The sequence below is a fragment of the Argiope bruennichi genome, chromosome X2 (genome assembly GCF_947563725.1).
Source record: "Argiope bruennichi chromosome X2, qqArgBrue1.1, whole genome shotgun sequence".
NCBI lineage: Eukaryota > Metazoa > Arthropoda > Arachnida > Araneae > Araneidae > Argiope > Argiope bruennichi.
This window is the reverse complement of record NC_079163.1, coordinates 91,812,027-91,924,988: the sequence shown is the minus strand read 5'-3', so window position 1 is coordinate 91,924,988 and position 112,962 is coordinate 91,812,027. Positions and strand designations below refer to the sequence as shown.

At 29.0% G+C, this 112,962-nt stretch overlaps 2 protein-coding genes across 2 annotated transcripts; one reads left to right on the top strand and one right to left on the bottom strand.

Moving 5' to 3' along the window:
- The first annotated feature begins 11,873 nt into the window (after positions 1-11,873).
- Positions 11,874-32,910, top strand: LOC129960451 (beta-galactoside alpha-2,6-sialyltransferase 2-like). Its single transcript, XM_056073895.1, has 7 exons — positions 11,874-11,976; positions 12,935-13,552; positions 16,291-16,490; positions 17,417-17,591; positions 21,311-21,607; positions 23,637-23,743; positions 31,271-32,910. The coding sequence occupies exons 2-5, from the start codon at positions 12,958-12,960 to the stop codon at positions 21,550-21,552; spliced, it is 1,212 nt and encodes a 403-aa protein (XP_055929870.1). The 5' UTR covers positions 11,874-11,976; positions 12,935-12,957; the 3' UTR covers positions 21,553-21,607; positions 23,637-23,743; positions 31,271-32,910.
- A 5,925-nt stretch (positions 32,911-38,835) lies between these two features.
- LOC129960348 (matrix metalloproteinase-16-like) lies at positions 38,836-100,629 on the bottom strand. Its single transcript, XM_056073726.1, has 11 exons — positions 100,420-100,629; positions 76,771-76,894; positions 59,524-59,631; positions 56,238-56,341; positions 52,438-52,642; positions 47,218-47,376; positions 45,361-45,504; positions 43,572-43,708; positions 42,415-42,556; positions 40,162-40,343; positions 38,836-39,269 (listed from the first exon to the last, which is right to left on the bottom strand). Exons 1-11 carry the CDS (start codon positions 100,510-100,512, stop codon positions 39,099-39,101), a joined length of 1,569 nt encoding a protein of 522 aa, XP_055929701.1. The 5' UTR covers positions 100,513-100,629; the 3' UTR covers positions 38,836-39,098.
- Positions 100,630-112,962: the final 12,333 nt, after the last annotated feature.

Here is a 112,962-nt window from a genome sequence, read left to right as displayed (position 1 = left end):
TTTTTCCTTACAATTCAAATATTTTTTATACCTTATTATAGCGTTCAGATAATACAGACAGTAAGATATGCAGTAAAGGACGAAATAGGAAGCGAAGAAATAAGAAAAGGTTTAATGCACTGTTTGCCACACTTTCGTAACTGTAAATTCAATTTCAGCTACTATTGTTATTTGAACAATGAGAATTTTGTGCAAAGATTAAATTTTTCTGAATGAGAATCTGTTCGCCTCTTGTGATAACCTTCAAAATACAGGGTGTATATTCGCAATGAAAGCAATTATTTGTTGAACTCATATTCTAAGATTTCAGTACTGCTGAGAAAATGAACAAGGAAGTAAAACCAGCATTGTTTAATTTTCAGAGCATGTGAATCTGAAAACCGTGCTTAATTATCAAGTTACATTACCTTCCCAAAACCAAAATTTCCCATTGTTTCTTTCGACATTTCAACTTTTCAGTTTCTATTCGAATATTACTATATTAGCAAAGTTTGAGGAATTGATTGAATATTGATTTAAATATTCAATTCAGAATAATGATTTAAAGTCAAACATTTTTTTTTCCAATTTCAGGTAATAAATGTATATACCAGCAATTAGAATGATACGTGGATGTTTCATCAGGGCTTTGTAATACACTTAAAAAAAAAAGATATTATCTTTGTAAAGGAAACTTGTTAGAATCTGAGAAAAGTAAATAGTTAAATTTCAATGGCACAAGAACGAAGTATCACTAAGCTGCTTCCGGAATTCAAGAAAAAAACATGCTAAAAATTTAATATGAATAGTTTGAGATTAAGGCAGTAAACATCAATTATGCATTAATTTTTTCCATAATTCCTTGATGACTACAGTCTATATCCCATTTTCACACAGCGGGTGGCTTCATTCTTTTAAGTTTCTCATCTTCCAAAAATTATAAAAAAAATTCTACACGCTGTCCGTTAAAGAAGTGCTGGATATTCCTCTATAATATTCATATAGAGGCCCAAGAAGTTCTTGATGACTGTTCAAAATAAACTTTCATCAGCTATATTCAAACTATACACAGGGATGTACCTTTCGTGTTACCTTCTAGGAAAATATGGAAAAAAAATTTTAATTGATACATAACAAATATAATTTTATCAATAATATAAAAAAGTCAAAAAATTGAACAATATTAATAATATACAGTCTATTCAGTAATCCATATCAGTAATCTGAAGTTATAATGTTGGAAATCAGCATCGATGAAAGGCAGCATGGAAACTCGTTTTTCTACAACTGAATTACAATAACGTCCCGTTTTGAAACACCTACTTTGAGACAGGCTTCTTAATTTCGAACAAAATTTCAGATGCCGAGGGTGACATCCGAGATGGCAGTTCTCTCCCCCAAAATTCCGCACCACATTTAACTAGCTACAGTTTCTTTAAAATCACGGTTTTTTGGTAAAATCGGGTTTCAAATTTGGAATTTTCCACAAGAGATATCGAGACATTACTACTAACCCTCCGTTGTCTTGTCTACCAACAATGGAAGTTGTTTTAGTTCACTGATTCTTGGAACTGAGATCATTCTCAAATTTAATATAATATAAAATAATATTTCTAATTATTATGCTAAGTCTAATATCAAGCATGACATTAAATCTTTTCGGGACTTTTATATGGAGTATTTGTTTCCTTTTAAGAAAATAATTTAATTTTCTCAGGATTAAATTAAATTACTTAAATGATCTTGTAACGTCTCCAAAATTGACATCAAAATTCAACCACTTACCTGATTCTTGAACGATGAGAACATCGATGGTAAACATTTCCTATTTATCCAAGATAAATTATATCAGATAATTGATAAGAGAAAGCAGAAAATGACGTGTGTAGAAGAGAATGACGTCATGCCACATCAGCAGAAAATAACATCAAAGAGGGGGTCATCATTTTGCTTGATCAGCAAATGCAGACTAGTTCGCATCCTTGATATAATTGATTTTTTAACTTAAATCAAAAAAACTATGGAAAAGGGCGATTCTAGTTACTTTTCTAAAAACCATTACTTCCATAATATAAAGAATTTTTCTGCAATATACACCTATATACACCTAAAACTAGAATTCTGTAGGAATTTATTACAGAAATCTCGAAATTGATATTTAAATATTCTAGAAGAGTGTTGTCAGCATTTCAAACTTGAGAACGAAATAAAATTAAATAGGAAAATAGGATCTTCGGGATTCCACTAACTGATTAATGTGAAGTACACATTTACAACATTGCCAGTAGATAAACGTCCAAGAGAACCAAGTTTCTAAAGAAACTAATCGAACTTTGAAAATTTTCAAAATTTAATAATGACTAGATTCTTGTAAGAATCACTGCTGACTTTATTTAGATGTCAATGCTTCGAAGTTGTTCTTAATCGTTCTTTCGCTCAACGAACCTGCTCTTCAGATATTGGATTTTCCTTTTGATTTCTTTTACTACCAATCACTTTAGTTTTATTTTCACAACTTTAACTGCTTGACACTTACTTAAGATTTCATTTCAAGATTTTAATCTTAAAACCCTTAAATGTTACAATTCTGTAAGCGTCTCAAACGCTGAACAGGATTCCGTTAAGTGTTTCAACTGTTTCCAGTCCCAGAAAAGATTTCTAGCATTATCTACCAGGAGTTATATTATATAATTTTTGTGTGCGTGTCAACCCTTGCTTAAGAGTTCATGGCTCAAGGCCAAGCAAGTTAGCGAGTTGCGAAACTAGTTCTCTGAAGAAGTTGTCCTAATTCACATTTTGATAAGAGTTTTGTTATTTCACCTCAGGATCCTCTTTAGATTCAATTTATGGCACGAAATCACAAAATAAGTTTTCTCAACACAGATTCTCGTCAAATAAATGTTCATTGATTTTTCTTGGGTTTTTATTTATAAGCAAATTTCAGAACATACTACATGATTCACCTTTATCCGCATGGTACTATAACAAGTATGACCACAAGATTTTGGAAATCTTCAGCGATCAGATTTTAATTTAACAACATTTCTCCCAAAATGCTATCAATTAAGATTTCTGCAGAATGAAAATTTAAATATTCTTAAAACATTACAATTTACAACAATACATTACATAATACAATTAAGGGTGGAAAAAAATCGCAAAATTATCAGATGATGTCTTACAGGAAATGATTTCCTTTCAGGCGAAGCAATCAGTACTTTCCATATTGTCCCACTAAGTACAAACTTGATAACTTAATCAAAAGTTTTTAATCTAAATATAATTTAACAGTTGAAAAACTTTTTATCCACATCTTAGTAATCCTAAACATCGATACGTTGATAAATCTCCACATTTAAAACCTATCAGTTTCAGAATTATGTTTGTATGAACATAATTCAAAAATGCAACGAAGATGGAGGAAATTTGATAGGTGAATTTAAATCAAAAGTTCAATTTTCTACGAGGGACTATACGACGTTTATATATCGTCCTATGTATATGAAAAAGCTGAAAACTCATTAAATCAGAAAAACCATATAAAATTGCATTAGATCCGTAATTTTTATCACACTGTCAATAATTCCTTGTTAGGTGGCATTTGCTTTCAAATAATATTTTATTGAATTAGATAAGTTCATGGAACAATTGGGATGTGTGTGGATTCCACGTCAATTTTATATCGAACTATAACATCTGTAAATGACTCAATTTCATCTCATCAGTTGAAAAATAGGGTTATTCAATGTACAAATCAAGCTCGGGCAGCACAATTAAAGTGTTATCTGAAGTTGAAGTTCGATCAATCTGCCTACTAGTATGTTTATAACCACGACTACTCTAAAAAGCAAGAAGTTAGAAAGATGGGATTTTAGTATGGGATATTTACTCCGAAACTAATTCGGTGACTAATTTGGATTAAATTAGGCAAAGGAGGATTTTTAACTCTTGCGAATGCGAACGCCCCAAAAGGCCGAACTAATGAGATTTGGTATATATTCTCAAAATTTGTGAGAAATGCGTCAACAGAAGATTGTTTAAAATACATGTTCGATTCTCTTTAGCTTACATGACGCTAAATCCAAGCATATTGCATTGTATAAAGTTTAAAAGTAAGTAGCGTGAGGGTGATAGATTCAACAGGCTATTTAAAATATGGTCATGCGGCATTTTGTTAATATAAGATTTGGTAGAAAAGGATATGTTTTATAAAATACATGCATACAAATCCTGATTAACACGTTTTGTACGACGCTCATATTCATTTATCTTACGCAGAGTCATCTCGAAGTTCTATGGCCATTTATCTCACGCATTTCTAAATTTCTGAAATTTAATCAGTAACTATAAAGAGAAAACAGACCATGGCCGCTTTCAAAATTCGTTCGCCATTTTCATTTGATTACCGACCAGTGATCCTTAGTAAAATTCATTGAAGAATAGGGCAGTTTTATGAATTGAATACGATTTTCGAATCGTGAAAAGTAGCAGTCTGACAATCTAACGAGATGTTTTGATATAATATAGAGCACCATTAGATCCTGTGATAAATTACCAATTTTGAATAACACGAAAATCGTTTTCTCCTGTTGCAAGTACGGTGAGAAATGATCTCGGATAGATACATCGATTTTGTATTCTTGATACATGAAGCCCTGTTTTTAGTATCGCGTGCCGAATGCGCCATTATAGCCTGGCGTTAGCGATCTGGTGAAATGTAAGAATTGCGTGCTGTTTGACAGATCAATACTACCCAGATCGGCCTGCGTTCTGCTTCTTCATAACATGCGATAGAAGATGCTTCAACGATGAAAAATAAGTGCACCTCTCCCTTCCGAGTTCAAAACAATCGAATTTAATACAACCCTGTTATTTGTCATCGACCCTCTCTGATGACCCTCTCTCTATATTTTTCTCCCTCTCAACAAATGCACTCGTTTCGCCAACAGCCGTTAAAAGGGAACTGATGAAGAATGTAGAATTTTAATTTTGGCTATAAATATATTGGAATTTTATCTTGTTGGCTGCCGAGATTCAAATTTAATTAAATGGGCTCCCATCTTTACTAGAATTTGAAAAAAAATATTAGATATGAAGTTTTATTATGTAGAAAGTATGAATCATAACAGCGATAACCAAAAACTAGAAAGTTGTTTGACAGAAAAGTACGAAATAAGGAATGTACAGAAGTTTTCATACTTATCGATGTAAAGTAATACATTCTGAAATGAGAATTACACAAAATCTGAAAAGCTCGTTTGCTTATTCCACGTCCCCCCCCCCTCCCCGATCTTAAAATTTCTTATTATCAAGCCTATTTTTTTTTTTTTTTTTTTTTATATATTTCGAATTCTAGTTGGAATATATCCCTGTGTACAGCCTGCAAAATTTTAGACTTTTTCAAGTGAACCGAGATCTATCAAGTTTGCAAACGGCGTTTGCTTTTCTGATTGAGCTGGGGCAGAGGTGCTGACTCAACAGTACTGCGTTTGTTAATGCATTCTCCATAAGATTATTAGCTATTCTATCAGCTTCTTGCTCTGCAAGAACCAATAACTCGTTGGCGCAAGGCCGGTTGAAGTTCATTTGGGGGGGGGTGAAGCAATAAAAATTGTTTTTCCTTTTCCATTCCAAAACCGTATATTTATTACGGTATTATTATTTAAGGAACCGTATTTAAATAATAGCCGTATTATTATTTAAGTACGACGTTATAAGAGCAAATGCTAAGATGGAAAAAAAGTTTCATTTCAAGTCACACTTAATGGTTGATTTCAGTATCTCAGTATAAAAAATATCAAGTTTAAATATTAAAGTAAAAATATAAGAGAAACTGCAAAATATTTAATGAATTCTAAATATTCAACTACAAAGTTTTTCTTGACTGTTCATTTGCGAATCAAATCAATTAACTAAAAATAATTAGAAATCTGAAAAAAAAAAAAAAAAAAAAATCTAGAATCTTATGAAATTTAAATAATGCTCGATTTAATTTGATTATGCTCTCTAAATCTAGCTTCAGTAATTTAAATCATATGAAAGCGAAATGGTAGATTACCCTGAAAATACCGAGACCTTGGAGAGCTAGGCAACTGCCTATTTGATAATCCCGCTCTGTATTGAAACCATTGCCATCAATTTCCAAATCTAATTACCTAGCATTATTGAGAAATTCATCCACTGCAGGGGCAATTTTGTAAGTGTTTAAATACTTGCTTCTATATGAATTTTGTATACACTAAGATGAAAATTATTCGAAATGGGATAGTAGAATAAGAATTGCAGGATCGAACAGAGGTACTATACATTAATAGAAGGTTCGTAAACATAGATATTTATATACATAAATAAAATCATTTGATATCCTAAAAAAATCAGTTCAAAATGTTACAAGTTAATACCGATAAATTTTTTCTTTAATTTAATAAGAATTTAATTATTAGCAGATATCTTGATAAATAAGAGTCAACATCCATTCAGTATAAGTGATGATAGCCTTAAATAAATTGGATAATGAAACTTATCCAATTTATATAAAATGCAAATAAAACATCTTATCTTCTGATTATAAACAATTTGAATAATGAAGGTCAATTTCTATCGCAATAAAACAAAGATATCTTTTATAATAATAAAAACCAAAAATAAGAAGTCAACATTAAGGACCCAGCAGAGGTAAATCATATCACTGACTCGCCGGCCCGCCAGAAGGCACACGGATAAATAATACTGAATGACCAAACCACCGCAACAGCAACACTGGCGGGAACTGCGGTTGAGTCCTAAGGGCCCTCACCGGCCACGGTACAACCCTCCCTAAGGAAGTACGTCCCGTCATCGATGGGAGGAGCCAGAACCCCACCTTTTCGTATACCTTCCAGGATGGCGAGATCCAACCACCATGCCGGAAGCATCTCATCCTCATTTCGAGGTTCCCCCCTGGGGGATACCTAACAGAGGGAAGAAACCATAGCATAATCGGAGAGCGCAGTCAGCAGAAGAAATTGCAAAATTCAAGCAGATAACTTGAAAATTAAACCTTGTTTATGCAAAAAGACAGATTTAAGTTATTGATTTTCTCTTCTTCCAATTATTTGTACAAGGTAATCTCTCAAATGGCATGAGGAATAAAAAATAGTAGGCTTGAAATTCGGATTCGACTCGAAAAGAAACATATGCTAAAATATTGATAGATCTTAGGCGATTTCAAAGGGGTTTGGAAAATAACAAAAAAAATCAGCCCTAAAAAGATATTAGAAAATGAAGAAGCAGATTATTGGTAATTTTTCAAAGTCCATGATGGCATGGTAATGAAGTGTTGGTTTCAGTTTCGAAAGATTCTGTGTTGGGAAGTTGATTGTTCGCCTCGATGGACAGGGTTTGATCTCAAAGCTGTTAAGTTGCACTAAGCGGAATATATGGCGAATCTGAGAACGGATGTAGCCTGCACGAAGCCCCTTTAAGCAGGCCTGGTGCAGGCTAATCCGCTCTTATGTAAATATATTTGAATTGAATTTAAATATGAAATATATAATGATATTAGAAAAATTATGGATATATTCATTTCTCAACCACAAAAATTATGAAAGGGTATATTTAAATACTATATGCGCTAAAAACTACATTACGCGGGCCTGGTGCAGACTAAATCTGTCGGGGGCAAAGTCTTCCCGCTGGTGTGGTGTGAAATCTTGGAGAAGGAAATGCCAGTCCAGGCGTCGTCCTCATCATCTGACTGTAGCTTAAAAGGAGAGGTCCATCCCAAAGTAACATTGGCTTTGCTTTAAAAAAAGGACGTTAATATAACTAAAACTGAAAATTAAAGTGATCCCAATCTTCGAAGTGATTTTCAAATTCCTAAATAAAGATTCTGACAATAAGCCGGTGCAATCTTATCAGTTGGATCAAAAGATTATGTAAGAATATGTGATTAAAAATGTATGAAATATTTCCAATTTTTATGAAAATTATAATTTTTCCTTTTCATGAGCCCAGTAAAGTTATTATTATTTTCAAATACTGTTAATAATTCGATGATATATTAAATAAAAATTTATATTTTTTCTGATCAAAATCCTTTTATATTGAATCGGTTTCTAAAACAGACCTTTATTATCATGGAAGATGACGTCTACAAACGCGGCTTGTTGTTTTTTATGAAAGCAGTCCAAAAAACTGATTTTTGAATAAAGCCATTTTGAGTAATATGATGTCACGTTGTACGTCCACACGTGATTCCCTCGCATTTTAAATAAAAAGATCTATATCATCTATTTTTATCAAATACTGTTCATATGATTCGTTTATTTTTAGATGATATAGTTGTTTTTGCCCATTAGTGAAGAATATTGTCTAATGTTCACTACTCACTTTTCGAATGTCAGCGATACAGTGTGACGAATGGGATCAAAATAAAATCCGAGATCTAATTTTATTATGAAAATAAAATGATAGGAACAAAATTCTATATGTGAGGGCCCTATCACGCGCCTAGTCTTTGTTTCTTCCCTAAAGTAGGTCTATAAACTGCAAAATATCTAAAAAGTTAAACTTTAGACCAAAACATTTTTTTGGCAATCAAAATCGCTTATTATTCTAATGATTATTGTAATAATCGAGTTCATTAGCGTTTGAAATAAAAACCTTTGAATGTATGTATTTCTGAGTATGTTTGAAAATAAAACCCTGATCCTTTGTGACTTTCAGGGCCTTGCTCAAGTCCACGATTTTATGGGGAGAGAGGGTGACATCTTTAGTAAATAGTATACTAGAAAGTTTCAGGGAGATCATTCTCGCTGATTAAATTGATTAAATTTCCATTTCTTAAAAACTTAAATGAGAAAAAATGATAGATTTGTTAAGAATATATTTTTTAAATTTTTATTCCTGTTCAATATAAAATTAGAAAGCTTGAACATTGATACTTCCATCTGATGTTAGCAAAGATCGAAAGAAATCACTATCACTTCGTTCTTTTACATTATTTATCTAAAATTTAGAGTAAAAAATAAAAATGAAGGGCAGTAAAGAATTGTATCTCCTTTTTATATATTCAATTACATACAAATGTATCGAAAATTAAGAAACCGATTAAATACATTGTTTTTAATTAATCGATGCTCTGTAAAGGATTTCTTAATCGGTAGTGCTATGACTTCATTTTATTTTTAACTTTAAAGTTGAGCGAGATCTTATTTTTCTCTCAGAATCAAAATGTTGCTTCAGCAAATTTTTTTCTAACACTGTATCAGTTCAGAATACTTTTCACTGCCTCTCTTTCCTATTTACCGCATTCCTATTTGTACGCTACAACGTACTCATCAGGATTTGGACAAATAATCCTGTAAAATTTGGACAATTACCTTGAATTTATAAAGAATAAAAATAGCTAAGAAATTTCACGACTGTTGTTTTGAATTGTACACACACACAAAATTCATTGGTATAGAAACATTAAAAAAAAATGGCGTAGCATATAAATTGCGTCGATAAAAGGTATATTCTTTGTACAAATCAGAAATAAAAGTTATGGATGTATTAGGAATTGCCTTATATAATGATATCAGAAAATAACCATGAAGATAATTTTAAAAACTCAATTAAGCTTATCAATGCGACTTACTTTCTTGTCATCAGTAGTTTTCTGAGAAAGGGCCTCAAAATGTTTCAGCATCTGAGATCGCATATAGTCAAAATCCGCCACTGCCCATGGAGACAATACATTAGTGCGTTTATGATACTTTTTTTTGGTGAATATCATGAAGGAGCAAAAAATAAATAATTAATTAACACCATGTCCTTGGCGTTGATTACCTTTGCTACGCCACTGATAAACATACTGTTTAGAAAAAAAAGTTTCTTAGTTTAGAATTCCAGCAGGATGTTGACAATTATTTAAAGTATATAATTAATATTTCGCACGTAAAAGATTTTTAAATGTTAAAATATCTGTGAAAAAAAAAAAAAAAAAAAAGAACTGATAGCAATTCACTTATTAAAAAAAAAGTTCAAGAAAAAGTTAGCTACTGATTCAATCAATAAATGGGACATCAAAAGCTCTTTCTAAAAATCATCCCCTACATCAAAAATACTTTTTGGTTGGAAAAAAGTTTTGCAATTTACCTATAGCGTTGACGGCGCTCTAAATATATATATTCTCTGCCGATCACATTTGCTGACATAAAGAATCCACCAGAAATTTAATACTGAAAAAAAAAAAAAAATGTTATGTATTTTTTTATTTACACGTTGTACATATATATTTACTAAAATTTTTTATGTTTTTCAAAAATAAATATAATTAAATATTACAATGCATTTACCATATAGTGCAGAAATTATCTTCAAAGAGAAAATGGTTAAATATAGAAGATATATAAGAGAGATAATTAAAATAACAATTTTAGGTAATTAAAAACTTATCAAATAATTTCTAATTGCTTAGTTGCTAAAAATTCTCCCATTTGATGACATTAAGTTAAACAAATTTTAATAAGTAGTTTTAAATTAGTTACCATTAATTTTAAAAAGGCAAAATAATTCAACCGATTAAATTATTTAAAGAAGTCAAATATTGCAATTAACAGCTGAAAAATTTAATAATTTATCCTTCAATAGTAATACTCATTAAATTCCGTGAGAGATGGAATTATTTTACGCCTGAAGTAAGTGTTAATTTTTTTTCTTTCTCATTTCATGCTTTTAATTAAATTTGAAAAAAAAAAATGCTATTGTGCGAAAAAAAATTCTATTGCTTGTTATAATTTTATTTGTCATTTATAATAATTAAACATTTACACTTGCATTTTACTAAAATACTGTATAATAGGAAAAGGAAATAAAATTTTGGAAGAATATTGTTAGACATAATATTTTCTATACAGGAAGATAATTTTTAGCCCTTGTAACTGTAAAATTACAAATACATTTTGAACATTAACATGTAATTTTCTTTAGTTATTAGAACATATCTTTATTGAAATAGATATTTATGAATAGGTCCTTATTCATGAAAATGTAGCCATTTACAACCTATTGATATTCTTTCAAATAAAAAAGAAGAAAAATATATTCCGCATTTTAATAACCTTGCTTTATTTCTTTAATCTGTTTTAATTAAATTATCTGTTAATATATTCTAATGTGGTGTAAATTGATCTCAATTTATGTCGCATCATTCAATTAGCCTTTTACAATGAAATTTCTTTAACTTTTAAAATGAAATAAGAAAGCAGCTTTCTGTCCAGAAAAAATTTCTGTAATCCAGGCTTAGTGAAAAAGCCCAATACTGTAATTTCTCAGAAAGAGCTGAAATAAAAAAAAATAAAAATAAAAAAACCAACGAGAAATCGGACATCTATATTATAGATTAGAGTGAGAGATGGAGAGACGGAAATAAATTTTTCTAGTTATTACATGAAGATACATATAGATGGCGATACTATACAATGCTTGTTTATATGTGTGTATATATATATATATATATATATATATAATGAAAATGCCGACCGAATGTGGTAATGACAATTAAGAAAACAACTTTCTGTCCAGAAATATATCTTAATCCAGGCTTTGTGATAAAGCCCAATACTGTAATTTATCAGAAAAAACTGAAATATAAAATCCTTGAGAGAAAGCAATACAACACCGGATATTTATAACAATTTCTGACATATTTCATGAACTGCTGAAAAAACTGGATTTCTTGTGAATTTTCAACAAAGATTAATTTATTATAGGATTTTTAAAAGAAACAAAAAATCGTACATCAAAATTTTTAATTAGAAGGTGATGTGGAAACTAATTTTTCTAGTTGTTTCATGAAGATACATGTAGATGGCGACACACTACAATTCATGTTTATATGAAAAATTGAAAATGCCGGACGAATGCGGTAACTCTGCCGTGTATTACTGTTTATATGGCTTCTAATTCTTTGATATTGCAATTCATGCGACTTATAAAGAATTTTTTCATGAACGACTTTGAAGAAAATCGGTATAATATTTTTTTACTTAGAAAATTCCATTTTTATATTATACGATTATTAATTACAGTAGAAAAAAAATCCAATTTTATAAATCATCTGCAATTTATATTAAACATGTATTTAATTTTTAGTTTATGATTTCTTGCAACATTAAATGTTCAACATTTGTATTCTAATTTCATATAGGTAAAGCATCTTATTTAATCTAATTTTATTATAATTGCATATGATTTATGACATTGTTTTAGTTATGTAGCAGTATTGTGCAAAAGCATTAAAATTGTGGAAAAGCTCAATATCAGAGACAGAAAAATATTTGTATTATGTTGAAAAAGTTTTTATATTTCATAGAAATAGTTGGCTTTCATCAATTTCCAGGAAAATTTTATTTGAAAGCCTGTTTATAATTTTATTTGAAATTTTTCTCTAGTGATATATTATTTTATTTATTCCTGTATTTTTTTTTTTATTGAATCATGAAAAATTAGTGTCTATACTTTAATTTAATTCCCAATTGATTTATAAGATATTTTTTGTCTGTTATTTTTTTATCTGCTAATCCATTTGTTGAAGTGTGGTAGAAGGCATTTTTATGAAGTAGATTATATATAACATTTTGATTTCAAATATATTTGTGGCATTCTCATACTGTGACAGTTTTGCTTATGTTATTTTACTCCTACAGAAATGAAATTGAAGAATATGACTGCGTTTAGTAAGATTTTATAGAAAGGCCATGAAGTATCAGTTTATATGACAGTAATTTGTGTTCTGCTCCCAGAAATATGCAACTTTAAAAATCTATATCATGTTGAATTTTAATTATTGAATCAGATTATACTCCACAATTTAAAAAAAAATTATTTTGATCAATTTTTTATTAAAACAACTGTTGGTTCATATAAATTGAATTTTTAAAATTTGAATGAAAAGTATAGATTTTTAAGTAGCGTGTTTTCTTTTCAGGTAAACATTTTTTAAAAAGAAGAATGAAAATTCCATTTCTTGCAATTAGTATATGGATGTTCATTTGTATGACAATATTTGGAGTAGTTAGTTACACTTATGTCTTATGGAGTCAGTATTGGCGATCAGCTTTAGAGAAAAAACAGTTAATACTGAATAAATCTAATTACATTCAGGAAACTCCCATGCAAGCAGTTCAGACAAATGCTTATTCCAACTCTCAAAAAAGTAACATTACAGATGAAGTACCATCTGACAAATTAAACAACAAAATTCACACTTACAAAAATCAGTTGCTAATTCAGCTGCGCAAAGCCCAATTAGCAGCTGGGAGTGTGCTTTTTCATAAAGATAAAGGAGAAACAAATATATATAAAGTAAAATTTAAAAGGCAGAATATTAGAATTCCTCAGAAATCTCAACATGAGTTAATTTGTGAGTTAAAAGAAAAGGTTAAGATGGAAATGCTGCATAAAAATGTGGAACCTTTCAGTAAGCTTGGTTATGATAAATACTTCCCTTCTGAATCAATTTCTGATATATTTCCTAAGCATGCCAGTTGTGCTATGGTATCTAGTTCTGGTTCTATGTACAAGTCCAAGTTAGGAAAAGAGATTGGTAAGTTTCTTATAATTCCTTTTAATTACTAGAAACTTGGTTTTTCAGGAATATAAATTTTTACATTTTATAAAATATTAGAAAATATTTAACATTTTTGAAATTTTTTTTATAATATATATATAATCAGTAAAACTTTATGGTCACCAACATTCAAAGAGAAAGTATATTTGTAGTATTTCAAATTTACTGTTGCATACTAATTAATTAAGAAATTTATAGCACATTTTCTGACAGATGCAAAATAATAATAATAAAATGTTTCCAAAGAGAGAAAAGAAAAAGGAAAGCAAGTAAAAAACAATTATTATTAACAACCTGCAAACTTCTACTTACTAACTATTCAGGTAGAACCTTCACAAAAACTTGGATCAGCTAAGGTAAAATGAATACAAAATTAGCTATTTTCTACTTTGCTGAGTTACACTCCTAAAATTGTATAAATTGGTTATAATATTTTAATTGATATCTTATCTAGAAGTTACTTCTTTTCTTTTTTTTACATCTTTTTTAAACAGTGAAACTGTTTAATCATTATTTAGGCTTGTTATTATCATCACTTTACTCCATAATGTGGGGTAATTTGAACAACAAAGGGCAGGGAAATAAAATTACTCATAAAATTCATAATATACAGTTAGATTAACTAGAAAATAGATGACACACTATATTTAGTTCTTTCACATAGAATTTTAAATATTTAAACTGAATATTGAAAATTCTAAGCTGGATGTTTTCTCCCATTAAAAACTGATTTATCCAATTGTTGGGCGATATGTTTAATTTCAAATTCATCTTCATCAACATATTCTGAAAATGTATATTTCTATCCAAAGTGAGATTTATTAAGTTATTTAATTGTAAAGAGTCTGTTTTCTGCCAGCAAAATTTGACCATCAATACCTTGAATAAACTTTTAAATGTAATATTTCATCAATATACGACAACCTTTTGTTATTTTGTTCAAAGAAGGAGCTGATTAAGTTAAAAATGTATAGAAAGTGAAACTAAACTAGCCAATTTATTCAAAAAGAGGCCTCATAATACATATTTCCTAAGACTGCAAAATGTCTAAATCTGCCATTAGTCAAGTTACATTAATATGAACAACAGTTAATATTTAAAGCTACTCCTAAATGTGATGTGGATATTAATTAGATAGGCTGGAAGTGATTCAACAATATGCTTCAAGATGTTCACATGGATATGGAATCAGATTGTTTCTAGTACAGCTGGAGAATATATGGCAGACAGTCTGAAGAGCAAACAACATAATTGAGATGGTTCTGCTTTATCTCAGTTGGGCTTAAACTTAGAAAATTTAGGGAATAGGAAACACCTTGAATTAGTCCTGATGCACTTTAAACAACTCACAGAAATTTTTATTGTATCACATCATATTTTTATATTAGAGCATTCCAATGAAAATCATCTGCCTGCAAGGGTAAATGCAGAGGCACATGTACTTAAAAGATACCTAAAGCAAATGCCATTATGATGCCCCATCCTAATTTTTTAAACTATTACAATCCTTATATCCACCACATTTCCAAAAAAAATGTTATGCTGGGTTGAGAAAATGATAAATTTAAATAATTACTTATAAATCACTTTTCAACTAATATAACTCACCAGCTGATCAATACATCTTAATTATTCAAACAAATTAATTAAACTATTTGTAAAAGTTTAATTATCTATCTATATCTATATATATATATAAATGCATTTAAAATCCTATTTTGAAATGTAATGACAGACAAATTGAAATGTATATTATACGTAATCATTTTAGAGGGATATTTAAGATATCCCCTACCAGTACTTATTCTGACTCTGAAAAGATTAATGGTAATGATTAATGCATAATGATTTTATATTTTTATAATATATATAAAAAATTCATATAAATAGCTTTGACTTCCTTATTTAAAGTTTTTCCAGTACTTTAAACTAATATTATACCAAAAATCTTCTGAGTAAAATTTCATTAAAAACTTTCAAAATGATTTTTAAATTATTTTTATACATTCTATGGTATATCATTATGATGCCATTTATATGAAAGAGCTGAGTATATGTAATGTTCATAATGCAGTTATATCTATTAATACTATTAGTGAAAATATGACTTTAATCTGTCTGTCCATTGATGCATAAGGCCAAACTGTTGGAATTAATTTTATCAAACTTGACACATATATACTTTGAGAGTAGAAATATGCACCCTAAAGCTATATTTTGATATGTGAATTCGTTTTAATTAATCAAAAATGAAGTGAAATAGTCTTAGTGATATGATTTGAAATATTATTTCAAACAAAGATAATTGCCAATTATATCACCTTAAAATTCAAAAAGAATGATGGCAATATAAAATTCAAGCACTCATCTGTTTTCAATGGCATATTTAGTTTTGTAATTTTCCTCCAATTTTAAACTAATTTAAAAAAAAAAAAAAAAAACATCCTTCGGAGTCTTTACTGTTAATCTTAACTAATCTATTAGACCAATTTTTATTTCAAAATCTCAATAGCTATCTCAACTACAAATTTCAAAATGGAAAAGTAATTGTAAAATATCCAGATACAATTTTTATTAGATTTTTTATTAACCTATTAAAATATGGAATTTCGGCTGTTTCTTGTTCTTTCTTTTTAAAAATTAAAAATCAAATTTCTCATTTGTTAAGTCAATTACATATTGTCTGAGTAGAACCTTAATGTTGTGCTTCCCAGATTCTCATGACATAGTGCTGCGATTCAACAGTGCTCCAACAGAGGGATACCAAGAAGATGTTGGATTTAAAACAACCATCCGTTTCCTTAATTCACAAGTTGTGTCAAAACCAGAATTTGATTTCTTGAATTCACCCATGTATCGTAACATTACTTTGATTGTATGGGATCCATCAAAATATCATGGCTCTCTGGAAGAGGTAATATATTTTTATGAATATATCTAGCTTCAGAAAGAATAACCCCCTTTTTGGCATTATGCAGAGGTAGATAGTGAAAAAATTTGAAAATATATGAAAACCGACACTTCATTTTATGTTATCTTATGATTTAAATCCATTTTAATGTTTGAATATTAATATTGAACTAATTTTATGCTTGTGAAATTATAACCTATTCTTCCATAGTATTCTGTTGTAACTTTGTATAAATATTTCCTTTACTTTATGTTACATTATTTCATTTTACTTCTTTTTTGAAGTTATTATTTCCCCTTGATTATTCCATTTTTTCTTTAAATCACTGATTATGTGCTATGATGATTTCCTATTGTAATTCTAAAAACATTCATATGGCAATGTTTAATGAATCTTATTTCACAAGTCAGTTTATGGTACGATCAGCATCAAGAAGAGGAAGTCATAGCCAATAATACAAACAAGATCACAGACAAAAATGGCTGGTAGGAGCAGGTATTATAGTAATAATTGTTTTGACATCCTGACAAAAATATCTTCTGAAACATAACTGTAGAATGTTTTTTTTTTTAGACTCTTGAAGAGAGGAAATAGTAAAGTAAAATAATAGCAATAAATAAATACAAAAAGCGGAATATTTAATGAACAAAAAGAAAGCAACATAGCAAGAAATAAATGAGGAATTGAAATAATCAAATTAAATGGATTCAATGTACCAAGGATTGTAGAACTTTATTGAGTTATTTCTCAACAAATTAGAGAAAAAATGAAAGCTCAAATTCTATCTCTAGTGAATAAAGTAATTAATTTTGATGGAAACACTGTCCTTATCAAATAAAAGATTTGTACAAATATTTTCCAAAATTTTTATTATGTTGTTCCATGCATAATTTTTAACATTAGCTTATGTGTAAATTTCTTTTTTATAGTGGTATAAGAAACCTGATTTTGACCTATTTTCTACATATTGGTTACATAGAGAAATATATCCCGATCAGTATTTTTACATTTTGCATCCAGAGGTCTTGTGGACAGCTTGGGATTTTATCCAATCAAATACATTAGTACCTGTTGAACCTAATCCTCCATCTTCTGGATTTTTAGGTATATACCTTTCTAATTTGTTTCATTATATGTGGATTAGTTGTGGGCTTTCTTTTTAAATAGCAATTTAATTTTAGGATAGTTTGTATCATAAAATTTACCAATATTCAAAATTTTATGGCAGTGGCAAATCCCTTTAGCTTAAAAAGCCTTTTGTATTCAGTACAAATCTATCATTCTTTGCCTGTTACATCCCCAATGCCAATTAAGAAAGATTAAATACTTGATAATGTATAGAGGCACCCAGATGAATAGATGTATTCTTTCTTGAACCATCTTTATAACAGCAACTGAATTTACCAAACCTAGTTGATTTCTAGCAACCTTGTTTCATTCAGAAAAGTAATATGATGAGCATGCAATGAGTTGAGACAGTTAAAGCTTTTGCTTTTGCAGAAGCAAGTGAAGATGACAATGATGAAGTGAAATTTTATATTTTTTGCTGAACAAATTAGGATTCAGCTTTATTATTTAAATTAATATATATTCTAATGACCTATCATAAAATTTCTATGCAAAATACTGGTAATACTCCAGTGTGAAAAATTATAGTAATTTCTGTTTATCAAAAGAGCAGAATGCAAAAATAGAAATTCAAAATACTATCAACTTCCTTTTTAAGAGATGGTGCTTTCAACACAAACTCATTCTTAAGAAGATACTTATTTATAAATTCACATTTTAAAGATATTTTGTATTGATTTCCATGAAATTTCTGAATAAAATAATTTTAAATCCTTAAGAAATGTATTTTATATTAATAAAAATATGGGCAAGCTTTTGTTTTGAAACTGAATAGTGTTTTCTACCTTGTGTGTTTATGTGCATGTGTGTCCATATATGTAAAATAGACTTTATTATTATGATCCAGTTGCTAACTGCTAGGGATAGGCATTGAAATATGATCTAGCATTCCAGTTGAAAATATGCTCCAAATGAACTGAAGAATTATTTTTCTATAGTTTAAATCAGTAAAAGTTTGGTAAAAAAACTTAGAATCTTTAAATTGTTATTCAATCTATTGGTCCTATTCTTCATATTTAGTGAAATATTCTCGAGAGCTCCCATTCTGTGGGAGTTGCTGAATATTTCCATTTGAAACCTGAAAAACGCTTTTGTATTTTGGATAACACAAAAAGAAGGTAATAAATTTGTTTTTAAACTCACTGGGTGGGCCATCAAATAATCAATTTTGGGTTGTTTGCTTGTAATTTAATAATTCCAAGAAGTTTTAAAATGAAAGAAGACACAGATAGCTGAGATTTATATTTGATATCTTTTACAATAAGATAATAGTGTTTTTATTTTTTTATTTTCAAACATTGCAGATATAAACTAAGTTACATTTTGCTTGTTCCAAAGAGTAGATTGTATTTCATTTTGCCACTCACAAGAATAACTCATAGCAAAATCTACTTGCAATATAACAGTACCATTTTTTTTTTTTATATCAGATTGAAAGGCTTCAGCCTGGATCCGTTTTATTTTTACATGTTGCTGAAACTTTGAAAGTTTCCTTTATATAATTTGTTACTTTTTATAATTTGTCTTCCTGTGCTTTGATTCTGAATTGCAGAGTACTTCTTTCCAATAATATTTAATTCCTTTAGCAACATAATAAAGTTATCATGACTTTTACATTTACACTGGCCACTAGGTGTGCTTTTAAGAGAAAGAATATTTTTTGGTCATAAACTGCAAAATGTTGAATATCCAGTATTGATGCTTGGATTTTCTTCTTTATACAAAACATGTGCTTCTTTCATGTACATTGCAAGATAAAGTTTACGATCACGTTTTTTTAAATATATTTTTCCCAAATCGTCATTTCTTTATGCACCCCTGCAGCTGTATACACTATTTTTGTTGGACATAAGAATTGTGCTGTAAGTTTTGTTTTTATTATCATCATTAACATTGAGCTCCCTTTGCTTTTGTAGTTTAAAATCCACTCTTTTCACTAAATTGCACGCAACAATCATTCATTTTCAAGGTGAGGCATTCCAAGTTTTATTTATTGCTTTGTCGGAATTCTGTAATGAAATTCTTTCGAGATAGTCGCTGTAGAGGTATTCAGACTTGAAAATTCATTAAAGGTATTTAACTTTGGGGCTGCTCTGCATTTCCCCTGCCTTTCTTCAGCAGTTTCAATTTGTTTTTCGCTTTTTTGTCATAGTTATTACCTTTGTATCTCTCTCTCTCTCTCTCTCTCTTTTTGTATTAACCTTTCTTTCTCTTTAAAATTTTGATCATCTCTCTCTTTTCAAGTAATTTCTCTTTTGTTTTGCATTATTCTATCTTCTTTTTTCATATTTTATGCTTCAAATAATTACACAAAGATGTTTATAGATTGTAAAAACACATTTGCAGCATACTTTAAACCCCATGAACTGTGAAATATAGGATAAAAACTAACAGCAAGTTTTAAATGATAAATAAACAAGATTCTACCCATCTGGTGAGATGAAATGAAAACTTTGCTATGCATTTCACAATTTCATGTCACATACATGACTGTTTGAAGTCATACCTAGCCACAACATCACATACTTGACCGTTAAAAATTATAATTTAAATTACAATATTTTAAAATTTTTTGGATATTAGTTTATCAAATAGTATATGATCATAGTTTGTAAATAATAATTTAGAATTTTATGTCAATTTAATGACTCAGGAAACAAAAAACATCCAAAAAGGCTATGTTTGTGACTCACCACAAACTTGATAAGTTTTGATTATTTAAGAAATATCAAAATAGGCATTATTTTGTTATTTTTTATATATTCTTACAAAAAAATATATTATTAATTGAAAATAAAAATATGTTAAGTACCGGTATTAATCGTGAAGGAACTGTAGAAGCCATAAAACAGAAAATTTGGAATTTTTGGCATATGTCATGAAATATACTATTTATATTTAGATTAATGTTTAAAAAAAACTACAAGGAAGATCAGATATTTTTCATTAAAAATATTTGCCACAATCTTGATAATAGAGGAAAACAAAATTTTTTACCCTTGATTTCAAAATCTGTGGAGTAAGCCAATAGTTAATAATTGTTTTCTCTCATGATTTTACCCTAACTTGAACTGTAGAAATAATTGTTAGCAGTTTCCTCGAATATAATACTCTTATATCATTTATTATATCCTGATGAATAGAATATTTTTATATAATTTTTAGTCATGAGTTTTGCCTCTACTGAGCGTTATCCATTCTTTTATCATTGCTTTGCTCAAAGTTATCTTGTTGCTTAAATCTAAATGTTAGAAAGCTTTTGAAATTATCTAATATTCTTTAGATCATACACAAGATCATACAGAAAGAGCGGGAACACCCCCGACCGGCTAACAACGAGGTCTTTGCACAGTATAACCAGAGGGCCCACACAAGATCATACAATTGGGAATTTGTAAAATATATTATTGAATATCCTTTAGATTGGGAATATGATTCTTCTAGATATTAACCCTTTAATAATTTAGTAATATCTAATGTTTCATTGACCCTATCATTCTTTAGCCTTTTTTTTATCTCGTAAATGCTTGTTCCTTACTTTAATCTTGTGATCAAATATATATTATTATTGATTTCTGTTGTGGAGAGTCTGGTTTTATCGATATATTTTAATAGTCATGAACATTAATTAGTATTTTGCAATATTGTTTTTAATGAGCATCTATATATCTGACTCAATGAAAAATGTTTTGCAGGTATTCTGCTATTACTACACATATGTGACAGTGTTGATGTGTATGAATATGTCCCATCTATGCGGCTTACAAAACGTTGTCATTATTTTGATGTTCATGAAGACATTGGATGTACCTTGGGTGACTGGCATCCTCTGGCTTCTGAAAAACTCATTTCCTTGACATTAAATGAAGGATCTGATAGAGATATATTTGTGACCGGAAAGATTAAAATGACTGGTTTTGATAAACAAGATTGTTAAATAAAAATGGAAGAACATCTGTATAGCCATGATGCAGCTGGAATTTGCAGTTCAGGTAGGTATTTAGTTTTGCTTGTTGAAAATACTTTTTGTTCTATACTCATTAAGTTGCATGTATCTGTATGATTAAAAAGAAAGATAACAATTTTATAGTAAAAGTGATCAGAAACGTTTGTTAAAACTCAGTCTGGGTAAAATATTTAAATGACATGCTTGGGAAAGTACATGCATAATAGTGTTGCTAATGATGCACTGTATTTTTATATATGCAGGTAAATATATAACTTTTTATTATTTTTCGTTTAAAATAATTATTAAAATTTCGACGAATGATAATAATACTTTTTATTCCTTGAAACTAATTTTCGTAGATTGGATTTTACTTTCTGCACACTTAACTTTGCAAATAAATATTTTCCCCCACATTTTCTTTTAAAATGGAATAGTATACTTTTCTCCTAATATGTCGAGAATCAATTAGTATGAATATAATCCATTTTATCTCAATCTAACTCTAATCCATTTTATCTCAATCTAACTCTAAACCATTTTATCTCAATGTATACTGTGAAATAATCCTGTTGAATTAATCTATGTATTATCTTCCCTGTTCTAAAATTATTTGAGAATAGTCAAGTAAACCAGCCTCTTCCATTGAGGCCCAAATCTTTGAAAAGAATCTTATCATTTCAGATACAGAGTTTTGATCATCAGACCCTTGTTAGAGATCTCTATTTATTACTTTGTCTTGAAGAACCTAGTATAAGTTGGCCCCCAAGTTGTAAAAAAGCTTGGACTCTCTCAATTGATTGGAATTAATTTAATTATTAAGAATCAATTGAAAAAGTGAAAGCAAAGATAAATTACTTTTATCCATATTGTAAGAAATTGTTTTTTCGGTTTTTCTCCTTATGGTAATAGCGCCCAAGGTTCATGCTCTGCCTGCCGCATTGTAGTTATATCACTGCATCTGCTTTTTGAAGTAGATTTAAAATCGCAGGATAAATATGTAAAGAACTTAATTTTTTTTTTTTTTTGATAGATTCATATGAGCTAACAATGGTGTATAAAAAATCATTAAAGTATGGTAAACAAAATGCATTTTATATTCAAAAGAATTCTATCCTTTTAAAATCGGTAGAGTTTGGTTAAAAATTTAAACAATCCCATCTTAATAATTATTATTAATAAATAGATAGCATTAAAAGGAAAGCATAAATATAGACTTTTTTATGTTAAAATATCCTTATGTAAAAAAATTTATTACATAATTTACATTATTTACACTTTCAAAAATAAGAACGTTTTAAAAATGTAACCATATCATCTTGTGATTTTATTGATAAATGCATAGTATCTCCGTTCAGAGATGTATTATGATATAAGTCTATAATGTACAATTTAACTTTCTTTTTCTTTAATAGCTGCTGTTTGTTTGTTTTTGCTTTGAATTAACTTTTTTAAAAAAAATTATGTTAAATTAATTATTTCTAGCAGACAGCTGTTTAAGCAATTTTAAGAGAATAGATTCTAGGTGTATTAATTATCTACATTTATGATAGATCTACTCTACAGATATGTTGTATAAAGATTTTCATATTTTAAAGTGAATTATATATTTTTGAATTTATAGGCGATGCAAAAATCATCCGGATTTTGTTTTCACATGCGTAAAGCCACCCCCTTTTTTTTAGTTCCTAGTGGATTAAAAGTATGTCTTGTTGCTTATTTAAGTTTTTAAGATTTTCCTGTTCTAATTTCAGATAATCAGTTACATGTTAATCAAGTAGATTAACGTTATTATTTATTAACCAGTTATTAATATTTACAAAATTAATTTTGTATTAATATTTTCTTTAGGTCATTTGAATGTGTTTGGTTTTTTAAATGTTCTTTATTACCGGAATATATAATTTTATGTGAATATATAAATTATGTAATATAACATGATTTTTTAACACATAACTCATTCCTCTTGACTGGAAAACTGAATTAGAGTATTTTGATTTCAAAAGAATAATTGACGTTTTCTATTATTTCTTTTTACATGAAAGCACTGAAACTGGCACTGTTTTTTTTAATAGGTAAAATATTTCCTGTTCAAAATCATTTAAGATTGTGGAAGCCTACAAAATATTTTTCCTGAATTTTTTCGTCTCATGTTCAAACTGTCTTGATGAATGTCTTGAAAGTAAGTTTATAACTGTTAAGTTGTTACATTTATAAATTACATAGCTAAGTGATTGCTTTGATTTATAAAAACTTTATTAATTTTAAACATATCTCTAAACAGACACGTACCAACATAAATTGACGCCCAGTGCATATATCAAAAGAGAGCTAATCTCCTCCGTCTTTTTATAAACACCAATTTTCATATTTCCCGGTGAAATTTTAAGAGAGGGAGAGTTAATATTGTAATTGAATCTAATTAATAATATATGAATTATTGCTGAACTAATAAAACATATTGTTGCAAACTAGACGACTTCAGCGACCAGGTTGTTCTCCTGTTAAATTACTTATATTTATTTCCTAATGTCAACAAACCTTAATTTAGTTGTTGAGATCATTTAATTTTTGATACATTGAAAGAAGTGATCGCTAAGAACAGCAAAATAAGAAATCGGAAACTATGGGAGGGGGGGAAGTCACTGAAAATGTATTACTACAAGGGGTGTTCAAATGAAAAGGTATGAAGAGACACTATGGGTATAAATGAATACTTTATTCAAATTATACACAATGTGCCTGAAAATAGCGATCCCATTGATTAACGAGCCGAAAGATACCTCGTTCCCAGAATTCCTGTGACGAAACCCAGTCCTTCACAGCGTCCTTGAATTCGTCGACCGAGTTGAAGCGCTTTCCTTTCAGATGTTTTTTCAGGGGACCAAACGCATGAAAATCGCAGGGCGACATGTCCGGCCTGTAGGGCAGGTGGACGAGCTGCTCCCACTTGAACTTGGCCAGTTCCGCGTGTGTGACCCTGGAGACGTGTGAACATGCGCTATCATAGAGCAGAACCACACCCTCCGTGAGTAGCCCGGTCTTTTGTTGTTGATGGACGTGTGTAGTCTTCGGATTGTCTCACAGTACACATCGGAATTAATGGATCTTCGATGCTCGAGGAATTCAACAAGTACGGCGCTCTTTATAAGAGCCTCTGCTCTCTCCTGCGCATGCGGGTGCCGCCGGGGACTCCAATCGCATCCCTTTAATTAATTTCCTTTTAAATACGATTTAATTACAATTATTTATCATTGACCAAGCATGAATTTAATTGAAATTACAATTTTACATTATACAGCTGATTATAAAGTATATATTTAAGCAAACTGTAACAGGAAATTTAAAAACAAATTAAATGATGCAGATACTTTTAACCTGAAACTAAGCAAAATTAGTTATCTTATAAATTGTACAGCTAAATATATCTAGAAAATAAAGAAAATTAATAGAAAATATCTAAATTATTAATCTTCATACTAAATATATTGTATGTCAAATATAATTCGAAAATATAAATTATCATATGCTTATATTAACAGCACTGAAAAGAGAGACTAATATTTGTAAGCTATAAAATATGAAAATCATATTTATTCTAGCTATATCGCATAAAAGAATAACAGAATTTCATGGCTACAAATTCATTAACTTTCATGCAAGATAAATTTCCATTTTTCTTTAGATATGCTCAATAAATACAACTGTTGCTGTAGAAAATGTTAAAATTTCCTAAGTAATTCTTGCATATTTAATAAATGTCAGGTAACAAATCTAATGCTGAAATAAAAGTTATCTTGTATTTAAAATTACTGAAAGAGAAAAAGAAACTTTAATATTAGTAAATTATAAACTCCATTTCTACCCTTTCGTTGCCTTAGAATAAAGTTACATTTTTGATTAAAAAGCTATCTTATATTTAATAATATTTTTCAACAAAACAAACGACTATTTAATGATATTTTTCAACAAAACAACAGACGAAAAACAAACGACTTTTTAATTTCAAAAATGAAAGCTACTGTGGAAGTTCATATGTAGAAATATTTTTACATATTTCTTAAAATTAAGTGAAAATTTCACCACTAACTCTATATAACTAAAAAATGTTGGAATTTTACAATGGCGTGAAAAGTTTTTCTATAATAATATTTGTAGGAGTTATGTTAATTTAATTTCACTTGAGTTTTAATTAATTGGAACTAACTAACGAATCTAAAAATTCACTTCAAATGGAAATTAACTTGCTAAAAACTAAATTGTGCCACATTTGGAAACTAAATTAAATGGCCTACCTTATAGTTCACCAACAGATAAACAATGGATACGCGCATTCGCTTTTAGTATAAGTAGAGATAATTATACAGTGGCACTAAATTTTATCCTTCTCTTTATTTAAAAGAAATCACAAAAACAAAAATGTTTCTAAAAAAATCTTATAAAATTGTTTCAAATGTTTTAAATAAAATTTTACTGAAAAAAATTTTACTGGTCAGAAAACCCAATACATTATAACCTCTTAAAAATATCTTAAATATAAAATTTAACAAGTTGCTGGTGGGAAAATAGATGTAAAACAAATATTAATTTCGTTGATCTCGTATTTAAAAAGAAACTCAAAATAAAATGCATGGAAATCACTTAAACCATTGAAAAATATATAAATAAAATAATACAAAAAAAATCATATTCACTACTATTTATCCATATAAACATTAAGGACTGATAATTCAAAATGGATTCCTTTTCCGCTTTACCAACCACGCTGGACCGGATTATTTAATAGGTTAATTAGACAACTCTGTAAGTGCCTGATGGCTTCCAGACTTATTTCGTGGCATTTTCAGAGTAATCCAATTTTGTGTTTTCATTTCATTTTCAAAGAACATGCATTCACATATTTTTAAATTAAAAAATCGAGTATCTTTTAAATTTCTAAATATTATCTCTCAGGATTTTTTTTTCCATTCTTTCAAATTGGTTTCTAGATTAATGCAATTGGCAACAATCTTTGCAGTTAGCTGACTAGCTAGCATGTCAGTTAAGTAGCCCTGGCAAATTTTTGAATATTATAGAATGTGTTAAAAAGGTTTTGTTATTTTTTACAATTTGAATAAATCTCTTGAATATAATAAGCAATTAAATATTTTCTAATTTCAATTTGTTGCAATGTGTATTTCTTAAAAACTACTTATATAGATAAATTAAAATCATTATTAAATCATTAATCATTATCATAATTAAAATCATAAATCATTTTTTAGGGAGAGAGAAAGGGGACTTCCAAATTTTTATTGCATAAGGACCTCTAGAGCTTAATCCTTTTTTTTAATTCGCAAAAATATTTCTTCCTATTCCATGCTCTTTAAAAATAGGTTTAATACTTTATTCTTAATTATTTTTCATGAATTTCATAAGAAACTAGTATCCATACAATATGAAATCTGGAAGCAAAGGCATTTCATCACCAAGTATATATCATGAAATACATTATAGAGGTTATCGATATTTTATATCTTCTTTTCTAAAAGCCTATGAGTATGGTCACGTAAATCCCATTCAATAAATATTTGAAAAGGTCTTTAATAACTTTTCCTTTTCACAGATGGAGTCTTTAAATTTCTGAAATAAAGCTATTTACTATTTTGAAACCTAGCTCGACTTGATTCCAGAGTTATAAAAAGAAGTATGTTCTGTATGATCTCTTACACTTCAATTGAGTTATTAGAGAATTTAAGAATCTGGAGAATAAAAGTTTAAAAGGAAATTTAGTTTTTTCTAAATGCACTTGAGTGATTTCTGAATGTTACAGCCTCTAATAATGATGCCCATAGCATCTGCCCTGCTTACCCCACTGTACCCTTCTTACGGCACTAGGCATGTGTGAATAATAAATCTACAACAGATGGTAAGCCTATTCAAAAGTTTACGAAAGCTCGAAATAGATTTTTTTAAAAAAATTGTATTAGAAGTTTTTTTTTTTTTTTTTTTTTTTTTAATTTATGAAGAGCCAAAGATTGACAAACACACAATTTCCTATTCTCAAAATGGTAGTTTCATTTAATGAGTAGATATATCACCATTTGTTCCTCTTAAGTCCTAAAGGAACACCTAATGTTGAAAGCTGATGGCACCGTTACTGTAGGTACTAACGATAATCCAATAAATTTTCCACAAATGGCAAAAAACTATACATGCATTTTTTAAATGAGAATATATAATATTTTGTTGTTTACACAGCACATGCACAAAATCCAATTAAGGTAATGCATTTCCATTATCTTTATGTAGATATTTTACATTCTGTTATAAAATCATTAGTACAAATTTTATAAATTTTCGCGAATATATTAATTCCGGATTTCAAACAAACAAACAAAAAAACTTCTTGAAATACAGCTATAACCGAAGCCCAGCCATCGCTGGAATAGCAATGAAAATAATTCAATGTAATGTATCGGGAAAGCATGAATTCTCTAATTAAGCAAAAGACAGCAGATTTGTGATTCCATTAAATGGCGGGTTTTGTATGAGATTTATTAATTAATTAAAAAAAACAGCAGCAACTTGCTTTTTAAAACTGCTGATTAGATTTTCATTATTATTTGAAATAAACATCCTTTTCGACAGAGGAGGCATTAGACCATCAAATTTCTGTAACATAACACTAATTGATAATAATTATTGTTAATCTCATTTAATAATTGATTCCTTAATTTTGCGCCTAATGCAAGTGATCTATCTATCCCTCTCTAGTTACATCACTGTCTTTAAAAAATTAAATTTTGGCCTTTTAAAAAAATTCTTAAACCTGGATTTAAACAAAAAATAAATAAAGGAAGGTCTTGCTGACTCTGGGGTAAATTCCAAATTAAAATCTCACACTTAAAGAATCTCCCTCATATTTCTACTTTGTAAATATCACAGTATGTTATGTTGATTCTTACTCCACTACGATTTAAAATATTCATGTTACCAGTTCACCAAAACAGATTTTTTAGTAAACCCTATGGATGCCCTTGTAGAATTATTCACGATACTGTCTTATCACACTGTATTTTTGGATGTTCCTTGATAATCCTTGAGATTATATATATATATATATATATATATATATATATATATATATATATATATATATATATATATATATTATATATATATATATATATATATATATATATTCAAAGTATTTTTAAGGCCTCCTTGAGTTCTCATACGAGTTTTCTCTTTCTTTTATAACCATAATATTTATGTCCAGTTTTTTTTCTATGTAATATGTTTTCTATGTAACTTGGAATTTTATATTATTTTATTATCAAAAAAATCGGACATTATTGCTGGATGTGAAGCTGTATAATTGGGTGATTTTTGGTGTGGTGACTGCTCTTGTTTCATGAAGTAGTTCTTTTAGAAACATTCAACTTATTCTTTGAGCGCATTCTCTATATATTTTAAGTCTAAATATGTTCTGAATTTACTCATTTTCATAATTTTAAAGTATGGTAAGATGACAAATTTCGAAAATTAGAATCTTTTGAAAAATGTTTCCAATGATAAATGAGACATATGAACTTTCGGTAATGTCTCGGAAATTATTATATATTTCTCAAAATTTTTTCATTCACCTAAAGAAAATTATCATACTTCATAAAGTCACGAAATAAATGCATAAATAACACAAATATATTATTTTTTATGAATTTTTAAAGATGGATGTGGGAAAAAAAGTGAATTGTAATAGAGTAAAACTTTTACATGGAAGAAATGTTGACTTGCTAAAATGCCAGAATCCAAAAAATCGCGCGCATATTCCATATTGTTTTCCAAATATTCACAAAAATTGTAAAATTCCCACATTCGATTCGCAACACCCACTTTTTGAGGGACCCTGTATCAAATTTATTTGTATTTATGTATCTACTCTTTCTGAAAAACGATCTTTAAATACTATTATAATAACCCAGTTAGTTAAATATTAAATTTATTTTCAGATCAGACAATTTCAATTTAATATAAATTTTGTTTTCTTGAATTTTTTTTCCCCACACAGACGATATAAAATTAGATTGTAGGACAGGTTGAATGTTGGAATGTTTAACTAATTTTTAATCTACACCAGCAGTTATTGTTTGAAAGTAAATGGAATAATGATCCAAGGAAATCCGCGCCATTTCTTTCTATCTAGGAAATTAATTAACACTGAAGTAAGGAAATTAACTATCACTTATTATTTATATGCTCAATGACTTAATGTTGTGCACTCACATAAATTTCTTTAATTAGGTGGAGAATACTTTTAAAATATCCATAAAATGGTTTCCTCAGATTATGAAATAATTTCATCTTTGCAGTTGCGTTTATCAAAAAACATATTCTTCGAGCCTCTATTTCGAGATACTGTAGCATAATAATGTGCTAGTCTCTATTCGTTTGTATTTGTCTTGATTACATTAGCCGTTGCAAAACAGAAAGAATGCCCATCACTCTTACAGTAGTAAACTTAATAAATATTTTATCCAATTAACAACTGTTTCCAAATGTAAATGAAAATTTATCATTTTAATAGATAAATCGATTGGCTTAAAATGTCTTTATGGTATTCGCATTTTACTAATCAGCATTTTTTTTAAGAAAAAAAAAATGAATTAAACAACGTATTTCATTCGCCATAAAAATTAAGATGTATGTTAGTTTCTTAGAGAGGGATCAACTAAAAAAGACTAAATGATGAATTGATTTTAAAAGCAAAGGAAATACTTCAATATTCAAATAAAAAGAAAAAATATATATATTAAGGATGAATCTGATTCGTGTTTTTTATTCCTCCAAAATTCCTGGAATAAAAACGCAGAAAAAGTATTTTTGCTATTAACAAACTGAGATTTACTTAATATACGATCCCTGGTGGGTTGGCTTCTTTTGAGCGACTTTTCAGCAAACAAAATTAAGTATATCTGAAAAACTACTGCAAATTTCTGAACGAAATCCGATACACTTATATAAAAAGACGTGTTGAATCCAATTATTAAAAAAATCACGATTTCCGTAATGAAAAAAGTTGGGGATTGTCATTAATTAACTCGATTAATTTGTTTGTATATCTAAATAAACCTCTCTTTAAGCCATTTCCATCGTCGCCAATTTTATGAAGATGCAATAATAAATAAAAAAATTGCAGAAGTGTTCAATTTTTTTTATTGTTGTCCTGTTTTGTTGATGACTATACCAAGTTTGCACACGACAGATTTTTTGGGGGAATTTGTCAATTATGGAGCAGAGTTTCCAATCAGAGAATTTCTATATTTGATTCCTAATTGATTCTCCGAAATTATTCTTTCAAACTGTTTTTGTGGGTTTTTTTTTTTAATGTCTATTCTGCAGCTTTAAAAATGGAAAGACGTGAATGCTCCTTTATCTAAGGAAACGTGAAGAAACAATTGAATTATTAGAAAGGTTTATTTATTAAATTTTAATTTTATATGATTGAAGCCTCCCCTGTATTTCATTGTATTAAAAATTTTTTTGTCAATTAAAATTTTTTTTAAAGAAATTATTATTACATATTGATTTTTTGTGCAGGAAACAATATTTTTAATATTTAAATTTAAGAAGATTTTCTGATTGTTTAAAAGCGTATTATGTAGTTTATTTGAAGATTTTAATATGTATTGCTTGTAATTTTTAGCAAAAACAATTTTTATTGTAGATTCATCAGTGGCAAATAATGTTGGTGTGCTTGGTTTTCTTTTCCCAGTAAGTAGACAGCAGAAATCGAATTTAGTTGAGCTTCAGTGTTGTAGCAGATATGATTTTAATTGTTTTTATTCTTTATTATGTAAATCTTAATATATGTCATGTTGTGTGGTGAATATATGTCATATTAATCATGAATGTATGTGAGGTTGATTTTTTTGTTGTTATTTATTAAATACAGTGAAGCCTATTGCATGCTACACTTTTTAAAATAATTGTATATTATTGTATATAATATTTTGATTCGTTGTCACATGATAAATCATTAAAGTAAATATATTCATCCAGGCATTAAGAAAAATGTGCTTTCCTCTTTTCCATACGAAATGATACATGTTTTACCATTCTGGCTATATTTTTATATGATTGTTAGGAGACTTTTCAGTTATTTAATGTGTCATATTTATTGGAACAGTTGATCAATTATCCTAAGTCATGTGAGAAGGCATATTACAAGGAATACTTTTGTTACTTGAAAAATTTACATTTTAATTCTTAAAATGTTGATAAAGATGTATTTTGTAGGAAATGTGATGCATAGATAATTATACTGTTTATAGATATCTAATGCTTGAAAAGTGTTTTCCTAACGAGACTATTGTGTAATATTTCTTTCTGTCATTTTCAAATAATGCTTGTGAAACCAATGAAATTATCTGTATATCATTTTCTCCAGTATCTACAATTCAGATTGGTGTATATAAATTTTAAGCAATAGCTGGACTTGTAAAGACCAATTTTCAAATTTGTTGTATTAATGTGCTGTTTAATTATGATGCTTATCGAATTAGTAGGATTTATTTAGTCTTTCATCAATTATCGACAGCTAGGTACAGAAAAACTTTTTATAAATGAATTTTTAATCAATAAAAAAAGTGCATTTGGTACTTCACTATATTGATACAATTAATGGGGGATATTTTTCTTTATTAATGTCTTAATTTTAAAAGCTGTGGTTGTTTTATTGTAAATTATTTGGAATAAAAAGGACGTGTTCACTTTTGCTGAATGATATTAAATCACCCCCCCCCCCTTTTAATGTAGTACTCTAACAAAAAGTGTCTTGTTTTGAGAATGTCAGAAATAACTTCTCTGATTGTTGTAGTTTTAGCAGTGGGAACTGTGTATAGTTATTACATTATTGTACTTATTTTTGCTTTTGGTGACAAACACCAATGAATGTTTCTTTGTGATCTGCATGTGCTGAATAGAAATTTGAAATTTATTTATCTCAATGGTCAATTGTAAGAATGATATTGAAAGATCCCGTTTATGAAACCCTTTTTGCTGATTATCTTTCTTACGTAGGAAGCCTCATGCATATTTCCTCTGACGTCATATGTTAGTTGTTCTTATATTGTCAGTGTTTGGACAGTAGGATACCAGCTATGTATCATTCTTAGCGTCTAACCACTCTTCAAAATCGAGCTTTGTCTGGAATATCTCTGGCATAGCTTCAAAGCAGGATGTTAATAAAATTTTAAATGAAACCTTCATCTACTTAGCATTTTGTTATATAAAGTTTAAAATTATTAATTGCAACTTTTAATATTTCTTTTAATTTATTGCTTATCTTAACTTTTAAATGCATAAAAAATGCCATGAAAGAAAAGGGCATTTATTTTCCGATCTTTAAATACATTAAAAATTGTTAAAAAGGTGATTATTTTTTACTTCCTAATAGTGTGATAACTAATTGTTATTGAATTATCTTTTTCATTATTTATTATCAAGTGAGGATGCTAAATAACATTATACATATTAGTTTAGTTTAATACCTACCTAAAGTATTCTGATTTATTTATGTTATATGTGTTATTGCTGTAAAAATTTACATTCAGCTACTATCTGCTTAGTTATGCCAAATGATTGTATGTGTATTTTATATATATAATGCCTCTAAAAAATTAATTACGCATATTTTAAGTTTTTCCCTCAGCATAAATTCAGCGACGAATATTTTTGAGTATCAATTAAATCAGAATTTGAATCGAAGAGTTTTTTTTTTTTTTTTTCATTTTAAAGAAAGTGAAATATGAAAACTGATGAAGAATTCTTAATATCTAAAGATGAAATACACATTGAATATTTATGATTATATCCTGTTATATTTGATCACTGTAAATAGATTTGCAATGAATTCATAATTATAATGCTTCTATACTTCCATTCTGTTTTTAATTGTATAATTTTCCTATTTTGGTATAGAAAGCTGCTGTTTGTATTCAGAATCACCAGTTATATATATATATATATATATATATATATATATATATATATATATATATATATATATATATATATATATATATATATAAAAGTTATGTATAGCATTCTCTGATTTATTACATAGTTACCAAATGTGGCTACTGCGACGTACTAATTCTCTTATTTGTTACATAATTACTAAAAGTGGCAACTTCAATTCACCGAAAGGCATACAGAAAAACTGAATTATCGGAACGCTGCGAAAGCATAGATAGAAACTATATTTGAATCCTAAGAAATTGGTTTCTCCTAAATGTTATTTGCAGTAATGTTCAGTTGTTGTATTTGGTTTCTTAACCTTCCGCCGGGCGCGCCGTTGTAAAAAGTACAACAGTTGGTTTGTTTTTTCTTTAAAACATCATTAACAAAGGCGGCAGCAGAGGTTTACCGATGGGGGTGGGGTGGGGGAGTGAAATCCGATAGGGGAACAAGGACAATTTTTCTAATTAAGCTTCATAATAACTCATAATAATTAATTTTGCATTTGATTAAAACCGATTAATTATTAATTAGCTCAGTAAAAATTTCTCCCCTCTTCATTTTTTTTTTTTTTTTTTTTTGAGATACGGATCCTAGTGCTTCTCTCATTGTTAAAAATTTGCTAGGAAAATTTTTAAAAAAAACAACAACAAAAAAAAAAAAAACTGTTCTCAGTTTCTTTTACTGACCATCAGAAGATTATCAATATTTGAGATCCTAGTGCTTCTCTCATTGTTAAAAATTTGCTAGGAAAATTTTTAAAAAAAACAACAACAAAAAAAAAACTGTTCTCAGTTTCTTTTACTGACCATCAGAAGATTATCAATATTTGAGTATATTTTTTATGACGATTTTAATATTTAATTTTACTGAGATCCGATTCTTGAAAAAATATGGTTATATTTCATTCTAATTTTTATAAATCGAAACGCAGGTTATAGCAATAAATCGCCTAAATTTGTTGTAGCATGATCATGGAAATATTTAATTGGACTTTAACAATGAATACGTTTTAATTACATTGAATTTGGTTCAAATTTAACAAAATTCTTAATTTTCTGGTTCTTATTTATATCTATAAAATATATCAATTACAACAAAAACAAATTCAGTGAGGAGGTCCGCATTAATTTATAAGTGTCTCATGTTAAATAATGATAGCATAAAAATAATAATAAATTGAAATAATTGAATAAAAAAACTCATAAAAAGTTTTCGTAGTTTGTTAATTTTCTTGAAAGTGAACAATGCTTCAACAATATATAATTATTCGAAAAGAATCAATGCATAAGGTATTACCGATAGAAGATAAAATGCAATAAAAAAATCGTAGGTTTATTCATATACACTCACTTTCAATCAGAGAAAAAAATGGGGGGAGGGGAAGTCATTTATCTTTTAAATGATTTCCAAAAAAATATTAGAGCTTCCATCATCACAGAGCTTGAAACTTTTGATGAAATAATCTCTTGTGGATTCTTCCTTTCCTTCACTACCACTTTTAAGACTGAAGCTAATTGGTCTTGTTCGGAATGATAATTGTTGATTTCACACTCGTGTTTCTATTAGCGTAATCAGTGTCAATGCATTCTTGACAAAGAACGCATTCAGCTTTGTATCGATTGCACTTGAAGGACATGTCAGGCCAAATGAACGAATGCATGCTCTTTTAATGGCGAGGAAAGTGAATGTAGAAACTGAATCCAAAGAATCTTTTCATAAATCCAGAATAAGTAATAAAAAAATAGATATTTTCGACAAACATTGATTTTTTAATACGACCACCCACCTAAAGGAATTTTTAAATAAGAATTGCAACAGCGAGCAGAAATTCAGATGTGTTTCTAATCAGACGAAAATGCTCACATGCAAGAACAAAAATTTACTTTATTTGGACTTGAACATTATAGAATGGAAGAAAAATATAATGATGTTGTTTAATAAGAAGTCTGGAGAAAATATTTTGTAAATATATATGCAAACTTATTCTTCTGTGCATTATTTAGTAAGGTTTGGAAAATGCACATGGAAAAAATGAACTGTTTAAGCATTAGATTCCCCATATACTTATTTATATGTGCATATTTTTTCTATTTCCCACCTTCATTTTTAGGCAAGTGTCTTATCGTTAAGTATTTTTTTTTTTTTTTTCTTCTTTTTCTCTTCAGAGCTACTGCAAGCTAATTTTCCCCCCAAAAATGAGTCCCCTCCCCAATTGCATACATTCCCCGATTGTGTAGTTACAATACTGAATATAATATATGAAAAATTTCGTTGCAAATTTATTTAACACATTTAGCACATTCTTGAATAAACTGTATATATATTCGTTGTCATTTGCAGCCGGTAACATTTCATTAGTGAAATAATTATATCCTATTAAATCAGATTGTAAAAAACAGATATTTTGCTGTTAAATAAACCTAATTTACTATTACAGACTTACTTACTCCAGTGTTTTACTTTGAATTCATTCATTTTAACTATATCAAAGCAATTCTTCTTAGCTTGCTTATTGTAAAAAAGTGTCATCAATAATTGCCGATGTTTTATTAAATTCACTTTAACCATTAATCAGATTTCGGTCAGAGAATTATAATAAAATAAGCATAATAGATTAGAAATACTTGTAAATTCATCGCCGAGGAAGTAACGCATGAATAAAATGTCTATTCTTTTCCGAACTATTCAGTGAATTCTGAACCAGAAAAACAGCCCTATCGCTATAATACAAATTCTTCAGTTATTCTAATAATTCCATCGACAGGTGATTGAAATAGTGGAGGAAAATAGAAACTTAAACTTTCATAAATCATGATGAAAACTTAGTCGAAAGATAAAGAATAGTCGGCAAAAATTCAGATACCTTGTTCACTTGCCACCTATTCAGCTATTCTGCCAAATAAAGTGCAAATTATAAGGTGGATGAACAAAATTTAAATCAGCCGTTTTCGGCATCCATCCGCCAAAATTTCATCTTCGTCCATCACCTTGAGTTCTTATTTGGCTGACCAAAAATTATCAGTAAAATGCGAAATCTTATTAATTTGTCACCCTGTCGACTATTTCGTTAAATGCTGTCATTCCACTGACTTAAACCGTTCCTTGAATACTCCGATTGTTTACTATATATTAATTTTATGATAGTTTTTAAATTATCTCATTCGGTAATGCCTAGCTCTCCACAACCGTTCCAAAATGGTGAAGACCTTTGCCGACGAAACTCACTTTCTGGCCGGCAAGGGAAAGTTGCCCCGTACTAACACCGTCTCTGTTCATTAATGCAGAAACCATAATTTAATATGCTTTTGTTGGGGTTGGGTTGTGAATAATTTTTATTTCTTTACATTACACGACTCCTGTATTATTTGAAGAACAACTATGTTAGTACTTTTATTCGATCATTTTTCCTTTTCTCATTTTATATCATTTGTAGCTATAGTTTGCTTATTATTTTGTCGACCTTTGCCTGCATTTGGTAGCTATTATATTATAAATGGCAAAATTCTTGTAATACGCGACGATGTTATAAATCTGATTTTCAGATACATTGCTGGAAATTTTATGTAGTTGTGTCCTCCAGTTATAGAAGTAGAGAACATTGACGTATGCGGCTTAATGAAAGGCTAATTTTGTATCAATATTTTGTTTGCCTGATTGGCAAATTTTCTTTAATAGAATAAAAATATGGCTTTGATTTTTGTCATCGTAATATTTATTTCTGATCCTTATCAACTATCAATAACTTAATTATTGAAAACATTATTTATTGTCCTTTCCTCGCATTTTATTTCCCCAAATGTTGATATCTGAACATGCTAATAACTTTTCTGTATTATGCTGTGAGAAATTGTTCTAAATTATTTTATTTATTTATATTTCAAAACATTGATAAACAGTAAAGGTGACTTTTTAGTAAAATTCTAATTTGAATTTTTCTTATTGTATACTATATAGTTTTTATTCAAATATATATATATATATATATATATATATATATATATATATATATATATATATATATATATATATATAGTCAAATGTGTTAAATAACAGCTTGATGATCTGACCTACAAAAGTATTTAACACAGCCAAAAATGTGTGTGTTTACTAAGAATGTTTTTTTTTTTTTTTTTTTACTCAATAAAGATTTTTAAAAACTGTCTATTTGTTGTCCTTTTATTCTGTAATTATTGTAGATTTTAGTCTTTATTTTACTTTTTCCCCCCTATCAGTTCCTGTCATAAACGTGTATATAAAGGGATTTTACAAAAATCTGTGTCTAATGCAATATTTTTATTATTAAAAAATCGTAAAGTCAAATTTTACTTTCCCCTGTTTCTTTCATCTTTCTAATTTCGTTTTTTCAGTTCTGTTTTTTTTTTTTTTTTTTTCGTTTTTCCACAGTTATTACAGTTTTTTATTTTACTTTTTAAAAAAGCAGAAAAGGAATTATTTGAGTATGATCATGTAAAATGAATTTTTAAAAAATATAATTTATTATTGATTTTGGTAATGAAATAGACGAATGTTAACTTTAAATTGACTCGCTTTTTAAATCATTGAAAGGTATTACAGTGATTCAAAAAATAGATTTATAACGATTACATTTTATAACTTTGACATTTTTCACAATATTTATTTCTTATATTTCATTATTACATATTTCAATATTATCAGAATTTCAATGCTGGTATATGGTCTAGAATTTTCTTAAAATAAGTATTCTTGTTTTTTGACTGTAAAATGTTAGAATAAAATTGCTTTTATTTATATTTAATGTAAAATAGAAATCTAGGTTTGATAAATAGGCTGTAGATCAAATTTTTAACCTTACTTCCCTGGAATTATTCCATTAAACATTGTCCTTTTTTTACGAGAAAAAATATTAAATGCCAATCAGAAGTCTGCATTGGCAAAAATTTGTACTACTTTTTTTTTTGTTATTTATGCATAGGAGAATTTTTACTCATAGCTCAAGACAGATACTATGGTGACAAAATATTATTGTGTCTGTGTCACCATTTAAATTCAAACATGATGAGAGGATGAAAAATAAGGCCATTTCCACTCCCCATTTGCAGTTATTAAGCCGCTTATAACATTTGAAGGCGAAATGATCAACATGCTTGCCTCATGATGGCATTGTACTTGTTATTGCACATAATGCATGCACGATTCAATAGCTCTTTTTTCAATTGTTTCGCTCTTATTTATTAAACTCTGTAAGAAAATTATGGAAAATAATATAAACTAATAAAAATACAATCATAAAAAATAATCATTTTTATTGATTAAAACATTTTCGATTACATATTTAAATTTTTATTTGGCGTTCAGATATGGTTGCGTGTTTTTCATTTGCTCTTATGCTGGAATATTTTAATGTTATGAGCATAATTTATTCAAAATAAGATCGTCTTTTTCTGATGCACCAATCCGAATCATTTGTGACACTGTCCATTCTTTGTTATATATCTGACTAGTCCAACAGATTCAAAATGAAGTATGTGAAAACATGTACAAAATTTGCATTAAATATCTCCAGAATCACTGTCAATTCTTATAACAGTATTATTGTCTCTCAATGCCAGCCAAGGAGAATTTGGCGTTGTTTCAGTTGGAGTTCTTCTGTGAGAAACAGACTGACAATCAAACCACCAAATCGAAGTTGATCTTGGGAACGGCGGATCACCACTGTCGACCTAAAAGAAAAACATGAAAAAAATTAAATATAGATTTTATTAAAATCAGATTATATTAATTTATGTTTTATGTTACAAACGATGCCATGGTTGCAAACTATATCCAAATTTATAACTCTAGAAGAATTTATTGAAAATCGAGAAATGAATTCATACAGATACAAAGCACAGTAATGTATTATACTAAGTTATAAAAAACCAGCCTTTTTTTAGAATCATTTTTATTTCAGTATATATTATTAATTGAATTATTTTGAAATTTTTCACTACTTAGATTTTAACATGAAAAATCAAAATATGAAAATTATTTTACACCGAAATTAATTTTAGGATGGTTAAATAGTTTATAAATTTATTTACGAAAAGATATTTGCCACAATGTCTTTTTCTCAAATGATTATTTTCAGAACATATTTGCATAGAAAATGCCAAAATTTATAAGACATATTGATATTTTTTTCAGCCTAAATTAAATGAAATTTGCTAACATGGGATCAGTGAACTGTTCAGTGACTTTTTAAAATTCTATGCACAATGCTTAGAGAGTTAGAATAAAAATTTTCTAATTTTATATAGAAACTCAACTATTATCTGCTTCCTCTTAAAATTCTTACTCACATTTTAAAAATTTTGTTTACCATATATTCAAAGAAAGTTGATGAAAATGAGAAATTTTGCATAAGACAAAATATGTTGCAAACACATGCAGTAAAGGTTACGGTTGTTATTAAATAATATATTAAGATGTCTTCTTTACATTATTGGATCGATTTCCGGTATAACAAGATGTGAGTGCCGTCCGCATGATTGCAAACAGATAATTTTGCTAATATTGATATTTGAAAACAAATAATAAAGATAAATAATAAATGATGTTTGAAAATTTCCATACCTGAAAGTTTACATCATTGAATCTGTAGTACTGGCCTCCTTTAAAAAAATAAGTGCGGCTATTTTCCCATTGGAATGCTGCATCTATATCATTTGGCAGACCATTCCAATTACTTATAGGCTTTGGATATTTGTCGCTCACAGGTGGATCACTATTACTGTCATATCTCCAGTATTTATCACCTAAATTGATGACACAAAATTCTGAGTTTTTTTAAGGCATTCAAATATTTTATTTCAATAACATTGAATATTTTATCAAACACGTTTTAAGAAACTATAGAAATTTATAAAGACAACTAGGTACTCTCAAATAATTTCATAAAAGATTTTTTTTCTTTTTTAATTTTTATTAAGTATCTAGGAAAGATACTGAATGTGGACTTATTACTAGTTTCGAAGATAATTCTAAAATGCAACTTATAGTAAAAAGTATCTGCCACAGAATAATTTTATTAAATAGATACTATCAATGAAACAATCAATTATAATTTTTCTAATTCAAATAATTTGTGCTGAAAACTTTTGAAATAAATATTTTTTTCCTCTCAAATTTTCATATTGAATATTTTTCTTTCGTTCTACTTAAGGTTATTAGGGCATGAACATTGGCATAAAAATATAACTGAATAAAGATTGTTCAATGTTTTGATACTGGGATATGAATAGAGTAAATCTGAGTAATAAAATATCAAATATATATGGAAAACTTTATATGTACATGCTTTGAAATTAGATATAGAAAAGTATTAGACATTTACAGGGTGGTTATAATTAAAGTGCAAGTGTTTGAAGGACTATAAAAGAAAAACTACTTGGAGTATGGTGAAGAAATTTGGTACATGTTATATTTACATGGGGAAATGAATTATACAATAAAAAAAAATAGTTCAACTTTTTGTCATAGGTGACGCTTTTTAATGACAAAATTTCATACATTGTAATTATAACATTTTTCTTTGTTAAAATCTGAAATGCGTAATGTATTTCAAGATTTGTTCGATATGGGATCCTTCAAGTCCTATCAAATGCTGTAGACACAAGACAGCGAGATCCACAGTAGCACTTAATGTTTCCTGCTGAATGTCTAGGACATGTCTAGTAATGCTGCTTTTTAAAGCAACAACAGAGTTAGGTTTGTCTTTGTAGACGCGATCTTTTAAATATCCCCACAGCCAGGAATCGCAAGGATTCAAATCAAGTGAACGAGGTGGCCACGCATTTTGGAAACGCCTACTAACTATACGATCCACACTAAAAATTCGGTGAAGCAGTTGTGCAACAGAATGGGCAATGTGAGGTGGTGCTCCATCTTGAATGAATATTGTTGAATCGAGACAGTTTCTGTCTTGCAAAGCAAGAATCACAATACTTTATAAAATTTGAGTGTAACTAATTCCTTTTACGGTACAGCGAACTAGTCCTGTTATTAATCATTTTCTTTAAGCCATTCACAGACATCGGTTCTTTTCTTAAATCTTTAAGACGCGAATATTCTTTCAAAGCAGCACTATAATTGCTATTCTTTTGGCAATAATATTTTACTAACAGATCACGTTCTACCTTTTACAAAGTCATGTATGTAGCTTAAAGACACATGATTTTTATCATCATAATGATTTTAAAATTGAAGGAGTATTCATTTTGACATAGTACAGAGCAAAAGCAACGTTTTAATAATCTACAGCGCTATCAATTGCAAAAAAAAAAAATTAAAAAAAAATGAACTAACATTTTTTTTATTGAGCAATTTCTTTCCCCATGTTGTAAATATAACATATACCAAATTTATTCAACATACTCCAAGTAGTCTTTCTTTTACAGTCCTTCAAACACTTGCACTTTAATTATAACCAACCTGTATTTCAAATTTTTTTTTTTTATCAATATACAAATAAAACAACGAAAATAAAGAAAACTTAGAGAAAAATGAAATATTGTTCTGTAAAAAAACATAACAGCGTGAAAAATTGAATAAATTTCTTTTACTATTATAGAAACCTAGAAACTGTCAGCATGTTGATACCTCAAATTCCTTTGTTTATTTCGTTCTTCTTTTCTTCTTTCTGGGGTCTCTGAACTCCTCCAATGTAATATTTTATTAGAAATAATTTTTCAGTCTTTTTTTTAAAATATTTACCATGATTTTCTAATCTGATGCCGATATTAATAATTTATATTGGAAAAGTTATGAATTAAATTTAATTTTAATATCTCCTTTGCTGTAAAAATTGAACATATAATAAGATATTACCTTTGAAAAAATATGTTTTTCCGTTGCCACTCCACACAAAAGCAGCATCAAGCATGTCAGGAATGCCTTCGAAACCACGTGATAATAGTTTTGGGTATCCACTGTCCATTTCTTTATTTGTGAAGCGCCAATATCTTCCACCCTGAAAAAGTTATTAAGTAATGTCAGATCTCAAAGCCTTAACATTAAATATATGCCTTTATTTAACGTTAATTCCTTGACCTTTACGAAAGGTAATCATCTTTTTGAATAACATTGGCATATACCTCTCCTGGTCAGCAATATTTCCTAATATTCATTCTATTATTTTTTCGTTTTTGTATTACGATTAGTGTTTTATTATTATCATTTATTTAGAATCTTATTTGCTTGAAGTACCAACAATTTTTTAAAATATCAAATTAGGTAACTCAAAATGATGAAGAATTATAACTAATGCACGAATTATGTGAATTTTGTTTTTGAATGAAATTTTATAACATTCTTGAAAATTCGCAAAATATAATTTGCCTAAGTTTTTATCATTTCAATTAGATTGTTTTATATTAAATTTTAAGGGTGAAAGTTATAGTTATGATGTATAATTTTAAGCATGTTCGTCTCGTTTAAGAAGGTAAACCGCTAAACTTGAACAGAGAAATTTTTAGCGAAATGTGCTTCGTTTTATGTTCTTCATAAAAAAAGAAAGAAAAAAAAGAATTATTATTATTATTATTATTTTATGTCCGAGACATAATTAACGGCAGGCAATGTTTCATTCCCGGAAAATTTTCAGACAAATCATTAAAAATAGAAAATAGGGGATTTATAAATAGGGGATTATTGAGTTTTTGCGAGATCTGTCTTTCAAATTTCTGTTATATCATTAAGGCAGTTAGTTCTGTTTAGAGACAAGCCTAACTGAGTGAATATTTAAGTTCGCTGAATTCGAAATGGACTAGATCAATAAGCTTAGTGGACAGAAGTATATTTATTTACTAAATGCGTAATTATAACACGAGGGAGCACAATTATTCAATGTTATTTTCAATAGATTGTTCGTTTAATAATTTAAATCTGTTTAAAACTTCTGCAGTCACAGGTACGTAAAAAAATAAGTAAAAATAAAGTTTTTTCCCCCTTTCTTTTAGCATTTTAAAACTTTTAACTCATCTGACCTTGAAAAAATATGTCTTCCCATTTGACCATGTCAGGGATGCATGTAAGTTTCCTTCCAAACCACCCCAATCGTCGGTGATCTTCCTCGGATAACCATCGGCTATTCCATCTTGAAGGATTTTCCAGTAGAAATCACCTGTCATGATTAAGTAACACATAAAACACTTATTAATAAAGCATTCATATATAATATTACTATAAATAGCTTACAAGTATAATTTTTGAAGTTGTTTGAGAACTAACAAGTTCGAGTTCGTTTTTTCAAATGATCAGCATCGAATTCAGCTGACAAAATTAATATAATTACAGTATACTTTAAACCCAATGAATATGTTATTTATAAATAAAAGATTATAATCCTTTCAGATATCGTATATTAGCATTAATAAAATAAATATTTTGATAAGCTTGACAGCAGTGGTGTAGTTCGGATGAATGATGCCCAGAGCGAAATATGATTTTTCAACCCATTCTGCGCCAATGACTTAGCAAATTAGAATTGTGGCCTTTCAATGGCATCACGTTTTCGCCTCGTGTTATTTCACTTTAAAAAGTGATAAAAACAAATGTTTTTTGTCCCCGTAGCGCCCTTTAAGACGGGCACCCAGGGCAATAATACCTCTCTTATTTCCAGTCATTATGCCATTTCATAACAAGTCTGTGCGAATTTCGATAGAATGATATTGGCACGTTTTACGTTAAAAGTTTTCACTAATCGATATTTCAACATAAAATGAATATCATATTCTTTCAGTCAAAATTATGGGTGGTACGAGTACATACAGGTTTTCAAAATAAAACTTTTAATGCGTTTAACAAGTAAAATGAAGGAAGCGAAAAAGGGGAAGTGAAATAGTTAAAATAAATTTAGTTTCATTGCTGTACAGAAAATTTCATTAAAACAATGTTGCATAACATTGACACATGAGTAGTTCTGAAACAGTTATGTAAAAAATTTATTCAAGAAGCAATATTAATACAAGGCAAAAGTATTGATTAAAAATTATACAAAATAGTGTGGTAAATTTTTAATTTAAGTGCCAGAGTATATCAAAGGAAGAAGCAGTTATTCTAATTAAAAATATTTCTCAATTCGTTACTTGTAATTCCTACAAGTGATTTTCTCAAACACTAGAGAAGACAAGCTACATTTTGGCAATGCTGAAGGTGAGCGAAATATTTAATTTTGCTGAAAACACTAGATGTCATTTAGGAATTAAAATTTTTTTCATTTCATAAATGCACCGAGTTTGGTTTGGAATCCTGACTGCAATTTGTGCAAATGAAAGCATTCCGTAATTCTTACATCAACTCAGAAAACTCTTGACAATTAATGTTATACTAGGAACGAAGCATGAAATAAAATTTTATGAAGAAACCAGAACGAGTACGAGACTTGGATAAAAGGCCTCGATTACTGACTGGAGGGTTCCAGGATCGAAATATAATTGCATCAAAGATCAGCCATGTATGTGGGCCTAGTGCACATTGAATCTGATGTCAAGAGTTTGATGTCTTCCTGCTGGTATAGCGCTGAAAATTGAAGAGAAGATATCGTCTCAGGTGTCATACTCTTCATCTGATCTCGGTTCAAAATTACGAAGTCCGTTCTAAAACAACCGGGTTGCTTCAAAACGAGATATTAATATAACTAAACTAACTGGGCATCTAAGTTAAGTCTGTGGGATTCGTTTCCAAACATCAAAACATGCATTAAAAGCTTAAAATAGGGAAGTAAAAGCTTCAAATGCGAGTCTTTTGTATTTTAGATAATATAATACAACTTACCTTTAAAAACATAAGTGCTACCATTCTGTGTTCTTGTAATGGTATCGATTCTGGCATCTTGACAGAGATCTGAGGCATCACTCGTATCAGGTGGAGGACCAGTTGGCTCATCTTCTTCTGGTGGTGGGGGCTGCCCGTTAGAGCCTGTAAGAAATTGCATTTTAATTGACTAAATTTAATCTAAATTTGTATAATGTGAATTTGAATATATTCTAGTATTTTTTCCGTTGTTGGAAGTGACTAAACAAGAATAACCGATGCTGGCACGAATGGTAGCTCCTACAGTATGCTGGAGTGTGAAGCAAGCGCTGAGAAGACAAATATAACGAAAGGTGGTCGGCATTTTAAAAGCGAATAGAACTGAACTTTCTGTATATGGAGAGAGAAGAACCTGGACGTAAAGCAAGACGTGCTGGTATCCTCTCCGAATTTCACAAGCTCATTTCTTGTCAAGTAATGCAATGGTCAATCCATGGGCGTTTATTTTTAAAAAATAAGATTCATAATCTAAATTATTTTTAAATTTCATTCGTTTCGCCGGATTATCTTTCTTGATTGCATCACCCAGCATTTCTCCAATAGCAGCAGTCGATAAAAAAAATAACACTTTCAAATATCTTAATGGTATTTCCCTTTTTGATTAGACAGTGCAAGGTCAATTCGTTATCAACTATCGTTTTAATCTGTTTATACATTCTAAAAGATCAGAATAGACTTTCGTAATGATTTATTATAGGCGCAATACTTTAATGCAGTGTTTAATTATTATTTCAATGTGTTTATTTTTTCATACTTTCATGATATAATTGAAAAAATTGAATAAATAGTTTTAAAGATTTTAGCATTTATAATAAAATATCTTAAAAGAACATGAAATGTTTGAAAAAAATAATTCATGCAAAACATTTAATCATTAAAGACGGGACTCGAAAATACTTGTTTCCAATAGTAATATGAAAGATTAGTGTTGAGCATATAATTCACACTTTAAGACAATTATGAGCATGGTGACAAAAGAAATAATTATTTTACTATCGAACACTGATGAATTTATAATGAAAATGAATAAGATTTATATTTTTCAGCAAGTTTTTATTCCCTTTCAGTTATTCTACGATTTCGTTTTTTGTATTATTCAGAGAACATGCAGGAAAATTCATCAACGAATCGACACTAGTAAGAACAGCGATAGAAAAAGACATTTGTTGGCATATTTGAAACACCTAGTTACTTTATAGATTATAATGTTAATAGTGAAACATTTAAATCATCAGAAGTTTCCCCTGTAATAGTTTTGGTTTGGTTTAGTTTAGTTTTAGAGTTTCATGGCGCAAAGACCATTTAGCTGACTATATTAAACAAAACTGATGATTAAAAAAAAAAGAAAATTTTTAACTGTTACATTAAAAACCACTTGAGAAACACTTTTTGATATTTGTAGTAATTTTGCCTTTTTAAAAGAATTCTGAATTAACAAATAACTTATTTTGTAAGTATACGAGTATAATTACGTATTTTTCGATAGGGCACTCTATTTTGTTTATTTTCTAAATAAATATTTCACCTTTTTTCATGAAACATTTTTCCCAAAAAATAAATTAAACGGATAAAGGGATAAATTTTGTCTTCTGTTTCAAAGCCTTCTTTCGTTTGACTTAATAGGTTACAAATATTTAAATTTCTTATTAATTCTAAGAAAATTCTAAATTTCTTATTATTTTTATTTCTTTCTAATTCTAAAGTGGAAATTTTGACACTATATTTTTGAGACAAGGTATATTTATAATCTTCAAGATTTTAAAAAAATTCAATGAACTGATTTATATTTGTATAAAGAATAAAAAATTCAAGACTTACCGTATAATGATTGTATAGCTTCTATATCATCTGAATCTAGCTTCAACGTTTCCTGATATCCTCTGTAATAAGGAGCCATAAGAGCGCTTTTTACATCCGAGTGTGACAGACCAAGAGAGTGACCAAATTCATGAGCAGCAACTTGAAACAAGTTTGTTCCTACAAAGAAAGATATGCAATTAAAAAAAAAAGAATTGAAATTTTCAAAATTATTCGGTATCATTTTTTTACATTCAACTTGTAAATATGAATTTATATCTAAGTAAAATATTCTTTTTCTTTCTTATAAAAGCAAAACATGAAATATAAAAGTTCTCTTCAATGGATATGATTTTAGTTCTGAGAAGCCGTTTGATTGACTGGCTTACTCATGTTTTTAAAGATTATCTGATCACCGATTAAATCAATTAAAAATTACTAGAAGAATATGTATAAGTTTGTTCAACACTGAGTGTCCCAGGTGACCTGATGGCTGAGTTTTGGCTTCTAGACGAGAGGTTCCTGTGTTTGAAGCCCGTTTCTACAAATGGACCATAGCATACGTAGAGTTGGTGCTCGTTAAATTTATCGTACTCAAACATTCTATCACTGATATGGTGTGGAAGCTTGGGTAGGGGGATGCAGTCTTAATATCATCCTAATCTCATCATAGATCTAAAATACTTCATAGAAGCTTGATGTAATTTCGAAACGAAGTGTTGATCTGAAGACAGTTTAGATCTAAATGCTATAATGAATACGGAGATAACATAAAGGACAACGGAGCGTTGATCTGAGGACTAGAGGTAACGTGATATGTTTTCTATTTTTGTTTTTATAATTTCCATTAACTTTCAAGTTTAACTTTGTCAATAGTATTAGCTACAAATCACTTAAGGCATTAATAAAATATTCATCAATTATTTATGCTATATTACGAATAATTTATTAAAATATAACAATAAGAATTAATCAGCGTAACAAATTAGTTTAGTTTAGTTTAGTTTAATTATATTAACGTCCCGTTTGAAGCAACACTAGGGCTATTTTAGGACGGGCCTCGTAATTTTGAACCGCGGTCAGATGACGAGGACGGCACCTGAGCTGGCACCCCCCTCTCCACATCACACCAGCGGGAGGACGTTTGGTCAGGACGGATTTAACGTGCAACGGACCCCCTTACACGACGGTTCTTCGGTGTAATCGGGTCTCGAACCTGAAACCCTCTGGTTCCGAAGCCGAGACCTTACCACCAGGCCACCACGGCCTCCAGCGTAACAAATACATTTCTTCCGATAGAAGCGCTTGAAATAATTCCTTATTTTCTTGAAAATATACTGATAATTACTATCTTAATCTAATCTAAAGAAACCGCATTTATGATGCATAACATTATACACTTTAAGTCTTTCGCTCTATGAGGTTTCAACATTTATTCCTAGAAGCCTAGAATGCTTTAACATTTTTTAATATCTATAATTAGAAGTTTTGAAGAATGTATTCATTAATGGCAATTCTTCCTTTTAATGAGAACGTTGCATTAATTATCATCTTAATCTAGAGCTCTACATTTACAGCACTGATAATTTTAAAGAGTTTTTAAGTCTTTCATTGTAATCAATATCAAGATCGCATCTTTCAATGCTCTAGACTTCTTTAGCATTTAAAGATATAAATTTTCAAGAACAACATCCTAGAAAAGTAGCAAAGTTAAGAGCATAGATGCTTTAATGAAATTTAATAGTATCAGTATTTTAATTTTTATGTATTTTATATGCATCAGTATTTTAATTTTTATGTATTTTATATGCATCAGTATTTTAATTTTTATGTATTTTATATGCATCAGTATTTTAATTTTTAAACGAGAACTACTCTTGTGCTTCATTCATCTTCATCAAGGAAAAAAAAAAATAAAGTATATAAATGCGCTGGTTAGATACGAATACAATACATGTAATAAGAACAACTAATTGCTATCCACGAGAAGCTGCTTTCGAAATGCTGTTTCCCTTTTCTGTTATTGGGAAATCAAAAAAAAAAAAAAAAAATTATGAGAGTAAATTTTTTTTTTTTCCGTGGAGAATAGAATTCAAGGAAAACGTCATTCCATTTTCGTTTGCTTCCCTGAAAGTAATCCCCCATAAGAAAAAAATTATTGTTTCTGAAGCAAGTGTCCTTCATGATTCTGTCATTTAAATATGAATAGAAGACATTTTAAAAACTGATACATAATTGCGTATCAAATTGCTAACAATTCTGTTGACACTAGTACGATAATTACGCGCAAAAAGGTTTTTCATCTGGTGAATTGTTAATGTGATTGTGATATTAAATTTTTTATTAAAAAATAAATTGATTAAAAAAAAAGGACTTCGTACATGTTTAAGCCTCTTTGTTACTCAGCATTTTACCTTCATAATTCTAATAACAATATTCTCTGCAATAATACTTGTCCCCTTAATAGAATAACATGTTATTTTCTAAAAGTGCTGGGGATGCAGAAATTTTGCTTTCATCTTTCGCAAAAGAAAATTACATGGAAATATTCTTTTGTATTTCCGATTATATAATTTTTGTAATTAAACATTGAGAACTAAAGTAAAATTTACAGTATTCATATATAACTTAAATATTATTAATTGTGAGTTTTTGTAGCTTAACTTAATTGTTACAGCATTTCCTGTCTTACAGGGCGATATAAATATTTTTAAACAAATTATTTTAATGTAGTCAGTTTATCTGCTGCAATAAAGCATAAATTCCTTTTTTTTTCATTTGTAAAAAAAAAACTATTATCATATGCAATGTAGCCCTTAATTATAAAGGATTAACTTTAGAAACGTTGAAGGAATATATATATTGAGGTAATGTTAGGCAGCTAATTCCAGTTTTTAAGAAATTCTTTTATAGTTGCATTCACTTTGAATAAACTGATGATTCCACAAAACTAATTTTAATATTAATTTTCCTTCTCGATAAATTTTTGATTTTATAAATCTTTTGATATTAAGAATTTGTAAAAATGTCTGCCTTCTGTACTACGCTCGAATGTAAGTTTTTCATGAGCCATTATTTTAGTCTTCTAAATATTTTGCCTTTTTATTATTTATCTTCTTTTATTTTTAGCTTATCCAGAGGGTTTCAATTTTGAACTTTCTCGGCAATAATATCTTGCCATCTCCTTTCAAAAATTTCTACACTAAAAAGAAATCTTCGATCGCTAAGCACGAGATTCATTCATATCAATTTCAAGTTTATTTCAGTATTTGCTTTGTTTATTCTGTAAATGAGATCTAGTTCAAAGTTAAGTTTATGTTGAAATTTTTTTTTAATTTTTTTTTTTTACAGGCTTAGTACAGCAGTCAAGGGGAAGAAATATATTTTTTGCAAGAATTGTTTTGATTGTAAACACATGAGTTGTCTTCATTTGAATGGAGTAAACAGATAGGCCTAGTTTCCAGTTTCAAGTAGTTGATGAAAAATATTTTATTTATGAAGGCAATATCTTTTATTTTTTTTTAATTCCGGGAGAATGTTTTATTTCGCAAGAGGCGTTTGCTTCAAACCGAGTCGCTAAAACAAAATATCAGATTTTTTTAAAACTAATGGTTCATTCTCACCGGCCATGTATATATACGAATGATTATTAACATTTTTATTTGATCCTTAATTTTTATTTTTACTATGCTTAAATTACAATGGCTTGAAATTTGAAAAAGAAACACGTGTTTGACTGGTTTTTGTTATCTAAGCTCTATTAAAAGCAGTCAACGATTTATAGTTTCAAAGTGTGATGCAAATTCAACAAATCAAATTAATTATTAATGTTTGATAGAGTTGTTTCCTTTGATTCTGTGTTTTAGAACATCAAATTTCTTCTACTAACTGCTCCGATTTTCCGATGAATATTAATTTTGAAAGGTCTGAATAGTTAATTTATATAAATGATTTGCGTATTATCCAAAAATTGACATTATTCATAATTGTACAAATTGAGAAGGTTAGCGTTTTTAAATATTTGTAAGAACCACTTTATAAATTAGAAAAATCGAAAGGTTCTTAAATGGAAATATAATTAGCATCAAATTTATTAATTTAGCTCAAACAATTCTTGAATAAAAGATTTGTATAAACACGGTACGGTATTTACGATATTGATAAGAAAAATAATCCTAAGAAGTACTTGAAAATGTAGTCATTCTTTCGTATCACTGATATTTAAATGTCAACAATTATATTTATTAGCCAAAATATCTCAGTCCATTTCTTAAAATTTATGTGAGATCGAGATCCACGACCAATGTGGTTTGATGATAAGGTCTCAGTTTCGCAGTAGGAGAGTTCTATGTTCGAAACTAGATTTCGCAGGAGAACCTCTTGATAAAGAGTCCGTAAGGTAGACGCAAATCCGTCGGGGTCTAATAATCTCCTGCTGATGCGGCGCGGAAGTTTGAAGGGAAGTATGTCGCTCTTGTCGTCTGATCACTGTTCAAAATAGCTAGTTCCATCCCATAAAAGATCTCATTTTGCTTCAAAATCGAATATTAAATAACTAATTAAACAGGGAACAAGATATAAGCTAGAAATTACTGCTAAAGCAAAATGATAATCTACGATAAAGGTACACGATAGTCATTTTTAAAATATGTTAATGTCAACCATTCAAAAATTAGATAGTTTCGAAAGATATTTATTCAATTCTATAATAATATGTATGTTTTAGAAGGTATACTGATTCATCAAGCATAATCCAAACGGCTAATTTATTCCTGTAATATCTAAAAAGAAAATAAAAAATCATTACTGCATTTCCTTCGTGTGATGTTGTGTTAACTCGCAAGAAGATTAGTACCACCACATGTTCCCAGGACATTCAATACATGGATTTCCAGTTAGAGCACAACATAGTAAGAAGATCGTGGTTGACAAAAATCCATACTTCAGATTTGTATTGCCTTCTGATTGGCGTTATTCTAGTGGAAAGCGAATTAATTGAGGGAATATTTTACAGATACACTTGTTGTTTTACAGTTTAGTCAGTTTGGACTGTGGTACTTATTTGAATAAATAGGTACAGTCGATTAATAAATAACTATATCTAAAGAGGATTTATGAATATCAGACTCAAAAGTAACAAAAATTAGTTATAGAGGTCTTTCATTTCTCATAGGCTTCGAAGAATACATCACTGCATAACCAGATTGCATGAAACTAGATTGACGTGAAGTTTTGACGTACCTGTCCTTTCATTATAAGTCCATTTTTCTTCATCATCGAAATGGGCATCTCCTCCAAACTGTGGGAAGAAAGCGTGGGCAAGAGTTCTTCCTGGACCATCAAATGGGTCTCCATCTCCGTGTTCTCTCCTTTCGAACCGGATGTCAATGTTGACTCGACCCCGCTTCCTCTCCTCGAAAGTCAACAATGTCACATCGCTCCATAACTGAAGGAAAAAAAACATACCTGGTTACGTTCAAGAGATGATCAGATGAACTTCCGGCAAGTTAAGTGTAGTTTACTTATATCAAGCATGTCAAACTCGAAAAATAACAAGAGTCAAATAAAGAAGATAAAATTCATTATAAGGCGCAGCGTTAAAAAAAAATTACAAAAACTAGCTTACCTTAAGAATTACATAGGGATTCAGAAAGTTCGGGACAAACTTTAACAAATACAGATAAAAATTATACCGTTTGCGCAAAAAGGGTGGTAGCCAATGGCAGTTTAATGCATTCATTATACACCCTAGGCAGTGCACATTATGAGGCCCCTCTTTTAATAAAATGCTCAATTTAGTCTCACATTTTAACGTATTTTTAACCTAATCAAGGTGTTCAATGTTTATTTATTTATTTTTTTCATTGACTATGTAAAAATACATGTGTTTTTAATTATTTATTACGATTCAAAGTTGCACACGATTCATATTTGTGCGAAATATTATTAAAGAAAAACTCGAAGTTTATGAATTCTGTAATAATTAAGTGAACTTAATGAATCTTATCGGAATCTGATCAATTATATTTTATAAAGAGTTCATATATTCCTAATATTTTATAATTAATATAATGTGTATTTTTTACGAATTTATTTATTTGGTAACTAGAAAAATAAACTTTTTAATCGACCTGTCTGCAACCATTTCTCAGCCTAGCAACCCCAGGCTGCCACCAGATGTGCTTAGTTAGAAATCCGCCACTGATGGCAATGAAATCGGATTTTTTAAATCATGAAACATGATTAACACGTTAACTGCCGTATCACTCACATTCTAGTGATAGCAAAAGTTTTCAATCAATGAAGAATTTCATGCAAGTAGAACAAGCCTATGTATTGTTTATATCTCCTTGTTTTAACACGTTGTTCAACACGTAAATAGCATGTGATTCATACATACTAATTAGATATTTTCTTCTCTATTACAATTAAAAGAGAAAAAATAAGTAAGCATCTTATTGCACAGTGATCCGAATAACAGGCATCAATCATGGCAGCGAACGTGTTAAATTGTTAGCTTAGTTTACAATTAAAGTTGATTTTTAATTTAATTTCAGCAGTTGCCTCAGCTGTGCATTACATAGGATAAGAGCTTTCTTCAAATAATGACTAATAAATGTCCAGTAGGCTATTCTGCTTTAGAAAATCAGCTGTCAGACCAGATATTACCCTTTTCCATAACAGCAAATGATATTTCTGTTGTTCAAATTCTGTCATATTATCAGAAACGGTCGTTGATGTTGCAATCTCATCTGGCAGCTATGTTCTCGGTTCAGAGATTCACCAGTGTATTAACATGACAAATTCCACCGAAGATCCTCCGTGGCGTAGTTCAAGTTAAATGCACCCCCAACAGTTTGTATGGCTTAGTAGTTTATAGAGTAGAATGTTGACTGAAATGGCATCATTGTCATCCGAACGCATTTAAATACTATGATTTTCATTTCTAAAAGCTCTTGCATAGCTTCAAAATAGGTTGCTAATTTGACTAATTTAACCCAAATAAAGCGAGCGTTTCCTAATGCAGCTAGCAAATATTGTAGACTTCAGAACCTTGATTTCATGGAAGTTTGCATTAAAATCCAATTCTTGTTGAAACTCTTTATGTCCTTTTGTATACAATTTGGTACTAATCCTGTATTTGTCAAGAAAATCTGCGAAAATCAAGAAAACGCGCGCAATAACATTTAAAATCTTCCATTTTTCATTTGAACTTTAGTTTCAAGGCTTATAAACTTTCCAGCAAATTTTTTATATGGTATGATTTTACAAGAATATAATTAATAATTATGTATAATTAATTTTGTAACTGAGCTTTAGAAAAAATTGCTTATTGAATTTTAGTAACGTAAACGTTACAATGATTAGACGGGGTGTCGCACAAAGGCAGGCAATAGGCAAAGTTTGACATGCATATCCCACATCTTTCGATATCATCTCAAGAACCAAGGTAGATCTTTAATTTTTTAACAAAAACTCTGTTTTTCAATAAGTTGAATTTGTAAATTTCAACTAAGTCCTTCTGCAGATATTATATAGGTTAATGAAGTAATTTTATTTTGTATCTTTGTTTAAGCCAATTTATATACATTGCAAGCATAAATAAGCCAGGCATGAAAAACGGTTTATTATATATAATTATACTGCTTAATGTGTGGAAGATAATGAAACACATGAAGCTTTTCTTTTGTGCAGAAGTATTTTACTTTTTCGTATATAAAGAGAAAGTATTACAATCGCCAAAAAATTCAACTCGATATTTTGATGAATCTCCACATTACATACCTTCCTGAGTTTGAAAAAAAAAAAAAAAAAAATAGGAATTATGCTTGTTTTTCTGTGAGCACCATAACTCAAAAACGTTTTGAGCCAAACGAATGAAATTTGGCGCATGGTCTTTAAATCAAATTTGTAGATTCTTATAAAATTTTCAACCAAATCCAAAATTAAATATCGAAAATGTAGATTCTTATCAAATTTTGAACCAAATCTGTCAAAAGATTGGGAGTCTATATTGGGTGGGAGGAGTCTATTGGGAAATTCTACAGGTCGGAACTTTCACAAGCATGTAAACGTGATACGCAGTGACTTAATTAAATGAAATTTGGCATGTGATCTTGTGACTACATTTATAGTTCCATGTCAAATTTTGATTTTAATTGGTTGGATAAAATATATCCAAAATACATATTCGATTTTGAAGCAATGTATTAACTTCATATCAGTGATTAAATACCATATATCACAAGTTAGATTCATTAAATACGCTGGATTCACACCTAAGATCGATCTTTCATAATTATCTTCCGCTAGTGGATGTATTTACTATACAATTACCGGTTTTCTTTATTATACTAAGAAGCTTACAGCTCTCACGTAAGGGACTCGGAAAATAAAACTCTGAGCACTCGTGGCATTCACGGTCTTTCCCAGAGTCCACAATTTTATGCATGGGGTGGGGACAACACCTTCATTAGAGAATATGCAAGAAAGTTTTTTTTTTTTTTTTTTTTTTTTTTTTTGAGGGGGGAGCCAATTTTGCTACTTTAGGAAGTAATATACCTCCACCATTACGAGAGCACAAGAAGAATGATGAATAACTGCGAATTACAACTCACTAAGAAAGTGATTTGAAACACATTGACATTTCCAGCTAAAAATTAAAGATATAATAGTCCTAATCTGCAATTAACCTTGCACTTCATATTTCAAAAATTATTCATTTATGAAATTTTCCAAATTGTACCGACACTATATATTAATTTAAATGTCGATATACTGCTTGAAGTTCCAAACTTTTAAATATTACGATATTATCTAAGAAATTGGTAAATTAAAATCCAACATCTTATCTGTCAAGACTCTTTAAATTCATTATAGATCTTATATTTAACATTTTTCAATGACTCATATAAAATTCGAATTCTGTTCTTCAGCGGTAAGTGAAGATTGTATTTCGATTAGAGAAATTCGCGTTTCTATTTAAAAATATTTTTAAACAATGCTTTTTTTTAAAATGTCATGTGTTAGATAAAGCTTACCTTAAAAGCACGTGCGATTTCTTTATCCACTTTTGATTTATCCTTCACTCTATCAGGATATTTGCTGATTCTGTATGTTAAATCAGTTTTCTTCCATTTACTTCCTTTAAGAAATATAAAAAATCAAATAAGACTTTTTCATGAGCCAATGTTTCTTGCATGATGTATTGAATATAAGATATTTTCATAGAAATTCGAATTTTTAAGAAAATATTATAAGGAAAAAATGTACTTTAAAAAAATGAGCTTTTGATGCAAGAATAATTTAATAACTACACCCAATAATGCATGAATTTTAAATAATTATAAACTAAGACGTTTGACTCCATGTATTTGATAAAAAGGATTCGATTCTAATAAATGCTAAATTGACATATGATATAGAAAATTCTGTACAAAAAATACTTGTTATGAGTAAGCATCTCTACATCTAAAGAGTCTTAGGAGATGCTTCAGAAGATTTCAATGTTAAATATCTCCAGTATCAAAGAGTTGTATGACTTAATGAACTTTTTTGCTTTTGTTTATTTCATCATCACTTGGTAATTTAACTTTTTATTACAACTAAAAATCCCTTTTTCTTTTTTTTTCCCCAACATTAATATTTCCCTCAAGAAAAGGATAAATATTCATATTTCCAAAGGGCATGAATCTCTGAAACACATGCATTTTCGATGTATCAAACATACTCAAAGAGTAAAACAGCGCCAGTATATATATAAAAAAAAAACTGCCTTTTTATATAATTTTGAAAATTAAACCAAAAAGAACAAAACCATAGTTATTTGAAAGATTATCGGTTTAGTTTAATTATCGTAATACCACGTTTTGAAGTTACATGAAAGTAGTTGTGAAGTTACATTTAGAAACAGACCTCGCAATTTTGAGCTACTACGGAATAAAGAAAAAGACTTCTACCTGAACTAGCATTTCATCTCCAAACTTTCACATAAATCGACTAGGAGAATCTCAGTAATACTTTTAACCCTACGGTCACGAATCTGATTTTAAATCTATTTAGGTCCGATTTCGAAGCAGCAACAGATGACTAATAAAACGGTCTTGACCAGATGACTATTACGACACCTGAACCTACACCCCTTCATCAGGTTTCTGCGTCACTCTAACTTGAAATCCACAACGGATTTAACGGACATTGGACATACTTATACGATGTTTCGTCGGGGGAATAGAGTTTCGACCCTGAGACCCTCCTATCCTGGAGCCGACCTTTGCTACCCGGACCCAACGTCCTGTCAGTAATGCCACAAGGTGGCATAAAGCCCTGCATAATTACTGAATGTAGCTAGAGTGAATAGTTATCAATATTAGTCATATTAATGTTTTTAAATATACACATGCTAAATAATTTTTCATTTGTTTTAAGTATTTCTTCACATGAAATGATATATTTTCTAGTTTTTCTAGATGACTTTGAATACAGTGGAACTGTCCTGGAAACTATTTTGAAATAATTTATAAAAGGAATGAGAATAGTAAGGATAACCTTAAAATACGGAAACTGGGTGACCGTAATATCAAGAGAGACAAGCTTTCTGGGTATAAATATCATACAGGAACAAGACTTTTCACATTCTTTTTCTGCCATCTATGTTTTATGAATAACATTTACATTAAGGGCGCATAAAGAGCACTACAAAGTATATAATCTCAAGTACAAATTTAATATCCTTTTTCTTCTATCAAACCAAATTATCTGAAGCTCTTGCTTAAACATGCTGTTCAATCGCTAAGAATAGAAGTGGTGCGCATTGAAACTTGAACCTGTGTATAAGCTATATATTATCTATATATTCGACCATTATTGTTCATTGAAATAAAAATAAAGTATATATTGTTAAACATTTATAATCCGCTGTCTCTGAAAATTGTACTGTCCAATCTAGAATTCCGTTAGTCTAGAATTTGTCTTCCATGAGGACCAAAAACTATTAGATGTGGCCTGCAGACTTGCTGAAGATCAGAGTATGATATAAAGAAGGGATCAGTTACGTTTGTATTATTTTCCAAACAGTATCATACATGGTCTTTCGATACTGCCTCGTTCAGTGGTGGCGGTGTGGTCGGCTGTACACAACAAGAAGTATCAGACGTGGATTTTTTTTGTTTGAGTAAAGTCAGCTTCTGTAGAGCATTACAAAAGGAAAGTGCTTTCAACGGTTTCTGTTGGTTTTGTTGGATAACGCATTCTAAGATTTCCATACTTTTTAAATGCCTGATTTACTGAAATTTATTAACTGAAGTTTAATTTACTTGTGTTATATTAATTAAAGAAAAACTTTTTTTATATATTTCTATTTAATGCATTTAATGTAAAATAGCATATAATGAAAGTCTAGGTAGTAGACCAGAAGGCTCCACGTTCGAAATCAAATTCCACTAAAATTTAGCTGTATATTTGATACCAGTGCATATTAAATCTGATATTGTAAATGAAACATTCTACCTCTGTGTGCGAAAGTTCGTAGAAGGTACAAGCTCATCTGACAGTGGCTCGAAATTATGAAATACGTCCAAAAATAATCCTTACGCTGCCTTTTAATTTAACTAGACGAAACTTTTATATGTTAGTTTATTTCATATACTTAATAAATTTTATTTCTGAGATAAATTTCAAGCAAACGTTATCACAAGTTTTACTGAATATGTGTGTACTTTAATATTAAGTAAAAAAAATATCCTAAATAAATAGAGGTTTGCTTTGATAGTGAGATTTCAGAGAAGTGTCGACTTTTAGCCTCATCATGCCAAACAAAGGATGTTGGCTCAGGAAACAGGTAACGTGTCTCTGCATCCTGCAAGCTTTTAAATAGATACATACCGTGATAACGAAAAATGACTTCACAGAAAAATATTTCTTTGCAAGAGAAAGAAAACTTCCTCTGAACCAATAAGCATAAAATCACGTAAAGCTTTAATAATAATGTAAATTTCTGTTTGACATGATGTTTTATGTCAGAAGATGATTTTCATATGAATTGCTTCTATAATGTCCGAAACAGCTTTAGAACTCTTATTTGTTACAGATAGTTATCTATTATTGGTGCATGAACTAGTTAAGATTATTCTTAAGAAAAGAACTTGAATTTTTCTTTCTATTTAGAATATTTTTCTAATTTCTCAAGTTATTTATTGCCATAGTATCTAACAATTAAGTAGATGTAAGTACCATAGTTTTGAAATGCTTTTATTATATCACATAGAAAAGCAATACAATAAAGTTCGCGATGAATTCACTTCATTCATTTTAAAGTTGCATTCTTACCTTGTAAAGCATACCGTTTTCTCCTGGCAAAAGCGGCATGTCCTATTTTGTCTTTGACTCCACATCTTGGTGTGTTCATCATGGATATTGTGTCATTGTCTAACACGCCTAAAAAGCAAAAAAACTCATGAAGAAAGTTATATTAATTTGACTAAGCCCTTATTTATATAATAAATATATACTGTTTAAACTGAAATTCAAAAATATCACTTTGAATTATGGTTTGAAAATGGTAACAAAACAGAAAACTGAATCATTCTTTCGAAAAAAAAAAATCTTTGGAAAATACAAATTTGCTTAAAAGACATATGCTGGATATTGCTATTTATAAATTAATCGTATAAACTATAAAATACCTTTATCGGACTCATAAGCAAAGCAGTTAAATTTAAATTACATACATAATATTAAATAGAGTATTTTATTAAAAATTTCAGTATTTATTTGTTATTTATCAAAAGTTATTGCTTATTTCCCTGTCGATTTGATTAAGCACTCACAAAAATTTTCCCAAGGAACGTATAAATAAGTATTTAGAGTTCTGATTGCAACTTTAAAGAGCATATATGCAAACAAATGTAGTTGCAATTTTCAACTAGAGTCAATCTGATTATTTTGTCACGTCTACAGCTATCAATAGAAGCGTTTTCATATCGCATTTATTCATTTATCAAAGATATTTATCTAATGTCCATGGTTATTTAATTGAAATTCTGTTATGGAATTATTTTAACACCGTCTTTAACAAATTACATCACCGTCTTGTCGAAAATATTTCTTCAATGAATATTGAATGACAACCCACTTAAAAATACTTCTTTCTTACATTGAAATAAAAATCGCATGACTCATCATTAAAGTGTGGTAGCGAAATTCCTTTGAATCTTCCATTTAGCACAAACAGAAGTTGTCACATCTAAAACTACGAAGGTGCTGTCACATATTCGGGTATTTCAATGGATGCAACAATTCTTACTTTCTAAAACATTTCGGCTAGTATTCTGAGTTCAATATTGCATTTCCTTTCGTTAATGGATGTCACTGAACCAAAAAAAAAAAAAAATCTCCCTTCTTCTAGGATATTGATCTAATTTAAGAAATTCATAGAATGGCGCAAAAAATCAAAGCGATTCTTTGTTTCTATGCAGCTTTAGTAACACATTAGTCTCTTAGCCAATGTTTGTTTCTATGAAACATAAACATGGATGATAGAATATAAATATAGTGAAAGCGTGGTTTTTATAAAATTTTGCAATGTACTTGTACCTTTCACGATCTTCAAATGTATAGCTAAATAAGAGCAATAGCCAATTAATTGATTTGTCCGAACGTCGCACTTAATAATTTTAAACTTACTAACTAAAATTGAGTATTTCATAGATATTATAATTCGATCGTGGAATTCATAAATATCTTAAATCTCCTATGGAGTATTGGCTTAATCAAAACAACACTTCGCAAAACAGATTTGTGCCTGATGAAGTGTGTTACATCTGTGGTCTGAGGCCAATTGTCCTCCCTTTAGTGTGTAATGAAAACCCGCTAGGGATTTTCTTCGTATTCTGACAATGGTTTTAGATGATGAAGTGTGTCCCCGAACTTCAAAAAGATTCTTAATCTAATAAATACAAAATATTTTTATTCATATCCATTAGAAAAATACATTGTATTAACATCTTCAGTCTGGTTTTTGACAATCAATTTTTCGGAGAAAAAAAGCAACAGTTTGTCTTCGATAACAGCTATGTATCCTGCGTTGTGATAAAGAGGTAGGAAACCAGGGTGGTTGAGCCAAATAATTAAGTACTTTCCATTTCACTGACTTGTCTTTTGACCTTCGGGATAGAACACACCTATAAAAGACGTCACATTTGCGTGATGAAGGACGCTTCCTCTGGATTTCCGTGATTAAGATAAACCACAAAATGTTTCTAAAATTATTTCTCTGTGGACAGTTTTTTTTTTTTTTATCATTGTCTTGTACACATTTATTTATTGTTGGAATTTTTTTTTTCGCCTTTCAATTTCCACCAAAGCATATTGTAGGGAGTGATTTAGGCAGTAACTGCACAGGTGATGATACTGAATGTTGCAATATTTTTTTTTCCGTTTTAGGTTGGTGTTTCATTGTTTTTCGGAGTGACTGCTGTGTTTTTAAGTTTTTTTTCTTTTAAGGAAATGTAACAGAAGCATTATTTTATGCTACTTGTTTCTACTTTTGTTTGTTCTCGCATAAAAACAAGCCATTAAGAATTTGTTTCCTTTTGAAAATTACGAATAATGTTACATTCTTAATTTTAAGTAATATATATATATAAATATAATGATTCAAACTCAAACTCAAAAATGCATTAACTGGAAAGGACAGAAAATATTATTCGTTTTATTGGTAATAAACAAAAATAAATTCTTTCTGTAAACTAAATTAAAAATGAAAAATGTTCATTTCAGAAAGGTGGTAAGAAAGTATGATTAGCGCAAGTGTGATCTAAAATAAGTAATCATCAGAAACCGGTGAAAATAAGCAGTGAAAGAGATTTGAAAGCGAATAACGCAATTTATGTATTACATAGACACACACATACACACACAAATGTTTGCTTTCGAATAGGCTTTATTATTTTGAGTGAATTAAAGGGAAAAGATCAAGAAAAGTATCTGATATCAAAGTCAAATCACCGATATAACATAAAATATGCGATTTCATAATAGAAATACATTCAGTTAGATATGTGTTATAACATTTTTGTATGTATGTCCTTCAATGCGAAGAGTCTTCACACACACAGCTATCACTATTTTTGAAATTCTGTATTCGTCAGTGCTGTGTATCTAATTAGTCTTGACACTTTAACACATAAAGAACACATTTCAAATAGTTGACATGAAAGCTTTATGTTTTGAAAATTTAGTTTTATTCAGTTAGTTAATTTGAGCTATGACTGCTAAGAACAATATGTCATTATCATGAAAATCTCCAATCCATTATCCCTGCCTGGATAATTTTAGGATTAAAGAAGAATAAAAATTAATCCAATATGTCATTCTCAACATATCAGAATAATTGAAAATGAGCTCTTGTCACAAAATCGTTAACATCTTCGGTTCAGATTTCCATCGGCTTGATCCATAGAAAAAACATGCATTGTATTAAAAATAAAATGACATTCCATTACTAGAAGGAAGTTAACTTACAAGCAATTACTATATCAAAAGTAAAATTCTTTCCCTACCATAGTTCTGCCATTTTTCAAAGTTTGTTCCACATTAAGTAAATTTTTTAATAAGTAATCTGTGGCAAATTTTCAAAATTTTTTTTCTTGCAATTTGAAGATCTATTTATTTCTTCATATACATTGTAAAATAAAAATTCGATTGATTCTATAAACGGAAATTTAACGGTTTCTTTTGTTCATTAACAGAAGGTTAGATGAATATTATATAGCATAGAATGATATATAGATTCAAGAATCATTTCTCTCTCACAGAAAAGTTTCAGAGGAATTTGCTGTACAAGTCTTTAGTTATAGCAAAGTCACATTTTCTAAGCATTGAACGAAATTTAACTGGAAAAAAAACGCCAACTCGAATGAAGTTTCACAAATATATACATGATTTCAAGTAGAGAGTTTATAACATAGTGTATGAGAGCTGAGTACAGTGAAGGACAAAATATAACATTCTCATTTTTCTGCAAAAAACAGATGACAAATGTCTTCCTAAATTTCAGGAGGAAGAGACCCTCTCTCAACTATTTATTTCAAAAAGAAAAAAGATGGGAGCTCTGCCTATTGCTGGATTATTGAATTCCAGATTAACAGGGAATGACAATGTTTAACATAAAAATCAACATTTCAGAATATATTGCCTATGTAATACTTTTCCTCGTCCTGTGCGATGAAAAAGGCGAATACGTTTTGCCGAGTTTGAATGTTTTGGTCTGAAGTTTGAAGGAAAAAATGTTACCAATATTATACATTTTATTCACTTTCTATTTTCACAACGATATATAATTTGTTTTATTGTTACTCATCTCATTGTTGTTGTATTCGTGCTATTGTTGGCTTTTCCTCTTCATCATTTTTAGCATAAATCATAACACAATTTCGTGACAAATATTATCTAATACACATCTATAAAATACATTCATATCAGAAGTTTCGTGTTAAAAAAAAGCAATAAAGGAAATCAGAATGCAGTATTTTTCACTTAGTAATCTTAAGAGAAATATTTCTTTGCGAGCCGTCTGTCAGGATCTAGATAACTTATGAAAATGTTAATGACGTCACTTTGCCATATCAAGATCGATTTATAATTTCAATTCAAATCCCACTTAAGTGTGAGACACGTAGGATCGATGCTTTCAGAATCTGTTATTGTTTTAGTATGTTTGAATCTTCTTGGTGAGGAGTCTAGACATAAATATCAGCTGAAGTAATGCGCAGTGGTCTCCTTAAAGTTCAAAAATTTAATCCCATAGCTCTTAGCTCGTTGCTCAATTGCTCTGAGGATTTAATTGAAAAAAATTAAATTATGCATTCTCAATTAAGATTATAGTATATGTTATCTCAGCATTTTCAAACTCTAGATCATTTATGTTATATCTACGAGACATAATTGAAAAGCTTTTTCCTTCTTAAATAATACACACTTATTATTAAAGATTTCTTCTATCAATAAACATATTTCACTTTATATAATAATTGTAGTATTTTAAAAAAGCCTCCATGAGCAAAATTTTCTTATAATACTATAATTATATCATATGCATGCAACTGTCTAAATCTCTTTCTCCAACTATCTAGTTGTAAAGAGAAATAGAAATCAACATTTTATACCCTTTTAACAAAATCTTGCAACACTCCATTGCTAGCAGTAATATTTTGCTGGTTTCAGTATGTTTCCTTATAAAAGATTACCTAATTTACTTTTATTAAACGGTAATTACAAAAGGAGATGAGTTAAAAAAATAAGGAATCTGATTTTTTTACTCTAATTTAACAAATTATTTTTCCCAAGACAATGCTATCTTTATTTCTTAATCTTTCTTAGAAATTGGAATCAAGCTCATACTAGAAAAGATATGATATAAAATATTTTACCTCTATGCGATATAAAATATTTTCTATCCTAGGATAATAGACGTCTAAGAAGATCTGCCTTAATGCCAGAGTAAATGCCAATTTCTTTAGAGCACAAATTTTGCTACATAATTGATATTCTCGGTCTTAGAGCATGCATGAACAATTAGCTCCTTATTAATTCGGGAGCATAACTGCTTTGACATTGCACAAATTCTAAGACTTTCATCCAAAGAGTATAACGGTTTTCAGAATTTCTATTTAACGTGGAGCCTGCAACGGAGTTGCTTAATGCATAAACTAGTCACTTACTCATTTAATAAGACATCTTCTTTTCTGGACGGAACATTATATTCCTTATGTAATTTGTCTGTAATTTAGGATTTTTCATTCTGTATACATGTATATATTTAAATAACCAAAGTTAATACTTTTTATATATTTGTGTGTGTTTTGTTTTTTCCATTGCCATTATTGCTTTTTGATTTATCTAGTACTAACCTAAAAGAATTTCTTATATTACTTAACAAACTGAAATACTGTTTATCCACACAACAGTTTTCTTCCAAACAACTATTCTATTTTACAACATATTTTATTAAAATAAAAGTGCTATGTGACTGAAATATTTCTGGTCACAGATGGAACAAATATATCGATTCGAAGATAACGAATTCCCTTCTCATTACGTTACTCATGACGAGTGAAAAGTACATAGCTACTATATTCGAGAGCTAAGTATGAAACATTATTGTACAAACAATGCCAGATCAAGAACAAGGAAGTTAAATATTGGAAAGTATCTGTGTCATACAATGGAAAAGTTTTGAATCGACAGCTGAGTTAAAGGGAAAGTGTTTTTTTTCTCTATTTTTCAAATGTTAAACTTCATTTCATAATCAAAATAAAATTATGGCAATTAAACACCGGTTTTGATCTAATACCATTGTGGTTTGGTGGTAAGTTTTTGGTTTTATTGCCAGAAGGTTCAACGTTCGAAATTCGTTTCCATTAGATTCCCCGTGCATGTGGGTCTGGTACTTGTTAAATCCGATGTTAAGGGTCAGACACATGTAAGAGCTTGGAGAGGGGCTACCGGCTCAGGAATCGAATTCATCAACTGACCACAATTTAAAATGAAGATATCCGTCCCAAATCAGTTCTTGGGCTGAGTAAAAGCAGGAGGTTAATAGAAAGGAAATAAACTGTCTCTCTTTGTTGTATTCCAAAAAAAAAAAAAAAAAAAAAAAATCTGTCTAGAACCAAATAAGTGACTAAAAATTTTTTTATACCATTCATGCGTATATGTATGCGTTTTCCTTGGTTTTAAATCCTAGTCTGTAGATTTAATACAAATATATGCATTTAAGATTCTTTTGGATTTATTGCTTCTTCAATGTAATTTTTAAGAAGTGCGTGCAAGTCCACATTACGCACTTTTTAACGTCATATAATAATCAGCAGATGAAACTATCAGTTGAATAATATTTTAGTGTATCAACTTTAAAATGTTGATGTACATTTTTATAAGTGTTCCACGATTTCTGACGAACGACTTTCGAGTAATTTTCTTAAAATCAATTGACTGTATCGATATTTTCTTACTGATATGTAAATAAATGTCAAACCACATCAGTAATTGAAATATTTCCAAGATAAAATGAAATGCACATCAACACAAATGATAACTGGGATTTCTTGGATTTCTTGTTGTTCCATCACGTTAAGTGATATTTAGTCGAGATTCTTTTAATTTCTTATCTCATGCATTATCTTTAAATGAAACGCAAAGTATTTTCATCGTTGATTTTATTTATTTAATTTTGATAAATTTTCAACTATAAAAACTCTTCGTTGAGCTCTAAAATAAATTTTAAAATGACAAGGCTCAATTAATTTTTTAAAAATGAATGGAATTCGTTAGAGTAACCCGCTATATTTTGTATTCAACTTAGTGACGCTTATGAATATTTCACTACAAACGGTAGTAATTCTTGTCAGTACGATAAAAACTACGAAATATATCACTACACTCGACTAAAAAGTCTTAAAAATAACCCTAATATAGTAAAAGGTAACCCAAAGCTCAAACAGCAATTAGTTTTAAATATTGAGTATCAGTATTCTGTATAACGTCTCTATATTGAAAATAAAAGTTGTTTAATTTCATGGAAAAAGAATCTACACCCTAAGACGCAAAGAAACATACGTCATTCACCTGCAATTCGGAGCTTTTTGTGCCATTTAGGATTCACTGACTGCATTTTAAATTGTTTCTGATTAATTGAATTTAATCTAGAAGAGAAAGTATAAATTGTCTCATTATTTTAGAGCATCAACTACACATCAACTTATTATACTTTTGATTTCAAATTACAGACATGTTTTTCCCTACACAAATCCCCCCCCCCCACACAAACATTGACGAACTTTTTTTTTTCTCTGGGCCATTTTTCTGCAAGTCAAAACATACTTATTCACAGAAACATAAAATAATTAAATAAAGAAAAACTATTATGAAGAATGTTTTTAAAATAATTTTATGATTCTAGTTTTACAAGCCGATTCTCCAGTAAAAAGCATGTTGCATACAAATAAGTACGAATTGTTTATTTTTGAATAAATAATCTTATCTCAACTGAACATTTAATGTTGTAAGAGGATAACGTCCATATTTTAAAATTTATATTTGTTTAGAATTTATAATCAACATCATGAATATGGCGCAGCAGATAAAATTTAGAGGCAGCAGCGATAATTAAGTAATAAACACTAATTTTCAATACCTCATGAGATGGTAATTAAAGTTCAGTGAAATTTCTTAAATAAAATACTTATTTTGAACATTTTGATAAAAAAAATGCTAATGCAGCGAAGGAAAGCATGTATTAATCTCATACGAGAAAAAAATTTCAATATTTCGAGTACTTTGAAATTTTGTTTCCTGATTCTCGTTTCCTTTCTATCCCAAATATATCTATAATTTAAAAAGCACATTCTTACCTAAACACATATCAAAAACTGCTTTTCATTCGTTACCTGTTCTTTCCAACCGCATTTCATTTTTTTTTCATTTTTAAGAATATCATATTCATTTTATTTGTAAATTTGCAAACTGAGTGAAAGAAAATATGATTTACTTGTTTCTCGTATCTATGCAATTTTAATAACGATCCAATCAAGTTTTCTAAGTTCATTTCAGTCCTTTTCAAAATTCACTTCAAATATGGCTTTGAAACCTTGAATCTAATTTTTTATATCATTGATCTTCCTCTGTTTTATTCTTTGTAACCTTATAACTCGAACTCGAATTACTTGTTTAACAATGTCAACATTTGATAAACACGTAATTTAAAATTGACTAAAAGAGGAAAGGATATGCTTTTGGTAGAAAACGGATTAACGTGGCATCATTTTTCTATATCTTCACAAAACAGGTAACATGCAGCTTTGAAATGACTTTTGTATAAACGATATCTAAAGATAATTGCGTTTCTGTATTATCTAATTGCTGGAAAAGAGAATTAATGATTTTTTTATCTATCTGACAAACGTTTGTACATTGAGATAATATAATTTAAAATCAAACGCATGGACGGCTGAATTGTAAATGAGACATGACAAACAAAGCCTTGCGCAAGACGAAGCCAAGCATTTAGATTTACGTTGTAGAAAATAGCAACAAAATTGATGTTACGTAATAAGCTAGACTTGTTTTTTTAACGCGACTTACTCTTAATGACAAATGATGACAAACTTTTATTGTAAGTGCACGAATTGTTTTTGTTTTTCATTAACTTTTGGTTTAGCATAAAATGGAGGGAGAGGTTTGAAATTAACCATAAAAAGGCTGGCAATAAAAAAGAATGAAAAATTATATAATACTTTGAAATTAAGTGACGTAACCTGTTTAACAAAGGAAAAAAACAAGCAAGTAAGTAAAATATCATTTAGAGCAGTAATTCTTTCTCTCTTTTAAATCGCTTTCTTCTAAAGAATAAATATTTATATTCCAGTTTGCGCAATAAAATGTTTCGCTCTCCTGATAACGTGTCATAATAGAAAGAGAAAATAAATAGATAAATAAAGCGAAATATTTTGATTGATAAATCATATAGTTCATTCTATAATTCATTGGCAGACATCAAAAACTTTGAGTGACTCTAAATTGAATGAAATTTTTTAAGTAATTTGATTTGGCAATTATTTATTGTAATTAATTTTAGAAAATCTAAGAAATGCAAGTTTCCTAAGATTTACGGGTAATTGATAAATAAATACATTAATAAATTAACTTCTTCAAAAAAATATGTGACATGATTAACCTTGAAGTCCAAAGCAGAACTTTTTCCCTGGATTTTGATAATAATATTTCCATCAATAAATTTTGTTTTATATCGTAGTAACTTCCATGAAAACAAAAAACCCCACTTATGTTCGTATAGAGAAGAATATTAAAAAAATCACAATATCTTATTATATAACCAAGGAAATACAAGCATTCAAAATTAAAATTTTAAAAGAATTTAATCAGAGAACTGTTGCAACCCTCTCTTTACATTTGCATAATTGTAATCTTCGCTTCTCGTTAATATCATCAAATATAATCATTGCTGAGTAAATAATAGAAAAATAAACAAAGCAAAATAAGCTTTTAAAATAAATAATTTATGAATGTTCTTAATTTGAATGTATTGAGCAGAAATAAACTTCTCAGAAAAACTAATCGTTAACATTAAGTTTTTTTTTTTCTGATCTTGTTGCTTCAACGGCAGCCTTAGTTTCGCGTATGGAAAAGCACGGGTGTTCGTCTTTATTCAGACGAAACCCTTTGTGTATGTGAATTCTGAACGCATAAAATTACCACCTGTTAAAGCTTATTATGTTACCGAGGGATTTTAATTCTAAGAAAGCAGACCTATCTCATGAACTATCACTAATATTTCAAACTGTCTTTTCATGATAACCCTCATGTAACAGAGATTGATTCGAATTTCGGTCATTTTCCCTCTCATAGTCTTCGCAATTACTTTGGATGTATATAAAGTAAGATTTTTTCTTATGTAAACTTGGGTCGAAGTGGCTTAAAGGTTCCTATTTCTAGATGCAAAAAGATGCCTCCAAAGAATCGCTGTGTTGGTAGATAGCCTAAGGTCAACATCCTCCAGCAGGTGTGGCGCAGAAGTTTGGAGCGGCATCGGCCAAGAATCGTGCTCACTCTCTGATCATAAATCCAAATAACGATATCCGTTCCAAAATAGCCCTGATATTGTTTCAAAACCATATGTTAATTTAACTAAACCGATCTAAAACTATCTTGGTAGAATAAACTATTTTGAAAAATTGTTATTAAAATCCCTGGAAAGATTAAAAGAATAAATCTCTTTTAGTAGAATTAGAAATTAAGTACTTTAAACCCCGAAAACAATTTGACAATACTTTACAAGTATGAACTTCCTTTATTTGTCTTCCTACAGCATACTATGTAAAAATGGACACTAAGCAATTGTTAGGCAAGCACGAAATGCGAAAATTCGTAAAACGCTAATATAATTTTTTGTTGTTAAAGTGAGCTTCCTAATGATCCTTTTATATCATTTCTTCATGCTATCCGCCGAATCGGTTGATGTTCAGGTCAAGGTCTCTTGAATCGTGCCGTGCATGCGAATATCCGCTTGTTGAAAAGACAATATTTCCAAGAATTACTGGAATATCTTATATAAAACTTGTTTAAGCAAAACATTTAAATGAACTGCTTAAATAACTTGAGACTTGTGTATAAATATTTACGAATTTCTTTTCAAAAGATTTTTAACATTAAAAAAATTTTAAAAACTAAACAGAAAATTAGAGAGGAAATCAGATTTTTAAAAAAAGTACATATAAGTGAAATTTTTAGAAGGAAGAAAGAAAAGTTTTTTTATTTAATTTAAATTATTTCTTAAATGCTAAACTTTAATAAGTGAATTTTTAAATTTAATATTAAATAAGGGATTTTTTCAAGTTTTCCTCCTGCCCTTCAAGAATCTATAAATCGATAATAAGATATAGTGATATTTCAATTGAAATAAATTATTTGGTCTTTCGAGAAATGGGATAAAAATTCAGCACCATATTTCAAATATAACCCTTTTCGATTTCACTTTACTGAAAATATATTCCATTTCTGTAGTTAGGGATGCATTATTAGAAAATACAAATCTCACCATGCGCGTCGTCACTTATACCTTGCGCACGTGAACATTTTCTCTTATGCTATTTCTATTTCGTGGATGATGAATCTGTTTGTATCTTCTACAAGATGTTTTCAGCTTTTGACTGCGGATACGTACCTTATTTAAATAATAAACAACTAATGCAAAAGGGTTTATTTAGTTTATTTGATATTTGTTTTGTTTGGCTATCCCTCATATATCCGTTTATTGATAAAATTGACAAGATGACATGTTTGATAATTTATAAAGGCTGTTTAGATAAAGACAAATTTGCAATAACGTAACAACGCAGTTTCAAGAATAATAGTTTAATGATGCAATAAATCGTAAATGCAGAGCGATAGTGTGCATTAAGTGCACTGATTGCGCACAATTCTTAATAGAGTTTGGATTGCAATTCTGTTGCCATGTGTGTTGGCTTTGTGTTTTAGTTCAGTCTTTTTGACAGAATGTCAATGACAAAATGCTTGAACTTCCTACAGGTAGTAACATAATTCATTTAAGCGGAAGTGCAGATTTACTGCAACGTATAGGATCTTACAGTTGATAGAAAAAGCGATTAATTGTAAGAATTTTTTCTTTCATGAAACTTGTCGAAATGATCACACTTCAGATATTTATTGAGAATACTGCACAACTTGGGACACTTATTCTGTCGAATAATAATCTTTAACTGATTCTTTCTGAGTACAAATGAACTGTACTAGTTGTACATCAAATTTCACGACTATTGGCTTACAAATATTTCATGATTTAAAGAAACATCCTACTTTAAAGGCAGAAACGGATAAATGAAATTTCATTAATAATACGCAATTGTAAAACGCAGAAAAGACTTCCAAGCACATTCAACGATTTCAAAACGCACGCATACTGCAATCGTGGCATCCTGCTTTGAAAAATTTCAGATAATACCTCGAAAACGTGAATGAAGATTTCAACAAATGGTAAATGACCAGTTTCGTGTCGTAATGCAAAAGATTTGTAAAAAAAATAAAATGAAACGAGGCACGCAATTATTGTAATTTTTCCTGTTAAACTGTACAATTGCCTATGAAATATTAAAATGTGCGTGAAATATTAAATGTGCTGTAAAAATGTGCGTATCTGTTGCCAATTTTGGAAACCCCAGCTGCCATTTTAGTATCAAGATCCCTTTTTTGTGTATCAATTTTTTAAATATAGCGTGTCAATTTGTTGCTAAAATCAATTAACATACAATGATACCAAAGCATTTCTGTAATAAGATCGCATTTTTTTTTCGTTGAAATAATCTGGAGAATGTTTCTAAAGTCATAGGACGAAATTTAAGAGTAGGCCCGGCAAGTATAAAGAAATAATTTTTACAATAATATAGAGTGCTGTCGCGAAAGACGACCTCTACAAGCTCTTTCTCAGTGAATTGAGTAAAAGAAACTGATACAACAGATAAATGTACATTACAGGTTTAAATGGAATACAAATGTGCAATAACGTGCAAACACAACTGCAAGAATAGTAACATACAAAGCGTTTATAATTTCGAACAGCAAGTCTTTGAAACATTTACTTTGAGCATTCCAAGTATTTATTTTTGACGTTACATCCCACTTTATCATTCACGATGTCTAAGGCTTGTAAGACTTTTTGCTACATGTATTTATAACTGCTTGCAGTAAAGTTCCTATGATTTATCCATTTGATCCTAAGGCTGGAAAAGGTATGAAGGGAAAAAAAATCTAGATCTAATTTAGCTTATAAAATATGAAAAAAAATTCTTCTGATAAATGTCGAAGGGGACTATGTGAATCCCGATATTCGCCGGATAATGCCGCTATTTGCCAAATTTTGGTCTATTACGGTAACAAAAACATTCGTACATATATAATGTATGTTTTTGTTTCCGTGAAAGACTAATAACATCATTTTACGAAAGACTAATAACGTAATTTTACGAAAGACTAATAACGTAATTTTACGAAAGACTAATAACATAATTTTACGAAAGACTAATAACGTAATTTTACGAAAGACTAATAACGTAATCGTAGATGTAAAGTTAAAATCACAAATAAGTTTTTTCACGTTACGTTTTCATTGTCAATAGAATTTTCCGAGGAGAAGCCTCAAAATGATTTTGTATCTATAGCCTCAAATTATCGAAATTGGCCACTGTTTTTATCATTTTTCCATATATAATAACAGTTTAAAGCATTGTACGTTCTTAAGAATAGTAAGATTGCAGAAAATCACAAAATGCGCCAGTCCTGTTTAATTAGTATCATAATATGTAGGCAAATTGAAGTTACTATTACCAGAATCAAATGCTCACAGCCCTAGGGATACTAACACAAAAATAATGCCATAGACAAAACAAAATATAATTACAATGTTTTGTCTCGGTATTAATGGTATGAAAAGAGCGGGTTATATATTTGCATATGCAAATTAAAAGGTTACTCAATAAAATGTTACCAAAGACATGGTAATAATTCAGCCGGTTTTCAAACCTCTAAGTTTCATACTACACAAACAATTACTATACCTGGAAATATGAAAATGGATTTCAATTTCAGTTTGAAATTCATGAAAGTTGGCAAGAGTTTGAAATTTTAATTATAGCAAAATTTTACTTAAGGTGTTTTGTTAATAATGAAAAAGCATTTGGAAAATTTAATGAAATGATAAATTCCGATGCAGTCAAATCACAAAAAAGTAAAATTCCCAACCAAAATTTTCCAAGATTAATAAATTAAATTCTTAAATTAAGAAACTCAATAAAAAGTGTATATGAAAATAACTGGTTAATAAATCTCAAAAGCAAAATAAATACCTCCTAATTTGAAATTTAGAAAACACAATTTTCTTACTGTATTTGCAATACAGTGGAGCCTCACTAAACGAGAGTAATTCGTTTCCGAATCTTATGCTTAATGCGAAATACTCGTTAAATAAAACAATTTTTTCCCATAGGAATCCATGTAAAATAGGACAATGCAATCCATTACGAAACCTTCTTTAAAAATATAAAATAATGCAATTTAATATTCATAATGCCTTTATTTTTTACAAGAAACTTGTCTAAAGACATTTGTCTTTGGTTACGCTTGAATATTTGGTGAAAATGTGACACAACATTATTGTTAAACGAATTTATAGCGCATAGCTACTGCCTGCTTAAGGTGATGCTTCTGACTATACGATGCAATAAAATCCCATACTTTCAGCATCTTTTTTATTTCACTGGAAGGTTGTTGCTTTGCTGAGACTGCTATTTCTCCCTCTCCTGAACAAATTCCATCCTCGACTTTTTGCTGTAATACAGAATGCAGCATCATAAGTATTTCCTGCTTTAGTATTTCCTGCTATATATTTCTAACAGCTCCTTGATGCCCATGTTATTTACTTCAAGCCCAATAATCTCGACCAAAGATACAATTTCTAGAACACAGGCACTTCCTTAATCGATTCATTAATTCAATAATAAAATTAATTTGAAAACAGATGCTCAATAAATGCTAAAAAATATTTTTTTAAACCCCTCAAAAACGTACAATTTTAAAAATTACAGTTTTCTTAATATATATTGTGCAATGTTTATTTTCTAGCACTGCAATACTTCTTGTACTGACATTGTCGCTGCAAGGGAACTAGGAAATGTTCATATTTGAACCTACCTGATGGCAGAATCAATGCTTTTCTGAAAGGTTTTTCTTTCAAACTGATCCCCTTTCATGCTTTGTATGCAGGGGGATACTTTGCACTTGACTATACAACATCGATTATCATTTGAATGAATTGTTTAAAAAATCTTTCTGATTTTGAGGTTCTGGGCGGAAAAAACTAAATTGACTAATAGATGTTAAAATTTGGCCAGCATTGCAGATGTTCCGCCTCAGGCTTTTTTCAGTGTAAAGATTTGATAAAGACAAAAAAAATGTCTTTATTATACAATCGACATGGAATTTCAAAATGGTAATACTTAATACTAACATAAGATAACATTACTTATCTTTTAAATATTTTAATTATTTTCATAATTTTTTTTCTCTTTCCATGTTAATTAGAAAAATTATAAAACAACTTTTCACTTAAAGATTCCTTTATTAAAATTTCTATGCACTAAGTTTTGATACTAAACATTATGAAACATTTACCTCGTTATGAAATAAAGTAAACTGAGTAAACTAAATAAATAGTTGGGGACAATTCAAATATCCGCTATTGCAGCTAAAGATTGCCTCATAAAAAATTCAGCGCAAACCTCAAATAAAACGAAGGCGGTTTCAAACCGCAAAGACTGTTTCCCACTTACGCATTCCATTTTTTCTTACATGTTTCATATTATAATAAAACTCTCGAGCCAAATATTTTGCCGCATCCATTGTAACAATCGAACTCCATGTAGTACTTTTTTTAATGAGTTTTTCTAAATTACTGCGTATTTTTCGGAAATGTTCTCGGAAATTTCTACTTCCTCGTAGTCGTTATGGTGTTGAAATCGTAAACATCTGATACGCTCGCACGAAAACCTGAAAGAGGGTTTATTTTCCAGCCGCAAGTCTTTTGTACGTCAAGGGAATTTCACTTCACGGCCGATGACCGTCCTTGATACCATTTATCACGATAAATTATCACTTTGATCTGCATATGTTTGTCGACTGAAACTAGAATACAGCTCCGTTGACCATGTTAGGCCGGCGTTGTTAAAATCAAAATTATGCATCTTACTTTGTAACAGGCAACTAAGTTTACCCATACTGTATAAAACTATTATCATTGAATTCATTTAATTATGATGTTTGCAACAATACACCAATCATTTATTTGCTTTATCAATTATTCAGTTCAATTTCTGGGGACATAAATAAGTGTAAGCATTTAATATTGTCAAATTGCTCAGTTTTCAAATAACCTTTGAAAAGATAATTGTTCTTATAGATATTTTCTGCTAGTTGATAACATCGATTCAATATTTGTTGCATTGGCGTTGGCATGGTGACAGTTTTTTCTTTACTATAATTTACTGCGCGTGAAAATATAACAGCATTTTTTCTGATAAAGGAATCGTACATGTTTTGGGGGGGGATGAGTTATGAATGTGCCTCTTGATAAAAGAAGAAGCAACTGTATGTGCGTTGAATACTCTCGCATTACCCAGAGAGGTAGTACATTTAAAACTCTATAATGGAATTTAGGTCATTTTATGGAATTGGAATTTTATGGAATGGAATTGTCATTTGAAATGCATCAACATTTCCACCTGAGAATACGTCACAAGAAGGAAAACACACACACACGCTCAAAGAAACGCCCAACATTTATTTATGTTACTTTCAAACCTTGTTGAAGATCAGGCTAGCTCAGCTGGTCGTATTTTTTGAGTTTTTTTTTTAAACCCTAATACTCATATTGACTACAAATATGAGCCAAACTGATCCTCAGGAAACAATTTAATATTCCAAGTGACAATTGAATTTTTTATTAAAATAATAATGATGGTCCTAAAGGATTGTAATGTTTGACAACTTATACACGAAAGTTGCATTCATGTTTTAGTCGCAAATGACGGACTATTTATTAATATTATGTAAAACTATAAATTTATATCTACTACTTCAATAATTTCTTTTAAGTTTCTGCATTCATAAAATACGCCAACAATTTCAAAATAAGCTATTATTCGATCAAGAATCAAACGGACTATAAATTGTCAGCCGAAGAATCACAGAAATGATGGTTCCCATCTAGGGTTAAACAACATGAGGAATATTTCAAATATTGAGTGGCATATGTTTGAAAGCGAATAAAGAACGTGGAGGCTATCAATGGAGAAGAAAACTTATAAACAGTTTGAATGTGGTGGATTTTTTAGAGTAATTTTGATTATGCAATAATAAACAATATGCAGTAATAATAATTAAATATTATGCTTTCAATTTCCATGACATGTGAAAAAAGATTAAACTCACCTGTTTGGTTAAGACCAGCAAACCTTTGGAAATCTTTTATTGCACTATTAATGGTATCCGGTGCTACCAGAGCACCAACCCTGTATCCACTATCTTCGAGGTATCCAAATTTTTGTAAATATAACTGAAAAAGAAGAAAAGAAGCTGAGATTGCATTTCTAAAAATTCGATGTATCCTGCAAAACAGTTATTCAACAAATTTTAGATAGTTATTCAAATGTTGATCGGTTTGTGAGATAGAAATATTTAAAGTGGAAGTTAAAACGTTGACTAATAAACTGTAATTAAATTCATAAAGGCAAAATAATGTTAAATAAAGCAATGAATTTTAATGTCAATAGAATGAAGTAACCTGAATTTCTGAACTTCATCCCACAATCCTTCATACTGGAGGAGAAGGTACAGGTCATGGTAAAGTTTTTTTCCTCCAGGAAAAAAAGAAAAAAAAAAAAAAATGAAAGGCAATTTTTTTTTCTTCAAAACCAATTTAAAAAAAAGATCGAGCATTGGAAAGAAGTAACGGATAAACAATATATTTTATTATTTGTCATTTTATGTTTTTTCTTCAAATTGATACATTTAAGTTGATTGCATCGATTCCTTTCTAAAGATCTTTCTAGTGTGAAAAAAATCTGAAATTTTAAACAACATTAAATGTAAATAATTTCGTTATTAATTCGTAAATAATTCGATATTTTTATATCTTGTTGGGTTTCTAACTTGACAAGGTATTACTCCTGTAGTAACTTCTAGTAGATGGGAGTGAGGTCGCGGTGCCCCAGTGGTAAGGTCTCGGAACCGAAGGGTTTCAGACTCGAGACCCGAATCCACCAAAGAACCGTCATTGTAAGTGGGTCTAGTGCATGCTAAATCCGTCGGTTCAAACGTGTGATTTGGAAGTTTGAAGATAGGTGTGCTAGCTCAGACATCGTCCTCTTTATCAGCCCACGGCTGAAAATTACGAGGACCGTCCCAAAATAGCTCTAGTGTTGCTTTAAAATGGACGTTAATATAATTGTATTGTATTATACTCTAGTATGTACATTAGTTCCACGTATAACGGAACGTTTTTCCTGATCGAAGAATGCAAATATCTCAATTAGAGTAGCTTATTCTATATACACAAAAATTATACGGTGAACAGTCGTCTTCAAAAGCAAAGCTCTAGAAATTAAAATTAGTAAACCTAATACGGTATTAAGTTGAAATTTTTAAATATAAATTATTTATTTATAATTTGAAAACGGAACGGTATTCAATATTATACTCAAAACTGAAATAAATTCAGAGTGTTTTCTTTTTTTCAAACTAGGACAAAGAATGAAACACTTTGGCGTCTGATTATATAATTATAGTAACTTATATCTTCAAAATACATTTGCAGATATAAACAATTATGCATGAGAGCTCTTGTCTTATTATAGCTAATAGAATTTCGCTATGCTATAAATGTTTCTGTCATTATTGTCCTTCAACTGCCGAAGTTTCAATCAGACTTCGATTCCTTTCAAGGTAAAGCTTTTATGTAATCCTTTTTTTTTAACACTGCATTGTTTTCAACATCTTTCTTCTTTTTTCCGCCTCGATAAGGAATTTTCCTTTGATTGCCCTTTAGTAAGATTAACATGTATTACATCTTCATTTCCACCCAACAAAGGGTATAAAAAGCCAAAAGCATGACTGGCCCGAAAGTTTTATACATATTTTTTTTATATTCAAAAAAACCCATTGGCTATTTTGTTTTTACTCCTTATCAATAGAAAACATTACAAGAAGATATTTTAGAATCGATATAAAACATTTTTTTTAAATAAAGAGACACTTTAATCAGTGCACTTAAAAGTAAAAACAATTGTTCATCAAAAATTTGGATGTAAAAGCAAGAAACGTAAACGCATAGGGAGCAAATACAAAAACTTTAAGTGCAATCGTAATCACATTTATACTATATATAAATTTTGATGGAATGAATGTTTGGAACTTCATATTTCTCATGGTATTCATTATGGCACCATAGCCTTTTCCTACGGTTTTCTGCTCCTTGCGGATTTACGATTTTTGTTTTAACCACCAGATTTTTCATAAAAGATTTTTTTTTCGTTTTGATGCTGTGATAAAAATATCTTTAAGAAGTTTTTTGTGTTTGTTATTTTCTCTGATTTTTATGATATTTTTTGTGGCTTTGAAAAAAGATGTAAGACACCTAACTCTGATTCAAGAATCGAACACAATTACCCTAGCACGCTAAAGTCGCATTCCAACCTCTAACACTTCAACCTCTGAACCGCACCTTCGGCTACCTTAACGATTACATCTATATTCTAAACTGACATATAAAATTTCATCGTCAAGAAATATTTTCTATTAATATTCTGGATTTCTAAAAAATGAATATTCTAATCTACATAAAATATGTGTCTTTAAAATTCTATTAGAATATACATATATTCTAGTTCATATCAATTTTCGTATTCTAATAATATTTTTTTTAATTTTTACCTTCTTACAGTATTTTTAATTTATTTTATAGAGTATTTTTAATCTATTTAATTAATTTTTTATCAAAAATATGGATATTAAAACAATTTAGTAGAAAGGTTGAGATTCTGATAGAAATATTCTAAGTAAAGTGGAATTTTAATCACATTTATAATTATATATTTTTACTGCTAATGAATATTCAAGAACTTCTTTCTTACTTTGAGCCTTTTATTACATTTCTTGAGTTTTCGATAAAAAAGTATCGGCTATTACATAAATATTTACCATTATTATTATTTATCTTACTATATATTTAACTACTATTTTGAAAAAAATAATAAATTATAATAAATAAACTATATTTTGATGTAATATACATGTTGAGTTTAAGTTGCTGCATTCGTAAAACAAACTATTCTGAATTTTAAAACCTTAAATAAAGGATATTTATGTTAAACGCATATTTTTGTAATCGATAAAACTTGAAGAACGAGAATAAAAATATACCGAATTAATATTTAATTTATACCTCTAACAAAAGTGCGTAGAGATATGTTAGAAAGTTAGAATTATTTTAGATAAATTTCTGTACAACTGTAAGCTCTAAATCTAAAAAACGGAAAAACGGAAAAGAGAATCGCTATAACAGTTGAAGCTGAGAAGATTGCACTAAAATTAATGTGATATTAAATAAAATGAACATAAGAATGCCTAAGTTTATTAACAAATAATGAGTATCATTCGAATGAATTTGAAATATAAGCTTTTGATTAGATTTTCTGTGTTATTCACAATAACATCAACACCAAATCTGACTTTTTGATTCAATAAGGTGATGTACAAGTAGAATAGTTAATCTTTTAGAAATTATAAATCAAAAATAAAAATTATATTTTTTTATCCTTTGTCACATCTTCGGGACCGAAGGGCTTCAGGTTGGATATCCGATTCCACTGAAGGACTATCATGTAAATGGGTCCAGTGCACGTTAAACTGTCGGGGCCAAATGTCCGCCCGATTGTGTGGTACGGAAGTTTGGAGAGGGGGTGCCAGCTCAGGCGTCGTCCTCGTCATCTGAACGTGGTTCAGAATTACGAGGGCCATTGCAATTTAGCCCTAGTTTTGCTTTAAAACGGGACGTTAAAATAATTAACTGACTCAACGACAATGTTTAAAAATCATCGGTCTGTCCGTTTTATTTTTTCTGTAAATATTGATTTATATCAAATTTTATCCGATCACTTGATTCGTTGATATTCCAGAATTTTCGAAAAAATTTCTATATTTTAAGGAATTCCGTGCGTATTTCATTGCTTAAATGAAACAAAATATTTCCATTTGAGAAATGTCAAATATCTATTAGACGAACTGAAAATCTTTAAATAAATCCACAATATTATGAGCACTTCATATTGGCATTAAAATACCAATAAAAAAAGGAAAATGGAATGGTATCATTTGGATATTCAAACAGAGTTTCATTTAGTTTTATTAACATTTCTTTTTTGAAGCAACACAAGATCTGTTTGGGGTCGGAACTAGTACTTTCGATCTTTGTCAGATAACGAGCCAGCGAAGCTTTTCTCAGATGCTTGCCATTGGAAAGGCGTTTGACCCTTGACTTTTACATACGTCTGAATTTATGTGAAAGGGGATTTCGAATATGCTATCTTACAGATCAAAAATCAAAACTTTAGTAACAGGATACAGTGGCTGGCAAACCAAATTATTGATACAAAGATTAGATCGTAAAATTAAATTGAAATCTCGATATTTGTACAACTTAATGTGGCACTAAAGCTTACAAATATAAAATGCTAGGGTATAGAAGAAATTATTTTAAAAATTACAGATTGGTATATAAGAAATAAGTGTCATATATAAAGTTAAAAGCGAACCACTAAGAAAGGCATTTAAAATTTAAGACAAACATTGTGATATAGGAAGTTAAATGGAGTTGTGTGCCATATAGGATCAAAAATGAATCCCGCTTAGATGGTTTAGAGGTTTGTCCATCAATGTTGAACTACCAGAAAAGAAAACTTCTACTGAAAGAGAAAACTTCAGTCTCAAAATTTGATATGTCACAGCTATATCATGCAGAAAAGCCTATCTCTTGCAGAGGAAGGGGGAAGGGCACCACATATCAATGTTTTTCAACAAGGACATGAGTTAGGGGTAAAAAAAAACAGATAACTTTCTGCTACGCCTGAATGTCTCCTTTATGGACACCGGAAAGGAAATTGAATAAGTCGAATTCTGAATAAAGACTAGATAACAAAATTTGAGTGTCGCCAAGTGATGGCAGATAATAGGCCGTCTTGAAAGGGGTTTGCGACAATCGGAAGTAACTTGAGTCTTAAATATCAGACTAACCGTCATTTGTCGCCTGTTGAACAGATTTCAAAATACCGGAACAGTATCGCGAAGGTCAGTAAGTGGATGGCCAAAGGTCATTACCATTCTGGATGATAATTCCTTGTATCTGCTGGGCGACAGCCTCATGTTATGTACTGTATGTCATCATGCTTCCGATCTTATAGTGTCAACAGGAAGAAAGACATCTTTCAAAATTATTTACAAATTGTTGCAGGCACATTTATTTCAAAATAATGATCAGTTGGCGCCCTCTTTGAATTCTATCATTGAAGATTTCCTGATTTTAAGCTTCAGAGTTTTGTACAATAACGGTAAAAACTGCTATTCACATAGAAGTACCTATTTGGTCCGCAGACTGTTTTCCGACAGTTATTGGTCTGAAAACTGCAAAGGACTTGCTAATTTAAATCCCCAAATACCTGCATATACATTGGTTAGGCACAGAATTATCGTCAACGGCCGTGTCGATTTCCATTTCTAGTTTGGCGATACTATGGTCTGCCGGTAGAAACAGAAGTGATATTCTTACTTGAAATCTTGTTCTTTACTTTCATGATTTTGGTCTGATGCTAATTTGATGAACAGTGAAACAAAAGTGGCAGGGATATCAGTCATCGCTGAGAATTAAAAAGTCATTTCAGAAAGAACAATCATTGAGATCACCCAACTTTAATCATATCCGATATTTATCTGTAGTACTCCAAAAAGTGAGTAAAAGAATTGTGCCGTATGTATTTTCCTAAAAGAGGTCATTACATACTAGATTGACAAATATCAGAAAATAAATCTTACTACTGCTTTCAGTCTTACATTTTTATTTTCTTCAATCGTTAGTTAAAAAAAAAAAAAAAAAAAAAAAACCTGTTTCGCAATTTTTTTGTTAAACAGAAACCATTAAATATAAAATTATGCCCTATTTGTCTTTATAATATAATCCTGTTAGGGTAATAATAATTACAAGGTTATTATCTCCCCAAAGATGCTTTCTTACAGCGAGAGGAAAATAAAATTTTCTTTATCTCTTGCATAGTTTTCCTACTGTATTCTCAGCACTAAATGAAAATTCATACAAAATGTTCAAAGCTTAAAAACTTTTACGAGCCTATCTTTCAATTTCTTCAGCATTTGCGAGAAAAAAAATGACAAAGAAAATACTTTTGACTTCAAAAACTTTAGTTAAAAAATTTACTAAATGTTATATTAATTGAGCTTCTAATAGTTATCATCATCGATTTTTTTTTAGACTTTAATTTACAGTTTTAGGTAAATTTTCTGACAGAAATGTAACAGTTAAAATTTTTTCCACTCTGTGAACTGTCATGGGCGATAAAGGTATTATACATACAATAACTGCTGCGGTTTTTTTTTTTTTTTTTTTTTTTTTGTATTCGGTATAATTATTATCGAAAGAAATCTGTTTGAATATTATAAATAAAGATTAAAAATGGTTCACAAGGACCATGGGCCATTTAAAAATTGCTAAAATTGACATTAGAAAGGAATTTTTTTTTTAAATTTCTGACCAAAATATTAAAAAAGTAATTTTAAGAAAAATATTGCAACTGGGATTTAAGAAAAATATTTCTGGTATATTATCACGAATTTTTTCACGAAAGCCAATAAGCGTTAAAACTGCAAACAAGTAATTCTAAACAGATATTGTTCGTCATATTTTCTGATATCAAAAATATTAATATTAATAACAATTTTACAATCCTTTAATAGATAATCATTTTAATAGATAATGATTGAGTAATATGAAAGAGGAAAAACCTATCCAGAACAGATGAAATTCAAATTAATCTTAACTGTAAAAGACGGCAAGTTAAACAATATAAAAAATGAGTGAATGTAGTGTAAGTTTCTGCAGAGAGAAGGAAAGACAAAATGCTGAAAAACCTTTTTAAATTCTTTATTGTTTTCTTAACTTCATTTGTCCCTATTTTTGCGACTTTGAACTTCTTTATATGGATAATCTTCTAAATCGTTTTAACTCAACAATGTAAATAATGTTTAAAAGAACAATTTTGAGAAATAATATAGAAATTCTTTAAAATGACACCATATTTTTGTAATATAATTTGATATTTAGCATTTCGTTTCCTTTTTTCAGTTTCATTTTAGTTTATTTTATCAGTGTGCCGTTATAACAATTGGTGGACATGTTCTTTATCATCGTTTTCTGCCTATAAAATGGTTTTTAAAAATATCATCAACAGAGGCGTTATTTTAAAATGGAATTTAAATCTGTAGATGCCTAATTGTTTTGGTTTAAGGTCTGAAGAATAAACTTTTAATATGAATAAATAGAAAATTTTCATCTAATGAAATATTTAATGCCTGAAAAAATATCTTAATTAAGGAATTTCTAGGAAATTTGCATTAAAACAGGAATTATCAGTTTTTGAACAGTTCAATTTGTTCCACGTAATCTATTATCGAGAATAACCTAACAAATCCGAAACATATGGACCAACAGCTATGGAAGTTTTATATGTTTATTTGTATATTAAAACTAAACCTATTTATTGATATTTATATCCAGCTTTATATTGTTCGAATATTAAAACACTTGAACCTTTCAAATATTTTCATATCAATATAAAATTAATGACGAAATGAAGAAAAGAGTTTTCACAGCGATTCGGAAGTTTTCATGCTTTATAAAACTTTTAAATATGAAAAATAAATTTGCATAAAATGACCGAATCATGACATTTTTTTGAATTTATATTAAACATTAATCATAATCAATAATTGATTAATTTTCTGCTAATTAAAAAACGTGATATTTAAGTCTAAATTTAGAAATATCATCATAAGGAAAAAGAAAATGAAAAATAGATATACCGTTAACATAACAGTTTGTGAAAATCTACTGAAAGTCTTTTGTCCTTTCGTCAAAGATCAAATGGCATCAATAGCAATATCAGTAAAATATGTAAAACATTTATTTAACTTAAACATTTATACAACAAATGCCGCTAGCTGAATTTAACAGAGTCGTTTCATTAATTTAAATATTTGTTTTAGATTTTGTAGGCTGTAATCATAGTAAATGGTTTCAACAAATCCTTTATTCTTTTCCATCCAATTTATTTGATCTAATCAATCAATAAATGCGCGTTTCATATTAATGAATGAATACTTATATTTGAAGAAACGCATTTTTTTTAAACTTAACCCTTTTTTTTTTTTTTGCACTCTGTTACATCTAATCATATCATTCACTGTATGTTTTGAATAGAATTGACAAAACTTTTTTTTTCTGTCTGTCATTTCAATAAATTATTGAGAGGTTAATGTCAATATATGCATTTTTTATGTTTTATTTTATTTCAAGGACAGAATGAACAAGGTTTTACCTTGTGCTAAACCTATAGCGCCCTTCTTTTAAGCATCCACAAGCTTTTATGCAAGGTTATTTGCTCGCTTGGAAAAATAATAAAACGAAACAATGACGCGTAGACGTTTATAAATTAACTCACACGCCAAAGAATTAGAAACAATTCATTCTTTTTTTCTTTGGGTGTTGTGCTTATATTGTCAGCCGTTTTTGGTCAATATTCGGCTTTGATATCTCCCGGAAAAAAAATCATTTTCAAAAGTTTTCTTTATAATTTCTACTTTTCTTTTTCTCAAAAAAAATAAAAAATAAATAATGATTAATAAAATATTACAAAATGTGTTATCTTCGATATTTTGATGATAGAACAACAATCGCTCAGAATTCTGTTGTCGATTTCACTTTGCTCTGTTTCAATGAGTGTTTTTAATATTCATTCTTATATCAATTCCATTTTTGTTTGTGTTTTCTTGTAAGGAAAACCTCTCACGTTGATTAATTGAAATGAAACAGCTGCTGGTAGAGTCAGTATCATTATAAAACAGCTGGAAGGATTTTTAAAATTGTAAATAATGTATATGAATTTTATTTTTGTAATTAGCCTTTTTAAGGTTATTGATACATATGCGTCGGTTTAGTTTTTTGCCCTTGAAATTAAATTATTCTAGTTGAAAAAAATGCTTGGAGAAAATTCAAAAGAACTAATTTAGTTGTTTTTTCATTGAATTGATGTCTATATAAAAATGAATAATGCAAATGAACAAAAATGAATCCTTTTATCTCTAAAAAAATTGTCCCTTGAAAAATTTTAAAAATAGGTAATAAAAATTGTCAATGTAAACTCTGAATGTTACATTGCTAAAATTAAAAGCTATTTTTCTATTATTTTTTAGTGTGGGCCAATATGTACAGTTAAGAGCGGAAACATGTTACCTCCACATGTATATAATAGGATCGTATTTAGACAAACCTCTAATAAAGTAAAGAAAAATTTCAAATTAACTGATACAGCTCTGATTTCTAATTCTCAGTTTGATTTATAAGTTAAATATCTCCGATTATTCAGCATTTTAATTGTCATTAAATAGTTTATATTGAAAAAAAAGTTTTATGGTATGTAAAATATTAATACAATAATATGACTAAATGTATTGATACATTTCCTGAAGAAAAAACATTAAAAGATAGAAATGATCTCTCTTTGATTTTTAATGTTTCAATAATTAGCTATATCAATGTTTCTGCACTTTTAAAGCTTTATTTATCCAGTTTTTGAATTTAATTCAATATCCTTTTCCCCGTATCCCATACCGTCTTGTGCATTCGCGCCTTGCCGCTTCTGGAATGCTCTCTGAAATTCTGGTCACTTTAATCTCCAAATAATGAACTCATCTGCTTGTTAGAAATAGCTAGATAGCATTTTCATCTATTTTTACAAAATAATTATTGACGCTATATTCTGTATAACTAAAATGATTTCCACAATTTTGTGAAGGAGAAACAATCTTGTTTCGTGTCTTCCAAAATTTAATTCATGATAATCTTTTATCTGGCTTCAACATGCAAATATAACTGAATGCGAATGAAGAAGGAGAGATCAGAGTGCAGAAAAGACGGTAAAAACTATATAAAATGATTACAACTTGCTCTTAAGGCAGCTAAATGGTTGCAGAGCAGCAATTTACTAGGTTAAAACCAATCAATCAACATGTGATTACAATGGGCAGAGGGGATAGAAGTTTCTATCTCTTGTCTTCATTCAGAATATTTTGAATTAGCAGCATACCAATAAAATATCGCAAGATAATAAATACTACATTGTATCTCATGTCTTCTCATTCAGAGTTCTTTGAATTAGCTACATTCAGATAAAATATCGCAAGATAATACTACATTCTATCTCCGAACATAAAGCCCGATTTTAGATAAATTTTTGCTCCAAAACATGTATTGAGGCTAATTTTCAGGGGACTTACTTTTAGCTTTTCAAGTACATTTTACATCTATTTATATGAAAGAATCACAGTTCATATTGTTAAAGAGAACTCATGAATTCAATGTTGGGATAGGTTGAATTAATCTAGCGATATATTCTTGGTGCCAGCTGCAAAGGCAAAAGTTTCTAACTGTGAAACTTTAGTGAAAAGCTTTTAACTGTGAACAGTTAAAAATTTTACTCTTCAACGAACAGTCCATTCACAGAGGTTTTCCAATTGACGAAATACTGATTCTCGACCTAATCGCTCTTACACTTAGTATTCCCTCGTCCTCTTGTTGACTGTGGTTATCACCATTTCTTGGCCATTCAAAGATCAAGCTTCTTTTTGCGAAAAGCTGCTAGCTGGAGTCTTCCATAATTGCTTTTAACGAAATAGCTCTTTGCTTTTACCCTTATCTTATCTGAGGATTAAAATATTATTCCTTTTAAATTCGTTGGATACCGAAGATTCCATTTAATCTTAGTCGCATCCGTTATTTATCAAATAAGCACGTGCTTGGTTTTTATACTTCGATTGTTCATTCATTAGTAATTAGAATGTCCACTTATCTGATGACCTTATCCAGGGTTTATAGGGTTTATTTTGGGAATAAGTCTAATACTGTGAATATTCTGAAAGACTAGAGTTTATTTTTCGATTAGATCCTATTTTCAGAGAAATACAATAGATTAGGTTTTAAAACCCAAATTTAAAGCAACACGAAGATGGTAAAGAATGCAAGAACAGAGATTATCAGAATTAACGGCTGAGATAATACAGATAATAGAATTTTCGATAATCGATTCAAATATTTACTACCGTTCTACTATGTTACACTTTAAATAACGATTCTTGCCTTTGTTATTGTAAAGCAAGATAATCAATAGATAATGCAGTAAAAATATCAAATAAATTCTATTAATTAAAAGATAATTTCACAAAAAACTTATTTTATTCTTACTAACCAAGTTCGATGCAACGAGTTTTAGATGTGTTCTTTGTAAAAATTCAATGTTCTGTATGCATTTACTGTTTTTCTGATTGTTTTGAACGGAATACAACAGGCCAATTTGATTACTCACTTCCACAGTGAAACAAGAAATTATGGGAAGGTTACAAAAAATGTATCAGAGAACTGCAGCATTTTATGATTTATATTTAAATAGTCACTTTCATCTTAAAAATTACTCATCAGTTTATTTCATTTGCACATTATAAATCGCTTTATTATTTTTAACTCTATTTCACTAAATTGTACACAATTAAGAACAGTATGTACTTATTTTTCTAGATCAGAGGTTCTCAGCCTGTAGAACGAATACTTTTAAGGTTAACTGGCGTATTAGATAGGTGTGAAAAAAAGTAATGTTGATAATTGCGGTAAATACAGAGCATATAGAATTTAAATGAAAAAAAAAATCGCATGAAAAGTGAAATTTACGTAAGTCTGAAAGCTTTCTGAGTAGCAACGAAAGAAGAGTACCAAGAATTAAGTGTTTAAGCAATAAATAATTTATTACATTTTATGAATGTAAAACTTGTAAAAAAAGCATACTTGTCTTATGCATATATTAATAACAAATATCGTAATAAATTTGCCATAGCACTAAACAAGATATTATATCTGCCTTATTTGAATTTAATTTTATAAGAGTCAACTCCATTAAACCAAGTTCAAAAATGCATTAAAAGCGGCTTCTTTTGAATAATTGACTTTCACAATGAATAATTGCTAGCGTTCCTGATAAGTTAATGTGATATTATTATTTATTGAAATCATTTGTTAGAATGTGGAATGAATACAATTATGAAAAAATGGAATAAAATATAAAATCAATAATGTATCCTATAAATGTTAGGAAGTTAATCCAAATAATTAGATTCTTAAACTAACATAAGTCTTTAACATTATTAATAAAAAATTCGTTACGCGAAAAAATAGATGGAGGGGGGGGGGGTTGGTTTGGTTTGGTTATATTAACGTCCCGTTTGAAGCAACATAAGGGCTATTTTGGGACGGACCTCCTAATTTTGAATCGCGGTCAGATGACGAGGACGACACCTGAGCTGGCACCCCTCTCTCCACACCACCCCACACCAGCGGGAGGACGTTTCGTGATGACGGATTTAACGTGCAACTGACCCCCTTATACGACGGTTCTTCGGTGGAATCGGGTCACGAACCTGAAACCCTCCGGTTCCGAAGCCGAGACCTTACCACCAGGCCTCCGCGGCCGTCATGGAGGGGGGGGGGGGCTAGAGTTTAGAGCGATGAGCAATCAAAATTAAAAAGACCAATCAAGTGATACGCGGAAAAAAGATTGAGAACGCTGTTGCAGATATTGACTTAAAAAATTCAATAAATCTTCGGAATTAGGAATTCAGAAATAATAATGAAGAATCTGTAAATGAATTTCAACCAAAACAATTGAACATCCCATATCAAAAGATTTTGTATACTAACTGATTTGCATCCGGAGGCGAAGTTTGCATTTGAATTATGAAAAAACAGGTAATAATGTGAATTTAAATAAATGGATGGAAAAATACAATAAAACTCGTAAGGAATCATAAATACATAAGCATATTTATATAAAGTTTTAAATTTTAAAAAAATGAAGATCGAGCTTATATCTGGCTTTTCGCACAGTAATTAATAGACGAACAAAATTTCGTTATTGATTTTTTTTTTTTTTTCATTAAAAAAAAGGAAAAAATTTTTGAAATCAGAACAACTTTCTTAAGTAACATATGACACAAATTTATGGATGTTAGTAAAGCATTTAAAGTATTTTTTGATCACTCGCATTCATTTTCGTGAATTTCAATGGTTCATTAAATTTTGGTATTCAAATAAAATATATATCTGAATCATAAGAAAATATAACTTGTTAAACCAGATCTTGAAGACACGAAATCCTTTAACTCGTAATTAAAATCATCACAATCATTCAATAACTTAAAATGCATTTAAGTAATTTATTTACTTATTGCTTTTTTAAATATTCGAGGCTACCATACTAGGACGCTTTATTAATTATTTATCAGAGTGAGTCATCGAGTATGCGATTCATACTGAAATCATCGTTAAGACTTCCACTTCTCCTAACTGGATATCATCCACAAATTGTAAACTATTTGTGTTCTTATCATAACTAATGCTACAAACAGAATTTTTTCTATCTTTTCAGTTAATAAAATCGCTCTAAATTATAATATCATTTAATTATTTAACCATAATATTAATATTATTAATTATTTGTCACTATTTAATTATTTGACGAATAATATTGAATTGTTATTTAATTTCCCATTTATTATCATGAAAGTTCATTCTTTATTTTTCAATTCGGTTAAGAAGACTCAAATGAAAGTTATATATCTCATATTTATGCACGCGTATCAACCAATTTACACCCTTTTCATTAATCACTGTATAACAGTTAGTCTACAGCGATACATTTTCGATTTTAATTACTATCTAGTTGATATTTTATCTCAAGATCTTCTCATAGCGAAAGCCTTCATTGAAAAAAATCATAATTTACAAGTGTTGATTATGTTGACTGTAATTTCTTTTCAATGAAAGAACTTTGAAGACAAATTTGATGTTAACCACCCTTCACTCTATTTTATCTTTCTTCTTTTCACTCACATGGCACGCCTCGCTTTGAGATCTGCAACAAACGAGAGCTGAATAACAATGAAGATAATTTTATGGTCTCTTTTCATCAATGAAATGGATTTATTTTCACTTCTTTCGAGAAACCGCAAGATTATATATTGCATTTTGGATTTGGAGATAGAAATACAAACTTTTCAACCAAGAATGTTCCATGTGTGCATTGCGCACTGCTTCAGGAAGGGTTAAATAAGCAGAAACGCAAGCAAAGGTATTTCGCAATCATCCGTATATTTCATAATTCTTTTCTAACCTAACAGAAAGATGATGAAAGAAGCATGGGTACCTTCTCGAAAAAAAAAAAAAAAAAAAAAAAAAAGAAAGAAAAAAAAAAAGATTGTTAGGATTTTAATAATTCAGTAAGTTTTTCCCTTATGTCGTTAAAAAAATATTCGAGCAATAAAGAAAAAAAAATCGTTTGTCGTTCTATTGTAAATCTTGCTTCTTCGTTCCACTTGTTTTGCTACTCAGAGAAATCATCTGCGGTAACAAGACTGGTTTTAAAATGATTCTTGCTGATTCTACTGCGTTATAATGAATCAACCTCCTTGATGCGAATGTAAGAAAAAAGTTGATAGGTTTGATTCAACTTATGTGGTCGAAAAATAAAATGCACTTCCACGGTGGTCACTTTTTATCACGCTTCAGCGACTTTTTAAGACAATGATGTCAATCAGTTGTTTAACTGAGATGTATTTTACAAAGGTATGTTCGTGGTTCCTTCGACACTATTATCAGCCTTTTGTTACGCAATATAGATTGCCTTTATGTGCTAAAGAAAATGGCTAAACAATAAAAGAGACTAAAAAGGGTCTCCAGTGAAGATTGTAAAAAAAAAAAAAAGTAAGTCTGATAACGACTGTAAGTTAAATTAAAATACAATAAGAAAAGTTCTTAAAATTTCAGAATAGTCGTTTGTCGCAATTTATAAAAAAAAATTCTTAGGGACTTTCAGAAAACAAATTGGAAATGATTAAATGAGAAAGTGGTGATCGTGACAAAAGAATGCTTATGAATATATATATTTGTGTAATTTTATCATCAAGGTGATGTTATATTTACAAAACATTAGACGAGATTCTTACAAAAATAAATAAAATACGAGTCAAACACGTATTATGGAAATAATCGTACGTGTTATGCTAATATTCAGATTCATCAATTAGAAATATAATTTCTGAGGTTCATAAGCAGCAGTAACATTTGTCGCTAATTTTTCGTTATTAAAATATTTATCGTGAGTTACAGTAAAACTTTACACGCTAAACCACTGCTTAGTGATTTATGCCGAACCAAGTGAATTACTAAAAAAATTTTATTTCTTTCTAATTTTGCAGCTATAGGTACAAAAAATAAAATTAAAAATGTTTTTTTTTTTTTTTTTTTTTTTAAAGCAAGCAAACATTGTGAAGTCAATGAAGATAAAATTTTCTTATTTTCTTAATTTTTACCTATGAAATAAACACTTATATGAATTATTAATATCTAATTCAAAATCGATTGTCTCCACTGTATTGATATGAATGTTACTAAGGCAACAAAATATTTTGCTAAGAAAATGAAGCTAAAAACAACTGAGCTATTATGCGTTTTAACGTCGCAAAGGTCAAACTGAAAATGCTTCAACTTTTATTTTGTTTAGTAAGAAACAAAGAAAGCATGATATGATTGGCACTTCGTTTCATTTAACTTATTGATTCTTATAATTATTGAAAATTAATTTTAAAAAGCTGTAACTATCATTTTTATTCCTTGTAAATTATTTGTAAATCTAATAAAATTTTGACGGAATTTTTAAGGGTATATATATTTTACTACCACATAATCATTCTCTTAAATTTTGTTAAATACCAAAATAACCATTTTAAATGTTTTTATCTGTAATAATTATATCTTGCTTAGATTATGTATTTCCAAATTGTTTTATGCGGAATTCTGTCCTCTTTTGTAAAACAAAAATTAATTGAATCATCTAAACCTTCAACATTTCATTTTCATTTCATTATCTTTCAATTTTGAATTCTTTTTGTAGCCGTTTATATTTACAAACCAGAAAAGTAGATATAGATTTTTTAAAAATTCTCTAAAGTTTTTTTGATTGTTCAAAGAATAATAGCTTACAATAATTTTGATAACATGAAAAAAAAGTTTTGAATGTTAAATTATGAATTTTTGTTTTCTATAATAGACGAAGCTTAATCAATTTCAATTTTATCTTACATTATCCAATTGCACTTTTAAATATTTTACTAATAAATAATAAGCAAAAACATATTCAGTGTGCCTTATTTCAATAATACAGTTTATAGCAAAGAATTGAATTTTTAAAATATAGTTTTATCAGTTTTTCGAATTCTTGCTATAATCAGACAGAAATACAGCTAATGGTTGCCTAACAGTTTTAATTGCGAATTTCCTTTTCAGTTTATATTCATTAAATCACATAATTTTAAAAAATGCATCAAATTATATACAAATACATTATCAGTTTACCAAATCTTGAAAATCAGTTAATTTACTTCTTTATTCATCAGCTTCACCTGGCAATTCAGATTGAAAAAAAATGGACATTAAATGCCAAAAACACTAAGGTTACAGGAAAATCGTTTTTCGCAGAATGTATTTGCAATTTAAACTTGTGGGGAATCAGCAAGTCGAAAAGTTCACGGCGCGAGTTCTTTTAATTCTTTAAATTCAGAGCTTAGGACTTTTAATAATTACCAGAAGTTTCGACCAGGTCAGATTCAGAAATGTTCAGTGAAGAACATAAAATAAAATTCATAGAATACATTTATTGAAATTCAAAAATATTCACGTTTCGCTCTTATTTACGCATCACTGATAACACTATTACTCATTAAAGGATTGATCAATGCATCAAAGGTTAATATGGAAAAAAATCTCAAAAAATGCCATCATTTAGCTAGAACTGGTCACCGCAGTATTTAATATGAATCTAAGATGGATTTTAAAAAGTTCAAAATATTACTCATCAGCTCATATCCCAAAACTTAAAAGTTTCTTTTCTAAAAAGAATCATGCTTTGTTTTTCAAAAAGTACTGTACCTTCATTTTTCTCTAGCTGTCAACAATTAAAAAAAATTAATGCAGAGATTGCTTATTTACATATCTGTTTGTTCAAAGGCATAGATGGAGGAAACATCATTTAACAACCTCTCTATCTCTATTCTCCTTTAAAGCTTTATCGTTAAACAAACTTATCTTTTATCAACCTAGTTATCATTAGTTAGACTGAACTGCTAAAACGGACTCAAAAGTATATTTTCACTCATCAATCACAATGCAATAGATTTTGAAGCTGTCAACTATCATCGTCTTTCACCAAAAGAAGATTAGAACGTAGTAAATCTGCAGGATAGATAAGTGATTTCTTAGGTCAATGAAAAGGTTTGTAGATGGCGACTGTGATATGGTACATTTTCTATGAACTCAAGAGTTAAAAGCTGTTTGCTCCATCACTGGGTAAACATAAGCAGACGTAAATACTGACGGCTTAGTCGATTAGTTCTGTTCGTTCTTCTAGATAATCTTACCAATATTATTATAAGGATGGGTAGATTTATAATCTCATAATAATCAGGAGATAGTATTTTAAGTACTTGTAAAAAAAATCCTGATACGCAAGAACGATGAAAAAATTATCTTTAAGTATTTTGGGAAATTTCATTTGATATCATCCATCCATCTTCTCAAATGCTTGTCTTCTTAGTCTCAAAGTGATCTCTACTAAATTCCAGTGAAGTGATCAATGATCAAAAATTTTCAGATACAGGAAGCATAAAAGTCAAAAGGGTATTTTGAAAGCTGTATTTAATAACAAAGTCTGTAGTGTTCAAATCTTCAACGGTTATTTTAAGTAGCAATTTTTATAAATAATAATAATTAGAAGAAGAGCGAATCATTGTCCTTCTGTTCAAAGTTATTTTGTACATATTAGCCACACGAAATGAAAAAGGCATTAAGATGCCTTTTCAATTTATAATTAGTACAACAGGATTAAAAGAATACCTGTCAATTTAAGCGCAAAAGAGGAATAAAAACACTGTGGTTTTGGGTTTTTATGCAGTTAGGATTGCAAAAGCCTGGTGTGAAACCATATGATGTCGCATATTGTCTTGCAAACGAAGGGGAGAATTTTCAGTGACATTTCAATAAAAATTTGATGAAATATATAGCATGTTGCTATAGTCGCATTATATTTCTCAGGAAAAGGTATCAATTCTTAAACATAAAAATATTCTTCATCAAAATAAATGAACATAATAATATTGCATGCTTTAATAACATTTTAACATTTTAACTCCTCATTAATACCAAATCTGAAAATTTATGTACGATTCATTAAATACTAATGTCTTAAACTTATATTAATTTTTTTTAAAAATATAGAAATAAAATCACATACATATATTACCAATTAACATGGGAAATATAGAATAAAAATGCGAAGGAAAGTTCTGAAACTCTTGCTTTGATATCCATTCAAAATCTTTACGAATAAAATTAAGAATATAAAACACAGGTCCTACTGTAGGTCCTTTTCCCTTTTGTAGCTAAAAATTGTTTTGAAATCAAGGCGAAATGCGAGAAAGGTATATAAATTTGAACCAATTCAAATAAAGGTGTAGAGAAACCTATAATAATACTATAAGGCTTTTTGCAATCCTGAAAATGTAAAAGTTGCTCCTTCTTTGGTTTAGAAAAGAAGCTTGTGAAATTAGTTACAAATGCTATGCAATATTCTAGGGCTGACCACAAAGTTTAAAATCACTTCATATAAACTTATTTAAATAAAAGCAAATGTCTTTTTTAATCCTCTGTCTTGATAGGTTTTATTTTTTTTAATTTGACATCTTGAGTAGTCGTCATCTCTATTTTCACAACGTCGACCTAGAAAAAATCTATCCAAGATATTTGATTGTTATACTTACTCCATATAAATACTACTTGCCATTCAAGGAACACAGAAATGATTCAGAATAATAACCTGACAATACCTTTGTTTATGTTTTAGTAGTCTTATGGAAATAAAAGAATCTTTTGTTTGAGCACTGACATTGATGATTGAGTTATGTAAGTCTCGACTTACAATCTCTTAAATTTATCCGACACTGCACTGATATAAATAATGTTGCAATGGTATGAAGGAAGAAAGTCGTACCAGATTGAACACCAGCCAGTTATGTGACAGCATGATTAATTGTGAGTGGGTGATTGAATGAATTCATTATAAAATAATCTAACTCTTTAATTTTGCTAATTAACTCTTAGATTATAACAGTTCTTATGCTTTTTAATTTAAACATTAAACCGAATAAGAAAAAGAACATAAAGAAAACACTACCGTTATCACGTGTTTGATTAACCACACATCTGAAAAAATGCTGTTATTCATACATTGATTTCAAACAATTTCCCAAGGAAGAATTAATTGGAAAATTGTAAATAGTGGGAAAAAACCGGGAATTTAATGCGCTGAGAATTGCCATTTTGAAAGCAAAGATGTGACATTATTATGAATCGCCTAAAGCTTTTATTTTAATAGTTTCCAATCAATTTATCAGTGTCATCCAAAAGTCTTTGTGCTAATAACTTTAATTTTAAATCATTTGCACGACTTTATATAATTTCTTGAATAAAAATACGCAAATTTAAAAAACGCTCAATCAATAATGTTTTCATCACACTTGAATTGTTATATGAATCGTAGAATTGACAAATTACATGGAAATATATCATATTAACTTAACTGTATATTCAGCAGATTATATGTGCCATATAATAAAATTCGAAAAAGACCATCCTTAGGGGTTTTTTTTTTTTTTTTCAATTTTTCACTGATATTTTTGTGTTGTTCTATACTTTTAAGAATCTCACAAAAATTGAGTATTTAACGAAAAGAACGACACTAATCGTAATTTTTTTAATATATAAATTCACTATTATCGACGGATTTTGAAATGTGGAGTGTTAATGATAAAAGAACCTTTTCTTCAAAAAAAAAAAAACTCTAAATTTATATGTGCTATAGTGATGGATATAACGTTGCAAAGCTACCTCGTAACTCTGAATTTGTGATTTTAAAGATGTATGAAATCTAAGTATGGGCTTTTAATAATGATATGTAAATACTGAAATCTCCATTAAAAATTATCTTATGTATGTGAGGTTCAATAGCTTTTAATTGATGAAAATCTCACCAGTAGCTGAATTCTATTAATTTTATTCAAAGATTTACAGTTACAACTTACAGTTTAATTTTTAGAAATTATATTTAAATTACAACAGGGAATTTCAAGTTATAATAAATGAGCCATTGAAAACATTGCTGAAAAATAAGTTTATCAAAGTAGAGATAAAAACAAGTTTTTCGATGAAAGATTTTTCAATAATATTTCTGTTCTTGGAATCGCTGTCTTTAATAGTTCACTCGAAATATTTTCATGTGATGAAAAGTCAACTTCATATTATCTTTCTACTACCATTACGATTCATTAAAAAAAAGATAAAAAACATGTATTCATAATTTGGTTTTTATACCATCATAAATATTTCCAAGTTTTTATCTGTGGCAATTTCTTGAATCACTATGCATACTTTTTTTTTTTTTTTTTTGTATTTCATCCTTGTATCTAATGAACAAAGAAACCGCCACTTACTGAATAAATTTACTTATTTTATTATTTGACAGATGGATAATACGAAAGAAGCAATAATACTGTTAAAAGTTTATGTGAGAACTGTGAACTTGAAGGTATTCAACTAGATATAAATATTTCGAAGGGGAAACTAGAAACCTTAACCTTCTTCCGAATACCGGTTAGGAGTCGTGTAAACAGATGATGATTACCAATGCCTCTAAGTCGAGCGTTCTATCACTGAACTAGCTTCCATTACCGCCGCAACTTGACATCAGAACACGCGAAGAACAAATCGATTAAATTCCAAACCAGTACTTGAAATTTCACTTTAAGAAGGTAATCACAGCTTGAAAAACTTTAAAAGTTTATTTTGTTTGCATTATTGTATTAAAAGCAATGTATTATATTATAAAAATTTTTTAATTTAGTTCGGTATTTTTTTTCACTCTTCAAAATTTTAATTTTTTCGTACACTGCTAATGGATTGTAATAAACAGGATTTAAATTACTTTTGAATACATTATTACTGCTCAACTGCTGTATACTTTCTGTTGGTTAGTAAAATGTATTTCCATAATTGAATTGTTTTTGTATAAATTTGTATATGCATGCGAGATAGATTGATTAATCATAAAGATATAAATTTATAATAATTAACGAAAGTACATTCTTAACATAAATTTTGTACAAGAAAACTGCTCCTCATTAATAAAATTTAGAAAGAACTTATAAATATAAAATTAATTATTCAACAAATAGAAATCCACATAGTGTTACACTTCCAGATTAATCTTCAAAAGTAGTAATGAACATTGTAGTTTCATTAATATTTAAAAACTAAATTAAACTGATGTTATATCGACAACTAACAAGATTTTCAAAATTAATTTGTTAAGTTATTTACTTTACGTTATTATTTATAATGAGAAAAGCAAAAACAACTGTTTTTTTTATATAAATTTAATATTTATTTTACAGTTATACTTTCACTGTTAAAATATTTGAAAATGTACAAAATTCCTTAGCTTTCTCTTGATAGGTTCCAAAAATTATAGATTTTTCCTTTCAGCTGATGAGAGAAAAATAAGCTCAATATACGCATGTAATAAATAGTCTATTTTTTGCTTATTTATTTATTTTTGCATTTTTTACTATGATTAATTAATTCGAAACGAATTAAATGAAATCCTAAACGAAATAGTTATAATGCATTTTGCTTCACTCTTCAAATAACATTTTGTAGGAAATTTGCATTCAATAAATTATTGAAAGAAACACATTTTTCTTCAAAATTTGTCATTTATAAAAAAATTAAAAATCTTATTCAAGAATTATAAATATATAAATATAATTGAAAAGTAAACAATACAAAGTTCACGAAGAAAAATTCAACAGTTCTTGATAAAAACTACTTGTAATACTCAGTAATAGTATTATTGTTTAGTACTTTCATTCGATTTTCAACTGTAAATAATTCTATAAAACTATCTATCTGTCAAAACAGGCCGGAATAAAACATAATTTTTTACAAAATTGATAAAAATATCTTGAATTAAAATTACAAAAGTATTTTTATATTTTTATACATTTTTAAAACTAAGCGAACCAAAATATAGCTGTTAATAATATACTTCTTTAACAGAGTTGCTGCTTGCATTTATAATTTTTACTGAAACACCACCCGTGATATCAGAATGTCTTGCTCTTGAATTCTCATGCAAATTTTCACATTAGTCTTCAAAATTAGATATTTAACATTTACAAAGGGTACGAGTCGGCAGACCTAAAATAATTATTTGAGAAAATAAAATATTCATTTAAAAAGATTCTGGTAATTTTATTTATATTCAAATAAAAAAATGTCTGATATTTGAAAAAAAACCCTGCTGTTTTTTATTTCAATAAACAAATAAAATAAAGTAGGGTATTTTGACATTTAATAAAACATATCCCCTCTTGATATAAGCTTTTTTAAGCAAAAAAAAAAAAAAAAGATGAAGCTTTGCTCAATTTTTTACATGCCCATAAGACAGGAAGAAATTACCTAAGCACTTTTTCTAAATTGAAAAAATCGGAACTTCTCGAAATAGCAGTGCTTTTTTCTGAAAATATTTAGCTGATGACATTAAATAAAACATGTTCAGCCTTGTTATGAGATTTTAAATCAATGAAAACGAATATCAAGTATTCTAATTGCTTTTTAACAAATCGGAAAAAAAAATCAAAATTTCTCGAAATAGAGCGTCTTTTCGCGAACACATTTAAATGATGATATTTAATAAAACATGTCTCATCTTGAGATGAGCTAATAAATAATTAAAAGTAAATATCAAAATGTTTTTTTCAACTTTATATGACAGAGAAAGCATTTTCTAAGCGTCTATTCCAAACAGAAAAAAAAAAGAAATCTTTATTTTTATTTTTTTTAAAAATCTTTTTCTTAATTGGAAAAAAAAAAAAATTCCTCAATCCTTCCTTCATAACAGTTTATCTTTCTGACAGAACAAGCTTGTGATATATTTTGAAATGCATATGATATAGCAGAATTTATCTTAATTAAAGAGCGAGAAAAGTTATTACAAATAAACAAAGAAATAATCAGGATATTAAATTTTGACAATCGGATGAAAATTATAATCAAAGTTGTCAATGTTAGAAAACTGCACCTGAAACTTTTAGATATCAGGATAAAATCATAAAAATTATTCGTGATTTGTTTTAAAGCTCCTTATAGTGACATTTAACATAATTGAGCTGTGGCAATATGTGCCGCAAAAATATTAAGTTTTTTTCTTTACTTTTTATTGCTGAAATTTCAAGATGAGAGGGCATTCGCATGAAAATTCTCTTAAAAGTTGAAAATTGCAGCGATAGTTTATTCTGTATCAATCGTAGGTTTAAAAAAAAAATATTTATCCAAAAATGCAATTCTTATTGAAACTAGAGTAGCAAAGGAAAAAAGAAACTAACAAAAAAAGGTCAGCTTATTTTTGTTTGTTTTTTAGAGGGTGCTTAGTCAAATTAGAATTAGCGTAAAAGTATATAAAGGATTGAAAAATGATAAGAACTCTTGGTTGAAAAGATAAAAGTTTGTCAGAATGAGAAATTAAAAATTCTTACCGCGGCTTCCTCTTCATTATTAATGGGAAATGCGAGCGCAGCAATCACTAAACAGCATCCGATAAATGCTGCAAGAGGAACACAGTTCCTCATGATTCCGAAGAAATAATGCTAATGCCGTTTGCAAGTATCCTTCGGCCAGAGACGGGCGAAGAGGTTTTTTTTATGGGTCCACTCCGTCCGGCGTGTCAGATTCAACTGAGATCTTCTCTCGCGAACACCAATTGTTAGGAAGGTCTTCGCGTTATGGCGCCTTTGATCCCACGTGATTCATTCATTTCCTTCTGCCAACAAAAGGCGGGACACTTTCATTCATTAAAAGGTCACTGAATTTTAATTTCACTACTCAATTTGTCATTCATCATCTTACTTACCCGAAAGCATAGTTCTGTGTTTTGAGATTTGCTATTAATTGTTACTGAATGTGGCTTCAGAAAATATTCATGTCATCATCTTGATCGAATGCTCACTGATTGTGGGAAATTGCAGCTGAAAACTATGTAATAAGTTAATGTAAAAATGGCTTCTAATCTATTAATTTACAATAGAGACCACATAGGATTATTTATACATTGAAAAATAATAATAAAAAGCATCATGAATCTGAAATATCGTTTTCATGCAACATACTACTAAAAATACCAAAATACCTTTGCTAATATTATATTTATATAGCAAAAATATTAAATGGAGCTATATAGAAGAGTTTGCTAATTTTAATTTTTCTCTCTAGAAGACAAAAATATCTGGCGTAAAAATATAAGTAATTATGGCGAGTATAAATGCATTCATTTACGAAGTATTTTCGTTGATAAATTCTTAACCAAACTTGTATTTGAGTAAAATTTTAATTAGCTTATATCTTTCATATTTTACAAATTTAAAAGACTGAATGAAATAAAAAGTCGCTCCCAGTGTATTTTTCCGTGAGATTTTGATTATGTTTCTTGAGATTATGTTTCTTACACCAAAAAATTGTTTAATATTTTGAGATTGCTTCTAAAGAAAAGACATCGAAATTAAAGAAATGCATGAAATGGTACATAACACTAGGCTTCAACGATACAAAAACATTTATTTGTTTGTAAAGAATTGGTTTATGAATAACTAAGGATTTCAAAACAGACTTGTGTTGATCAGGGCTACAATGAGATTGGATAAATACATTTAAGATTGCAGAGAATTATTATTCTAATTACTCTTCATAGTTGATTCATTCGCATCTACAATTAATTATATATTAACTACTACATCTACAATTATTAATTAATTATATTATAATACATCTACAATACAATTATCTCATTAATTATTACATATGCATCTAAAATTATATTTTCTCATCACATCTAGACAACCACGACAAAATTCTACATTTTCGTACGAAACCTCAATTCCGAGACTTCGAGACATTTTCTGGAACTATACGAAATTTAAGAAATCACTAAAATATCTTTTTAGAATGTTAAAGGGTTCCAATAAAAAAGGTATTAAGACAACAGGATTAAAGCAATACCAATTGCTCCGTGGTGTAAGAGAAGAAAGAAATGCAGCAGTTTCAAATTGATTTGAACGTAAAATTGAAAAATTCGGGGAGCAACCAATAGGATGTTGCATGATAGCTTATAAATAAAGTGGAGGATTTTCAGCGATATTTTTAAAATTCTTTTTAAATAATTAGCTTGTTGCGGTGATTGTATACGTTTCTCTGGTGAAGCCATCAATTTTTAAGTATAAAAAAGTATTCTTCAGAATAAATCAATGCATATTAATATTGTATGCTTTAATTTCAGAGTGTAACATTTTAACTTCTCATAGAAGCCAAATATTGAAATTTGTGTACGAGGCAATTAAATGCTAATGTTTTAATATCAAGGCAGCAGTACAGGAAAAAGACATTACAAAAATTCAAACAGGTTGAGGAATATCTGATCTTCATCATTAATTCTCTCAAGCAGAAGATCTGGAATAAGATTGGGAAAATACATTACAAAAATTCTGTGCTCATTATGCGAAAGATACTACACAAATTTAGTTAGAAAAATAATGATGAATGAGGGCTATTCTTGTCTCTGAAGTAAAATAAAAACGTTAAAAGGCATCGACTATTTGAAATAATCTGGAAAAATTATCATTTATTTTTAGTTAAGTACGCTCTTCTGATTTTATTGCAGGTTGGTATATACAACAGGATATTTTTGTGATTTAAGTCCGAATAATAATAAATCCTTAATAAAAATAAGTCCTAAGGAAGTCTAGAAAATTTTGACAATACTTATCTTTGTTAGATTCCTCACTTTTAACAGTAAAATAATAATAATAATAACCTTAGAATTTAATATTCTGCTGCATGATTCTTAAAAAACAGGATTCTTCTAAAGATAATAAAAAAGAATAAATAAAAATTAATTTTCATAACTAAGGACCTTTTATTTGACCAAATACTAAAAACTGAAATACGATTTTCATCTATAAGCGTTTTGAAGAATATAGTCGACATACAGCTAAAAGAGACGAAATAGAAAGAAAAAGGACATATTTTATATTGTCAATATATTGATATGCATGATTTTTTTTCTTTGTTTTTGAAATGGCATTCTATCACAACAAGAGTTTTCTTTTTCTTTTGAAGTGGTCAATTTTAGCTGTATACCGACGCTATAATTAAAAGCAGTCTTACTTGTTTCAACTGTTGCGTAATCTTTATCCAGTGCATTTTCTACTGTTTCTGATGAAAGTGCTAAGAATCTTAAACAAGAAATAAAACGTCTTTGTTCCAAGATTGGAAAAGAAATAAATATTTTATGGTTTTAGTAAATGTCTAAAATACAGACTGAAAATTCTAAGAATTTTGCTAGAACTTTAATAGCCATTAACAATGTAACAATAAATGCAGGAATTTTGTCAGAAACAAAGATTTATAGAAGATTGATGCTAATTCAAAAATTCTGATGAAAGTTGTTGCTTGGGAAAACTCCTTAAGTTCCTAAGAATTATTTTCCATGTAGCAGATCCTTTCTTTGAATTCTAAAAATATCTTGAAGCATGTTTTTTCAGAAATACATAGCGATCTAAATTCCAGTTTCCATAATTTTACATAAATTAGCAATTACACTTTGACTATTCTTTCACTTAAAATTAATGATTTTTATTAGTGAAAAAAAATAGTTCCAATGAAGTTTATTTCAATTTTGAATATTCAATAAATATGGAAATAAAAACTAAACAAAAACTCCAAAAAAATGCACTATTTGTAACGAGATATGTTAGAAAATTTTATACAGAAGAGCTGGATGATAAGAAAAAACTAAAAATGATTTTCTAACCTCAGAAAATATTTGACCCGCTGAACGCGTAGTAACTAAAACGACCCACAGAATCAGATGATGACCTCATGTTCAACCTTGTTAAGTCAGATTCAGGTCAGAACTTAAAAAAAAATTGAGGAAGTTTAAAGCATCCCGATCTGCATTGATTATCATTTCAAGACCATAGGAAAAATTAACAAAAAGGGAAAATAAATGCTTTAGGTTCAATTAAAAGTAAATAAACAAAATATACTTCTGCCTACAATTTATTGCTTTTAAGACGCAAACGGGAGGTGTTTCCGATAATGGTGGTTCTCAAATTTTTAAACATTGCTACTTACTTTTCAGAAACCTTTATTGGGAAGTATATAAGAACGCCCCCTCCTTCTGATAATTCCCTCTGATTTAAATGGAAGTCAGCTGAATCCCCCAATGGAAACTGCGAAAACTTTAGGCCTGACTGAATTTGCTCCAAATTAAAATGTCCTTCATAAACAAGCTATACTGCACCTACTCCCAAAATATGTGTTGTTGCTTTCTTTTTATCCTCATTTTTATACTTGCGATCATAAATACAATTAAACCCGCAAATAATATCAAAAATTTGGTTGATATTTATCATTTTTTGATAAAATTTTAAAGACCAAAATAATATCTATTTTTTTTTTCTTTCTTCAGGGCAAAAAGTGAGAAGTGTCATTGTTGAATATATAAACTTTTCCGCCTTCTTTGAATACAACAATTTTAGATTGTCGATTTTTCTGTTCTTGCAAAAAATAAAACCATCTAATTCGATTTTTTTTTTTTTTAATTTTAGGAATATTTACCTTGCCAGAAATATCACTAACAGGGAGAGTAAAAAAGCATTAATTTTATTCTAATTGTAAAAGTTATGTTTGAGAACTTTTATTACCTTCAAAATAAAGAAAATAACAAATAAAACTTCAGTTTTGGTGTTAAATGATTTCGTTTTTAAAAGAAGTATTTAGTTTGGTGAGAAAAAACATCTTACCATTCGGGAATTTATAATCAATGCATGATAAAATAGATATCCATTGATTTTAGTTGTATAAATTTTATTTCAAAAGTAAAAAACATTTTGAAATAGAAATTCGCAGTTTCTACATTTGTGAATTCTAATAAACAGTTTTCAGAAGTTTCACTCTGCCTTTGAGTGTATCGGCAGTAAAAGAACTGAAATATTTAGTAAACGCAAAAGCTTATTTTCTCGATTCATTTATATTTTTGACTTGAAAGGTTTTAAACAAATTTCCATATTACTTTATACGTTAAATATTTAATCCCGATCAAAACATTTCAATTTATTCGATATGCACATCACAACGCAGGAATTTTTTTGTAAAATTTGCTTTTATTTTTGATATTAAAAATCAATAATCACATAGTCATCAGCATATTTTCACACATTTTTATTTTACTTTATTTATTTCAGATTTCTAAAGAGAGAATTTTTTAATTTATTTTTCACTCAATTACTGACCTGTTCGGATTTGAATACTTGTACACTTTTGCATTTTCGATAATAGTACATTATTTTAATTTTTCAGAACTTAATCATCAGTATTAATCGAATAAATTAAATAAATTTTGATTCGACACTATTGGTACTACTTGCTGAAGTATTCGCCAAAAATTTATTACCAGATTTTCGATAAAATTTATAATAAGCAACTGAAAGGCAAAAAAGTAGAAAATAATTAAAACTTTAAAACAAATTGAAATTTTTATGTTTTGTTAAAAATGTGTTTTCAAATGCTGCTTTTGCGGCATTTATACATGATATCAGAAAGCGCATAAATGCATATATGCATGACTTTATTGTAATTTATCAATTTTTTTTCTCCAGAAACCGTCTTCATGATTTCAATGATTTAAATAGTTTATCTGAAATTAAGAGATGCAATATAACTGTATTTCAGTTCAAATATGTATTTTAAAAGTTCTACATTTCAAACCAGAATAACAAAAATTTCTCTGTATTGTACTCCAAAAATAAAGTTATTTTAATTTTTGTTTAAACAGGGGAAAAAAAAACAGGAATGTTCGCAACTTTTATATTCGCTTTTGCATTTTTCCTTCTAATGTCAGGTTCAATAGCAGATCAAAATCTTTACAAGGTCGATCTATATCTTTTTGGATCAAAAAAAATTTTTAGTGATTTTATAAAAATATTTCTATTTAATAAATGCATTAAATGAGTTTCTATTTCTTTAAAAAAATTAATAAATTAGAAATTGGATCATTCATTGGCTGTCGGCTACCCTAAATATTTTATTGTCATAATAAAAAATTTGCAGTAGTTAAATAATCTATTGATCTGGAGATGTTTAATTATCACCAATTACACACATTTACAAACCAATTTTTAGTCTGCCATTGTTTTGTTACCAAAGAAAAGACAGTCCTAACTGAAAGCGGTTGAACCTCAAGAAAATTGAGTTTAAAATTCTTAGGAATGTGGGCAGAAACGGTGGGGAGCTCCGGCGGATGTGAATTAGTCACCGGCAATTGGCCGCTTGAACTCAGTTTATCTAACTGAAAGGAAATAAAGCATTTCTTTTTTTCATAAGTCGAATAAATAAAAATAATCAAGAAAGAGTCGCTTGATGAGTGTTTTCATTATAATTGTAATTGAATATCATAGTTTAAAAATTTATTTTTGATTTTTGAAGGTTGCTATTTGACAACACACTCGGTGCTTTTAAGTGCGAAAGAAAGACAACATCCGAAGTCCAATTTAACACACCAAGATGATGAATGAATCTATGGACACTTTTGTTCAAATGGCAAATCTAGAATTCATATATGATGATGAGAATATCAGGTTAGTTCTGTTGATATTTTATTTCAATCACTGTCACCAAATAATAATATCAGCCCTGCAGAAAGTCTTTTTTGTATATTTTTTTTAATTTTACTGCAGATTTCGTTGTATTTGAGTCAAAATATGATGAACTGAATAATGGTTTAGTTTCGATGAAACCGAAAATGCTTTTGAGCTTCCTTTGTTATTAAAGCTTATATTAATTTTTGTTTGTTTTTTAAGAATTTATAATTGAATTCAATTTGTGATTTACTGACCCAAGAGCCATGTTTTGACAATGTAAAAGATTTAATTAATAATTACTAATTTTAATTTATAAAGGGAAGGTCTCTCGTGATCATGTGTGATTTTCACTTTTTAAACAGCTTCTAGCAACTCATAACAAGATCTAGCTTCTTTGAAGAAAGAATATGAATATTCTTAGAAGTTTTTTTTTTCCTTCGTGATTCCGTAATATATTAAAAAATAATTTGCTCGTTTTTTTTTTTTTTTTTTTTTTTTTTTTGTTAACTTTAAATAAAAATTTGTGTGAATTTGTGTAAAAGAGTGCAATAAATGCAAACAATTTCCTAAATTTTTAAATTTTAATTTTGAATTTAATTCTTAATCAAAATTAACTAAACAAAAATATTGTTTAATTAAGGTTTCTTTGCAAAAATTCTCTTTCCTTGAATAAAGAATCATATAAGTCAATAACTTTTTAACCAATTGTTAAATTATTCAGAATTAATTCAAAAAGGTGGAAATGATAGTGATAGAATATTCGATTGACATAATATCAGGTTAATGACATTATACAACAGAATAACACATTATAAAACAGAATATGAAATTTTATTTTATAACTTTCGTTTATTTTTATGTTTTAAAAATATATAAGTGCACAAATTTTAAAATCAATTAAGTGATAAATTAATTTATGTTAGTACTTTTTCATTAAGATTGCTTATTTAAGTCATGTCCGAAGTGCATCAAGGTTTATTTGTAGAGTGGCCATTCTATAAATGTTAACTCATCCGTTTTATACTTAAGGACGAAAAATTGGTTCTCACTGTTTAATGTTTTAATGAGCTTGAGTATTGAAATTTTGTACAATGTTGTGTCCTTCATTCATTATTTTAATATTTAAAGAACTAAGTTATCAGTTAATCGACTAATATTCTAAATTTTGATTAAATATTGGAATATGAATGTGAATTTGAGGAAAAAAATTATTATAAGCTTCTATAATATTTTCGATTATAAATTATGACTTAAAGGTAAAAAAACAATAAAGTTTTTTAAGTTTAACTTCTTTTCATTACATGAATATAAAAGTGTGATTTAAAAAGTATTTTTTTATTTATTTATTTTTCTTTGTAATCATTGGCGACCCCGATAATGCCGGAGCATCTTTATACTGCCTCCATGAAAAGAACTTGATAGCATTTTTAAGATTTTTTGCGAGATCGTTCTTTGAATCCCTTTATTCATTAACAAAATATCTTAACAATTATACACATATCATAAGCTTTCTCACATCCCTATCTTTTGTTCCATTATTTGACGAAAGCTTTAATTAGCCTAAGTTAGAATAAACTAATTAAATCTGGCTTACAATTTTCTGGTTTACGGGACGCATTCATTCATTTTCATCTAGAGACTGAGATAAACACTTATTTTATTCATTCGTTTCTTTGGAGCATAAATGTAGTAGGGCAGGGGTGGGATACATGCCCCCTAGGCCTGCCTAAGGGGGGGCCATGGGAACTGCATTTATGTCACTTTTTAAAGATAAGTCGGCCGAGGGGATGAAAAAACAAATACCACGGTTCGGACGCCAGTTACCTTTTTCCTTTTCTACCTTTACCATCTCATCTATATCTATATACTTATAATAAAGCTCAATGTGTGTGTGTGTGTGTGTGTGTGTGTGTGTTGGCGCTCTACAGGCCAGACCGTTTGACATACAGCTACCAAATTTGGTACATGTATACCTTGGAGGTTGGGAATGTGCACCTGGGGTTTCTTTTTTCGAATTTTTAATTAGAATTTTAATTATTAATTAAAAACTAACTTTCCCGCCAAAAAAATCTTCCATTTTCCCCACCGCCAACTTTTCCGCCAAAAATAACTTCCATTATCCCCAGCGCCAAACGAGAAAGGCTTCAGTTTTTTTTTCTCCCAACAGTAATGAGGCTAGGGTTAAAATTTTTCGGCGGATTATTTCAATCGGTTCTGTTTATTTTCTTAATGTTTAATGCATTTAAAATTAAACATTGTTAATGAATCAATCTTTCAGATTCATTCTGAAGTACTTTTGAATTAAAATAAAACAGAATAAAGGAAATTAAAAATTTCTAATCCGCATAGCGTTACCCCAACTGGCGTAGAAAAAATCACGTATTTGCGTTACGTAACCGGCGAAGAAAATTCACGCATTCGCATTCTGTTCTGATTGTTGCCATGACAACGTTATCAATGGATGATTTAAATTATTTTTGGGTTAGTTGCATGCTTTTGTAAGTAAATTGCATTTATGTTATTTATATATTTTTTGTATATGCTTATAGTTTTAAGTACATCGTTTTTTAAGTAGTTTTTTTAAAACCTGTTTTCAACCGTTTATTTTAAACGATTCGTTTTATTTTCTTAGTGTTTGATGCATTTAAATTTAAACATTGTTAATTAATCTATCTGCTCATAATGAATCTAAGAAAATTTTGTTGACCAACTCTTGAGATATTACATAAATTAAAAAAGATATTCTTTAGTGCCCATAAAGTTTAAACGCTGAGTAACTCTATTTTCAGTATTTAGATTATAAAAAAATGCTTTGTTTCAGTAAAAAATATTTTATATTAATTGAAGATAAATTCTTTCCACTTTAATTTAAAGCATAAATTCTACGGGTGCTAACAGAAAATGAGAGAGATACATATTACATTATGACTGAAGGCCTTTATAATATTATGAATGAATTATATGATAATCAAAATTTGAAGTTTTAAAATATTTTGATGAAGAAGCTATTAAAGTAGAAATTGCATAAAATATTTAATTATTAAAATTTTAACGAACATTAAGATTGGCGAACCGGCTGGTCGCCAAAGGCGGCTAGTAACTAATAAGGTGAAAAATTCATATTATGCTCCTGGAACAGTTAGTCAAAAAAGTGCTCATAATCTACAGAAGTTAGACTTAAGTAAAATCGTCATTCGATTTGGGAAGAATGTCCTCTTTAAAAGTATATAAATTGATTGTATTTACGTAAGGAATGGTTTTTTTTTTTTTTTTTTTTTTGCATTTGATAATTTCTTTTCCAGTTGCAAGCCCTAATTTTGCCAATTTTTTTTCCAATTGCAAGCCTTAATTTTTCGTCTTTTAACTGATTCTGCATAATAAGAAATCCTTATATGTAAAATTTTAGACAATTCGGTTCAAAATAACCAGAGATATACAAAAAAAAAAAAAAAAAAAAAAAAAAATGTAAATAGGTGACTCTATCAATATTTTCTTTTATTCTTTATTTCAATCGTTAACACAGTAACTTCGCCTTCAAAAAATTGTTTTTTTTTTTTATGCATAACATTACAAATAATGTAAAAAGACTAATATGAACTCAAATTCCATGCTTTTATTTGTATACCTCATTGCAAATAAATAATAGATAAATAGTATTTTTGTGGCATTTTATTTAAAATAATCAAAAATCTAAGATGGGTTTAGCCGTTAATATTAATAAAACTAGTTGAAATGAAAAGTTTTTGTAGCAACTGAAAAATTAAAGTCAGTTTATTTTCTAAAACATTCCTTTACTATTAAAACACACACACACAGAACATCATGTTGTTGATTTATATGTTCAAGTTTCCATTAAACAATGTTTTAAAACATTTGTAAGAATGCTTTTTATTCTTAATATCCTTTTACTGAAAAGCATTTTAAATAAAGAAAATAATTTCCATAACATTTACAAGCTCTTGTTTCATTAAAAAAAAAAGAAAAAGTATTTACACTACATTATCTAGGCACAAAAGTGGCTTTTGTATTTTATTCAATAATGTGTTATATGTTAATATATTTCAAGCTATATAAATTTTGTGCTGAATGCTGAATTTTACTTGAGTTCTTTTTTCATTGGTTAAAGATTTCATAAATCTTTTTTTCAATTGTAATCGGCTCCCATTTGTCCCAAATGAAATTTCGCTTAAAATGTCACCTGACTAGAATTGTTAAAAATACCAATTACTTTCCCTTTAACATTTATTTTAAAAAGAAAAAAAGATATTTTAATCTTTTATTCCCGCCAGTGAATCAATTAACGATAATGAGATACCCCCCCCCCAAGAAAATACGAAAATCATACTCTTCCGAAAGCTTTCGGTTATTGCCTCAGCACTTCAATTATTCGACAGAAATGGTTAAAATTTCGAATAGTGGTATTTTAGGTCTTACACCTTCGATATGCATCAAACTTTTTATGAGTTTCTATTTAAAAGATTTTAAGTTGTAAATTTAAAAAGAACGGGAATAGGAATAAAAATTTTCAACAGCTTATCATTCACCAACCGTTTACTCAAAATTATAAAATGTTAATTTAGTTAATGTCAGTTATTTTAATATGGTGAATCCAGTTATGAATGCGAAATAAGATATTGCCATCAGAAAAAACTGAATTTATCTAAATATGGAGATCATCTCTTACACGAAGAAAAATTTCAGACACTTATAGGAAACATATTTTTGCAGCGATAAGCATTTCGAATTTCAATGTGCGATAATTAGTTTTGGGATAAAAAGTGGCTTCGAGATACTTTTTTGACAGACTGTAGTACCATTACCATTTATCTGTACGCTATTGCTTTTGTAAACCAGTTTTATTCGCAGACTTCATTGCATCCTTACGTGATACTATCATGTTCCCTTATTAATAAAGTTCTCCCATTCCTTAAAGTTTTTTTAATGTGAGCTCTTCAGTCTTCTAAGAGTAAAAGAATTCTTTGCATGTTATTTGAAAACGGTTTTGCAACTTTGCTTTCAAATAAATTATAAAATAGTAACACAAACTCAAAATTTCTGAAACTGTTCTCATTAAACTTTAAAGGAAGGAAGAGTTAGTAAAAATGATAGCTCTTCTTGCCCCATTCACTTTAGGCCAAGCAATATCCTCTAGTGTGCACAAATGATGTCTCCTCCCGTCTATATAGCTCTAAATGAAAGTGATTTGTATTTAGTGATATTTATTGAATCCCTTTATAATCATGTTACATATTACAATAAAGGTTGCTAAAACTTCTTATTACAGCAACAACTAAATTAAATCCGAAAACCATTGATCGACTTGGCGATATATTAAATTAGAGACAAGCAAACACAGATTTTGCGGTTATCTAAAAAATCTAGGTTATATTTGATTTTGAATCTCCATCAAACATTCGATAAGAAAGTTCATTAGCAAGGAACTTTCGGTTCTATGGATAGTCACTATCTCAGAAGCAAAATAAAACATATATATAGTATATTTGGTTAGTATATATAAACGCTGATTTTACTATCAACATTATGAATTCTATAATCTGTTTTTTATTCTGTTATAGAATAAGATTGCGAACACACTAGCTTTTCAGTGTTTGTGAATGTATAACATCTGCTTGAATTTCCGGTAATCAAAACATTTTTTTTTAAATTTATAGATTGATCTTACAAACAGATAACAAAATTTTTAGACTGTGAATAGAGATATATTGTGTGAGGATTGTAGTACATAGGAAGTTGGGAAAAAAGTACAGGACATAACGCTATATCTACTCAATAACAATTTCAATGCCATTTTCTCAGTAATAAATCGGTCTAAATAACAATATATCAATGGTAATTTGGATTACCATTGACATGGTAATAATTATAATGACAACAATGGAATATTGTATCAATGGTAATTTAAAGCTTTGTTTGTGTACTATTTTATAGAAAAATTCAAAAAATATTTCATGCTTGTCAGTTTTCACTTACTGAACTGTAGTTCAAAATATTCTACAGGCATTCCAGGAAGTAATTATCGGACCTCGTTCTATCAACTTTGAAACTGATAGAAGCAGCCTAAACACGTAAGACTTTTCACACTATCTTCACGAAAATGTATTTAAAAGTATTTTTTCAACATAGGGAAATAATTCAATCTTTCATCATTGCATTGATTCGATAATCCTCAGCTATTTTATATGAAATAAAGCAATTCTTCAATTCTCATTGCACGTTGAAAAAAAGCCAATAAGTTTTGAATTAACATTTAACACTACAAGCATTTATCCTTGAAAATCTCTCTCTCTCTCTCTCTCTTTTTTTTTTTTTTTTGATTAATCAAAAACCTGTTCTGTTAAGAGTTGGCATATTAAATCCCTTGTTTAC

Bases quoted from the DNA above. Each gene is read 5' to 3' on its own strand.
- LOC129960348 (XM_056073726.1), bottom strand. From the start codon at position 100,512: ATGAGGAACTGTGTTCCTCTTGCAGCATTTATCGGATGCTGTTTAGTG. The intron at 43,709-45,360 runs GTAAGTTGTATT...TAATCATGACAG, and splicing joins TAGCACTTATGTTTTTAAAG to GTGATTTCTACTGGAAAATC. The intron at 42,557-43,571 runs GTCAGATGAGTT...TAACTTTTTCAG, and splicing joins GGAAGACATATTTTTTCAAG to GGTGGAAGATATTGGCGCTT.
- LOC129960451 (XM_056073895.1), top strand. From the start codon at position 12,958: ATGAAAATTCCATTTCTTGCAATTAGTATATGGATGTTCATTTGTATG. The intron at 13,553-16,290 runs GTAAGTTTCTTA...TGTGCTTCCCAG, and splicing joins CAAGTTAGGAAAAGAGATTG to ATTCTCATGACATAGTGCTG. The intron at 17,592-21,310 runs GTATATACCTTT...AATGTTTTGCAG, and splicing joins TCCATCTTCTGGATTTTTAG to GTATTCTGCTATTACTACAC.